Source organism: Gopherus flavomarginatus, chromosome 5, assembly GCF_025201925.1.
Source record: "Gopherus flavomarginatus isolate rGopFla2 chromosome 5, rGopFla2.mat.asm, whole genome shotgun sequence".
Classification (NCBI taxonomy): domain Eukaryota; kingdom Metazoa; phylum Chordata; order Testudines; family Testudinidae; genus Gopherus; species Gopherus flavomarginatus.
Window position 1 is genome coordinate 118,003,681 of NC_066621.1, and position 144,179 is coordinate 118,147,859.

Sequence of the window (144,179 nt, forward strand, 5' to 3'; positions counted from 1 at the left end):
ACGAAATCCCTAAATGGCCCCCTCAAGGATTGAATTCACAACCCTGGGTTTAGCAGGCCAGTGCTCAAACCACTGAGATCTCACCACTGCTGCTGTGCTTAAAGCTAGGTCCTAGTCTAGGGCTCTTGGTGGGGTCCCCAGAAGATCTCATTGCCTTGAGAGGGAAGGAGGCAGTGGTTCCAGTTCCCTGGGAGAGGGTGGACAGGCTGAGTCACAGCAAGACTCCAGGTTTCTGTTTAGACAGCACAGCAGTGGGGCCGGCCCCCTGCCTGGCAAGCTGTTGCCGCTGCAAAGAAAGAGTCCGAGAGAGCAGAGAACACAGCGCACGCATCGTCTCTCCCCTCTAGCCTGAGCTCCGCAGCCCTCAGAGGGCTGCACATACACGCGGCCCCCGTCTCCGCACCACGTGCCTCCTACAACCGCTCATCATTCGTACGTCCCCCGCCGCGCGGGGCGGAAGTGTGCACGATGAGGGGGCGTGGTGCTGTGCGGGGCGGAAGTGACCCCCGCGACCGGAAGTCCTGTTCCGAGAGGAGGCCGAGGACAGCGGAGAGGCTGAGGTGGGCGCTGGGTAAGTGAGTGAGACGCGCCTAGGCCTGGCCTGGCCCGGCCCGGGCCTGGGGGTGGGAGGGTTGGTTAGTGCGAAGGGCTGACATAGGCCGGGGGATGATGCCAGGGCCTGGGGTGGTGCCAGACAGGGACAGGGGGCAGCTGGGGCCCGTGTGGGGGGCAGGGCCGGGGGGATGGGGCCCAGGCAGGGAGGGCGCCGAGGGTGGTTCCGGCCGAAGGGTGACAGCCGGCGGTGGGGAGATGAGCTGGAGAGTAGCTGAGGAAATGGAACACGAGTCCTAGCATCGGTCTGGGCTGGGGTTGGGTGATGGAGGATTTTACCTGCTTGTCCTGTGTGTTTCCCTGAAGCTTCTCGATCCCTAGGTCCTGGCCCCATCAGGGCTCTGGCGGAGGGCAGGGCACAATGTCTTCTATTTCCTGAGGCGGCTCTACCCCAGTGTACACAAATCTATTGTAAATATTCCCATACAGTGTTTTCAGTTTTCTGTGTTGTGGGTTCAGTTTGTTTCTCTGGTTAGAAGGTGTCAGCATCTTAGTAGGCGTGGATTCATTGTGTAATAACAGGATCTTGTTTTTGTAGTATCTTACTCCAAAGTGCATTAGATTAAAGACACACTGTGTATCGAGTGAGCAGTCATTTATGGGGTGCGGAAATCACAGCTGTTTGATAGTGCACAGCAACACTACAGACCAATTTTGGGTGAGAGATGAAGGACAATCCCATATAGAACTGCAATGGCTGGGGAGATGTAACAAACTAGACTATAATTACAGACTGAAATTTGATCAGTACTCCAGGAGTTAATGCCTGATTCCCCCACCTCAAAAAAAAAAAAAAAAAGGCGTGGAGGGGGGGAAGTATCATGGAACCTTCGTAACTGCATTAGAATGAGACTTTCCTCTTTGGAAAGACTGACCCTCATGCAGCATAGAGTCTTTAATGCCCATTGTGCCATTGGTCTGACCCAAGTGTGCCACCTATTAAGTCACTCAGTCCCTATGTGACTGGTAGAGGTCTCCAATCCATGTACTGAGCAGGTCTGATCCTGTTTTTTGCTTATAACTGCTGATGGTATGACATCACATGGTGTTCTGAATGCAGGCTTTTCACTTTTAGGCTGGATACTGTGATATAGTGCTTCAAGGAAGAACATGCAGTCTCATGTCCATGTCAGGCATAAACTTGTCTCTAATTGCTATAGCATGAGATGCTCTTGGCTGGGAAGGGGAAGTAGTAGCCCTAATTTTAAAGGGAAGACTGAGCTGTAACACAAGAAGAACAGTTTGCCTGCATTAGTCCTATTGGGCAGGTCCAAGGTGAGTGTCTAACCAAGTTGCTGGTGTGAAGAAGGCTCTCGTTTATGCTGATCTAGTGATGTGCTTTTACAGCGACATTAGTGGCTGGTACTAATTGTTTGTTTTCGTGTTTAGTAGACATTTCCCATGGATGAGCTGGTGCATGACTTGGCCTCGGCCTTGGAGCAGACCTCAGAACAAAACAAGCTGGATGAGCTGTGGGAAGAGATGGCCCTGAGCCCACGGCAGCAGCGACGGCAGCTTCGCAAGAGAAGGGGTCGTAAGCGGCGGTCAGACTTCACGCACCAAACAGAGCATGCCTGCTGCTACAGTGAGGCTTCGGAATCAAGCTTGGACGAAGCCATGAAGGACTGTCGTGAGGTGTTGACTGCGAACTTCAGTGACTCAGATGACATGGCTGTGGCCAAACGCCACCCAGCTCTGAGTGCCACCCTAAAGAGCAAGCAGCATTCTTGGCATGAGTCAGACTCCTTCACAGAAAATGGACCCTGCCGACCCCTCAGGCGCCGCCGGAAGGTGAAACGTGTGACCTCAGAGGTAGCTGCTAGCCTCCAGCAGAAACTCAAGGTGTCGGAGTGGAACTATGAGAGGGGCTATAGGTTCAAGTCAGCCAAGAAGCAGCGTCTGTCACGTTGGAAGGAGAATGCCCCCTGGACTTCATCCAGCCATGGCCTCTGTGAGACAGCAGAGAACAGGCCCTTCCTCAGTAAAGGTGGGAGGAAGGAGAGGATGGAGTGTGAAGCGGATGAACAAAAACAGGGTTCTGATGAAAACATGTCTGAATGGTGAGCTCTCCAGGCCTTTCCTTCCCCTACCACGATCAGATTATCAAATTCCTTTACAGCTGCTTGCAAAGACTGTGCCCTGCTCTAGGTAGTTCCCTCTTTAAAAAAAAAAAAAAAAAAAAAAAAGGCTACTTTTCCCTTAAAGATACAAGAAAAAAGAATCTCCAAACCTTTCACAAGGTGCAGACACTTGCCTGCAGTCCTTGCAAGCAATCCTGTGGTGCTAAATCAATGTGCATGTTGTCTTCATGACTCAGTAGTGACGTGTATGTTGTACTCGTAACAAACCGATGCACTTGTAGCTCCAATGGGAAGTCTGTTGTCTCTGTCTTCACAGTGACAACCAGCATGCTAGTAACTCTAGTCTTTGCAGGGAAAACCAGGTTGACAAGTCTGTGAGTGAGGGATGAGACTGATTTCAGTTTCATGTTTCCAAGGGTTTATGAGAAACAACAAAGGAAAACAGAACAAGTTTCCTGTTGTGACCAGTGACTATATGTACCTTCATCAAAATATTGTTCTATTTACAAGTTAGTGCATGTTAGTTGTCTAGTGTAGTTGTAACAAAGGCATAGATCTAGGTGAGGCTTTTCCTACTGAAGAGAGGATGCTTTTTTTGACATCTGAAGATGGGAAAAGATATTTTTATCTAGTAGTACCAGAGAGGAAATATTGAGTAGCATCTTGAGAATGTACATCCATGACAATGGGCAGATAGATTCCCTCACTTGATAGAGCAGTAATAGACATTGGTAGCCTCCTCGAGGTACTTTCTACACCAATCAGTATCTCTTCCATCATGTTCAGTTGAACTTAAACCAGCTGGCTTTCATCCAACCTTTTCTGTGCCAGCCCTTGAAAAAGCAAACACACAGCTTTGTTTTGGTCCATCACCTGAGAAATGCACTGAGTGATTGTTTTGTTTTCCCTCAGTTGGTTTCTTTCCCTTAGACTAATTAGGGTATGTCTACACTACAAAATTATGTTGACCCAAGTTACCATGACATACAGCCACTGCATTAATTAAATTGCTTTTGTATGTCCATACTATGCTCCTTGTGTCAGTGGTGCGCATCTTCACCAGGAGTGCTTGTACTGTTTTAACTGTCAGTGTGGGGCGGCTTCTGAAAATTAGCAACAGTCGATGTAAGCAACACATTGTCTACACTGATTCTGCGTCAACCTAACTAAATCAATGTAAGCACTACACCTCTCACAGAGGTGGAGTTATTAAGGGTATGTCTACACTGGAAACTTCTGGGAACACTCCCGCAGCAGTGCTTTGAAGTGCATGTGTGGTCGTGTCTGAGTGCTGGGAGAGAGGTCTCCCTGCACTCCTAGTAATTCACCTCCACAAGGGGATTAGCTCTGAGCATGGCTCCCAGCGCTGGGAGCCTGTCTACACTACTGCTTTAAAGTGCTCAGACTTGCTGCACTCAAGGAGGTGACTTTTCACACCCCTGAGCCAGCAAGTAACGACTCTATAACTTGTAAATGTAGACAAGCCCTAAGTTGGAGTAGTTGGTGAGTTACATCGGTGGGAGCTACATTTTAGTGTAGATGCTTAGAGAGTTAGGTCGATGTAAACTGCCTTGCATTGACCTAACTCGGTAATGCAGACCAGGGCTTATTGTGTATATGTTTGCATCCAATGACACTTGTCATCTGCTGCCAAATCCTTTGGATTCTCTTTGGAAATCCAGAGATCAAATGGTTTGACTATCTCACCTCCACATGTATGGTCTGGGATGTGGCTTGTTGAGGGGAGTGGAGTGAAGTTAGAGGGAGAATACATGTGCATTAGTTCTCCCTGTAGAATGCTCTTGGCAGCAGTGCGGGATCGTACCTTTGCCTCTCCTGCACTAAATACAGTGCTTCCCTACTAGACACAGCAGAGTGAAACTTGGTATGCGTACATCACTTTCACTCTGCTGTAGATGCTCCGTCTGATACCACTGAAGTGCTTTGTACAGCTGCAGCAAGGGCATATCCTGAGGAACATGTGAAAACTGGACAGGGAGGAGAGAAAATGGTCATGAGTATAGCCATAAACAGGCAAGAGGAAAGGTGATTGACAAAGCAAGTGGGGCCAGGAAGCAGCATGAGTGTTCTAGTGGCGGTGGTACATCAGTTTGGGATTGAATTGGGTTTCTCACTTCTCCTGTCAACAGAGATTGTAAGTACTGCAAAGGCAGCACACTTAGCCACTAGGGGAACAAATGTCTTGTATCATTCAGCAGTGATGTTTCCCACATCCTCCTTCCTCCTGGATTAGCAGGAGCTAGCCTCTCTGTGGAGCTAAAACACTCAGCACTTGCATCACTTCCCTTTGCTTATGCTCTGATCCAAAGCGCACTGAATTCAATGGAAAGGCTCCCATTGACTTAATAAGCTTTGGATCAGGACCTTAATGAGGAAGCAGCTTTGTTGGATTACCAGTGGGGCTGTATTCAGTTTTATACTGGAGAAAGCTTTGTTACCATATCATGTCTTCAGAGTGGGATGTGGGGGGATGAATAATTTTGGAATATCCTCCCACACACATAGATAATGGAATAGGCAACATCCCACATAAAAGTGGGGGAGATGGAGACTGAAATGAAGGGGGGAAAGGAAATATACATAGGAATGTGGTGAGGGAGCAAATGACTGATCTAAGAGTGGTATGAGAGGGGAATCAAAGCCTGATATCCAAAAGGAAGGGGAAACCAAGAGTGAGAGAAACAAATGGATTAACTTTAGGAGACATTTGAGATTTTGGGCTACCAGTACAATGGTGGTGATTAGTAAACGTCTTAGGTAAAACCTCTCCACCAGGTTCCCCTTTTAATGTTTTGGAGCTCTTCCACACAATGGGGAACTGAAACTATAAATGGAAGCCCTGAACGTCTGTCTCATGTGTCTTAGATATATGCTGTCTGAATTGTCTGCTTAATGTGATTTCATAGGGCAGATCAAACCAGAATAGTCCAAGGGCTGTCTGAGAACATCCGTGAGTAACACATGTGCTACCTCAAGTTCACATTGTCTGTCTAATCTTTCACATAGAACAAAATCTAACTAGATTTCTTTTGTATCGCTCAGTTTCAAATTGGATGTTGTACTAAGTTTACCAGCCAGTGATAAGCTGAGCCCTTGTTTTATCTTGATGTATTCAGGGCTCATAGAATGACCAGTTACTCCCCAGTTTGTAGTTTAGTTCCTTTTAAATAGTAGCAGGTTTGGTGACAGCCTGTAGTGGCAGTCATGAGCCTGGCTCAGCTGATGTATTAGAGGCTGATCTCTCAGGAAAGAAAAAATCCCCTTCTCCTGGAAGGCAAGTGACAGAGACAGAGTGCTTAGCCTCCCCCTCCTTCTCCAGCCCGGCCTGACCTTCTGCAGCCCCTTGGTGCTTCTTGTTTTCTTATTTTTATAGAAAATCAATATCCCTCCTGACACAAACAATAGCTCAGGAGCAGGAATAAACGTCGGAAAGCAGAAATCTCTGTCCATCACCTCTCACTTTAACTCCCCCAAACTATTTAATTATAAGCGTGCTTTGCTCCAGGTGTTTGCGACAGTGAAATTGCTAAATGAGGACCATTTTAACCAAAGATTGGGCGATCAATAACACTCTATAGCAGTAGCTTGTCGGATCAATAGCATTCATTATTTCATGGTTAAGGTAAGTAGCCTCCTTTGCAGGTGGAGGTCATTAATCAGTGCTTACTGGACCTGAGGAAAGGCTTGTGTACAGGATGCTCAGTTTTCCAGGCCTGAAATATAAAGGGGATATAGGTAAGGATATCTTTCTATGAACCTTTGTGCTAATACTGCAGGTAGAATGCTGGGTGTCATATGCATCTATAAGGCACTGCAGGGTTTTCCAGTACTTTTAGGCACCTGCTATGCTGTTAATTTGATTAGGAACTTGGTTTAATAACCCTTTTCCTTTCTTATGTTTCCTGGTCCTGTGCTTTAAGTACTGTCCCTTTCTCATACAGCATGTTAGGGGATGGATAGCACAAACTTCATAAGAGGCTGGCTTAGAACTTGGTGTTAAGTTGCATGCTAGAATGTGGGAGGGACTTGCAACCTCTTCCATCTGTATGTTTAAAACTACCAATGGAAAAATGGACTCTATAACGCATTGATGAAGGTTCAGACTTTCAGGTATCCAGTGTAATGGATTGTCTTAGCTAGTTTACAGAACATGTTTTTAAAAAAGCAATAATATGCTTCACAGCATGTGGTTTTAGTGAGTACTTACAGTTAATTGTGGATGAGGTGACACTCACTATCCCTTTGCTTTGTGTCCCATAAAGTTTCCTGAGGATATTTGCGGCTGGTGTAACCACACACCATGCTGTGTGATGTTGCTTTTCCAAAGTACATGGGGTTGTTATCTAACCACGCTGTTGAGATTGTTTCAGATGCTAAGTTACAGCTAGCATTCACTTCTTCCATAAGGCCCTGTAACCCACCTGTGGGGTAGAAGGGATGTTGCTTTTGCTGAGAGATCTCAGAACAATGGAGGTATTGGATAATATGTCCTGGAAAAGAAAATCCTAGCATCAAACCATCAAATACCTAGAACTGACAGCACAATGTTCAACCTTTTCAAAACTTTTTACAGACAGGTAGCAGTTTTCTACTCAGATCAGTTTCCAAATAAATTCCTTGGTAAACTGTCTTCTGGAGCAGCTGCAGTGGCCAAGTTTAAAACTCAGTGTAACTGGTGGTTACCTACAGCAGCATTCTATGTAGTATTAGTTTGTTTGGATGAGTGATGTGTGATGTAATTAGGTCAACCTAGCCCCTACTGTAAATGCATGTAGGCTGAGGGAAGAATTGTTCCATTAACCTAGGTAGTGCCTCTCGAGGAGGTGAACTTACAATAACCAAAAAACCCCTTCTGTTGCTGTAGTGTCTATGCTACAGTGACACAGCTGTGCTGCTGTAGTGCTTGAAGTGTAGACCCTTGCAGTCTCTTATCCAGCCAAAGAGAGGAGAAGGCATTGAAGAGAAAACATTTATGTTCCATTTATGTTGGAAAATGGTTGTCTAAAAAGAAAAAGTTGTGGTACAATTGTCAGTGGCCATCGAGTGACCCACAAAGGGAGCATTTAGCTTAATTTCTGTTGCCTGGTCATTACCAGAGAAGGGGATATCTGCAGAGAGTGTCATAAATATGATTGTTAGCATTGGTGCCCTAGCCTAATCCCATTTTTGATAATTATGTTCTGATAACCTAAAATTTCCTTTTTTTAACGAGGTACAGGATTCTTCCTAAACTGCATAATGTTATAGTGAGCTGTTAGACAGCTGTCATGTTGCATGCCAGAGGCAGTCATGTGTCAGTGATTAATTCATTCCCATTTTGTATGGTATATAAAGCACTTTCAGGTCCTTTTGGGATGAAGGGCACTGGCAAAATGTAAAAGATTATTACTGCATACCCTTCAGCGGTTAACTGTGTTTGTTTTTTGCAGTGAAACCAGTAGTGTATGCAGCAGCAGTGACACTGGCCTCTTCACCAATGACGAAGGCCGTCAAGGTAACTATTGTCTCGTGATTTCCCTCTGGCGCAATTTGGGAATTTCTCTTCTACTATGCTTGTAAATGCTTGCAAATAGAAATTCAAGGCAGTGCAGGACTAGAGATTGGAGGGCATCAGGATGTGCAGAGGAGGGATAGTGACTGGGGAAAGAGCTAGGAGTCAGAGGACCTGGCTCAGATCACAAAGGTGTTCCATGTGATTTCAATAAAAATCATGCTTTTCTTAAATGCCGTGATATTTATCAAATGTATAAAATCCAAATACTGGAAAGTGTGATATAAGGCAATATGTATATATGGGTTATTGGGGACGACTACTCAGACTTTGCTGCTTAGTTACAGTGAGGTCATCAGAACTCCATGATGTCTCTATCAATAGAGGTCAATTGTTTGTATATTATATTGCAAAAGTGCCCACAATCTGCTTGTCATGCTCCATCCATACAGAAACATACTGGTTCAGAGAGCTCATAATCTAAGATGACAAGCAACATACTAAGCCTGGTTGAGGTGTGACTACCAAAATATATGTATTGGGCAGAGGAGAAGCAGTTCTCAGAAATTTGTGGACTCTCACACTTCAACTGGTGTTGGTGTTGAATTTGTAACATACACAGTCTTTGTCCAAGATTATTATTAGGTACTGGAGTTAAATAGATGTCAACCAAAGAAACAAACACGAATGTTTAAACAGTGACTAAAAATCCCTTCCTCTCTCTGTTTCTCAAGTTCCAACCTCTTAAATCTTGTGATGTCATAATTTCATTAATTCTCCAGTCTTTGGCTGTTTTTACATTGGGAAAATGCTTTATGTTAGAAAATATGTTAATTAGTATGTTTTGGCTAATATGTCAAATGTGGCATAGTACAGTTGTGTTACAAATTACTTTTTTAAAAACATGACTGTCTCTGTCTACACTAGTTGCCACTTCATATTTGAGATCATTTTATCTAAAACATGTTAACACATTTTCTGACATGATGCATTTTCCCACCATAGACAAAGCCTTAAATGTTCAGGTGCTGTTTACACTCTAATGTGAAAAACAAGCAAGGAAAAAAATACCCTTTCTGGACAAACTCCTTCCAAAGCTTCTTTATCAATCATAAAGAAGCAAAAGAAAGGGCACAAGCCCAATTGTTTTCCTTTGCAAGTCACCTTTAAACTTAATGTTCTGACCCAATCCCAACTTAGTTAATTACATTCTGCTTCACTAAATTTCCCATGTCGTTTCAACTGGATACAGGTTTCTTCCCTTTTTGTCCTTTAACTGTTATGTTATTGGAACAGTTGGTATTTTCCATCCCAGCAGCAGATGCATTTCATTGGTGGAGGAGTGGTCCCTATGTATAGTTTGAACATAAGTTTATAAAATGCTTTGGGATCTTTCAGGGTGAAAAGCACTGTAGGAGCAGTGGATGCTGATCTTTATTGTCTATCTAATATAGCAAGTGACGTTGAAGGAAATTGCTGGACATATGAGTTACTGAGCTTATGCTCTAGTGTCCAGAGTAGCTGACATGTTTATACACATTATCTATTTTCCAGTGTTTAGGGGAACAGTCCCTATTTAATTTTTTAACACTTCTGAAGCCTCTGTCTAGAGTGTCTGTAGCAAATATATATGAGTAAATGTCTGAATGAATTATCCTGATTCAAGGCACTTGCCTGTTATTGCGAGTAGTTTCGGGGGCTGCTGATGTGGTCGGGGCTGCTTGCTTCATTTATCTAATGATTGGTTTTCAGAGTGGATGCAGGACTGGATTATTGTCTCAGGGTGAGGTCTGACGCCAATGTTGCATGCAGCTGCCTGCTTTTTCTCAGCCTGCTCACCTGTTACTTTCCCAAGGAGAATTCTAACCAGGCAGCTTTAACAGAATATTGTCTAGTGTAGTTCAGTTACCAGGACACAGCTGTGTTAATTGCACTGGCTCTGCTTTTTGGAGACTTTTGAGGCGATTAGTTGTTGCTATCCCAGGCATAAGTGGGTTGTGGTCTTGACAGGTCCTGAGGAGTTTTCATAGAGCCAGATGTATGGCACAATTAATACTCATTGACCCTTTCTGTGCTCTAAGCCACCAGCCATTCCTAACGGAGTGATGTGCTTTTCCTTGAAGCTACTGTTCTCTGAATGTGGCTCATTCTTCCTGATGTACAGGTTGGTAGCATGTGCAGCATTTGCTCCTCTTCCCCCCCGCCCCCCAATTTTGAGGGCTCCTTTGTAGTAGCCATAATGCTTTTGCCAGGCCACTACACTTCCACCTCCCCTGCAATAATTACGTTGGAGAAAGAGCTGTACCTGTATTCAGACATCACGCAGCACTGAAATAATGTCAGAGAGACACTGCCACAATAGAGCAATAAAGCTGCCTCAGCCTTCTAAACACCTCAATAAAGAGGACCCATCCAACAAAGAGGCCTTCATGCTGGGTAATGCTACACTCTATGGGAAATGCTGCTTATGCCACTGTAGACTGAGCATAAGAATAATTGGAGCACTTGTTGAAACCCCATAACTATAGTACCATCAATGAAACTTAACATAAAACTGCTATTAAATGTAGGAGTAACTCCCAAAGAATCTTTACATGACTTTGGTAGTTTTTTTATGTGGAATATGTAACGTTTTGATGGTCACTTAGAGGGGATGTTGGATTAACTCTGTGCTGCTTCTCTAGGGGATGATGAGCAGAGTGATTGGTTCTATGAGGGAGAATGTGTCCCAGGATTCACCGTCCCCAACCTACTGCCCAAGTGGGGAGCTGATCACCGGTCTGAGGTGGAGCGAATGGACTCTGGCCTGGAAAAACTCTCCGACTCTACATTCCTATTGCCTTCCCGGCCTGCTCAGAGGGGTGAGCTCCACAGGGAATGGGATGGGTTCAGAAGTGTGTTTGTAAACCTTAAATGGCAGAGAGAGCAGATTTCATTCACAGAGATGATCCACTTAAGCTGATATTAAGGTTGACCTGTTTATAGATTTTTAAAATATGCTTGCTTTGGATTATTTGTTGTGCCCTATCTTTAGACTGGTGTGATGTGGACACTCTGCATGTACCTCTACAGTAAATGGAATTTAGATATTGTGTTTGCTGTTATCTATAAAGCAAACAGAAGTCTAGATTAAAGATGTCTGCACCAACCAAAAGAAAACACTATGAAATGGTGTGTCATCCTTCATTTCAGCTGCCTAAGTTCTTCAGTCTCCCTTTTATAATGTATAGATTTTTATCTGTAGCTCTTGGGTAAGTCTTCTCATGGAGAAACTGAGGCACCAAGGTTCTGACTTGTCCAAGATCACACAGAGCAGAGTATAAAACCCAGTTCTCATGATTCTGAATTCCTTACTCTTCTAGGCACTGGAGCAAAAGGCCTCTCATCACTGTATTGCCAGGAGCAGCCTTCTGCCTTCAGTGCTCAGCCTTTTCCTTTTCTTGGTTTTCAGGGTTTCATGCTCGTCTGAACCGCCTTCCAGGAGCTGCTGCCCGCTGTCTCAGAAAAGGACGTAGGAGACTCATTGGCAAGGTATTGCCCCTTCCAAGAGGGTAATTCTGTGTCTGCTTTGCTGGTCAATTCGGAGCTGCTGCTTTAAGGCAGCAGGTGGAGTATTTTGTGCAGAAGGACCCTGTGTGATGGTCTGTCACATACTACTTGCTTTGAAAAATAACTATTTGGTTTTCAGCCGGCTGTTAAGACTCTATAGACAAGCAGCCAGAGAAGGTGGGAAGATGGAGGGTGAATACAGAGGGAGCTATATGACAGGAAGCTTGGCCGAGCATAGGAGGAAGTGACAGCATTGATGTATCTTAAATAAATAAATTAATGGAGATATCCTATCTCCTAGAACTGAAAGGGACCTTGGAAGGTCATTGAGTCCAGCCCCCTGCCTTCGCTAGCAGGACCAAATGCTGATTTTGCCCCAGATCCCTAAGTGGCCCCTTCAAGGATTGAACTCACAACCCTGGGTTTAGCAGGCCGATGCTCAAACCAATGAGCTATCCCTCCCCCCCTATCTGGGAGAGCTGTGCAGATTCAAACCCAGGGAGGCAAAGACTGGGAGCTTAAACTTGATTTTGAAGGTGAAGAGAAGCCAGAGTTTTGAACAGAGAAGTAGCACAGTCTGATTGGCACCAGAGAGTGATGATTTTAGCTGCATCATTTTGGATGGCTGAAAGGACAGGAGGTCAGGGAGAAGGTTCCACTAATGAATGCAAGAAATGACCAGAACCCTTGGCCAGGATTACAGCAGTTGGCATAGAGAGAAAAGAACATATCTTTTATCTGTTACAAAAGGAGAGACAGGATTTACCACAAGCCTGCATGTGGTGGGAAAGAGGAAAGCCATGTCAATGTTGGGATGATGGGGCGGAGAGCGGAGCTATCAGCCATGATGGAGTAAGGTGGCTTTTGGGGATAAAGGAAGGTGAGGGATTGGGTGTTTATTGGTGGGACTTACTCTGCGTTCTTGGAGACTCTGGTTTATATTCACTGGTGAAGGTCCAGTTTCCCAGCCAGCCTCCTGCCTAAGGACTGGGGGGAAGGGTAAGACCTTTCAGCTGCAGAGAGGAAACCCTCCCACTTTGTGAGGACAGCGCCTCCGATGATTCAGAGTTTGTGGTGTATGTGTCGGGTGCAGTTCCTCTCCCTTCTCTATTAGTCACATTCAAGAGCTCCTGTTCTTCCCTTCTTCAGCCCATTCACCTTTAGTTGAGCCACCATTTAAAATAAGAGTCCTCAGCTGATGTGAAATCTGCTTTGAGCAGGGCTCTTCAGGCCAACTGCAGGGGCCTGTGCCTGTTGGAGGCTCCTCTAACGATCCCAAATGAGAAGGATAATATTTACTTGTTTAATTCATCTTCATCACCTTAAAGGGATCTTTGTCATTTCCAGCGGAGGTCACTGTTCCCCCTCCCCCGCAAATTGTAATCATAAATAATGAGTTTCATTCAGCGCTCCCCGCCAGCGAGCTGCTAATTACCCAAAGTACGGCTTGTAATTTACACAGTAATAAACTGTAAATTTAAACGTTACGGCACTTTAAGTTAATAATTTTCCTGCTGTAACAAATAGCTCATCTTTGTTCACCTCTGCTACCGCCGCTGCCTCCCCTAAACCTCATGTTCATTTGTGACCATTTGGGAGTTTGGCATAAGCTCTGGAGAGTCTGACCTGTGAAGCCTTTTCCCCTCATATCTGGATCCTGACATACACTTCTTTCCCCACCCCTCCCCCCACAGCGCCTTTTTTTATGGCCAATTGCTATGTGAAGATGAACAGCCTGATATTTAGAGCCTCCTGTGTGAATGTGTGCAGGCAACAAACATGCATTTTGGTGAGAACCAAGCTCCCAAAGCAGTTCCTCCCTCCTGGAATGTGCTTTTACTCAACTGCTGCAGGGGCTTTTACTGAATCGGCTGCTTTCGGACAGTCCAAGCTCCCATGTGGAGCCCTTCAGTTCCCTTCTCGGTACTGGTGAAATTCCCCTCCCCCCCCCCCCGCCACATACACACACACTTGTTTTGTGCGTGTGCAGTTAATGTTGTAAAGGAGGGAGAAGGAGGAAGGTTCAGTTTCATGAGAAAGAGGAGCTGATGGTTCCACTTCGTAGGAACTATAGGAACTCCTTGCTGCCTGAGCTGAGTCTCCTGCCCACCTCACCCAGCAGCCTGGAGTAACTGCTTATAGGAGCCTTGTGTCCCTGAGGGGATTCACAGTCCTCACTGCCAGAGAGGTTACTCTGGGAAAACGGGACCTTGAATATATTTATGGTGTCTCTGCTGTCTGCTTCTTGGAGAAGTAGGGGGAATGTCTCAGATGAAGCTTTTGCCTATTTTTATGTTTCAGGAAACCAGCTTGAGCACTCTGGGCAGTGAGAGGATGGGTCACATCGTTAGTGACCCACGTCAAAAAGAGTAAGGACCTATCTGCTACTGATTATGGTCTAGCACTTTGAGTAGGTGAAGGGGAGGGTGAACTGTGCAATATGTTGAGACTACCTCTTTCCATCTGCTCACTGGGACTGGACAGAGTGAGAACAAAATAACCTGTGAGATGGGAGATAGTTGGGTCCAAAACTGACTTGTTCCTCCCTTCTGTCCTATTTGCATTTGCTCATATCCCCCCATTATGGGTCTGCCCCAATGTATGGCTACGGCATGCTATCCCTTTAATTACATCAAACCTTCCTCCTTCTCCCACCTTTACCACATGCACTTCTCAAATCCGTTGGTCCCCAGCACAGCCTTAGAGGACCTCTGTCCTCGAATCTCTTTATTGAGTAGCACTGTGTATGGAGGAGCACCATGGGAACAGAGCTGGGCAGCAGAAGTGATGCTGACAGGACAGCAGCCAGTTTGCCTTCTCCGCAGAAGCAATGTTCTGCATTTCCCTCCCAACTCCGCCTCCTAATCGTAACCAGTACCATGGGTGATCAGGGTGGGTTTCCCTGGAACTGCCACTGTGGTGGTTTGACAGGTAGGGTGGCTTTTCCTGATCAGGCTGCAGTGAATCCTGTCTTCACTGGCTGTCAGCATCCAGATTCACGTCCTGCCTCCTTGGCTCCCTGTGTCTAAAACTTGTCATTTTTAGTATGAGTCCTGTCAATGTTTAATCTCTCTCCCTTTTTTCTCCATCTCTATTTTTTTTCTCCCCTTCTCCCTATTCCCCCTCACCCTCCTGCCCCCTCCTTGCTCCTTCCTTTCTCTGTCTCCCATTCCATCTTTCCTCTCTCCAGTTTCTGGTTACCATCGATGGGGAAGAGAGACCGCAACCAGGTAAGATGGCTCTGTTCTGCCCTTTTTTATTTTCTCACTTGGTTTCCTTCTTTCTAGAAAGAACAAAGTGCTGACTTCTGATTTCCACCATATTGTGGCCTGTGCACATGAGGTAAGGCAGCCCCAGCCCTTCATCTCACTCTAACTGACATCTTCTCAGCTTGTAGTACATCCTGCATGCTAGGGATCATATGGGCTGTTGGTACCGAGTAGCTCCCTAGGACCCTAGTCTTTTGAAATCTCCCTCTGTTTGTCTGGTGGTTTAACTTCCTCTGTGACAATGAACTAGAGGGAGGGTCTTCTTGGCTGTAGAAACTCTGGCCTTACAGAATTCTCTGCAAACCCCGTGAATGGGACTTTTTCTCCTTTTAAATCCTTCACATCCATCCATTTTGGGTCATGCTTTTTCCTGGTGATCCTGCAGAGGAAGAAAAGCTGTTGGCCTGATTGTAGTTAAATAGCAACCAGACCAGGGAAGTACTGGAAAGTGATGAGGAGGGAGAATAGTCACCCCTTCTGCTTTCCGTCACCCCTATGTAAGTGCACACTCTCAAGTCTTCTCCAATAAGTGTATTATCTAGATCAGATTCAGTGACAATTGGCTCATCTAGCCAAAGCAGAAGAGCCCAGTCTCTGTAACTCTGCCAAGGCAATGGGCCTCTTCCTCAGGCACACCAGTACTGTCTGGTTCCTCACAGCAATAGTGCCTCTTTCTGTTCAGTGGTCAGATGCTTATTTTGTTTCACAGACACTGATATTGAATGCACCTTGTTTTTGAACTTGGGTTTCAGTTTTTACTGTCTCAGGTGGCTCTGAGTGAGCACTTCATGTCTCCAGGGCAATAGAACTACTCTTGAGGCTATAGAGTCCCCTCCCTATTAGAACTCTCTAACATTCAAAATATGTAATGCTCTGAGCGTCAGAGTGAAGATTGACTGTGTAGACCTTGAGAGAGCCACAGGAAATGCTCTTATGATGATGAACTTAAATAGCTACAAGGAGTCACTGGAGGTTCCTCCCCACAATACTGTTGTAATGTTTGTCTGACAATAGAATCATGCTCCATTTAAAGGAGAAGCTGTCTGATAATTGATGTTTCAGAGATTATAGCATCTCTTCAGCCGGTATCAAGCCCTTTGTTTATAAAAGATGTCACTGAGCTCTGGATTCCTGAGTGGTGTTTATAACCAGGGTCCTTTCATAGCTGATGGATTATTAATTTATCATTTCTTAAAAGCACGAGTGCCCAGTTCTTTGAAAAATGTCCCTGTGGGTGCTCCATTTGAGATGCACATGCGCTGCACGTGCCTTTGATTGGAAATGTTTGATAGCAATGCCTGTTCAATCCACACATGCACCCTAGCTATCCTCAAGCCCTGTACTGAGGGTATATAGGTCTGTGACAGGTGAACCACCCCAGTTCCTATACCAGAAATATGCATTGCTGCTACCTGGGCTTCAGTTCGCATCTTCTCAAGACACCGTGCTTTAGTGCGTATCTCAAAGAAAGATGCTGCCTTTGGTTCTGCAATTCTGCAAACAGTTCTAGACTGGGTTCCAAAGCTCTCCTCTCCTTCAGAGGGTACTGCTCAGGAGATACCTCAAGTGGAGCCACCATAAGGACACAACTCGAAGAAGAGGTTACTTGCCTTGTAAAGTAACTGGAGTTGTTGAAGATGTGTCCCCCTCTTGGTGCTCCACTACCCACCCTTCTTCCTCTTTGCTTTGGCATCTTTGTCTCTGTGAGACTTTGCAGTAGAGAAGGAACTGATGGCAGTTTGTTTGTCACAGACCTGTATGCCCTTGGTATGAGCCATTACAACAATTAGGGCACATGCCCGGACCAAACAGGCAGTGCTGCCAAAAATCTCCTATTGAAGGCACATTCACATCTTCTGTGGACACCCATAGGGGGCCACACTTCAAAGAACTCCAGTTACTGTACAAGGTAAGTTATCTCTCCTTATTTTAGGATAGAGTACCGGAGATGTATCTTGCATTTTATAACACACACAAAAATGGATTCCCTGCCCTGAAGAGCTTCTGGCCTAAGTTCAGAACAAACAGGAGGAGAGGATGATGATGCATGTGGTCACTTGGGAGGTTAATGCAGGCATCCACAGGGCAGCTAGCAGGATGAATTCTGCAGTCTGTTTCCAAATTGAGTAAATGTTGTACCATGTCATCATGTGGTTGATTAGTGACTGTTCAATTTCTACCCCTCTCTTAACCCTGAAAATCTTTTTATTCTTTTTCTGTCCTTCAAGATAAACTGCCCTTAATAGGGTTGATCGCTCCTAGGCTATTCCAGTGTCTGCAGTGTGACAGATCTTCAACTAGTCTAAAGACCAGAAGGAGGTGGATGAATGTCCCTGTTTCTCTGAAATTGGCTTAAAAAAGGTCCCTGATGTGAGAGACCTTGCTAACTGGGAGAGGGGATCTCTCATTCAGCTAGTCCCTTTGCTGTGGAAGCAATGGGGGGTTCTCTTTGAATTGAGCCTTGAAATTAAGCTTTCAGGAGGATGGTTAGTCTTCTGGTAATGAATCTGCTCCATTGATCCAAGTGTCCAACATGAGGAACAGTTTTACTTGCATCTTGTATTTATGGAAGTAACTTTTATCCTTAGACCCAAGGACATGGGCAGGAAGCTTTCCCTGGGAGAGGTGGACTCTCATCATGGAGTGCAGCAGTTCCATACAGGGCTCTCTGAATATGCTCTTGTTTACCCTAATGCTTGTGTGCTGAGTAGGAGGAGCAACTCCTCTGCCGGGTTGTTTCCTTGAAAGAGGGTCGTGGAAGGGACAGAATCAGATATCACTTGCCCCCATTATGTGATGGTGTGCTGGAGAGGTTCTGAATACTGCGTGAGCTGATGTGGAAAAGTGGATTTGAGCTGCTGCATCTGGAAATTGTTCCTTTAAACACTGCTTAAATAATCTCTCTTGGACTTTCCAGTTCAATCCGTTATCTCCTTTGTACTCTCTGGATGTTCTTGCTGATGCCTCCCACAGAAGATGCTCACCAGCACACTGCACTGCCAGGTAATCCCCCTGCTTTGCTCCTATTATGAGGATTGTCTCATTTCCCTTCCTTTGGTACATGTCGGGTTCATTCCGTACTAATAGGCCTGTGGGTTAATACTCTTGGAAACCTGGATTTCAATCCTGATAAGGTGTACACATGCCATGAGTTTGGTCTCCACTCAGTTGCCAGTGACATGCAGAGTAGTGAGCAATAAGGTGCTGGGGACAGAACAATGGTCTGGGTTTGAAATATAGGCTGGACCTCTGCCACACAGTGCCCAGTAATACCAAGCTGGTGGGTTGCTGTAGATCATGTGAAGATATAGATGGCCATATCGTTGCCTATTATTAGAATTGGAAAACAAACTGCAAAGAAGATGGTGGTAGGCTAATGTGCATTACTGAGGAACCCTAAGATCCTTGTATCTGAAGTGGGTGTCCTGAACCGATAACAGACTTGGCAGTAGATAAACTGAGATGACTTCATTACTGATGATATCTCTATGCTGTGGCATTATGGTGAGAAACTTAGGTCAAGAGTGACCAAGAGTTCAGGCATGTTTGAGTTGGTATTGTTTGGTTTGAGGGGGAAAGGTCATGTGCTGTACAAGTGCCTTCTGCTGGCCACTATTCAATCATTGAAATGCTGACCTCACAGAGGTCACTCCAGCAATTGTTGCTGTCAAAGTGTAATGCACCTTTGCACCCTTCTTACTGTGTGTGGATGAAACCTGGCCAGGAAGGGAACTCTACTTATGTTCTTAAAGACAGATTTATTCTGAAGGCGCTCTCCATACTTAAAGCTTCAGTTTCCTTTCACTTGTTAATTAGTAAATAGGGCATGAAAAATATACTAGGGTTATTTGTCTAAATGAAGGCTTGGCATCTTCCCAGCTTAGCCTCTCCTCCCGCTGACTTCTGCAGGGAATTCGTGATGTCGCACCATGATGTCATGCATGCAGGTCTGTGACTTCTGCATAGGACACAGCAGCTAGAGGAGCAGTGGCAGGATGAGAGTAAAAAGAATCCAAGAGAATAACAGCCAGCAAACCTGCTCCTCTCAATGGTTCTTGCCTTCATATTTGCCTTGCATCCCTGTAAACTCCACCATGAAGCTTGGAGCTGCATCTCTACATAATGCAGAGAGCAGGTCCCTTCCAGTGCACTGAGCATATGTCCAGTGCTACAAGTGGAACCAGCCATTCCCTGTTCTCCCTATAAAAAACAAACCTGTCTCCTGTTAATGAATCCAATCAGGAAAAAGCTGGTGGCACCTGGCTTGGCCTGTGAAAGCCCTGCCGTGCTCCTAAGCTACTGGTTATGGCCATGTTGAACAAGGGTTTTCTGAAGCAAGTGTCATCATTGGAGTTTCTCATTTCTGCAACATGAATAATTTAGTAACCAAGGGATGGGTGTGCATGTATCCTAAGACCTGTCCTTCAGAAACTACTGCCCTATTTCAAAGAATAAACCTCATGTGCTGGCCCTTTAATCTTTAAACTTTAACCCTGCAAATTGCCTCCTGTCTCAATTTCTTCTGCAGCTTGAAGCAGATGTTGCATTCTTTACCCCCTCTCCTAATCTGTGGTGGTGTGTTGCCCTGTGCTGTTAAACAAGTGGTTTCTCCACTCTAGAGGTGGCTGCATTTCAGGGGCCTGCAATGAGGATGAAGTGGTTCCAGTATATAGTGTGAAGAGTGCTTAAAAATCCTTTAGGAGGAAAGATGCAGTAGAAATGAAAATGCATGCGCAATCACATGTACCTAGGTAAGACTGAAATCTTAATGGAAAGTGCTTTGCTTTACCTAAAGGTGTTGCCAAAAGTATAAAAACGTCAGCACACTTTCACAGACTCCACTATAGAAATGTCCCCACAACACAGTTGCTCTTCAAAGCCAAGTTCTCCTTTAACCCCTTACAGAGCCACTAAAAAGGTTCATAAACAGCCTTCATAAATCTTGACACAAGGGTCAGATAGTCCTGTGAATCTACTCATCCACTGCTCTAATTATCAAAATCTCCCAGCGTTCCAGGTTTGGAACCAGCTGATGTTGTTGTTTTATACTTTTGTAAGCTCCAAATAATCTTCCTACAGAGGCGGCTTCTATCTATCTACTTGTCAAATGGCAGTGGGAAAACACAGGGCATAGGAGGAAAGGTTAAAGATCATGTGATGTCTGGTTAGTCATTATCATGTCCTGACGGTTTTGTAGAAATGTACTGGATGCCCACTTTCAGCTTGGTGCTTACTATGCCAAGTCATACTGCTTCCCTCTGTTCAATTTCTTGTCTTTTTTACAATTGCTGGCTGCCTTTGGAAAGCCTTTTGCAGATGTATCTGCGAGAAACACAGTTATCAAGTGGAGTTTGTTCTCTTTTCCCTCGTGGAAATGTTTTCTTTGCCTCTGGTGGCTTTTCGTGCAGTTTGTCTTGCAGTGCAGTGAGTGTTTTGGAGCTCAGTGCTTCATCTAAACATAGCTGCTGTCCCAAATGCTGAGTGCAGAGCTATGGGCATATAAGAAGGGCTTTTCAGTGTCAAGGAGAAGGTTCTGTATGGAGGGTTCCTTGGGAAGATGCAGTTGAAAGGCTGTATAAATTGTACTATACAAGATTTCCTTTCTTGTTTTATGTCTGCGATGAGGAGAGATTTTGTTCAAAATGTCTGGGCAGCACTGGGGATTTCACACCCATCATTAGAAGCGGTTTTGTGTGTGTGTGGTAACTCTGTTATCATTAGTGGTATAATTTTATTTTGCAAAACGAGGAGAGTTTTCTGCTTTCTTGCAGCTCTCCCCAGGGATAGCTGGTGTATTAATTTGCTGTATTGCCTCCTGGCTGTTCCCAGGCTGTTTTTCCTCTTCATCGTGGAATTTTTAATGGCCCTGCTGCCTCTTGGGAGGTGTGCAAGGAAGAGTACCTCGGGTATCACTTCCCTTTTTTCACATGCCTATAATTACTCTCCTTTAAGAGCACAAAAGCGTTTGCTAATCATGCCTTGTCTGTTAAGGTTTCCACTTGACGATGCAGCCTTTTAGAGGCAAGTGAGCAGAGGCTTGCATGGAAAGCCCAAGCATTAGACTCTCCCTCTCATTCCCTCTATCCCTTCCACCACCACCCGTTTTTCTCTGCTGCACCTAGAAACTGTATGGAGTGGTAGTGCTGAGCAGCTGCTGACTTGCTTCTCAAGCCTGTTTGGGTACTGCAAATGAGCTAGGTTTATAGTGGCTCAGAACCATTGATTAGACAAAATGTTCCATGGCTATATCATTGGGAAGCTGCTTCATGTTTGGTTTTGGCCTATTAGTCTGGTGTCATGATTGTCCCTAGAGTCTAAGAATTTCAGAGCAGTCTTTCCTCTGGACCTTGGAGTCTGAGTTATGAGTGGAGGGAAGACAGATTGCCTCCATTTCCACTTGTTCGCTGGTCATCCTCCAAAATGAGATTGGAGGTGGAAACCCATTTATTGTCCTTTCTGGAGGTCAGAAGAAAGGGAATGGTCTGTGTCCAGGCAGACAGGATGTTTAGACTATAAGGGTGGAGTGCAAGGAGCCTAAATTAGGGAGACCTTTGAATTGTGTTCCTGAATCCATATTGGAAAGGTAGAACAAGGCAGAGGGATCCCTTCTTCTTCCCTGTTTGGAATCTCTACTTGGGACCCTGGAAGGAAGGCAGTTCACTTGTGTGCCATCACACACAGTTCTCAATATAGAGTGGTGTTTACTACATCTTCACAAATCCTTTCTTGGGTAATTGTGCTGCCATTGCATGAAGGAGTACAGTAAATGACCCATGAAGTTCACACGCTTTCAGAAGTCAACAATCTTAGGGTGATTTTGGACCCTAAAAATGTGCTTCTTCAGGACTCCCTGGGGCTCAGGGTTGTAGAAGAGGCAATGCTGCTGTGCAGAGGAAATGTGTGCTCTGTGATGTGATAACAAGAGACCTTCGCATGCATAGGAGCTGTGTGTGCTGATTGGATGAGCACCTTGTAGTGATTTACACATATGTGATGTGCAGATTAGACTTCGGTGCCCAGCTGGTTGTATCGTTTCAAAGAGGGGGAGGAACTCTGCTCTCACTAATAATTTTGACCTTTGAAGCCACTGTAAACAGCCTCAGGTTTTACCTCAGGGCTTAGAAAAGGCACCTTTTATTTGGCCTGTTTTGCTGCATCACCAGCAAACAGCAACAGCTGGGCTGTGTGCTGCTTTAGTACCAATAGCCTTGTTAGAAGGCTGTGTCTGTTGAACATTTACGTTAACATGAGGCTATAGTAGCCTTTGTTTGTAAGGCATTAGATTCATGGCAACTCCTAATGCTCACTGTAACTTTCACTAGCATGATACAAATGCTTTGCATCCAAGGATATGGTTAGAATAAGGTTGCCATGCATTATGTCAGCAAAGAAATAGGGCAGTGTGGGATTTTAGTGAATGACTCTCACCTTGTATGTTCCATGCATCCAGCTTCCAAGGAAGTCTTAGATTGGGGATCATAATCACAAAGAGCGCAGGTGAGGTCCTTTTGTATGCCAGTGGAAATCTTTCAGCAGCTATTGCTCTAAAGAGCTTTTCCTCTTGAGTAAATATATATATTTTAATCAAGTGTGCCGATCTGGCATAGAGAGTTCTCTGAAAAGCCTGTGATTCCATCTTGTTTTCTGCAGTTGTGTTGCTTCTGAGCCAATGTCTTGGAAAATTGGATGTCGGTTTATAAACCAGGCTTAGTTTTAGTGACTAAGTGAAATGAACATGGTGTTTCTCAGTCTAGTTCCTTGTAGACAGGTATCCACATCACACAAACTACCATTGTAATTGGTGCTCATTGATTCCCTTCCTAGAGAAGCAAAGGACTGAACTCTTCTCTTCATCCTAGTGATGATTTCTCCAGTTCAGGCTTGCTATATCTTGATGGGGAGGAGGAGCTTCTGTTGTGCTGTACTGATCTTGGGATAAAACGGTGGATTTCAGGATCCCAGGCTGTCAGTCACACCATTTATGAAAAAAAATAAAAAATAACCTAAAATAAAAATGCATCTCTTTGGCTAAGCATGTGGTGGTGCAAAAGGAAGCCATAGTGTAAACTCTTCTGGCGCACGGTAGGCACAACAGCAAAACCCAACCTGCTGTCCATCAAAGGTTCTTCCCTATCTGCAGACTCAGCTTTATGCTTTGTATATCCTAGCTTAATACATTAAGAACAGGATGGGTGGGAATCCAGATGCTCAAGAGAACTCCCTAATCTTGTGGTAAAAATACCACTGTCTGTGGATAACCATAGATTTTTTTCACACAGAAATATATTCTTCTGTACCCCCATAGTTTCTCATTCATTCGCTGTTAGTGATGAGGGGCTGACAGAGGAGTTGCTACATTTTTAGAGAGACAAGGTTGGTGAGGTAATATCTTGTACTGGACCAATTTCTGTTGGTGAGAGAGAAACTTTCAAGCTTACACTTTTCTCAGGGCAGAATCTCCCAGTTCTTCCTCTCTTAGATAGGGTCCCTGGGTTACAGCCCTCAGTGTACCTCCTGTGATTACTCAGCAGTCCCTACTGTGATTGGACCCTGGCAAGGCTGTCCTTTAGGGCTCTGTCCAGTAGATAATGCATAATGACCAGATAACTTTCTACAGAACACAATATTGCAGCATGCTATGAGATGATTTTAAAACAAAACCAATCTATACCCCTTTCTAGCTTACCTGAGTTTAGGCCCAACTCATTCAGATCCTCCCACAGGACCTGCCTCTGTCTGCTCCCCATGAGCAGCATCTGTCAACTCACCACCCCAGCCCTTCTCTGAGCTACTTTGTAACTGGTTAGTGTCCTTTTGATATTGTGTAACTCCTGTCTGGAGCCTATGCTATGGACCCAGCTTTGGAGCAGTCTGGGAGGACCCCTTCAGTGTGCCAGACACCCTAGGAGTCCCACTCTTCCTCCAGGGTAAGCCACGCAGCTTCACTGCCTCCTTAGGCTGGACCTCTTGGCCTTCAGCACTTCTGCTTCACACTGTGAGCACCATTCAGCGAGTCCCACTAAGACAGACAGCAAGAGAGATTTTTACATTCTTAAGGAGCAATGCACTCCTGCAAGCATCCATAGACAATCAGCCAGCGTTGTCAGTCAGACTTATTAGTAAACTGGAACACAGCTTAGGAGGTCCTTGGTTATCATAGAGAAATGAAAGTTAAAGCATAGTCCATTCTGGGTAGCCAGAACCCAGCACCCAGCCAAGCTGTAGTGAGCCCCATTGTTCAAGCTCGGTCTGTCCCTCCTTCATCAGATTCCCCAGTGTGTGCCCGACTACTTCACGCGGCCCAATCTTCACTTTCACCTCATATCCCATACCCCGAGTCCTTTGTTCTCCAGCTGGGGAAATGCTGTTTAGCCTCCCTCCTGGGAGCTGGGGCAATCTATGATAGTTGGTTGCAAGGTTTTTTGCCATTGTCTTCATGATGTGGGGGCTGGCCTCAGTCAGTACCTTTCCAATGACCCACTTAGTCCCAGACAGCTAGGCACCATTCATACTGGTGTCTTAGCCTGGCCCAAGAGCACACAGACGTCCTCCCACTAGGTAACAATGCAGTATATAGGGGAAACTGAGCTGTACATAGGCTTCATACAAACATTACAAAAAATTCCCACTTCGTCACAGCCTCTATGTAGAATTTTTACAGTTAATGGCTCAACCTGGTCTCTTGCTGTTTGTCAGAAGATGACTTATCTGTACCAATTGACTGGCCTTCCTGTTTGCTTTGGCTATGCATGCAGTTCCAAATAACCCAATATAGCTACCCTATGCCTTTCCTTACAACAACCAGAGAATCATATGAAATATATTAAATTTGTAGGTTAATACAGAGCAGTGCCACATCCTTGATAAGATATACTCCGTATGCCTGGACTTTCTCTGTCATCCTAATGCACTTTAACAGGGCACATCTCTTTCCCCTCCCGCCCCCCAACATATACTGCTGTATGCAGATTTACAGTGCCCTAAAGTGCTCTGAGCACTTGAAATTGACACTTTTACCACCAGGTTGATCAAAGCTAGTGAGCAGTCAGTAGGCTCCTGATTAACTGGAGTGTGGGTGATCAATAAGGGATAAATCTGAATGAAATACATATTATGCTTTATGACCCCTGAGCCTTTGTAGTGGTAGCAGGGCTGCTGAATGCAGCATGGTTGGTACCCACATCAGACTAGGAAGCTGTTCCGCCTTTTGTTTTCAGTATAGTAAAGAATTCTGAAGCTTTAATAACTAACCATTTAAAAAAATCTATTTCTTTTTAGTTGTAATAAGAAGTGGTTGGGGTTTGAGCATAGAGCTCAGAGCTCCTGAATTCTAATCCTAGCCATAGCTTCCTTCAGTGGCCTGTGGCAAATCACGTCACATCTTTGCCTCAATGGGAATATAATGCCAGGAGTGTCATGGGAATTAACTGGTTAGTGTTTGTATAGAGTTATAAAGTTGAAAAGTGCTATAGAAGAGTTATTTTATTTTATATGGTCATCTAACTTGTTTATATAATCATCTTGTAATCAGGCCCTGCGTCAGAAAAGTGCAAAATAAAAATCTTAGACTACAATTGTTTGTTTTAGTCTCTTCTAGCTGTTCAGGTTCAGATGTTCGGAAATGCATACCACAGTTGTCAAATTTTGTGTGCCATCGTGAATGTGTGCAAATCAGGTTTTTGAGTGAGTAGGGGTCACATAGGTGTCCAGCTGGCCTCCGTGTGCACAAATACCTTATTTGCATGCACACTAATAGTGTGAGCATTTCTGAGACCTGTCCCATAGGTCCAGATTTTCAGTAAGCTGCTATTTCCTACACATACTCATGCAAATTCTTGAGCCTAATTTGCACCTGTAAAATGAAGGGCATTTGAAAATTTGGCCTCTAGTGGAAGCTGACTTCCAGGCTTAAAATAAAATCATCCCATTGGTATGATTTCTTAATATCTCCTTAATAACTGACTGATTTCATGTTGCACATAATGACTCCTTGCGGCTCTTAAACTTTAATTGATGGTACAGAATGCAAGATTTTGTTCTGTGGTGCATTTTTATTCTTCAGTGTTCATGAATTTGAGACTTCTAACTGGCTGGAGCCAGGGTTGCTTCCACAGTTAGTATCACACCCTGGTTAGCCTTATTCTCAGGGCTTCCCACACTGTTGTGCTGATGCTGTTGAGAGTTGAATTGCAGCATCCAGTCCTGGATTCCTATGAGCTCACATTCACAAACTGTGTGAACACCTTATGAGCAAACATATTTCTAAATGAACAAACACTCAGTTGGAAATATGAAAGCACGAACCTCATTTCCCTGATGACCTACAAGAGACTGGAACCCATGACCCTAAGGATGAAAAGCATAGTTATTAAATCACTAGAAAAAATAATTATAGAAATACCAGCTGTAAAAGCATGAGGATCTGAAAGAAATGGAAGCTTTCATTATATCTTAGGTACTTACAGGGCTTCCATTACTGTAGTATTTGAATGCCTCACAATCTTTAATGTAATTTTTCTCCACACCTCTGAGAGATAGGAAGTGCTGTTATTCCTGTTTTACAGACAGGGAGCAAAGGCAGAGAAAGATTTAGGCTGTCTGCACTGCCCCACAGTTTGGGTTATGGGGCTGTGGATAGCAATGTGCACAAGCTGGCACGTATGGAGGTGTCATAAATATAAAGGGAAGGGTAACAACCTTTATGCATGCAGTAACATAAAATCACTCCTAGTCAGAGGTACAGACAGAGGTACAAAATCATTTAACTTGTAAGGGGTTAATCAGTTCAATTAACCGAGTTGGCCTGACCAGAAGGACCAATGGGAAAAGAAGATACTTTCAAATTGGGTGGGGGGGTGTCCTCTTTTTGTTTGTTCCCGCTGGATAGAGAGAGAGAGAGAGAGACCAAGCAGATAACCCATCTCTTGAAAAGATACCTTAAAATGATACATCTAAAATTACAGGAATTGTAAGTAAAAGCAAGGAAATGCATTAGATTATATTTTGTTTTAGCTTGTAAATTTTCCCTGTGCTAAGAGGGAAGTTTATTCCTGTTTTTGTAACTTTGAAGTTGAGCTTAGAAGGGAATCCTCTGTGTTTTAAATCCTTTTATCACCCTGTAAAATTACCTTCCATCCTGATTTTACGGAGGTGCTTCTTTTACTTTTTTCTTTATAATAAAGTTCTTCTTTTAAGGACCTGATCGATTTTAGTGTCCTAAAAATAAAGGGCCTGGTCTGTATTTTTATTAAAGGCAATTGGTTGATATACTATTCTCAAGTCTTCCCAGGAACGAGAGTGAAGTGGCTGGGGATATTTTGGGGAAATAGGAACTGCAAGTGGTCCTTTTCTTGAATCTTTGTCTAAATCACTTGGTGATGGCAGCAGTACTGTCTAAAGACAAGGAAAGGATTTGTGCCTCAAGGAAGTTTTTAACCTAAGCTGGTAGAAATAAGCTTAGGGGGGCTTTCAATGCGGGTCCCCACGTCTGAACCCCAGATTTCAGAGTGGGGAGGGCACCCTGACAGGAGACTAGTGGAGGCTAAGCCTCCCCAAACCTTGTGCCGGTGGCGGGGTAGTGGCAGGGGCAGATTACCCCACGGGGCCCATGCCCAGGCAGCCCAACCAATTTGGGACCCCTTGAAAAATCTCCTCCCGCCACTGGTAGAGCTCTCGCTCCCAGCCGCTTTTCGGGTCTTGAGGCCATAGTGAGAGCACTTTGGGGGTAGAGATGGAAGGGGCAGAACAGGGTGGGGCTGAGATCAGAACGGGGGTGGGGCTTCAGGGAAAGGGAATGGGGTGGGGCCATGGGTGGGGCAGCAGGCGGAAGGGGTGGAACATGGGAGGGGCTCTGAGATTGGTGCTTACAGGCTTCTCCCTTCTTCCTCCCTCTCGCCCCCCGTGGCCCTGACCAAAGTCTCAGCCGCTGCCTGCCCCGACTTCCCTCCTGCATCTGGGGTCCTGGGATCCTGAGAGCAGGAAGCAGGGGCATGGCCTTGGACAGAAGAAGTGTGGCAGGGGGCTAGCCTCCTCAAGGGGCAGCTTCACCCGCTGCCCCTGAGTGCTCACCTAAGTGCTGTGCTACAGCTTGCCTGTGTGCACACTACGGCTGCAAACTAAAAGGTTGCTAGTTCACATTAACATAATCTTCTACCTCAGTGGTTCTCAACCTTTTTGGGCTCAGGACCCATTTATAAATGTTTATGTCCTGTCAGGACCCAGTGAATAGTCTGGGCATGGAGGCCCTGAGGTAGTTTCGGTTGGGTCCTGCCCTGTACTCACCCCACAGTGGCGGTTCCTGCAGCTCCTGTACTGTGGAGCTAGCTGGGGCTGGCTCTCTGCTCTGGGCATTGCAACCCTGGGTTTGCAGCACCGCTTAGGTTTGGCCCTGCCCACCTACCTGGTCCAAATTTGTGTGAGTGGAGTTGTGACCTCACTCAAATTTGGCCTATCTGCACTCCTGTCGTCATGATGGCTGGGCCAAACCTGAGTGGTGCTGGGACCCAGAGGTTGCAGTGTCTGGAACAGAGATGTGAGCCTAGCCAGCCCTGTGGGACAGGAGCTGCCACGCAACCCTTTGAAGCATTCTGGCAATTCAATTTTGGGACCTGACCTGTGGGTTGAGAAACCCTGCTCTACATTATTGTCAGTGAGGAACCTTTTAGTTTACACTCGCAGCACCCAATTGGGGGAGTTACAGCACTGCTATTCACACCCCTGTAGTCTGAACTGTGGGGCAGTGTAGACAAGCCCTAAGTGACACAGGAAGTCTGTGGCAGAGCAGGAACTTGAACTCAATTTCACTGTTAAGTTATTCTTCCTTATTCATTCTGGATTGTTTGGGTGGGTCTCCTCAAACTACTGCTGAGAATGTATTTTCTGAATTAAACTTCTTGATATTTCTTCTTATGAGCAGAGGTCAGTGTTGGTGGGAGGGATTAGATGACAGTACTCTGTTCAAACTTCATCCACAATCCCAGGTCCACTGTGATCCATAATAATAGAATGTTTTTTCTAAAGTGATAAACAGTCAAATTGGTGCCATAGAAACTGTTATCATTAGGCTTCAGAGTTCACATAAGCTTATATGAATGGGCAGTTCAGGCTTTTAAACTATTTCAGCCTATGCATTGGCTCAGTAAGGCTGCATTACAAAATGATGTATGTGCTAACATGGACCAAGCTCTGGTGTTTTCAGCACAATTGCATAATACAGTGTTGAAAACACAGGAACCTGATTTACAGCTGCACCAGCTTAAGCACTTATGTATTTGTGCCAAAAAAAGATGAAAAAATGTGTAGTCCAGGCACACCCCAAGATAATAACATTCTAAATGTGATGTGAGTGCAGAGCTATTTTCATAACCATAGGGGCAAGAAAAGTTGCCTTACTTTTTAATGAAAGTTTACATTCTGCAGAAAGTGATAGGGCCCCACAGAAATGCTGATACTGCATCCACTAAGTACCTGTTCAGTCCCATCCCTGCCTGTGCAATGATTTTATTAACTATCTCAGAGCCTTTGAAGATCAGCCTACATTTTGGGAAAATTAATCTGCTGCCCCAGCTCATATCTTGGATCTGGTCCCTGAGCTTGAGGATGAAACAAAGTTTTGACCATAGGCTATGGAGGCAGTGAGGGATGTGAATGAGTTGCTGCTGCTTCTAGAGGCTGTGTCTTTACCCAGGCAGCAAGCAGGTGGATAGAAGCTAGCCAGGTAGTGTTAAGGCTTAGTGGTCAGTCTCTCTTCCTGATAAAGTGATATCAGGACAATCTTTTTAATATTTCAGTTTTCCTCCCCAGACAGACAAATATACACCTGGGACCACCCTGCTCAAGGGATATCAAGAGGAAACGAAAGCCAGCAGCAGCTGCAGCCTCTCTTTCCAGCCCTACTTCAGGTAACTTGATTTAACCCTAGCAACCCTGGTCTGTGCACTGTCACTTGTCCTGAGGGGACATTCTGGCATAGGCAAAACACTGGGACCAATAGTTTCAAAAGTGGCTAGTGATATTTGGTGCTTTGGTTTTTGGATCCCCAACTTGTGATGCCTTAAAGGGCCTTGATTTTTTCAGAAAGTCTGAAGCATTCACCCTCTGAATACCATGCCTTTTGAAGGTATTTTAAGTTGGGCACCCAAAAATCACTAGTCACTTGAAAATCTTGGTGTGGAGGTCTAAGGTAGGAATTCCCAAGTTGGAAAGAGGGGGAAGACTGTCTGAAAATAGCACAATATTTGCAGGAATATTGAGGATTAAAGTTAAATGAAACACAAGTGAGGTGATAGTGAGTTATGGCTGTAAGTGGCTTGCATTTTGCACAGCAACAAAGAGTGGCCTAATGAATGAGTATATGAAGGTGCACCCATTATGAGTTAGTATCATTCACATTGCAAGGACCTGCAGTGTCAGTATTCAGTGCTGCTGCTGCATAAGCCATTATTTCCACAGTTCTAAAATTAAGCCATGCAACCCCATAGTGATGAGGAGATGAGCCCCTGTACTTCCCAGATCTCTTTCACGATGCCTGGTATGAACTTGTGTTTTGCTTCCCTCTCTTAAGGAGATCTCTGGACCCTTTGCCGTAAGAGCCTAATTCTTGCTAAGGTTAGTGGCTCACCTCTCAATATCCATACTGGTAATGCCAACTCCACCTATAGCCATTTACCACTGCAAGTGGTAATGGCCCCTGTTCCCCTTCTTGCTCCAGGAGTGTAACATCTAGAATTCTGGCTTTTTTCCCAGGTGGATTATACCTCAGAGGTGACTTTTTTAGGGTTTTGAAGGTGACTCAGGTGTGAAATGGGTATAAATCTGAGGATCAAATTGGTTTTTAGGAGAGTGGGGAGATACCTGCCTAAAGTGAGTTCACTCCTGGAAACTTTTTAATCCCAACATGCAATTTCTATCTGACTCATGTTCCTCTGGTAGCTTGTGACTAAATTTTTGTGTCATGAATCAGCAGCAAGAAGGTGGGTTGCCAAGAGCAAAGATCCAGGTCAGATCCAGGAAACAACCGGAAAAGACCAGAGGAACCACCAATGGGTGGGTGGAATCATGTCAGTGCCTTTTCTGGAGGGTTATGGGAGATTAAGAATAACGGAGCTGGAAGGAAATCATGCAGTAAATACAGTTCAGGTTATATGTCTAGTCAGTGTGTATCCAGAGGGATCTCTGTGCTTGTTTCACAGGGACAGAAAAAGTGTGACTGGCAGGCAAATGAAGAGTGTCAGTTTGCTTCTTGCTGGCAAAAGTCTGTTTGCTGATATTCTTGGATTTAGCAGGTCCATTGGTGGCCTTGAATGTTATTACAGGATAATCAGATTCCTAGTGTGGAAGGATGTATAGAAATGTATCTGAATAGCTAATTATGATCATTCTTGGGGTATATAGAGTTCTTGATGGGAATTATTGTCCTATCATTATGTTTTATGCTTCTGCTGCTTTCCATGGTTCTTCCTGCCAGAATGTAACTTTTGTGGTGTACTACTGCTCTGTTTCTATAGACTGATCTTCCATTTCTATGGCTGCTTTCATCAAAATAGATCCCAAAACACTTAAACAATTTAATCCAGCCTTGTGTTTATAAGATAACACAAAGATAATCAGACTTCCTCCCTCTCTCGTGCACTCTCACTAGTTACTATCATGTTATTAACCAGGGTTTCCCCTTCCTTGGGTTAGTTTGGCAGCCTCACTTTCTCTCACTACAGATGTCTCTTTGAGGAACCCTATTCCTTCAATGAACTATAAAGTTCTGAGGTGAATTAGAACTGAGACCCATAAATGAGAGTAGGCAACAGGCACATGTACAGTGCCAGACTTCTGCTTTAAATAGCTCTTTGGCTGAATCCAGCTACTCTCGTCTCACTTGTTGACCAGGTCCTGCTTCATTGAGCTCCTTTTTTTGCAACCTGAGTGCCCCATGGAGGTGAAGGACACAGCCTAAGCTGGCTCCATCAGTCAGCAGAACAAATGGGCTTGCTCTGCCTAACATCGGGCCATCTCAAATTCCACGTCTTTTATAGAGATGAGTGATGAAGAGGGGCTTGTTCCGCTTTGCAGCTGTATTAATACACATCAGGGGCCAGCTCCTGGCACTAAATCACGCTTCTGCATACATCTGTTATCGGACTCCTCACCAGCGTGATGAACAAGACTGCAGATAGAGGCTTCCTCGTGTCATTCTTTATAGGATTTTCCTAAAAGAATAAATAGCTCAAATCTCTCCCTTGTCATTGTGATGAATTTAGCTTCTTTCTTAAACATGCAGCTACAAATCTTCCCCAGTCACACCCTCCCCCATCCACACAGAGTTTTAAGTTGAATTTGACTGAATTCAGCAGATGTTGTTAAAGGCTGTGTGAGATGCGCACACTCACTCCTTTCCAGTGTCAGGAATGAAAGGAGAGACCTGGGACTCCATTTATTTGGTAACCTAACAGGCTAGCTAAGTTAATTATGCCCTTGATCCCCAGTAAATAGTGTCTGATAACACTTGTTCTTCTTCGAGTGATTGCTCATATCCATTCCAGTTAGGTGTGTGCACCGTGTGTGCACATTTGTCGGAAAACTTTTACCCTAGCAACTCAGTGGGCCGGCAGGTCGCCCCCTAGAGTGGCGCCGTCATGGTGCTCGATATATACCCCTGCTGGCCCACCCGCTCCTCAGTTCCTTCTTACTGCCCGTGTCGGTCGTTGGAACAGTGGAGCGCGGCTTAGCTGACCTCCACTTCCCTAGCTACTCGTAGTTCTCGTATATAGTTATGTTATAATCCTTTTATATATATATTTGTATAGTTATACGTTTTTTTCTTTGCTAACATAGTTAGTTTAGTAATAGTTAGCGGGGTTCAGGAAGTAGCCCCTTCCCTGCACCCGGTGCCGGAGCCCATGCACGGCTCACCGGGTTTTAAAATGGGCTCGGCATGCCAGAAGCCGATGCCGACGGGAGATCCACACGACTCCTGTTTGAAGTGCCTCAGGGAATCACACTTGACAGCTAAGTGCCCCATTTGCAAGGCTTTTAAGCCGAGAACAAGAAGGAGCGGGACTTTCACTTACCCCTCCACCTTTGGCACCGAGCGATGATCAAGCGGCTGGCAGAAGCGCCTCCTCGGCACCGGACCCCGCTGGTACTACCAAGGCCTTTCGGCACCAGCCGTCGCCGGCACCAAAGTCGACTTGGCACCGCTCCCTTCCTCCGAGGTTGAGAGAGCCTACAATTCCCGCTGGTGCCTGACGGCTCCCCGGCACGCACTGTGGTTGAGCCCCCTGCTCGTGCTGCTTCCGTGCCACCCGCATCGCAGCCAGAGAGCTCGTCTAAGTCGGATCGCCCGGCACCGACACCTGCAGAGGCACTGATGACATCGGCACCGTCGATCCCGGTCCCACAAGGGCCGTCGAATCCGGTGCCTGACAGCTCCCTGGCACGCGCCGTGGTTGAGCCCCCTGCTCCTGCTGCTTCCGTGCCAACTGCACCGCAGCCAGAGAGCTTGTCTAAGTCGGATCGCCCGGCACCGACACCTACCGAGGCTCTGACGACCTCGGTACCGTCGATCTCGGTCCCACGAGGGCCGTCGAATCCGGTGCCTGACAGCTCCCCAGTATGCACTGTGGTTGAGCCTGCTGTTCCCTCCACACCGGAGACATTACCAATGGCGAGGGATCTCATTGCCATGACAGAGTCGATGCTGCCTGACCCCGGCACCGCCGGTGCGGGTAATACAGTCTCTTCATATGACCGTCCTCTGTCAGCACAGCAGAGCGGCACCGTTCATGATCACGGTCCCGCAGACGCTCCAGGTCCTGTCGGCACGCCCGACACCACTTGCAGTCCCGGTGCTGTTTTCCTCATCGGTACTGGTCGCACTCGCCGCACCGGTCGGTATCCCGTTCGCTGACCCGCTACTATCGGCACCGTTCCGACTCCCGGTACCGTGACTCCCGTAGCCTCTCCCTGAGTCTCGAGATCTCGGTCGACCTCCCGGCACTGTTCTGGTTGCAGGTCTGGATCTCGTTCCAGGTACCAGTGCCGGTCCCCGGTGCCGGTCCCCGGTGCCGAGTTGGGCAAGGTCAGATAGAATCAGAGACTCTGCCCATGCCTTTTTTTAGTACCTCCATGGCCATCCAGACACGCATCCGTGTCATCCCACATGCGCAGATCTTATGCTCAGGACCACGATTCTGATACGCCCCCTGACAACCTGAGGTGGAGGAGGTCCCAGAGGTAGAGGACCCAGTATGGTGCCCTCTAAGGGGTACGACTACTCGTCTGTCCGCTCTCCTCTCTGCTCACTAGTCTTTCAGTCTGTTAAGGAGAGGTATTGGCATGGCCAGTGGGCGCCAGCTCCGAAACCGAAGGAGGCTTGGCGAATGAACCTACTTGGCCGCCAGGTGTGCTCTGCAGAGGCCCTGCAGCTCTGGGTAGCAAAGCAACAAGCCTTGCTTAGCTGCTACAATTATAGCACCTGGGTGAAGGTAGTTTAGTTTATGGAGTTTCTCCCTCAAAACTCCCGCCACGAGTTCGCTGCCGTCTTGGAGGATGGGCGAAAAAGGTACCCAGAGCGTCCCTCCAGGCCTCGTTGGACGCAGCAGACTCAGCAGCCAGGACTCTGGCCTTTGGCGTCGCCATGAGGTGCATCTCATGGCTTCAGGTTTCAAACCTCCGGCCGGAGCTGCAGTATGCCATTCAGGACTTAACCTTTGTTGGTAAAGGCCTCTTCGCGGCAAAGACAGCCCCAGGCTGCGAAGCCTGATGGACAACAGGGTCCTAATGCGCTCTCTCAGCATGCATATGCCAGCGACCAAACGCAGGCCTTTCTGTCCCCAGCCGCCATACTCTGTGCCTAGCCAGAGACAGGACTTTGGCAAAAGGCGAGGCCAAGGTGGTCGCAGACAAACGTCAGGACCCCTAAAGAGCCAAGGTCAAGGTCCCTCGCAATTACCACTGGGACCAAAGACAAACCTTCCAAGGTGCGCCTGAGGGTGGTGTACCAGTCACAGGCCGGGATCCCAATTCCGCTTTCTCCTGGCGTGGCCCCAATTAATTTCAGATCGCTGGGTCCTGCGCACGGTGGAGCATGGATACCACCTCTAATTCGTTCCAACCCTGTCCCCCTTCAGGGACCCCTCTCACGAGCATTTCCTCGTACAAGAGGTGCAGACGCCGACGGACGAAAGGGGCAAGGGGTTTTACTCCCGTTATGCCCTAGTCCCCCACTCGAACGGAGGCCTCAGACCTTCCTAGTCCTGCACGGTCTCAACCAGTTTAGGATAAGGTTGGAGTTCCGCATGGTATCCCTGGGAACCATTATCCCATCCTTGCCTCCTGGGGACTGCTATGCCGCCCTCGATATGAAGGACGCGTACTTTCACATCGCCATCTTCTCTCCGCACAGGAGATACCTCCGCTTTCTAGCCAACCGTCAGTACTTCTGGTTTACGGTCCTGCTGTTTGGCCTTTCTGCAGCCCCACGGGTATTCTCCAAGTGTATGGCCATAGTCGCCGCCTACCTTCGCTGATGTCGGATATGCGTTTTCCATATCTGGACGATTCGCTTATCCAAGGAGACTCCGAGACACAAACCACTCAGCATGTGGTCATCGTCACGGTCTTATTCACAGGTCTAGGCCTGATGATTACTATAGAGCAATCGACTCTGGTTCCCACGCAGAGGTTGGACTTCCTAGGGGCTATCCTGGTCTCCGATCTAGCCGGAGCCTGCTTACCACAGCCGCGGTTTTAGGCGATGGCAACAATCATCCGAGGTCTGCAGACTTTCCCAACGACCTCGGCTCGCACTTGTCTCATCTCCTGGGTCCATGGCTGCCTGCAAGTTTGTAACCAAACACGCCAAGCTCCGCCTCCGTCCTCTCCAAGTCCGGCTCACCTCGGCGTACCGCCCGGACAGGGAACCAATGGTCATGGTAGTCACCGTTCCCTCGAGCACCTTAGGCTCCCTAGAGTGGTGGCTGACTCCTCCCTGGTGTGGGCAGGGATGCGGTTCCATCCACCCCAGCCCTCACTGTCCCTGACGACGGACACGTCATCTCTCTGCTCGAGTGCTCATGGTCACCTCCAAGCTTAAGGCCTTTGGTCTTCTCGGGAGCTGGCATTCCACATCAATGCCCCAAAAATGAGAGTAGTCCGCCTGGCGTGCCAGGGGTTCCAGCGGCAGCTGCGAGGCCGTGGTATCTCGGTGTTTACAGCCAACGCAACGGCCATGTGCTTCATAAATAACCAGGGAGGGACATGGTCCTCCCCCCCCTTTTGTCAGGAGGCCATCCATTTCTGGGACTTTTGCATGGCCCACTCGATGGAGCTGGTGACGTCCTTTCTCCCAGGCGTTCGGAACGCCTTGGCGCTTTGACTCAGCAGGTCTTTCCTGTCTTACGAGTGGTCACTCTGCCCCATGTGAGGCGTTCTGCTTTCCAGAAGTGGAAATTTTTCCTCACATAGACCTGTTCGCTCACCGCGAGAGCAGAAAATGCCAGATGTTCTGCTCCTTCCAAGGTCTCTCCTCGGGATCGATCTTGGACGCATTCCTGATGCCGTGGAAAGGCCAACTCCTTTATGCCTTCCCACTGTTCCCACTGGTTCATTAGGTCCTACTCAAACTCCGCAGGGGCAGAGCGCGCATCATCATGATCACTCCAGAGTGGTCCAGGCAGCACTGATATACCATGTTGCTCGGCCTGTCAATAACCAACCCAATTACCGTGCCACTCCACCCAGACCTCATCACTCAGGGCCACAACAGGCTTCGTCACCCGGACCTGCAGCCTCTTCGCCTCACGGTGTGGCTGCTGCGTAACTGAGCCGGGGTGGCAGGAAGCCTTCCACCTGGTCAACGTACCTGGCCGAGTGGACGCGTTTCTTCTACAGGTGCAATACGCTCGATCTTGCTCCTACTGAGGTCTCGATCCCCTCTATTTGGCCTGCCTCTGGCCTTCAGCGGCAGGACCTGGCGGTATCATCGCTGAGGGTACACTTGGCAGCCATCTCTACCTTCCAGCCAGGCTAAGGTGGACGTTCCGTGTTCTCACACTCTATGGGTTCGAGGTCCCTCAAGGGCTTGGAGCGCTTGCACCCTTGGGTGCGCCGCCCAGCCCCAACCTGGGACCTCAACCTAGTTTTAACCAGACTTATGTCTCCCCCATTCGAGCCATTCGCAACCGGCCCTCTGCTATACCTGTCTTGGACGACAACTTTCCTCGTAGCTGTTACATCGGCCAGACGAGTCTCCGAGCTCAGAGCTCTTACGGTGGTTCCGCCGTACACTAGGTTTCACAAAGACAAGGTGCAGTTATGACCACACCCGGCTTTCCTCCCTAAGGTGGTTTCGGCCTTTCATGTTACCCACAGCTCAACGCAATGGGCGCAACAATTGCACTCCCTGGACATCTGTAGAGTGCTCGCATTTATATTGCGCTGACAGAACCATTTTGTAAGGTGCCCCAGCTCTGTCACGGTAGCAGACCAAAGGGAAGGCTTGCTTGTTTTCCTCTCAGAGGATCTCATCTTGGGTGATGGCGTACATCCGCACTTGTTATGATTTGGCTCATATTTCCCCAAGCCACATCCGTGCATTCTACCAGGGCTCAGGCTTCATCTGCCGCCTTGCTGGCTCGTGTTCCTACCCACGAGATCTGTCGCGCAGCTCCATTGGTCCTCGGTCCATACCTTTGCTTCGCAGTATGCCCTGGTTCAACATTCAAGAGATGCTGTAGCCTCTGGCTCAGCAGTTTTCATTCTGCCACATTTCACTCTGACCCCACCGCCTACGTAAGGCTTGGGATTCACCTAACTGGAATGGATATGAGCAATCACTCGAAGAAGAAAAGACGGTTACTCACCTTTGTAACTGTTGTTCTTTGAGATGTGTTGCTCATATCCATTCCACACCCACCCTCCTTCCCCACTGTCGGAGTAGCCGGCAAGAAGGAACTGAGGAGCGGGTGGGCCAGCAGGGGTATATATCGAGCACCATGACGGCGCCACTCTAGGGGGCGACCTGCCGGCCCACTGAGTTGCTAGGGTAAAAGTTTTCCGACGAATGTGCACGCGCGGCGCACACACCTAACTGGAATGGATATGAGCAACACATCTGGAAGAACAACAGTTACAAAGGTGAGTAACCGTCTTTTCTATCAGAGAGACCTATATTCAAAGGCATGCCTGGATGTACCCAATAAGCTAAGGGGAGCATCCAAATCTATATCACATTGTCGGAGCAGAAAATTTCCAGTAACAGCGCTGCTGCCTGAGGCAAACTGGATTAGCGACTACTGCTAAAATAGATGTCACTGGAGAAGAGAGATTTGGGCATTTTCCCCAGAACTCTTGAGAACTTACAACAGGAAGGAATTCAGAAGGAGACTTCAGTGCCTCAGAAAGTGACTCTTGTCTTCAGAAATGTGCTGGGCAGTCCTTTTTGCTTAGAAAGGCTGAGACTTAAAGCCAGGGCTTTCCAGCTAGAAAGCGGAGTAGCAGATGGGAATTCTGTCATGTTTTAAACACAAATTCTGGCTAGAACAGGTAGCCATAGGAGTCAGGAGATGTTTGTAATGGAGTGTATCAGATTGGACGTCCCAGATGGTCTTCTGTAGCTTGGCTGAATGCAAAAGAGATGTGAACAATTCTCTTCTGTTGTGAGAATGTTTAAGTATTGGCTGTGTACTTGGTGCTGTACAAAAGACAGAAGCAGACCGAAACTGTAACTTCTCTTAGAGACTAACAAATGAAATAATGTATCATTTAGTTTATTCCTCTAAACAATTATTCATCCTGTCAGGTTCTGTTAATGGGGACTGGTTGACTCAAAAGATGGAGATTGGGAACAGGATATGGAGCATTTTACCTCTAAACTGCTGGCTGCAATCCAGTCCAGACATTAGGTGACCATTGAGCTTAGGTATGGAGACTTTGACCTGTTCCAGGCTGGTCCAACTTGAAGAAGTGTTTGGTTTAGGAGATTGCAAATGAGTTCTACTCTGGGCTGTCTTGCCCCATCTTTGTAGCTGTTTGTGATGCACTGTCTACCCTACTGAGTTCATGCAGCAGTTCACAGTGCACTTGCTTTATCTGTACCATTCTCTATTTGGACACCAGAACATCACTGCCTTTCCTTTGTGGGTCTATCCTTACAGAGCTCACATGATCACTCCACCCTGTCCCTCATGCTAAAACAATTCTGCTTGCCCAGGATACATTATTCTGTAGCGCATAAAGCTTATTTTCACTCTCTCTGGTGCTAATTAAATTATCCTCTTTCATCCAAGCTATTCAAACTTGAATTTTAAAAAACGACCTGCAGAAGAGATGCTCTGGGTCAGGATTTCTCAACTTGGGGGTCACAAACAGGTATTGGGATTGTGACCTCGTTTCCCTACACACATTGCTAAATGGGAGAGAGGTTCTAGTATGGAAAAGGGAGATTCACTTCTCTAGATCTTCTGGTAGCCGCTAGAATAACATACAGAAATCTATTATTAGTGCTTAGGTTGCTTATGAGGTTACCAGTTTTAACTTTCTTTTCTCCTGTCCTCTGCTCCTCTGTCTCCACATTCTCCTTTTCCTCCTACTGTTTTGTGTTCCAGCAGCTTTACCTGTCCACATGGATGCAGCAGACTCATCCCTGCCAGCGACACAGTCCCAGAGGTCCCAGAGCTCTGACTGGACGGGCAGAACCCGGGCAGCAGAGAAATCCACTGCTGCTTCGTCAGCTAACTTCTTTAAAACACCACAAGAGAAGGGCTCTGGATACAGCTAGATGGAGGTGTCTCTACTCGGAGCTGTTTGCATTTATGAAATGTTGGACTTCGAAGTATATCAGCACTGAACGTCTCATTTGGCAATAACCATCTCATCAGTGTTGGTGCGTGATGCTCACCATCCTCCAGACTGAGGTGTGTGCCTCACACATCCCCAGATCATGTTTGTGAATCTGTGTAAAAAGTAACTGGGGATGTTGGGGCTGCAGCTTTTTTAAAGCATTCCTGCTATTGCTGTGAGTACTTACTATGCACTCATCTCCTGTCCCAGCACCTGTTGTTATCTGCTGGGATGTGTACAGAGCCTTGTGGGTTTGCAGGTGTTGATCTTTGTTATGAAGCTGGTCACCACTTGGGCATATTGTTTGTTGCAAAGAGATGAATATAACAGGAGAAAGTCCTACTGTGGCTCTGCAGAGGCAAGAATCTGTCTTTGGCAAGCATAAGGACAGAAACAAAGGCCATCTTAGGATCCCTGGTCAGGGGAGGAGGAGGGGAACAGCGAGTGCAAACAAGGTTTGAAATGTGGGACTTGAATTCTGTATTAGCAAAACGCCTATAGGTCTCTCACTAAGGGACTTGGCAGCCAAGATGTTGTTTCTAATTAAACAAATGTGGTGCTTGTCCTGTCAGGAATTGCCAATGGCTCACTATCAGCATGGTCCTTCAGCGCTTTTTGTCTTTCCTGGTTTGAAGTCTCTTTAGTCTTGCCCTGTGAATTGCAGTATTCTTTCCTTATTCCTCATCCTCTCCATTTGTCCTGCTGGACAAGGGGTTGGCAGAACTAATTAGACAAAAATGTGCAGACTGGAGTTATGAGAGGAAGCTTGGATCAAGTTGCCCTAAAACAGGGGTAGACAACCTATGGCACGTGTGCTGAAGGCGGCACGTGAGCTGATTTTCAATGGCACTCCCACTGCCCAGGTCCTGGCCACTGGCCCGGGGGGCTCTGCAGTTTAATTTAATTTTAAATGAAACTTCTTAAACATTTTAAAAACCTTATTTACATACAACAGTAATATATAACTAAATTATAGACTTATAGAAAGAGCCCTTTTAAAAACGTTACAATGTATTACTGGCATGTGAAACCTTACATTAGAGTGAATAAATGAAGACTCGGCACACCACTTCTGAAAGGTTGCCGACCCCTGCCCTAAAATATCCTCTGAGAAGTCTTCATTGAGGAGATTACAGAGAGGAAATATTGGAATACTATCCATGGGCATCCAGCTTCAGAAGCTACTGTAAGCAATCCTGAGGACACTTGAAGTTGAAGTCCATGTCTGACTGTGTACTAAAAGTTACATAGGGTATTATCTGAGTTCAAAGCACTCTCTAAAGACTGAACCACTTCCCCGTCTCACATTCTCCCTGTCTTCCTCAAAGGTTAGTGTTCTGAAGTATATATAAGTGAGGTTCCTCTCTTATCTCCGAGTATACATGGAAGGGGTCTCCCTCTATCACTGATTGTACTCTGCTCTGTAGTATATATGGGAGGGTGTCCCTGGATTTCCAGTTGTACTCTGCTCTATGGTATATATAGGAAGGGTTTGCATTCTCCACCTTTCCTTGCATCCCTGATGGCATTTGCTCTGCAGTATATCGGGGAGGGTTCATTTCTCCCCACAACCCTTTCCCTTTATCTCTGATTGCTCTTCAGTTTGCAGTATTGATGAGAGGGGGTCTCTCCTGCTTTCTCTTTTCCTGTATCCCTGGTTGTACTGTGCTTGTTTCCCTATCTCTTGAAAGACCTCTCTACAGCATCACTCTGGGTTACATATATAGAAGATGTGGCTGTATAGTGTATACAAAAGGAACCATGCCATGCTTGCTTGACAACCCTACCTGCCTTGTGAGCTCTTGAGTGTTTTCAAACAGGTGGTCCTTGTCATTACAAAACCTACTGGTTGGCTGAGTGGGTGGAGCTCCAGACGGGACCATCCATTAAGAACAAAAATAAATTTTCAACATAGGGGTGGAACTTGCATCCCTAGATGTAGATGATGGATTTGCATGTTTCCCTTGCTTTGCTCTCTATGACCTATAATTCAAATGAGTGAGGGGTAGATTTGATTATGAGCATATCAGAAAATGTTTTAATTGTTTTTAAATGTTCTTTGTGTTAAAATTTTAAAATTAAATGGCCAGCCATGAAGACCCATAACATAACACAAAAAAAGTTACAAAATCAAACAACACTCTTGAACAATCTAAATCATGAATGATGAATAGTTACATTAGACACAGTGTCTATGTCTTATCCACTAATACCTATTTACTCTTGGGGAGAGACCCAAATTGGATTTATGTTTTGTGTCCCAAGGAAAATCTCAGCTCTGCCCACATAAATCCCTCTGAAAAATCTCATGCATCTTTCTTACACATATTGAAATTCCTTAGAGGGAGAGCCTTGTTACCCTTGTACAGGGGCACAGAGTTTAAAGGCTAGTTTGGATTATCTGTGAGCAATTACAAGGGATTTGTGGGGAAAGAAATGTTCAGATGAAGTTAGTGTCTTTACATTCTTATTTTTGTGCTTTGTACAAAACCAAGTCTGTAGTGCTTAACAAGTAACAAAGACAGACTCTGTCATGAAGAGCCTGTGATCTAAAACCCGTACAGAGAAGATGAGACACTGAGCAAACATAATTGGGAAATAACTTTGCTTTTTTATTATTTCACTTCTTGTGGGCAAAGCAGGAGATAAACTCCATCCAGCTGCTAATTTGCTTCTTGGTTATAGAAGATGTTGTTTCAATGGAGAGATGAATGGAAATGTTAGACACTGTTTAATGCAAGGGCGAGCACAGGCACGGGACATGTATTAGAGTGAGGAGCTGTGAGTATTGGGGATCTGAGAGTAGATAATGTCACTCCTATTCCCTTCATTTGTTGATAATCCAATAGTGGGTTGCAGCTAACTGCAGGTTAGTTGTGCAGTTGTCCCATAGTCCCTTGTTTCAATTCCATAAATCTTTCTTTCCATGAACAGTTGTAGTCATCATTTTAAAGCACAAGCCTAAACCATGTCCCTGGCTTCCTCATGAAAGAGAATTAGACCGGTGTCCTATTGTGGTTCTTGTTTCTCTCTTGGAAGAAGCTCACATACTTCAATGATGAATACCATTAGAAGAATTTAGACAGGCCACCTACCCTAACAAAACACACTCTGAAAGTTGTTCCAGTGGTTAATTACTGACTGTTAAAAAATTTGTTATTTCTAGTCTGAATTTGTCTAGCTTCAGGTCCAGCCATTGGATCGTGTTTATACCTTTCTCTGCAAGATTGAAGGAGCCCATTAAATATTTGTTCCCCATGTCGATACTTGGACTGTAATCAAATCGCCCTTTAACTTTCTGTTCATTAAGCTAACTAGATTGAGCTCCTGGAGAATTTCAGCATCAGGCATGTTTTCTAATGCTTCAGTCCTTCTCATGGCTCTTCCCTGAGCCCTCTCCGATTTATCAATTTCTTCTTCGAGTGCTTGCTCATATCCATTCCAATTAGGTGTGCGCGCGCCGCGTGCACGTTCGTCGGAGACTTTTTACCCTAGCAACACTCGGTGGGCCAGCAGGTCGCCCCCTGGAGTGGTGCCGGTATGGCACCTGATATATACCCCTGCTGGCCTGCCCGCTCCTCAGTTCCTTCTTGCTGCCCATGTCAGTCATTGGAACTGTGGAGCATGGCTAGCCGTTCTCCAGCTCCCTAGCGTTGCACTCCTGTGTAGTATCGTGTATATAGTTCTTTTATTGTAGTTATAGTTAGTGTTAAAATTAGTAATTTGTAGTTCTGTATATAGTTATAGAGGATCGGGAGTTTGCCCCTTTTCCTCCCCCCCGGTACCGGGGCCCATGCCCAGTTCACCGGGTTTCAAACCTTGTGCTGCCTGTCATCGGCCGATGCCCACAGGAGATCCGCACGACTCCTGTCTGAGGTGCCTAGGCGAGTCCCACCTTGCGGACAAGTGCCGGATCTGCAAGGCGTTTAAGCCCCGGACAAAGAAAGAGCGGGACAGTTGCTTAAAGCAGCTCTTGATGGAGGCAGCGCTGACTCCCCCATTGTCGGCACCGACTCCGGCACCGGGACCAAGCGTTTCCTCCACTCCGGACCGCCCGGCACCGACAGGGGCTTCGCTTCCCCACCCTTCACCGGCCCAACACCCCAGCCGGCACCGCTCCCTTTCCCCGAGGAGCAAGAAGCACAAGGCTCCTGCGGCACCTACAACTGCACCGCAGTCGGAGCGTACTTCCAAACCGGACCACCTGGCACCGTCATCTGCCGCGGCACCGAGTACCGCCGCAACGTCGGTTCCAGCTCCTCAGGAGCCATTGAGTCCGATGCCTCTCAGCTCCCCAGCACGACCTGCGGTTGAGCTCGTCGCGCCCTCCACACTGGAGACCTTCTCTGTGGCACCCGACCTCATCGCTCTCACAGAGCCCGAACTACCCCAACCCCCGGCACCACCGGTGCGGGTTATTCAGTCAATGGGCAAGCCCACCATGGTGCGGCCGCGTTCACCGGGCCCTACCGAGCGCCGTCGGTCCTGCTCCAGATCGAGAGACTACTCTCAGCGTCGTCGCTCAAGATCCCGGCGCCGCTCGCAGTCCCGGTACCGTTCCCCGCGGCACCGGTCGTACTCGCGGCACCGCTCGAGATCCCGGTCACCGTCGTACTACTCCCGGCACCGGTCCAGATCGCGGCACCGACACTCCTACCGCAGCCGTTCCCGGCACGACAGCACACGGCACCGGTCGATCTCCCGGCACCGAACTGGTAGCAGGTCCCGGTCCCAATCAAGATACCGCCACGACTCCCGGTACCACTCACCGGCACCGCGCAGAGGCGAAATCTATGGGCGCAGAGGCCTGGCACAGTCATCGTCAGCTCCTCTGTGGCCTTCACGTCACTCGTCCGCCTCTCCACACGCGGACAGCGCCTCCTACGGGGGTTCTGATGCACAGGCCCACCTGGACCATGGACCACCGCAATGGTCCTTTTGGACGCCTTGGGCCTACCACCAAGCCCAGGGCTAGCCATTGGGCCCAGCATGCTCCAGCCATTCGGAGCACCATGCACCAGAGGCCACAGTCAGCCGACCTCCCCCCTTGGGTACGGAGGAAGACCCTGCGCATCCCCTGGCACAGCAGGATGTCCCAGAGACGGAGGTCCCTCAGGATGAAGCTTCCGTACAAGAACCACTCCTCCCTGGGTTATCTTCTTCCTCTTCCCCGGAGGAGGCGGTAGCGGGCACATCATCATCGAGGCCCCCGCCGATTGATCTCCGGGCACATCAGGGCCTTCTGCGGCGTGTTGCCCAAAATATAAACCTTCCTGTAGAGGAAGTTCCTGAAGTGGAGGACCCAGTGTCAGCATACTTTCTGCAGAAGCACCGACCAGGGTGGCCCTCCCCTTCATCAAATCCATCCAAGCAAAGGCGGACACCATATGGCAGTCTCCGGCCTCCATCCCACCCACAGCCCGCGGAGTGGAAAGAAAATATATGATGCCATCCAAGGGGTATGAGTACCTCTACGTACACCCCGCCCCCTGCTTGTTGGTGGTACAATCAGTCAATGAGCGGGAGCGCCATGGCCAGCAAGCTCCTGCGCCAAAATCCAGAGAAGCCAGGCGCATGGACTTGCTGGGCCGCAAGATTTACTCTGCGGGAGGCCTTCAGCTCCGTGTGGCGAACCAGCAGGCCCTCTTGAGCCGATACAGCTACAACACCTGGGAGGCTGTCAGCAAGTTCACTGAATTAGTTCCCCAGGACTCACGCCAGGAATTTTCAGCTCTCCTGGAAGAGGGGAAGAGGGTCGCCAGGACCACACTGCAAGCGTCCTTAGATGCCACAGATTCGGCAGCCAGAACGCTGGCATCTGGTGTAGCCATGCGTCGAATATCATGGCTTCAGGCTTCCGGACTACCGCCCGAGTTGCAGTATACGATCCAAGACCTGCCATTCGACGGGCAGGGTCTTTTCTCTGAGAAAACAGATCCCAGGCTACAGAGTCTGAAGGATAACCGGGTTATCATGCGTTCATTGGGAATGCACACACCCCAGACTCAGAGACAGCCATTCCGCCCACAACCTCAGCGCCCTTAACCCCCACCTCGACACAGACAGGATTTTCCCCGGAGACGAGGCCGCCCGAACCGCAGACGTCAGTCGGGTCCTCAAGGGGGTAACAATTCTGGGTCCGCCAAACCACCGCAGGGACCCAAAGCAAACTTTTGAGGGTGCGCCCGAGAGCAGTATACCAATCCCCTCCCTGGATCCTCTTCATTTTCTCAACCGCCTCCACCCCTTCCTGCCGGTGTGGTCCCAACTGACCTCGGATCGTTGGGTCCTGCGCACGGTGGAGTTTGGATACCGTCTTCAGTTTATTTCTCCACCCCCTCCCATCCTCCCTCCTTGTCCCTCTTCAGGGACCTATCTCACGAGCAACTTATCATCCAGGAGGATCGCAAGCTCCTATTCATTGGAGCTATAGAGGAGGTGCCGGAGGAATTAAGGGGCAAGGGGTTTTATTCCCAGTATTTCTTAATCCCCAAGTCAAAAGGGGGCCTCCGATCCATCCTGGACCTGCGAGGACTGAACAAATTCATCAAAAAGTTCAAGTTCCGCATGGTATCCTTAGGAACCATCATTCCTTCCCTGGATCCCGGAGATTGGTACGCCGCTCTCGACATGAAGGACGCATACTTCCACATTGCAATTTTTCCTCCGCACAGGAGGTATCTGCGCTTTGTGGTAAATTAGGATCACTACCAATTTACTGTCCTCCCCTTTGGTCTCCTCTCAGCCCCTCGGGTATTCACCAAATGTATGGCGGTCGTCGCTGCTTCCCTGTGCTGTCATCGTTTTCACGTCTTCCCTTACCTCGACGACTGGCTTATCCGAGGCACTTCGGAGGCGCAGGTGATCGGCCACGTCGCCATCATCAGGGAGCTGTTTGTGAGTCTAGGCTTGACCATCAACCCAGACAAGTCCACTCTGGTGCCTACACAGAGGACAGAGTTAATCGGGGCAATGCTGGACTCCAACCTTGCGACAGCCAGTTTACCCCTGCACCGGTTCCAAGTCATAGTTTCCCTGGTCAAAGGTCTACAAGCCTTTCCGACCACTTCTGCTCGAACTTGCCTCGCTCTCCTGGGGCACATGGCGGCATGCACCTTCGTCACGAGGCATGCAAGACTGCACATGCGCCCGCTGCAGACCTGGCTCGCGTCGGTCTATTGGTCAGGCAGGGACACCATAGACACAATCATAACGATTCCACCGAATGTTCTAGGCTCCCTCGGCTGGTGGACGACGTCCTCCCAAGTGTGTGCGGGCCTACCGTTTCACACCCCCCAGCCCTCCGTGTCCCTGACAACGGACGCGTCATCGCTGGGCTGGGGTGCCCACCTGGGGACCCTGCGCACACAGGGTCTCTGGTCGCCAAGGGAGCTAATGCTCCACATCAATGTGCACGAGCTGCGGGCAGTCCGATTGGCATGCCAAACGTTTCAACGCCATTTACACGGCCGTTGTGTTGCGGTGTTCACAGACAACACAACGGCCATGTATTACATCAACAAGCAGGGTGGGACTCGGTCCTCCCCGCTGTGTCAGGAAGCAATATGCCTGTGGGACTTTTGTATAGCCTACTCTATACATCTAGTGGCCTCCTTTCTCCCAGGAGTACGGAACACCCTCGTGGATCACCTGAGCAGATCCTTTCTATCTCACGAGTGGTCCATCCGCCCGGACGTCCTTTATTCGATTTTCCGGAGGTGGAGGTTTCCCCGAATAGACCTGTTTGCCTCCAGATCGAACAGGAAATGCCAGGTGTTCTGCTCTCTACAGGGTCATTCCCCGGGCTCCCTGTCGGACGCGTTCCTGATCCCGTGGACGGGACGTCTTTGTTACGCCTTTCCACCCTTTCCTCTCGTCCACCAAGTCCTAATCAAGATCCGGAGAGACAGAGCCCGCCTCATCCTGATCGCTCCGGCTTGGCCGCGGCAGCCCTGGTACACCATGCTGCTTGACCTGTCCCTGGCAGACCCAATTCCCCTGCCTCTTTGGCCGGATCTGATCACGCAAGACTTCGGCAGGATGCGTCATCCGGACCTACAGTCCCTCCATCTGACTGCATGGCTCCTGGCTGGTTAAGCCAGTCGGAGTTGCGCTGTTCCGCAGCAGTACAACAAGTGTTGCTGGGCAGCAGGAAGCCTTCCACGCGTTCAACCTACCTCGCGAAATGGAAGCGCTTCTGCCACTGGTGCAACCAGCACGGCCATTCTCCACATTCCGTAGTAGTCCCTACTATTCTGGACTATGTGTGGTCTCTCAAGCAGCAGGGATTGGCGATCTCCTCTCTACGGGTATATCTCGCGGCTATATCCACCTTCCATCCAGGCGAGGCTGGCAAGTCAGTTTTTTCCCACCCTATTGTGTCAAGATTCATCAAGGGCTTGGAGCGACTATACCCTCAGGTCAAACGGCCTACCCCTACTTGGGACCTGAACCTTGTCTTAACCAGGCTCATGGCGCCCCCCTTCGAACCTTTAGCCACATGCTCGCTGCTGTACCTGTCCTGGAAAGTGGCCTTCCTAGTCGCTATCACCTCGGCTAGACGAGTCTCGGAGCTTCGGGCACTGTCTGTGGACCCTCCATATACTGTATTCCATAAGGACAAGGTACAGCTGTGACCACACCCGGTGTTCCTCCCTAAGGTCGTCTCCGCCTTTCATGTTAACCAGGACATCTTCCTGCCAGTCTTTTGCCCAAAGCCACATTCCTCCAGATGGGAGCAACAGCTCCATTCTTTAGATGTCCGAAGGGCTCTCGCTTTCTACATTGAGAGGACCAAACCCTTCCGCCGTTCACCTCAATTGTTTGTGGCAGTGGCGGAATGCATGAAGGGCATGGCAGTCTCCTCCCAGCGTATCACATCCTGGGTGACATCCTGCATTCGGGCATGTTACGACTTGGCCCATGTTCCGACGGGTCCTCTTACCGCCCATTCTACCCGGGCTCAAGCTTCATCTGCGGCGTTTTTGGCCCATGTCCCCATACAGGAAATCTGCCGCGCGGCCACCTGATCTTCCGTACACACCTTTGCATCACACTATGCACTGGTCCAGCAGGCTAGAGACGATGCCGCCTTCAGCGCAGCGGTTTTACATTCCGCAACGTCTCGCTCCAACCCCACCGCCTAGGTAAGGCTTGGGAATCACCTAATTGGAATGGATATGAGCAAGCACTCGAAGAAGAAAGGACGGTTACTCACCTTTGTAACTGTTGTTCTTCGAGATGTGTTGCTCATATCCATTCCACACCCGCCCTCCTTCCCCACTGTTGGAGTAGCCGGCAAGAAGGAACTGAGGAGCGGGCAGGCCAGCAGGGGTGTATATCAGGCGCCATACCGGCACCACTCCAGGGGATGGCCTGCCGGCTCACCGAGTGTTGCTAGGGTAAAAAGTCTCCGACGAACGTGCACGCAGCGCGTGCACACCTAACTGGAATGGATATGAGCAACACATCTCGAAGAACATAGTTACAAAGGTGAGTAACCGTCTTATCTTTCTTGAATTGTGGACACCAGAACTGGACACAGTATTTCAGCAGCAGTTGCAGCAGTGCCAAATACAGAGGTAAAGTGACCTCTCTGCTACTTGAGAGTTTCCTGCTTATGCATCCCAGGATCATATTAGCTCTTTTAGTCACCTCATCACATTGGGAGCTCACGTTCAGCTAATTATCCACCATGACCCCCAGATCTTTTTCACAGTCACTCCTTCCCAGGAGAAAATCCCATATTTTGGAAGTATGGCCTTTGTTTTGTTCCTAGATCTATCCATTTCCATTTAACCATATTAAAACACACATTGTTTGTTTGCGCCCAGCTTATCAAGTGATCCAGATTGCTCTGTCTTCATTATTTATCCTGCCCCCACCCAATTTGTGTCACCTAAAAACTTTATCAGTGATTTTGTTTTCTTCCAAATCAATAAAAATGTTAAATAGCATAGGGCCAAGAACCGATCCCAGTGGGACCCTGTTGGAAACACATCAACTTGATGATGATTCTCTGTTTACAGTTACAATTTGAGACCTGTAAATTAGCCAGTTTTTAATCCACTTATTGTGTGCCATGTTAATTTTATAATTCTATCAATATATGTAATTATACAGAATCATAAATATCAGAGATGGAAAAGTTCTATTAAAACAGGGCTTTTCAACGTTTTCTGTACTTTGACCTCATGTTACAACAGAAAACATTTTATGACCTTCCTTTTAACCTTAGGAAAGTGGTCACAATCCCCAAAATGTGTTTGCAACATCTATGTTCATGTATGAAAACAGGCAGTCTTTCATTGCTAATGCAGGATTGTTCCCTACAAAAGAATTTGCTAGTGCTTTGTCCAGTTTAGTTTTAGTTTTCAATATCCCTAGAGAAAGGTCCTTCACTGCTTCCTTTGGTTGCAAGTCTGTTGATCCTCCTAATGCTTCTCACTGAGAGTTTTCCTAACAGTAATCTTAATTTTTCCCTGTCTTAAATTCATCTCATTACTCCTGGTTATATTCACTTGTATCACCCTACATCATTCCTCTCCCTCCTGGATGCCAGCACCATTCACCATTATATAGTGTTATATATTTGTTATATAGAATCAGCAGCCTAGTCTCACAATTGAGGGGTCCAGGCTGCAACTCCATGATCTCAGAGGGCATGGTGGAAACAATTTATTCTCAGATTTTCCTGTTGATGTAAATAGAGCTGCTGCTCCAAGCAAGGACTGTGGGATCAAGCTCTTAGATTGTGAACTCTTCAGATCAGGGTACGGACACATTTTCTTTTGTCTCCAAAGGATTGAGCATACTTATGCCACTATTGAAATAATAACTATAGCAGACACCTCCTTTGTAGATAGCATCTCTTGCCATGGGATGTTTCCAAAAGGGCTGGAGGTCTCAACCATATGAGTTTCTGCTACTGCTTTCCCTTCCCCACCTGCAGTCTGGAATTCAATTATGGGCCAGCCAGGCTTTGGGCAGGGTTGCTGATTTGTAGGGATTCCACAAGCTTAGTTTAGGACACATGTTACATCTTGCGCTGTGACTCCAGAAATTGGAGTGTTATGTGATTTGGTTTTTTGTAAAATCCCTTTCAGAGATCAGTAGCTTGCTTCAGGTTATAAATAAAGATTCTTAGTATTGCTGTGATCCAGTTGATTTGTTTTGTTTCTCTTTCTCTATGGCAGGTGTTCTCTTTCCTCCCCTTCCCCTCAGTCATGTAGTTTATTGTATGTCCAGGTTCCGTGCCCCCCTCTGAGGAATGCTACTTGTGGCAGCAAGGTGAGTAAGGGGACAAAGGTTTTTTTAGAAGTAAGTGTCAGTAAAATAATAAAACAAGGAAACTTTATGCAATGCAATGATCCTGCTTCCAGCGCAGCAGGAGCTGACACCCACCTCAGGGAGCTGGTGCTGAGTCCCACGATGAGGCTAAGGCCTGGTCAACACACACAATTTAAATTGCCATAGCTGTGATACTTAAGGATGTGAAAAATCCACATCCCTGAGCGCCATAGCTCTGCTGACCTATCCCCTGGTGTGGACACAGCTAGGTCAACAAAACAATGCTTCCATCGACCTAGCTACTGTTGTTATGGGGAGGTGATGTTCCTACAGCAACAGAAAAACTCCTTCCATCACTGAAGGTTGAATCTACATATGGGCGTATGCTGACAGCTATGGCACTATAGTGTAGATGTGGCCTTAGCTACGCCACTTTAACTCTGTTGGGATTGTTAAAGTGGTACAACTCCCATTGTGGATGTAGTTTTACTGGTATAAAGATGCTTTTACCGGTATAGTTACCTCTGTACAGGAAGGGGAATAACTACTGGTATAAATCACCTTTATACCAACTGCAGCCACACTGGGGATTGTACCAGTATAACTATTTTAGTAAAAATCCACACCACTAATTGATGTGGTTATACTGATAAACCTTTCATTTGTAGACCAGGCCTTAGTGAAGCAGGAACTTGAAAGATCATAGTCTGTAGAAGGGAGCAGAAACATCGTCATGGCTCAGGGGGAATCGAAAGCCCAGAGCCAAGTCCCAGTGTTACACTTAAGTGTTTAGTGTAGACAAACCCTTTGTCGGCAAAACTTTTGTGGGTCAGAGAGACACCCCTGACCTACACAAATTGCACCGACAAAAGCACTGGTGTGCACAGTGCTATGTCAGCGGGAAATGCTCTCCCGCCAACATAGTTACCTCCACTCATTGGAGGTGGTTTAATCGAGCCAGTGGGAGAGGTCTCTCACGTCGGCATAGAGCAGCTACATTTGAGGCCTTACAGTGGTGCAGCCACAGTGGTACAGCTGTGCCGCTGTAAGGTCCGTAGTGTAGACACAGCCTTAGAAAGAGTTAGGAGACTGGAGGCATCTGGAAAGATGTGGGAGGTCCAAAAGCTCAGTCTGGGCACACGTGTTCAGAAGGCTGAAAGAGCAATTTGAGCTGTAGAAACGGAGTTTTACTGAACTAAGGTAGAATGTGAAGGAGACAAGGCATTATAATGAAATCTGTCTGAGGATCCTCTTGGACCTGTTCCATGGTATCACACCAACCTCACTATGTGGCTTTAAGCTTCAGTCCCCCACTTCAGATCTCTTTCCTTTCTCTTTGAACACTTTTTTTTTTTTTGTCCCTTTGGAAATAAAGCTTCATTTAATCATAATGACAAGGGTGGAATGATGGATGTGAGGTGGAAGAGAATTCCACAGCTGGGAGGAGCATATGGCTAAAACATCTTCAAAGCTAAAGGTCCTGGAACAGTAGACACTACAAAACCGGCACTGGCTCATCTCACAACCTGGTAATTGTGAGAAAACAAGGAAGCCTCTTATTTAAAAAGGGGCAAGACCACTTGAAGTCTTCTGTGGAAGAAGTGTCATCTTGCAACCAGTGTCTTGTTGATATAGGTATTTGATGCCTCCTATCACCATCGTATCTGAGCAGCTCAACTACTGTGCCATTTATCACTGTGAAAACCTTTTTGGAGGAGAGAGATATTCTGAATGTTTAGTAACTGTGAGGAGAAGAGAATTTTGGTTGCTTCCTGGAGAATCTATGGACCACAAGCCCAGCTCCGCAGTGGTCCTGGCCTGCCAGTTGTAATGCAGTGTACTGTCAGCTGTGATGCACAGAGCAGAATTACAGATGTTTTTCAGGAAGATGGAACAGAAACTTAAAAAGGGAGAGTGAAATACAGGAAAAGGGAATCAGATATTGCATGGAAACCAAAAGCTAAGTTAAGGACAGCCAGAAGAATGTGAAAAAGCTAAAGTAACCATAGTTAGTACAGGTCAAAGGGGAATGTAGGTGATACTTTCTGTAGGACAGAACTGAAAGCATTGTAGTGTCATATAGACAGAAAAGATAATAAAGAGGCTAACTTGGAACCCTTGCAGGACCTATGTAGTTACATTTCCTGCCTTTAACCTTAGTCCAACATGCTAACAGTACCGAGATGGCTAGTGAAAGGTCTGCAAGTGCAACACATTGACCTTCCTAGACAGCTGTATCTTCATGACAACATTACGAAAGATGCTCAGAAAAGTTTTAGTTCAGGTACTTATTGATAAATGTACCACCTAGCTCAAAGGCTTAGCAGTGGAGCATATGAAACCTTTATCTCTTTTAAGTCACTGATTTTGAATTCATCCAGTAGTGACTAAAAAAGATTGCCAGCTTGCAGATCTCCAGTAGATTTTAAGACAATTGCTCACAGTGTTATGTTCTTAGTGGACAAATGTATACCACACAATTATTAATCGCCAACAATGTGCTTGGTTCTGTCTAAGACAGGAAATACAGACAGCCACTGCCTAGGCTAGCTTACCATTTAAAGAGTAATATTGAATATGAAAACAAAAAATACTGTTGCCATTGGAACTGATTAATACTTGTGTTGGTAGCATTGGGAGACAAAAGGACTGAATGAGCTGTGGAGGTGGTTGTGTGGTGAACTGGAAATAGCAATGCTGACTCACCTTTGCCTGGTACTTTGAGATCTATGTATGTAAAGTGCTATAGATAAGTTGTGTCTTTAGATTTTCCCTAGATGTAACTGTATTTTTCAGGCTGAATTTATTTTTAGCCCTGTATTTTCAACCTCTTCTTGTTTATAATTCTTGGTCTTGCTGCTATTCACAATTTCCCAGTTAGATTTAATGTAATGTGCTGTCTCCTATTTCTAGAGCATTAATGAAGAAGTTAAATAAGACTGGACCTTGCACTCAAGCCATGTGGCTCTCTACTGAACTTCTTGCCCTATCCCACCATGTTGTAATTTATTATTAATTATTTTTATTATAGTAGCCCTTAAGTGCCCTAGTCATAGATCAAGACCCCATTGTGCTGGGCCCTATTCAAACACAGAACAAAGACTGTTCCTGCCCCAAATGGCTTAGTCATTGCTCTCTTGGCCTTTCATCTAATTTGAGCACATCTAATGGTGTGCTCAGAATTATTGTCAGTTCCGTGAGAACAGGTAAGATTTTTTTGTGACGCTATATAAAGTGAAGTCCAGCTCTGTCGCACTGTGTTCCCTTGTGAAGGTGATCACTCACTTCATGAGCCTCCTAGGGGGCTGGTTAGAACAAAGCAGGCTGTCTTCTTTCCTAGTGCCCCCTGTTAAGTTGTTCCTGCACAGCAGTAGTCTGCCCTTTCAATGACAGCCCTCTGGCCAAGTCATGAATTGTGTCCACCCCTTTCAGGGTACACAGAGTCCAACAAAGGATACCTTTAGTGTCAGGCAAAGAGGTTCCAGGCCACACTGGGCCAAGGTCCCAGAGTCATGACCCTCTGGGTTATAGAGTCTTGCTAGTCCATATTTCTTTGTACCTAGTGTAGACTTTTTGCCTTCAGCCCTATCTGGGGATTGGTAGGGGAACCCAGGCCTTCCCTCTCCACCAGGTCCTAATCCAGGGCCATGTGGTAGGCAGCAAGGTCCTGCACCCTAATGGGTGTGCCGCTGCTCCCCTTCATTGCTTCCCACCAGTCTCCTCTCACAGAAGGGCAAAGCAAAGACATGTAAGCAAAATAAATCAAAAGATAAATCCCAGATCTTGCAGCTATCCAAAGTCTCTTTTCCCTCAGCAGATCAGGTAGGTTCTTAATAGTCAGGAGCCCCAGGCAGCTGGCCCTTCCATAGTAATCCCTCAGAGGAGCTAAGAGTGTTGGCCTGCTTGCCTCCACTGACTGACTACAATTGAGTTGCTCTGCTCCCCCTTTAAACTCCTCCTCCAGTGCCTGCATGCATTGCAAGTGGGGCTGCCAACGCCCAAAGTAGCTCTTTAAGCCATTCTTTTCCAGTGCAGGATTTGTACACCCCATCACATCCCTTCATATGCTAATTCAGTAATTCTGTTTTATTATATGTATTTTACTGTAGTTTCTGAAGGCCTCAGGAAGGATCAAGGCTCAGTTTTGCTAGATGCTATACCAAATGCAGACTAAAAGAACAGCTGCTGCCTTGGAGTGTCTACAATTTAATAAAGGGTGAAGAAGGTATGAAGACAGACATGAGGAAAAGAAATGAAAGAGGCATTGTGGTTGGTGTCACTGAATGATTGACTATTACAATTCAATGATTGTAGTATGTGCAGAGATGCATATTACCAGTGCCTTGAACAAAGATGACACTGAGGCAGTTGTCTGCTGTGCTCCCAGTCACAGGGGATCATGGACATCACTGACCCATGTACACAGTGGATATGAGATGAAAAAGGAAATTGCCACAGGGGCAGCTAGAATTTGGTTGGTTGCCACTAGTTTCATCCTTTGTCCCTTGGTGTCGTTCCCTCTGCACTCCACCCCCCCCCCCAAAAGAAGTAGGTACAGTATAACTTGAGAGTTACAAACACCAGAGTTATGACTGACTGGTCAACCACACACCTCATTTGGAACCAAAAGTATACAATCAGGCAGCAGCAGAGACCAAAAAACCAAAACCACAAATACAGTACTGTGTTGTGTTAAACGTAAACTACTAAAAAATAAAGAGAAACCAGCATTTTTCTTCTGCATAGTAAAGTTTCAAAGCTGTATTAAGTCAATGTTTAGCTGTAAACTTTTGAAAGAACAACCATAACATTTTGTTGAGTTATGACCATTTCAGAGTTATAACAACCTCCATTCCCGAGGTGTTCGTAACTCTGAGGTTCTATTGTATTTAAAAGAAGGAGGGAAAAAAAAAAGGTAGGTGTTTCAAAATCATAAAGGAATTACATGAGCTGGAAAGGACCTGGCATTCATTACTGAGGTATAGACAAAGCATGTTACAGGGGGACTGTCAAATGCACAGCGTGAACACCACCTGCCCCCAGTGTTTCTGTTCTTGTATCTTTAATTTTGTCTCCTTTTTTGCCCCAGCTTAACTGTTTGGTGTGGGAGGTGTGTTGCCTTTGTGTCATAGAACATCTATGTAACCCCCCCCCCCCCCCCCGCAAAAAAATGCCTTCTAGTGAGTGACTTAGAGCTCAATCTGTTCAGCTTAGCACTGAGGTTGAGAGGTGACTTCATTATGGTGTAGAAGTTCTTTCATGGGGAGAAAAGGCTGGGTACTAATAGTCTCTCTCTCTAATCTAGCAGAGAAAAGCATTACAAGAACCAATGGCTGGAAGCTCAAGTCAGACAAATTCTAATTATAAACTAGGCACAAATATTTAACTGTCATGGTGATTAACCAATGGAACAACCTACCCAGGAAGTAGTGGATTCTCAATTTCTTGATGTCTTCATATCTAGACTGGATGTCTTTCTGGAAGGTATGCTTTAGTCAAACCTGTGTTACTGGATTCAACACAGGGGTAAATGGGTGACATTCTATGGTCTGCTTGATAGTGGAGGTCAGATTAGATGGTCAAATAATTTTTTGGCTCTGAAATGTATGAAGCAGGTTGTCTTTTGTCTTGCTATCTTTCCACTCTGATGTGTGAGAAGAGAGATGCAATGAAAGGTGTGTAGCATTACAGTTCCCGGCAGTATAATCTGGGCAAAAAACCCAGAAGATGATAATTGTGCCAAAGGGCTGCAAGCATGGAATCAGCAATTGGTGAGACAAGGAGAAAGGCAAGAATTTTGTTTATGCAAATAAACATACATCTCTTACCGCATTTGTATGTAACCTCACAGGACTGAACACAATGTGGCAATGTGTTGCTGATGTGCAATTTTGAGGCACCCAACTATCTCCTGGTTCAAGATTCCTTAACAGTTAGGATGCCCCCCTTTTCCTGCTACGCAAAAGTGAAGCAGGAATTCCTCCTGGTTCTATGCAGAATCTATCAGTATTGAGTCAACTTCAGGAGCTCTATCTCAGCTCTTTAGTTCAGTTGTGTATTCTGTGTGGATTCTCCCCTAGACTAAAGCAAGTAGGGAATTGGTGGGCTTGCTATCGCCTTGGCAGGACATCTGATGAAATAAAGTACTTATAACTTCCTTGCATTTTATTGCCTATAATCAGGAATTGATTCCACTTCCCCTGGTGTGACATAAGGAAAGATGTCTCCCTGCAGAAGTGCTCCACTGGTGACCCCTGGTTTGATATGGAAATGAAAGGGGCAGGTGGCAGGTGTCTTCCTGTGGAAGAGCTCTGCTGCATCCAGCTTCTGACAGGAGATGATGTGGCTGGAGAGAGTGTTGTTCACACTGGTATGATGGTCTCTAATAATGAGAGGGCAATAACCAGCTTTAAAATGTACCAAACTGCATCTCCTGGCATGCTTCAAAATAAATGTAAAATTCCTGCACCGATGGGGCAGTTCCCTATGCCAGCTTAATCACAGGTCCTGGAAATGGCACTGACATCTAGTGCTAGCAGCTGTCTTTGTTGTCCGGAATGATGTAGTCTAGTCCTTGGTACTGGAAGTTCTGCTATTAATACCCTGAGCTGAGGCCACGTGCACTGAGCTGGCCCCTGGGCAGAGCTGAAGTCTAAGAATTCCCACTCTCTCACCTTTGGCTGCACCAGAGACTAAGCCAAGAGCAGGAAAAGCTAGAAGAAACCTGATCATTCATCTGTCATGGGCAGCCTATCCAAAGAGAGTTCTGGGATGGCTTTCCCGCAGAAACCTGTATGGAGCACTTTGTACATATCACAAGTGTTTTGTGTGGTCATGGAGTTTCCCTATTAACGGGGCTTGAACTCCAGACTGTTAGGACTTTTTGTTTGTTTGGTAATGGTGTAAACAAGGAAAACTCATGTCTGTGTCCCTTAGTCTAAAAATATGCTGTGTACTCTCTGAGCCAAGCTCTCAGAGAATCTTTGTTCAGATTGTAGAAACTGGAAATAAAAGCAATATTCAAAATCAAGAGTTTTATGTGATGTAAAGTAAGCAGACCTGCAATGGAATGAGGAGGTTCACTGACGTCTAAATGAACTCATGCAATCATGCCTCAATGAATACGTATTTCTTTGCCTGTTCGCTTTCTCCTATATAGATCCAAGTAATAATAATGTACAACTCAACTGAGAAGTCTGCAGGGGAGATTACTCTTTGTCCATTCAAGTCACAGCTTCTTGACTCCAGGAAAAGAGGTTTGCCGGGCCAACCCCACTTTACCAGGCTCATACCATTGCTCCTTGTTTTGCAGTGGTCTTGCTGTTTGCTGGCTTGCCATGATTTCATTTCCCTATTCTTGTTATGCACCCAATTTGTAATTTGAAACATTAAATACAAGTGGCTCTCAAGTAGCTGTTCACCTGAATCACCATGTTAAATCTGGCCCAAGTCAACAGGAGCCATCTTTGAAATGAGCTGGTAATGTCAGGTCAGTGTTTAGTAGACATGTTTATTTCACTGTGAGCACTGATTAGTCTGGTTTTCAGCAGTTTCTGTAGGGAGCCCAAGGTTCAGATTGGCCTGGAGATTGAATTCCTCTATCACATGTGATGTTGGTCTCTAAAAGCCGAGGTTGAGGCCATCTGTGAGGAGAGACATGTAGGAAATTCCCCTGTGCATCAGCTGCTGTAGGTATAAATTATAGGACTTTGGCTGTCGCATCAATCCAGCACAGAAATCATGAGGCACTTTAAAAGAATCAGAAAAATACTTTGGATAATATTTGATGTGTTCTTTCTGAAACGGAATCATTTCAAAAGGCTCTTGATGTTTTTGTTTCTATAGGCAAACTGTACCTCTTGTAAACGGGATGAGCAGCAGAGGCACAGTGTGGGTGTGACAGTGAAGTGGTCCTGATGGAACCCATTGGCCAGCATGGGGCTTGCTGAGATTGCAGCACTCCTGCAGGGTACTTTTCTTAAGAATCCTATTTCTCGGAGTCCATGTCAATTAAGAATTTCTCAGTTCATTTGCAGTGTGTGGCTTGGGATGAATGTTGGACATTCTCTTCTCTTTGCAAACAAAAAGAGGGAGCTAACTCTTTAGACAATCTCTGTTTAGGAATGTATTGCTTTGACTTAATAAATATTGTCAGTGTTGTGACAAAAGTATACTGTCAAACTTAGAAAAATAAGTGGTTCCTTGTTCCACCTCCACCCCCACATGTGCATTTCTGTTTGTGAAGTGTCTCAGCTGATAAACAGTGGTTTTCTTTAAATACAGAAGTTGTTTAATTTGATCCACTTCTATTTACTTATTTGGTTTTAAACCAGAAGCGTCAAGGATGTCAGCTAGGTTGGGAACTGCTCTTAGAATAGCAGTTGAATAGTTTGTGGCAGAGCCAGCAATAGAGATGTCCACATATTTTTGTGTGGCCCACAAAAATAGTGGCTTTCATTTATTCTTTGACCTTTATCAACATCTCTTATAAATCATTTATTTTAATTATAAAATGTACCTATTATCACTTGGGGGCTCATGTACACAACTAAAAACATGCATAGAAATTGACCCAATGCCAACTCAAGGACTGAACACTCCCATTTAAACAAACTGGTATGTCAAATCCAGAGCAGTGTCAGGATACTCCACACCAGGATCTAGCAATTTCACACTGCAGGCAAATAGTTGACAAAGACTCTCTCTAGTGATAAGCAATATGGAGGGTTTCTAAATGCCACAGTGAGTTAGACAGTGTTGGATGTAAAAGTGCTATTTCTAAAGGCAAGAACAAGGGAAGATCTCTTTAGGAAGATGCATTTGGAATGTGCAAAACACAAGCATTTGGATATTTTAAAATAAAGTTATTGATGGGAAAGCTACATTAAGGTAGGAGTCATCTAGTTCCTTCTTACCTGGGGACTATGCATGTGTCCCCTACAATTCCCTAGGATTTTCTTGGGACCTGGATTACTTCCTGTGGGAAAATTTAAAAAGTTCCCCTTTACCCCCAATCTGGCCAAATCTAGGAATTAAGTGTCTTTAATACCAAGAACTACATGGTGAATTTCCTGGGAGTTAGACCAATGCAGTGACCCAAAGGATACACAGAACCATAGCAAAAAAGACCTGTTAGCTCACCAAGTCGATTTCCCTGCCAGTGCAGGACTAAGATATTCTAGGTGGAGCTGGCAGTGACATCTTTAGTTTAGGCTGCCTGACACTTTCCATTATAACACCTTTCCTTCAGTTGCTTATAATTTTGCCAAACTTTTACTGTTCAGGCTAAAATTTTCCATGCCAGATGCCTGCCTCAGACTGATATTTTCTGGAAAGTTTCAGCAAAAATGGTTGAGCCATTTCTTACAACTGTCTCAGTGAGATGCGTTAGCACCTCTGTGGTTTGGAGTAGGGACTTGAAATTTAGCAGGAAGATTACCTTAGGGTCAGACAAATACCCTTTTCTGTTCAAGTAAAAATTAACACATTTGGTGTCTGAAAAAATTGCTGCATGCACATGTTTAGGAGAGATTTGTTAGAGGCTGGCAGCTAAATTATCTGAAGATTTCACCTGGACTGAAACACAGTAGCTTTCAACCTTTCCAGACTTCTGTACTTCTTTCAGGAGTCTGATTTGTCTTGCATACCCCAAGTGTCACCTCACTTAAAAACTACTTGCTTACAAAATCAGACATAAAAATACTAAAGTGTCACTACACTATTGCTGACTTTCTCATTTTTCCAAATAATTATAAAATAAATCAATTGAAATATAAATATTGTACTGACATTGTGTATTGTACGTAGAGCAGTATAAACACGTCATTGTATGAAATTTGAGTTTGTACTGACTTCGCTAGTGCTTTTTATGTAGCCTGTTGTAAAACTAAGCAAATATCTAGAAGACCTCTGTGTACTTGCAGGGATACATGTAGCCCTGGTTGAGAACCACTGCTGTAGAGCAGAATGGTTGGGACTGAGCAGATCTTTCCCTTCAATTACTTCTCCTAGCTGGCAAGTGTCACTGTGGTGCCAGACACCAGACTTGAGGAGAGTGTGAAAATGGCTTGACTGTAATGCAGAGGGAGTAGGAAGCAGAGGGGGAATGGGGCAGGCTGGGGGGAGTATGGGGCAGAGGGGTCTATAATTGCTTGGGAACACTTGCCTTCAGAACCTGGAATAGAACCAGAACTCCCTGTCAGCTCTACATTTCTATGATTCTTGAATCCCAACATTCCTCTGCTGTCTAGCAACCTATGGCAAAGTGTGCCTCATCGCCCTGTAGCAGCTGTTCCTCACAGAGGATAACCATCGACTCAAATGGTAGATTGAAAAAAGTTTCCAGCATTGCAGATGACCCACACAGAGGTCAGTATGGTTCCACATGAAGGAATTTCTGTCTTTTCAGTTTCCTTTTCATAAACACTTTAAAAGAGTATTAAGGCTACAAAGTCCAAACACTGAAAGTTGGGAAATGGCACATTAATGTTGTCCATGTTGCTTTAATTTAGTCCCTTTGTGTGTGCATTATGATACAGCTTTTAATTTAATCACATCATATTTTTTTCCATAGGACACCTTCATTCAGAACAGAGGGTGGATGGTGCTCACTGAACAATCAGCTATTCAATATTTCTTGTCACCCTCATTAATCAGTGTCCAGTCCTATGCCTTATTTACAGCACATCATCCAAACCTTACTCTGAATAAAATATTATTTGTTTCCTATGGCACTCATCAGAGTATGTGAGTGCTTCATAAACATTAATGAATTTATCATCACAAATTCCCTGTGAGTTAAGGTTCTAATGTTATCTCCATTTTACAGATGAGGTACAAAAAGATTAAAGCCAAAATTGTTAAATGTCTACTAATTTTGGGGACCCATCTTGAGACACCTAGGGCCTGATTTTTTTCAGAGTATTTAGCATTTTTATAACCCTTTATATAGTCAAAGCACAGCTCCCTTTGCCTTCAGTTGCAGCTGTGAGCGCTCAGCACTTCTGCAAATCGGACCCCAGCATCTCAAGTTGGGTACCAAGAAAATGAGGAACATCCAGTGGCCACCTATCAAAATTTCGGTTTAAGTGACTCGGCCAGCATCAGATAGGAACTCTGTGGCATGGGCAAAGATAGAATCCAGTCTCCAGGTGAGCATTCAAGTGCCTTAACCATAAGACCAACCTTTTTCATCCTGCAGTCCCCTGCCTCATTCACTACACACCTTCCAACTTGTGCAACAAATGAGACAGGTTCGACAGACAATAGCCTCCTTTACTACACAACTCTGGTTCATCTCAGCCGTGGTCCATTTCATGCACTGAATAAGGAAGGAGTTTTGTGGCAAAATAGTATGTGATCTTACTTAAAGCTTGTATCACAATGCACGCACAAGAGGCATGAATTAAGGTTGCCAATTTTACAGTTTAACTGTATGTCTGGTATTTCCTAACTTCTGAGTGCTTGTCTTTGCAATTATAACATTCATTTAACATAGGGTTTTGTGGTTGGTTGGGGATTTTTTTTTTTGTATGTATGTATGCATGCATTTCTACATATTGGGATTTCTTTACAGGAAATTTTGACTTCCTAAAAATGTGCATACTCCTTGCAAATAACAACTGCATTTCCCTGAATTTCTGAAGAATTGAAAGCTGAGGAGCAGCCCAAATCACAGTGTTCGAGAGAATCTGTTGTTTAAACAGGTTGGCTGCTACTGAACCAGGAGAGGAGAAGAAGGTGAGTTTAAGACAGCTCCAGAGAGTGGAGATACCTATTTAAAAAAAAAATTGTTTTAAGCCACACACCAGAGGCAGTGCCAGATTAATGCATTCTCCTGGTCCGTGCCAGTACTTGTTGTCATCCCCTTACTCTCTTCCTTTGCAGAGCAAGCTGTAAAACAGTGACTGTAATTTAATCTGTTTTTGGTACAGTTCAGAAAAACTCAATTGATATTTAACAAATAAAAGACTGCCTACAGGCACCGAATTTAGCAAACAGGCGAAATGAGAATCTGCATGAATATTTTGGGAACAGTGTCTGAGGGATCGGAGAGCAACCAGGAAATCATGGCAAAATACATGACTGAAGCACATCAAAAAGAAGTAGAAAAATGTTATGAAAAATCATCTAAATGTCTTGTTAGCTTCCCATTCACTGTCCTATTTCCCTGCTCCCCCTTCGCTCCTCAGCACTGGGCCTATCCTAAGAACTGATAAACAGTCTCCAGAGATTTTATATAAGTCATGTCAGACACAGGTGTGAAGGATCATTTTACAGAGCAACTTAACATTTCTAAAAGCAGCGAAGAATCCTGTGGCACCTTATAGACTAACAGACGTATTAGAGCATGAGCTTTCGTGGGTGAATACCTACTTCGTCAGATGCATGTATTCACCCACGAAAGCTCATGCTCTAAAACGACTGTTAGTCTAAGGTGCCACAGGATTCTTTGCTGCTTTTACAGATCCAGACTAACATGGCTACCCCTCTGATACGTTAAAATTTCTAATGAGAACTGACAGTTCAATTCAGAGATGAAATATCAAAATATTTAGGCTTTTACATCTAGCATCTGGATGTCGAGCAGATGTCCAGTGTCCCCCAGCTGCACTCTATGGCACATTGGGTCTGATTCTCTCATCTCATTGTGTCATCATTTATACCTGTGCTAAGCAGGTGTAAGACACCACACTTCTGGGTAGCATTTTGTACTCACTCGGCACAGGTGCAAAATGATGGCACAAGGCCCATGGGAGTGGAGTTAGATTAATTTTTTTTTCCACATGCTACCCATTGTGGGTCTGATTCTTATCTTACACCACTGTGAATCTGAAGCCTATGGAGTTACACTTGTGTTTATCTAGTGGGCAGTGAGGTGGGGAGCGCAGAAGCTAGGAGAGGAGAGTGTGGTCGCTGGGGTGACTGAAGATGATTTGAGAGATGGAGTGTGAGGGGATAGAAATGAGGAGAAGTGAGAACAGCTTAGACAGTTGGTGAAGGAAGAGGAGATAGAAGGAGGAGAGGCGAAAGGGTTGCTAGCCAGTGGCATTGTCAGTTGTGACGGACAAGAGGGAGGCACTGTCTGTATAATTGTGTGAGGAGCCTCTACACACTCTCCTCCCACCAAGGAGTCCTATGTGTGAGCTGGGAGAGGATAGAGTCCATCCATTAGTTAATGGTAGTACAGCGTTCTGAAAGTATAAAGCATTATGTCCAGGCTTGCTGTTAGGGTGATGCCGTGATGACTGCTGCCATCCATGTCACTTCTGGCTCCTGCCCTTGGGGTGCCACAGGAACGCCTGGGCTGCAGTCAGAGTTGGCCAAGTTCTCCCCTTTCTGACAGCAGATGTTCAGCCATCCAAACAGATTCAGGAAATGATTTTACTCGACCTGCAAAGGCGGGATTCAGTTTTGGAACCAAGTGAGTGGCACATGCTGAGCAAGGCCTCCGTATCTGGAGCCTATGTGAGGCAGGTGGTGACTTGTCTGCTTGGAGCCCTGGGGAGAAGTTATTCTTAGATGAGATGTAACATTGAAGTGAGTTGATTTTGCCTCTTGGGGGCCTGGATACCACCTCCTGCCACTTCCCTCCCACCCCTTCCTTTCATTAACAGGAAGCATTAACTGGGAATAATCAATGCCACATCTTGGAGAGCTGTGTGAGTAAACAGCTTGTCATATTTCTCTGGTTAGTGAAACCGACAGGGAGCAGGTGTCACGAGGCCAGGTTCTCCTCCTGCCAGATGCACTGACTCACCAATGCAGCCCACGGCCCAATAGGTCACAAACTATCCACAGATTTCACTGATATGCACCAAGCCTCCAATGTGTGTGGCTTTTGCTACACTGAAGGGACTGGGGCCTTGCTCTCCTAGTCTGAGAGAGCAGGTTCATCACTACGAGCTGCTCTGGGGTCCGAGAGGCCATCAGATAATGCTGGACAGCCCCCAACCAAGAACAAACACGAATGCCAGCCTCTATACTTTCCTGAGTTCATGTTGCCATTTCCTCCTATGACCCTTGTCCTGTGGCTGTTCCTCCTTATTCACTGAGATCTCTGAACTTCTCCATTTTAAAATCAGCCACACATGTGAGGGCTGCTAATTGTCCCAAATGTTTTGGATAAGCACACTCTCTCCCCTAGCCCTGAGCTGACTGGCTGCAACAAACTGAGCCCTGCCACATCAAAATGTTCCTGCTCCAGTGATCAGTCTGCTAGCCCAAGAGAGGGCAAGCCTCTTTATCTCTCTCCATCTGCTGCTTGGTCTTTCTCAGTCTTCCCATCTCTCACTGTGTCCACCCCTTTCATGCTCTCCCTTCTTTCACAGTCAGGCCTGGATGTTTAAAAGTAATTGTGGACAGAATTTGTCATTAATCAGTTTTCATTTTTATTTATTTAAAAAAGAGAGTGGGGGAGAGAGAGAAAGAAGGAAGCAGCAGCAGCAGGGCTATTGCAGATGAATAATGAAAAGATTCATCACAGCCATACCGGGATATATATATTTTTTGCAGCCAAGCGAGACCGATTCCCATCAGAGCTTGGGGACTCGTTCCACACAGCCACTCATCTTTCATGCTGGGGGGAAGGGAAAGATGGAGACAGTATCATTATGGATGTAACTGGGCTCTGAAGTGACTGGTCAAGGTTGCTGCTTCAGTCGCAACAAAGCTGCTTGTGGGAATTTTCTCTACACTGTGTTGTTGCTTGGCAAAGTGGCTGCCTTTTGCAGAAGATTCTCTCTTGCAAGAGGGTGGCTGGAAGTTTGTTTGCAGGGGAACCATTATATGGAGAACTTTCTCAGAGTTCTCTGTTTGCTAGAAGAGGGTGAGATCTTGGATGGAGTAAGCTTGCTCCCTTTGTTTCTGAAAGGTTGGCTAGCACATTAAGATAAGCACAGGGCACTTTTCCCCCACACTTTTAATTATTTATCTCCACCAGATATGTCCAATCTGCCAGTGATGCCAGCCTCAGCAACACCATCTTCCCCTTTGTCCAAGAAACATCTCTGTGCTTCCGCCCCCTGCACCCCAGCAGCCTCTATAGATGAAAAGCCCTCCCTGGACTGGTCCACATGGCTGCTATCTTCTTCTCATTTGTATCTCTCCTGAAGATATACAGCTTATAAGCAACTACAATAGAATGACCAAAGGATCTGTAAGGACAGGCACAGGTGGCTCTAGATCTTCTCTGACTGAGGGTTTAAGGCCCGGATACTTGGATCCACGTTTGGATCAGAGGTCTGTTACCTTGAAGGGAGTAAAATTCCCTTTGACTTCAGAGTTCTCTAAACTGGGGAACTGGAAGCTCTCAGTGCCAGGGCCATCTTCTGCTGGTAAGGCCAAGTCTGCTAGGCTTCAGAGGCTTTCCTACTCCTGAGAACAAGTTCCAGGGCATGAATCTATTGGTAGCAAGTTGTCTTTGATGCCAAGACCTTTATCGGATGTTGCTCTCAAGCAGGAAACAGGTGGTGGTGGGATGCTCTTGGTACTGGGGGCTTCCTCAGTACAAAAGAAGCCCCGTCTAAAGAGGACACTGTTGCTTTTCTGGTGGCATTGGTTCTGCTTTTCCTCTTAAACACAAGGGGGAAAAATCCTGGAGGGGGTCTGGTGTCCTGAACCCTGCACCACAACAGGAGAAACAGAACCTCCACAGATCCAGGGGATGTCCAGGCATATCAAAGGCACGGGTTCCACCAGGTCAGGTCCAAAAGCATCTCCAATGTTCTTGTGCCACTGATTCTAAGGACTCCAGGAGGATTGCTCTCTTTAGAGGGTGTATTAGTCACTCAGGACTGGTACATTTCTGCTTGCCAGAGAGTGCCCACTCTTCTGCACAAGAACTGGAGAGAAAGGTTTACTCTCCTGCCTTGTACGCTCTCTTCTGGGGATTGCCTGGATTGGCTCTAGAGCCATCCAAGATGGGTTTAGAGGCTGACCTAGATAACTCTCAGCGGAAGGGAGCTTCAGATTTCTTTTCATCCTACTCCTGGATCCTTGGTAGGTTCTGGGCTAATTAAAAGGCCCAAGAGCTGGCTGTATCTTTTCCATTTGAGAAAAAATACAGTTAAGATCGAGTTCTTAGGAAGTTCTGTTCTGCAGGTATCTTGGGGAGCCAGATCAAGAGTTATCACATTTTCGTGCAAGAATAGCAATTCCAGTTGTTTGATCAGATGCTACTTCTGTTAGACTATCTCCGAGGAGCGGAAGAAAGCAGCAAAGGACTTTGCCATAGAGGCCTGCCTGACTGCCAGCTAATGCTTTCTCTGTTTTTTATGATGCTTCAAGTACCTTTGCAAGGACAGTAGCATCAGAAATTGCTCCTTGGAGGTATTCCAGGCTTAAAAATTCCATTTTCTTAGCTGAAGCCAAAGAAAAATTGGAAGAGCTTCCAATTAGCTAGGAGGATCATGTTAAGTACTAAAGCTGATGAGATCCTTGAAAAGTTGAAGAAAATCAGATACATTGCTCTGTTAAGCCTCTAGGGCTGTCTCAACCTAGCCAGAGGAGGAGGAGCTCAGCTTCATCTTTCTTTGGGTTCCAGACTCTTCATCTTGTTCTCTCTATCCTCTCCTCCAGAACACCCAGCCTTGCCAACAGCAGAGGAACCAGGGTAAAGAAAAACACTTCCTCCACTGCCCATCTATTTTCATCTGCCCAGCAGATGTGACATGTCACTTTGTAGCTTAGATCCAGTCTATTTCCTCTTACCTTGTCCCCCTTGCTTCCCTTTCAGAGAGAGTTTGGCCCATTCCCTTGCGGCATACAGTGGAATTACAACAGATTGTTGAGTGTTGGGATCTGGGATCCCTCTTGCTGCAGAAGTGGATTCTCTGTTGAAGATGGGAGTTATCAAAGTGCCACATCAATACACTGGGATGTGCTTCTACTCCGGCATTTGCTCATTTCAGAAATGAGACTGCTTTAGTCCTGTTATGAGTCGATGTTGAACATTTGCATCAGGAGGTGCAAATTCAACCTGCTGATCACCGGCTTCTATTATTCCTACCTTTCCACTCAAGACTGACTTGGGTCTGTCATGTATTTTTACATCTCCTTCAGATCAGCTTACTGAAAGTAGCTTCACTTCTGTGTAGACAAGACACTACTGATGTGAAGTCTTTTCCTTCTGCCTTTCTGTAGTCCTAAGGGTGTTCCCCAAGTGCTTGGCCAATGATTACAATTTATTTCAGGCATCAAAGCATCTACATATACCCGTACCTACATAACTGGCTGGTTTGCACTTACATTCTCCAAGGCTTGTTACATGTAACATGCTGTGAGCCACTATTACCTCTCTGTCTCAGCTAGGATGAGTTTGGCTGGCAACGAGATGGTGTCAGCTCCCTGCCACACCAGCCTCTTTTCCTCATTGGCAAACTCCTCAAGGCAGTCCTAGCCCAGACCTTCCCTAGACGGTAATGATCAGTGAATTCCAGCCCCCAAGCTCCTCACAGGTGTTTCTCTGCAATGTACAGCCCTGCCACTGTGCATTCACAGAAGATAGTAAGTTCGCTGCTCTGATAAAGAGTCAGTACATCACAGCTAATTAATTTAACTGGGGTCATACATCCTTCCCTTAAGACCCAGCACTGAATTGATTTACAGTAAAAGTAAAACCAGTTTATTAACAAAGGTGCATGGATTAAGTGATACCAAGTAAAAGAGATTAAGGTAGAAAGAGTTACAAGCAAATAAAAGTGAAAACGCACATCTAAAAGTCTAAAACTTAATCTAGCAAGATAGTCTTTGGCCTGGTCTACATTACGCGTTTAAACCGAATTTAGCAGCGTTAAGCCAATTTAACCCTGCACCCGTCCACGCAACAAGGCCCTTTATATTGATATAAAAGGCTCTTTAAACCAATTTCTGTACTCCTCCCCGACGAGAGGAGTAGCACTGAAATTGGTATTGCAATGTCGGATTAGGGTTAGTGTGGCTGCAATTCGACGGTATTGGCCACCGGGCGGTATCCCACAGTGCACCATTGTGACCACTCTGGAAAGGAATCTGAATTCGGATGCACTGGCCAGGTAGACAGGAAAAGCCCCACGAACTTTTGAATTTCATTTTCTGTTTGCCTAGCGTGGAGCTCTGATCAGCACGGGTGCCAATGCAGTCCCAAATCCAAAAAGAGCTCCAGCATGGACCGTACGGGAGATACTGGATCTGATCGCTATATGAGGAGACAAATCTGTTCTATCAGAGCTCCGTTACAGAAGACGAAATGCCAAAGCATTTGAAAAAATCTCCAGGCTATGATAGACAGATGCCACAGCACAGTGCTGTGTGACAAGCGTAACGGAAAGCCAAAGAATCAAATGGACGCTCATGGAGGGAGGGGGGACTGAGAACTCCAGCTATCCCACAGTCCCCTCAGTCTCCGAAAAGCATTTGCATTCTTGGCTGAGCTCCCAATGCCTGAAGGGTCAAAAACATTTTCCTGGGTGTTTCAGGGTATATGTCGTCAATTTACACCCTCCCCCCCCCGAAAGAAAAGGGGAAAAAAACGTTTCTCACTTTTTTCAGTGTCACCCTACGTCTACTGCATGCTGCTGGTAGACGGGGTGCTGCAGCGCTGAACACCAGCATCCCCTACCCGGTGGCAGATGGTACAATATGACTGCTATCCATCATCAGCAGCAGCCTGTGAGTGCTCCTGGCTGGCCTTGGTGAGTTCGGCCGGGGGCGCCTGGGTAAAAATGGGAATGACTCCCAGTCATTCCCGGCAGATGGTACAGAATGACTGGTAACAGTCTTCATCATTGCAACTGGAGGCTGAGCTCTATCAGCCGCCCCCTTTCATGTCTAAAGAAAAGATTCTGTACTGCCTGGACTATCATAGCAGCGGGAGGCTGGGCTCCTCTCCCCTGCCACCCTTTAATGTCCTGCCTGGACTATCATAGCAGCTAGAGGCTTCCTCCCCCTCATTTTATCTCACTAAAAAGTCAGTGTTTCTTATTCCTACATTCTTTATTACTTCATCACACAAATGGGGGGACACTGCCACGGTAGCCCAGGAGGGTTGGGGGAGGAGGGAAGAAACAGGTGGGGTTGTTGCAGGGGCACCCCCTGGTGAATGGCATGCAGCTCATCATTTCTGTGAGATCTCTGGGGCTCTGACATGGAGCGGCTGTGCTCTCTGGTTTTCTAGTACACTTGCCCCATATTCTAGGCAGGACTGACTCTATTTTTAGACAAAACATAAAGAAGGAAATGACCCGGGGAGTCATTCCCATTTTTGTCCATGTGCCCCCGGCTAACCTCAGCGAGGCCAGCCAGGAGCACCCATGACAGCAGCAGACAGTACAGAACAACTGATAACCGTCATCTCATCGCCAATTTACAATGGCGTGGCAGACGGTGCAATAGGGATGGTAACCATCTCTGCTACCTTGCAAAGGCAAATGAATGCTGCTGTGTAGCACTGCAGTACCATGTCTATCAGCAGCATCCAGTACACACATGGTGACAGTGACAAAAGGCAAAACGGGCTCCATGGTTGCCATTCTATGGCGTCTGCCAGGGCAATCCAGGGAAAAAGGGGGGCGAAATGATTGTCTGCTATTGCTTTCACATAGGAAGGATTGAGTGATGACATTTACCCAGAATCACCCACGACACTGTTTTTGCATTGGGATCTCAACCCAGAATTCCAATGGGCGGGGGAGACTGCAGGAACTATGGGATAGCTACCCAGAGTGCAACGCTCTGGAAATCGATGCTAGCCTCGGTATATGGACGCACACCGCCGAATTAATGTGCTTAATGTGGCCGTGTGCACTTGACTTTATACAATCTGTTTTACAAAACTGGTTTATGTAAAATTGGAATAATCCCATAGTGTAGACATACCCTTTGTTCAAGGTGTGCTGGGTTTTTTTTGCCCCCCCAATCTTCTTTCCAACCTTTTACTGGCCAGAACCCATCACAGAGATTAAATCACCTGGTTTCTTTGTCTCTGAGATGGGGTGGGACTCACCATTGCGGCGCTCCTACTGGCTGTTTTGGGAATTAGCTCCACGCCCTAGTCTGGTGGTGTCTCACCCACCATCACCTCTGCTCCTGGATCCACGTCACTCCCAGGACCGTGGTGTCCTCTTCATCATACTGTCCTCCAGCTGTGCCACACTCTGTGTTCTCCCCTTCTGGGGGACCTGCAATCTCCACCCAGCCCCTTCCCTCAGTGGCAAAGGCAGTCCATTGTCCCAGGGACACTTCCAATGTGGCACTAGCACCCTTTTCTGCCCTTACCTAAGGGTCTCAGCCTGTAGGCCATAGTGGCCCTCCAGGAGCTCTCTCTGGCTCCTCAGTCCATGCTTACAGCACTGAATTGTCTGAGATGTGGGGGTTTCTTCCCCCTGCTAGGAGCCTGATCTTCTCCCCCTCAAGCTCCAGTCATCTACTGAGCTCTGCTCTGCCCTGCAACCCTTCTTATATGAGCCTGCCGGGCCATGATTGGCTACTCTTCTCAGCCCCTTTCTAATTGGCTGTCTCTGCTGCAGCATCCCTAGGACTGCTTTTAACTCCTTTTCTGCCAGTGAGGGGCAGCTGCCCCATCACAGTTTCCTTACGGCAAAGGATCACTTAGGTGTTTGCTCCCCTCTCTTTATAATTTGAAATGTATTCTTTCGAAGGGTACTCCCAGATAAAGCTCATTTGTCTGGAGGATATTGCTCCATGGTGATTCCTCCCTTGCTGAGGGTTGCTACTATGCAAATTATCTCTTCCTGCTGCAACTTCCCATTCAAATGAATAGCCTGTTGAATTTGCTACTCCCGGGTTGAGGTGTTGGCCTCTTTCCTTTTGTCCAGAGAAAACTTATTTATCAACTCCCCTGACATGTCTGGTTTAAACACCTTTTAGTCACAGACTTTAAAGCATAATATCAGTGAGTATCCATAATTTCCCATACAGAATCGTAACATATATTTTACAATGATATTATTGACCAATGTGGTGTTTGTTTTCAAATGATACCTCACAACATAGGCGCTGACTCTGTTGGTGCTCCGAGGCTGGAGCACCTACAGGGAAAAATTAGTGGATGCTCTGCACCCACTGGCAGCCAAGTTCCCCTCATCCCCCCCTCACCTCTTCCTCCCCTGAGCGCGCCACCTCCCTGCTCCTTTGCCTACCTCACAGCGTTTCCGGCCTGGCTGCCGCCAAACAGCTGTTTGGTAGCATTCACACTCTCAGGGAAGGATGGGGGAGCAGCGGGAATGTGGTGTGCTCATGGGGAGGAGGCGGGGAAGAGGCGTGGCCAGGGATTTGGGGAAGGTGTCAGAATACAGGCAGGGAGAGGGCGGGGACTTTGGTGAAGGGGTTGGAATGGGGGCGGGGCATGGGTGGGAAGTGGTGGGGCAGGGACGGGGCCTCATGGAAGGGGTGGAGTGGGATCGGGGCCGGGGGCAGAGGTGGGGTCGAGCACCCATGGGAAAGAGAGGAAGTCACAAGGCATATTTTGTACAGAAATCATTGCAGTAGTAGGTAGGATGTATATGGGGGTGCCTAGATCACAAAGAAATCCCTGCAAAATGATATGAGCTATGTTTTTTTCAGTCCCTAAGACCATGGATAGACTGCAGAAAACCGGGCCTATTACTGACTTTGAGGGTATCCTGTTTCTAACAAGACCAGATAGTTCCGAGCAAGCTGTAAACTCTCTGTTTGGATAAATATGCACCAATGTGGCCATGGGGGAGAAGCTTCCCCCTAGCCCCAAAGAGTTAGTGGTTAGCTTATGAGGTTTTGCTCATGCCAAGTGCCACCTCCTCAACCACTCTAGTCAGGTGTTCTCTTTAGCAGTACATGTGATGTGTTTGAGCTGCCTTTTCTGGGTTTTCATTTACCCAGGCTCTGCCCGTGAGATATTTACCTAGTGCTCTGCAAAGATCTGGCCTAAGTGTCTGGCCTTAAAGTCTGAATCTATGTTCGGGGTTTCCATTATTTGGCCCTCATTCCCTTCCCTTCCCTTCCCCTCCCCCTCCCAGAATAAAAATCAGAAGGTAGATGAAGGGTGTTTTATTCCTATTTTGGTAGTGGTTGTCATGTTCTACAATAAAGTAGCATTTCTTGGACTCTGCTCTGCTCCCTCTTGCTAGTGCAGGCCCCAAAACCACCACCACAAGATTAAACATGAAAGAAGACCAATTCCCCAGTGCAGGGCATAGCTAAAATATTTCATGTTTAAATAACGAAGCTAGATTTTCTCCAGCCTTGATCAGTCTCTAAAATATTGCAGATGAGAAAATTATTGCTCTTGCTGAAGGCCTGCTCTACAGCATATAATCTGCTGGAGTGCTCTCCTCCCAGCCGTGCAGGCTCTTCTCAACTGGAAATGTTTAACACCCTATTAGTTTCTGATGTGTTCTTTAATATATTAGTGATTTCAGTGTTCCCTGCGGGGCCTCAGTTATGAGGATATAACTGGATGCAGGTTTGTATAACCTGTACCGAAATGCTTCAGTCCATCTGATACATGTTAGAACTGCCACAGTGTGAGTTTGCATGGAAACTTGCTTTGATTCCAGGCAATGGTTGCTACAGTAGTGTTTACCTTCAATGCCTGAGACAGCAAGGGCTGTGTGAGTAGAAGCCATTCAACAAAACCAAAGAAAAATGGTACTCAGAGTCTGTGTCTTAAAAATGTTCTTTGCATTCTACAGAACAATTCATGGGCCAGTATGCTGCCTTGACCTGCTAAGGCCTCATCATAGGCCCTACCTTTATTTGTATGACACCAACCCCCAGAGGCCCCGGACATGACTGAAATTTCATTGTACTGGGAGCTGTGCAGGCATAAAATAAGAGACTGTCCCAGCCCCAAGAAATTTAGAATCTACTTAGGAACAAGACATGACGTGGGTGGAAAACACAAGGGATGGAGGTGGGAAAAACTTGGATGATAGCAACAGGAACATGTGGTTCCACAGATTACAAAACCTGCACTTAATATTTGTTGTGTTTAATAATGAGATGACTGGAAAAAGAGTATATAAATTGCTAACAGGCCACTCATCTAGCCACTATCATTAGACACCATGCTAGAGGTGAGTCTTAGGAAGAGATTTGAAGGAGGACAGGGTATTGGCTATGCAAATGGATAGGAGGAGGGCAGGCAACAAGGAATCAGGTGTGAAGGCACTTGTGGGAGATGTGGGCGTGTACATGATGGCTGTCAGTGGACTGAAGAAGGTGGATCATAAAGAGGAGAGATTAGAGGCAGATAAGCAGTGGGGAGATAAGTTATGAAGGGTCTTGACTAAAAACATGTGTTTGATGTGGAGGAGGAAGGGGAACCAGTGGGGGGATTGCAGGAGGAGGGAATGTGACATGATCTATTCAGTAGAGGAGCAAGGATGCAGAAGTCAAGGCCGGAGTGGAGGAGGTTGCAGTAATCGCGATGCAAGATGAAGAGGACCTGGGTGAGAGTGTTTACCATCTGAACGCAGAGAAAAGGCTAGATCATGCAGATGTTAGGAAGGAAAATATGGCATAATTTAGGTGCATGGTGAATTAATTGTAGCTTCAACCTATATGGGTTTCCTTCTCAAAAGCCAGACTACACTGGTGAAGTCCTGCCTGCCCTTTTTCTGCTGAGAACAATGAGCAGCTGACACAGGACAGCAGCAGTTTGTCCTGCTCCTGAATCATCTTCTCTGTGTGCTCTTTCTCAACTCCTGCTTGGGGGCAGCAAGGGAAGACCTGGATAACAGTTTTGATGCACTTGTATAATCCATGGCTCCACTAGATAGATGTTTTGCTGGTAACAGTGAAAGGGTGTTGGGCATCGTACTGGCCTTTAGCGTCTCACAGCTGCCTTGCTTTGTGCTTCCAATGCGCCTAGCAACACACATGAGGGGATATTTTCCCCCAAAAGTGACCTGTAAAACCAATAAAGCGGGTTCCATATTTATCCCCTCTCAGCCTGTGGGACAGAACTGGGTACAATATGCTCAAATTACACATCAGATGGTTTCTCCTGGTGCCAATGCTGAAAACTGTAGCTGGTACTTGAGAATCCAGCTGGGCTCTTTCTGTCTTTTATGTTAACCCAGAGAATGAGGGCTCTGTAATAGGAAGTTGGCTGCTGATTTTTTTTTTTCAGATGTGTGCAGGGCAGAATTGAATCCAGCTCCCTCAGCCATAGCTGTTCAGAGGCAACGGGAGTAACAATATGTTGGTGTCAGTAAAGTCAGCAGATGTGAAGTGGGGAGCAGAGAAGGGACTAAGAAGGAATCTTTTAAAGTCATTATTCTTGATGCACCCCTACTTTTATGCTTTGCTTTTCCAGAGTGACAAGTATCATGTAACATACAGTTCCCCTGAGTAGGCTATCTTGTCTATGTCACCAGCAGTTCAGCACCAAAGTGAAGGGAATAGAAATACCAAAGGTCTGTTACCGCATTCCTGTTTGTATAGCAAAAGGCCTCATTTAGGAGTAGCCACAATCAAAGGGTTCCAGAACCATGGGTGGAAACATCAGGGGATCATTCTGAGTACATTGCATGTAGATCCTGTTCTTACAAGACACAGGACATAAATTGAATGAAACATGCTTCGTTAGTCCAGCCTGGGGTACGTCCTGGCATGTTACTCACTTGAATGGTGCTTCCATGGGATATACTATCAGGTAGAGGTACATCAGTGTGGTGTTCCCTACTGGAGTCAGATTCAGGAACCTCTCTCCCATCCAGGCCATTTAGAGAGTGTCAAACCCTCTGTCTCTCCATCAAGCCTTTCCCTCTAGTCACTCACTCTCCCTAGATGGTGGGGAGGGTACAAAGGTGGCTCATGGCAGTGAGAAGAAAGGAGAAGACATAGTGATTTAGGGATGGTCTGTGAGTGGAGATAGAGAGAAGCAGGGCTGGCTCTACTGTTTTCACCGCCCCAAGCAGCGTACCGAATTGCCACCGCGGACGGCGGGGGCAGTCCGTGTGCTGTTAGGGTGGTACGCACGTTTCCGTGGCAGTGGCAATAAGGCAGCACCTTCTGTCTTCAGCCAGAAGACAGAAGCTGCTCTGCTGTGGACAGCTGAACATAGAAGCTGCTGCCACTGCGGAAATGCGCGTGCCGCCCTAATGGCACATGGACTGCCCCCGCCGTCTACGGCGGCAATTCGGCGCGCTGCTTGAGGGCAAAAACACACGGACTGCCGCCCCTTGCAAACTGCCGCCGCAAGCACTTGCTTGGAATGCTGGTGCCTGGAGCCGGCCCTGGAGAGAAGGCACTGCAAAGCAGAATGCCTGTTGCTGCATCTGGACAGCTGCACACCCCACAGCCCCATGCTTAATTCAGGACTGCCATGTAAATAACTAGAGCCCTGCAAATCTGCAGATATCTACTTTGTGTCCACAGATATCTGCATCTGTAGATGTGGATGTGGTTGCATTGTTTACCATCTTTGCAGATCACCGATCAGAAATGGATCCAATTTTTTTTATCTGCCGAGGGCTCTAGAGCAGTGGTTCTCAATTGGGGGTCTGTGGCATGCTGGGAGCCTGCTGCTTCAGAGGATCTGCTCTAGGGGCGGAAGCCCCGAGTCCCAGTGCCCCACGTGGGGCTGGAGCCCCCAAGCCCTGGCACCCCACCCTGTGGGGCTGAAGCCCCGAGCCTTGATACTCACAGCAGGCCTCAAGCCTGGAACCCTGAATCCTAATGCCTCCTGCAGGGCTGAAGCCCAGAACCCCAAGCCCCCCAGGGGGCTGGAGCCCATAGCCCAGGGCCACCATAAGGTTGAAGTCCTGATCTCTGGCACCCCTGGCAGGGCTAAAGCCAGGGGGATGGGCACCACCAGGGCCTGGGGCTCCTAGTTTCCAATCTGTAGAAGGACTGCCAAGGCTCAGGGCTACCACCCCAAGGGCCCACAGATCCCTTGAAACTGACCTGAGGCATGCCCAGTTGAGAACCACTGCTCTAAAGGCTGTGAGTGTGGATGCAGATACGTATAAAAGGTGGATTGTGGATCATGGGTTAGATACAATTTAATTACTGTGGATCAGATACAGATCCAAATTTTTGTATCCATGCAGGGCTGTATAAATAATCCCGACCCTCAGGACGCAAATTTCTTGGTTCCCAAGAGACGTCTCTTTCCTCTCTAAAGCAGCACCTGCTGGTATTGCCCTCGTTAAGGGCCTAATGGTGGTTCCCATTTCATGGTCTTTAGAGCTAGGTTGAGTTTACTTTGATCTAAAATGTTGCAAACAATAGTGTACTCAGTCCAGGTGTTACTAATTTATGCAGCAGTGGTGGCTAGCAGTAACAATTGAGCCAGTCCATATAAAGCAGCAAAGAATCCTGTGGCACCTTATAGACTAACAGACGTTTTGGAGCATGAGCTTTCGTGGGTGAATACCCACTTCCTCAGATGCATGTAATGGAAATATCCAGGGGCAGGTATATATATGTGTGCTAGCAAGCAAGCTAGAGATAACGAGGTCAGTTCAATCAGGGAGGATGAGGCCCTGTTCCAGCAGTTGAGGTGTGAAAACCAAGAGAGGAGAAACTGGTTCTGTAATTGGCAAGCCATTCACAGTCTTTGTTCAATCCTGAGCTGATGGTGTCAAATTTGCAGATGAACTGAAGCTCAGCAGTTTCTCTTTGAAGTCTGGTCCTGAAGTTTTTTTGCTGCAGGATGGCCACCTTAAGGTCTGCTATAGTGTGGCCAGGAAGGTTGAAGTGCTCTCCTACAGGTTTCTGTATATTGCCATTCCTAATGTCTGATTTGTGTCCATTTATCCTTTTCCGTAGAGACTGTCCAGTCTGGCCGATGTACATAGCAGAGGGGCATTGCTGGCATACGATGGCGTATATTACATTGGTGGATGTGCAGGTGAATGAACCAGTGATGGTGTGGCTGATCTGGTTAGGTCCTGTGATGGTGTCGCTGGTGTAGATATGTGGGCAGAGTTGGCATCGAGGTTTGTTGCATGGATTGGTTCCTGAGCTAGAGTTATTATGGTGTGGTGTGCAGTTACTGGTGAGAATATGTTTCAGGTTGGCAGGTTGTCTGTGGGCAAGGATTGGCCTGCCACCCAAGGCCTGTGAAAGTGTGGGATCATTGTCCAGGATGGGTTGTAGATCCTTGATGATGCGTTGGAGGGGTTTTAGCTGGGGGCTGTATGTGATGGCCAGTGGAGTCCTGTAGGTTTCTCTCTTGGGTTTGTCTTGCAGTAGGAGGCTTCTGGGTACACGTCTGGCTCTGTTGATCTGTTTCCTTATTTCCTCGTGCGGGTATTGTAGTTTTGAGAATGCTTGGTGGAGATTTTGTAGGTGTTGGTCTCTGTCTGAGGGGTCAGAGCAGATGCGGTTGTACCTCAGTGCTTGGCTGTAGACAATGGATCGTGTGATGTGCCCGGGATGGAAGCTGGAGGCATGAAGGTAGGCATAGCGGTCGGTGGGTTTTCGATATAGGGTGGTTTTAATGTGACCATCACTTATTTGCACCGTGGTGTCAAGAAAGTGGACCTCCCGTGTAGACTGGTCCAGGCTGAGGTTGATGGTGGGGTGGAAGCTGTTGAAATCATGGTGGAATTTTTCCAGAGTCTCCTTCCCATGGGTCCAGATGATGAAGATGTCATCAATGTAGCGTAGATAGAGAAGGGGTGTGAGTGGACGAGAGCTCAGGAAGCGTTGTTCCAGGTCGGCCATGAAGATATTGGCATATTGTGGGGCCATGCGGGTGCCCATAGCAGTGCCACTGATCTGGAGATATATATTGTCATCAAATTTGAAATAGTTGTGTGTAAGTATAAAGGCACAGAGCTCAGCAGCCAGTTGTGCTGTGGCATCATCAGGGATAGTGTTCCTGACAGCTTGTATTCCATCTGTGTGTGGGATGTTAGTGTAGAGAGCCTCTACATCCATGGTGGCTAGGATGGTGTTTTCTGGGAGGTCACCAATGCATTGTAGTTTCCTCAGGAAATCAGTGGTGTCGCGGAGATAGCTGGGAGTGCTGGTGGCATAGGGTCTGAGTAGAGAGTCCATATATCCAGACAGTCCTTCAGTGAGAGTGCCAATGCCCGAGATGATGGGGCGTCCAGGATTTCCGGGTTTGTGGATCTTGGGTAGTAGATAGAATAACCCTGGTCGGGGCTCTAGGGGTATGTTGATTTCTTCTGGTGTTAGTGTAGGGAGTGTCCTGAGTAGATGCTGTAGTTTCTTAGTGTATTCCTCAGTGGGATCTGAGGGAAGTGGCCTGTAGAATTTGGTATTGGAGAGTTGTCTGGCTGCCTCCTTTTGATAGTCAGACCTGTTCATGATGACAACGGCACCTCCTTTATCAGCCTCTTTGATGATAATGTCAGGGTGGTTTCTGAGGCTGTGGATGGCATTGCGTTCTGCACGACTTAGGTTGTGAGGCAAGCGATGTTGTTGTTCCACGATTTCTGCCTGTGCACGCCGGCGGAAGCATTCAATGTATAGGTCCAGGCTGTCATTTCGACCCTCAGGAGGAGTCCATGTGGAGTTCTTTTTCTTGTGCTGTTGGTGGGAGGGCACCCGTGTATCAGTGCACTGTTCAGTGTTGTCCTGGAAGTATTCTTTGAGTCGGAGACGGCGAAAGTAGGCTTCCAGATCGCCACAGAACTGTATCATGTTGGTGGGGGTGGCAGGGCAGAAAGAGAGTCCCCGAGATAGGACAGACTTTTCTTCTGGGCTGAGTGTGTAGTTGGATAGATTGACGATATTGCTGGGTGGGTTAGGGGTACCACTGTTGTGGCCCCATGTGGCAGGTAGGAGTTTAGACAGCTTACAGTCCTTTTTCCTTTGAAGAGAGGTGAAGTGAGTAATGTAGATCTCCTGTCTTATTCTAGTGAAGTCCGTTTGTATAGAAGTTTGGTTGTTAATGAGAGTCTCCAGGTTGGAGAGCTCTTTTTTGATGTTTTCCTGTTTGCTGTATAGGATGCTGATCAGGTGGTTCCTCAGTTTTTTTGATGGAGTATGACATAATCTCTCACTGTGGTCTGTGTAGTATGTAGATAGCAGTATGTCTGGATATATGGACTCTCTACTCAGACCCTATGCCACCAGCACTCCCAGCTATCTCCGCGACACCACTGATTTCCTGAGGAAACTACAATGCATTGGTGACCTCCCAGAAAACACCATCCTAGCCACCATGGATGTAGAGGCTCTCTACACTAACATCCCACACACAGATGGAATACAAGCTGTCAGGAACACTATCCCTGATGATGCCACAGCACAACTGGCTGCTGAGCTCTGTGCCTTTATACTTACACACAACTATTTCAAATTTGATGACAATATATATCTCCAGATCAGTGGCACTGCTATGGGCACCCGCATGGCCCCACAATATGCCAATATCTTCATGGCCGACCTGGAACAACGCTTCCTGAGCTCTCGTCCACTCACACCCCTTCTCTATCTACGCTACATTGATGACATCTTCATCATCTGGACCCATGGGAAGGAGACTCTGGAAAAATTCCACCATGATTTCAACAGCTTCCACCCCACCATCAACCTCAGCCTGGACCAGTCTACACGGGAGGTCCACTTTCTTGACACCACGGTGCAAATAAGTGATGGTCACATTAAAACCACCCTATATCGAAAACCCACCGACCGCTATGCCTACCTTCATGCCTCCAGCTTCCATCCCGGGCACATCACACGATCCATTGTCTACAGCCAAGCACTGAGGTACAACCGCATCTGCTCTGACCCCTCAGACAGAGACCAACACCTACAAAATCTCCACCAAGCATTCTCAAAACTACAATACCCGCACGAGGAAATAAGGAAACAGATCAACAGAGCCAGACGTGTACCCAGAAGCCTCCTACTGCAAGACAAACCCAAGAGAGAAACCTACAGGACTCCACTGGCCATCACATACAGCCCCCAGCTAAAACCCCTCCAACGCATCATCAAGGATCTACAACCCATCCTGGACAATGATCCCACACTTTCACAGGCCTTGGGTGGCAGGCCAATCCTTGCCCACAGACAACCTGCCAACCTGAAACATATTCTCACCAGTAACTGCACACCACACCATAATAACTCTAGCTCAGGAACCAATCCATGCAACAAACCTCGATGCCAACTCTGCCCACATATCTACACCAGCGACACCATCACAGGACCTAACCAGATCAGCCACACCATCACTGGTTCATTCACCTGCACATCCACCAATGTAATATACGCCATCGTATGCCAGCAATGCCCCTCTGCTATGTACATCGGCCAGACTGGACAGTCTCTACGGAAAAGGATAAATGGACACAAATCAGACATTAGGAATGGCAATATACAGAAACCTGTAGGAGAGCACTTCAACCTTCCTGGCCACACTATAGCAGACCTTAAGGTGGCCATCCTGCAGCAAAAAAACTTCAGGACCAGACTTCAAAGAGAAACTGCTGAGCTTCAGTTCATCTGCAAATTTGACACCATCAGCTCAGGATTGAACAAAGACTGTGAATGGCTTGCCAATTACAGAACCAGTTTCTCCTCTCTTGGTTTTCACACCTCAACTGCTGGAACAGGGCCTCATCCTCCCTGATTGAACTGACCTCGTTATCTCTAGCTTGCTTGCTAGCACACATATATATACCTGCCCCTGGATATTTCCATTACATGCATCTGAGGAAGTGGGTATTCACCCACGAAAGCTCATGCTCCAAAACGTCTGTTAGTCTATAAGGTGCCACAGGATTCTTTGCTGCTTTTACAGATCCAGACTAACACGGCTACCCTCTGATACTTGAGTCCATATAAACTACAGGTCCCAGATTATAATGCCCTATCTTGAGCTGAGTGGCCTCACCTGAAAACAAGACGGAGCATTGCATTCTGGGACCTGCAGTCCTTACAGACTACATCTCCATATAGTGCTGCCATCTGCTCCTCTTAGGGGCAGCATATCCTCTCCATGCAAGTGTCCTGCAAAGTACCAATAAAGAAAACCTAAAATGTTTTAAAAAATGAATCCACAATATTTAAAGGAATATTAGCACCTACATTTGCACAATGGAGAGGGGCAGAAATGTAGCTATTTCCCCACAATTGATATTAATGGGAGTCGCCCCAGCTTCCTCTCCATCATTTTATTACAGCTTCTTAAAGGCCACATGTTTGTCTGATCGGTCCTCCTGGCCGAGGAAGACTAGAGATGCTTCAGAGGGTGTAGCCACAAAGTAATCCCAACCACATGCAGGCTAAGCCCCTGCCTCAGTGGTTCCCCTAGCTCACCACTGCCCCAGGGATAGACTCCAGTCCTGACCTCTGCTCTCTAGACTGCCACTCTGGCCTTATATAATTTTCTTCAATGTAGGTTTTTTGGGAATAGTACAAGTGGCTGCTCTTGTAACGAAGTAGGGCCTCCAGTGCACAGACACATCATTGCGAGGGACAGTAGAACCTGGGACCTTCAAAACTCAAAGCACAAGCCTCAGCCCTTTGAGCTAAATGAGTAAGTCCCTTTGCTATCAATAAATAACTGGTTGTTATCCTTACTGGGGCTAGACAATAGCAGGAGACATGATTCTATGCCCCAAGCCCAGGAGTTTCTTTTATTGTATTCCGGTACACTCCTTGTTGGCAGTCTCATCTGAAGGGCCAAGATCTGAATAGGCCATGGAGACTGAACTCCAGGGTAGGGCTGAGGCCTGTGGGTGGCTGTGATGTCAGAGAGCTTGCTCTGGGTGCATGTGCTATATTTGTTCTGGGGATGAACAGAATTTCAATCTGGAATCTTTCATCATCACAAAATTTGCATGAAAAGTAAAGTTTTTTTTGCAGGTTCACCTCTGATTTAACTGGCACTCCTGCCTTCCCAAACGAGGCTGGACTTTTCTCTGATGCCAAGGACCAGAGGCTGGGATGGGCATGTGTGCAAAAGGCATCCTGGTGCGTCATCTGTCAGTTCCCATATTTCCATGTTTCCCTCAGGTATGTGGCTGGGGGAGCGGGAGAACTGAGCTGCTTGGTTTGACCTTGTTTTGTTTTTTATTCTCTTTGCATGTGCCCCTAATTGATCTTGAAAAGAAGGGACAGTTAAAGAAGATGTTAAGGTGAAATGAAGCCATAACTGCGTCTGGAGACTTTTATTAAGTGTGGCAAAGTTCCCTGGGCAGCGTTGAAATTGTTTATTGATTTTGGTATGGCTGGGTGCTCTGGAGTAATCGCCCGCAGAACCGTGCGCATGAGAGAGAGAGAGAGAGTGCTCCTAGTTCATTTGGTCTCAGCTGTCTCCAGCACCAGGCTGCTCCCTCCTATTCTGGGGTTTTGCCTCTTTTAACCTGTAAATAAAAAGCCACAGCTGTCCCTAGTTAACTTTTGTGGTGTCCAACTCCTAACAGCATGGGGCTTGGTGCTGCTTGACTGTGCTGATCCCAGTGCCTGTAAATTGCCTTCAAAAGGGGCAAGGGGATTATTTTTGAAATTTTTAACTTGGACAGACTTTTGTTGTTGATGGTTAAATTGCCCTTCTGATTGGCTTTTACAGAGAGGAATCTTTCTATGTCAGCCAGCCATGTTCTTCAGCTCTGAGCCTAGTTAACTGATGGGTGGGTCAGCTTTGTGACAGGCATATGGAAAACATGCTCTGTGTTTCATCATTAGCTTCAACAGGAATCATAGAATCATAGGACTGGAAGGGACCTCGACAGGTCATCTAGTCCAGGCCCCTGCACTCATGGCAGGACTATGTATTATCTAGACCATCCCTGACAGGTGTTTGTCTAACTTGCTCTTAAAAATCTCCAGTGATGGAGATTCCAAAGCCTCCCTAGGCAATTTATTCCAGTACTTAACTACCCTGACAGGAAGTTTTTCCTAATGTCCAACCTAACCCCCCTTGCTGCAATTTAAGCCCATTGCTTCTTGTCCTATCCTCAGAGGTTAAGAAGAAGAATTTTTCTCCCTCCTCCATGTAACAACCTTTTATGTACTTGAAAACTGTTGTTATGTCTTCTCTGTCTTCTCTTTTCCAGACTAAACAAACCCAATTTTTTCAATCTTCCCTCATAGGTCATGTTTTTTAGACCTTTAATCATTTTTGTTGCTCTCCTCTGGACTCTGTCCAATTTGTCCACATCTTTCTTGAAATGTGGCACTCAGAACTGGACACAATACTCCAGCTGAGGCCTAATCAGCGCGGAGTAGAGCGGAAGAATTACTTCTTGTGTCTTGCTTACAATACTTCTGCTAATACATCCCAGAATGATGTTCACTTTTTTTGCAACAGTATTACACTGTTGACTCATATTTAGCTTCTGGTCTGCTATGACCCCCAGATCCCTTTTCATAGTACTCCTTAGGCAGGCATTCCCCATTTTATATGTGTGCAACTGATTGTTCCTTCCTACTTTGCATTTGTCCTCATTAAATTTCATCCTATTTACTTCAGACCATTTCTCCATTTTGGAATGTTCTGGGCTAGTGCTGAATTCCACCACTTCTTCACTGCTTCCTTCTCCTATCATCTCCCCCTCTGCATCATAGCACTATAGCTGTAGCTGGTGCTGGGTGGGGGTTGGGCAGCTGTCCATGGTACTGAAACCAGGACACCTCTTTTGTGGGTGCTCTAAGACCAGCAGACCCTCGGTCTCTCTTCTGAATGCCCTCTTCCCCCTTTGAGATGTCTTTAGTTTGGGGTTTGCTGGCTGGAATGTCAGATGCAGGATCAGGACATTGTTGCTGGAAAGGGTCCATGCTGCAGCCAGATCTTCATCCTTATACAAAAGAGAACGCCACATCTCAGTTACAGCATCCAGGGTACTTCACACCACTGTCTTGGCAGACAACAGATTCCACATCATTTGGCTCACATTAAGGGTCTTGCATGCCACTGTCCTCACACTAGAGGTGTGCCACACCACCTTCATTGTACGAAGGCCATTTAGCTCTTTTGTTATTGCATGAGGTACTGAGCTCAGATTAAAGGACTATTCCGTACAGGCTTTATTTCTTTACCTTTCCTCCTTCGGCTCTGATTAGCATGGGAGGAGAGAGGGCAGGGTCCTTGAGTTTAGATTATTCCCCACATTCTCTGATTTAACCAAAGAATTATGCTGCAGAGCTCCCAGTACCCCCTCTCTCTGCAGGCAGAGTCCGGTTAATAAATTGAGAGGGACGTAGGATTTTTTCTTCCTCCCCTTCATTCAAATTTTTTATTCCTGCTTGACCTTCCTGATAACATACATTGTCTTAATCTCTTTCCCTTCTCCCATGAGTTGATATCAGATTTCTTCGAATGGTGTGGACACTAAGTGAGGGCCACTCAGCTATAAGTTTTTATGGGGATAGGCAAATGGAACAGATCTCAAGTCTTGACTCTTCCCTGGACAGTTCAGTTGTAGGACTTCCTAGAACCTGCAGAGCTTTGATACTATTATCATATGACAATGGAGATATTAAGAAAAAAGAAACAGACCAAGACACTTTCCTAGTAATCTGTGCTCTAATCTGAAGAGAGGAATGGGATCTTGAAGCCAGAGGAAAGCTGAAAGCCTTGAACTTCAGGTTTTATGTGCCATAAGCCAAAGATTACAGGAATAAGTGTAGACCTTGTATGCGTTGTAGGAATCTAATTTATGAACTTGATATCTCGTACATTTCTTTATTAAAAAAACAAGGAGCTGTTTAATTAAAAAAAATTAAATTAAAATTATTTGCTACAATAAGTAACATAAATGTTAGACAAAATATATACCCAGTATGTTACCACTAAAAAAAACCCCTAAGCTTTAAAAAGTATGAAAATAGGATACATCAGTGTAGATAATTATTTGAATATCCCTAGAGCATTCTTTGACAAAAATGACATGTGACTATTAGCATTACAAACTCCAATAGCAATCTTAATTCTGATCCTTTTCATCTTTTTATTCCTGTATAATACAGTTGTTCAAAAGTATGTATAATAAGTATGGTATAAGGACAATGAATAGTTTTAATGTTGGCACATCTGCATTTTGACTTGAGAATGTGAATATTGTTAGAGGATTTGCATCTACATATATGTTATCTTAACTTGTCATTGCCATATTTTGTAATAGTTAGGGGCTTTTAATTATAAAGCTTTTGTACTATCTTCTCTGTAGTAGCCTTGGAGCACTGTGTGAAATATTGTCATTGCAGTGCCAGATTTCATCACAATTCCCCAAGGTTTTTGGTGACATTTTTTGAAAGCTACCAATTTTTCACTGGTACTGTAAAATAAGTGCAGGTATATAATACATATATAATGTTTGTAATTGGCAATACTGAAATTGTTAAAGGGATTTAGTCACTCTTTTTTTAATAATCTTCTCAAGTGTATCTCATTTAGTTTTGGTTAAAGCTACAAAAAGTCCTTACAAAGTCCTGGTGAACCAACTGCCAACTTCTGCTGTTAATTTGTACCAAGACTTTATCTTCTCTTGCTGCATGTATCAGGGATTCTGTAGCCTCCACCTGGGGAAGAACAGGCTGGTTTTAAATTCCTCAGTCCAACACCTCAGTCTGAAAGAGTTATTTTTAACCTGTCCTGACCCATGTTTGAACAAGAATAAAATAGGGATTGGGCAGAATATGACACAAATCAATAGGTTATCCCAGCAGATGTGATCTTTGGTGCCAGTATGCCTTGGACACTTGCTGCAGTAACACAGATAAATGGTGATTTGTTAACACTGTGATCTGGGGACTAGGTGGCTCAGTGGATCAGGCAGTGACCTTTAATCACTGGGTCTCTGAGCTCTGAACATTGAGATGAAATCGCAGTCTGATATTGGGAAGAGAAAAAAGTTCCAGAGGGTTGTCGTGTTTTTGGTTCAGTGCTAATCACACTGTTTGGTGCAAAACAAACTACAGTAAAACCTCAGAGTTACAAACACCTCAGGAATGGAGGTTGTTCATAACTCTGAAAAAATGTTATGGTTCTTTCAAAAGTTTACAACAGAACATTGACTTAATACAGCTTTTAAACTTTACTGTGCAGAAGAAAAATGCTGCTTTCCTTTTTTTTAGTAAATTATGTTTAACACAGTTCTGTACTGTATTTGTCTGTCTGTCTTTGTTGCCTGATTGCATATTTCTGGTTCCAAATGAGGTGTGTGGTTGACTGGTCAGTTTGTAACTCTGGTGTTCTACTTTACTACAGTCATTCAAAATAGAAAAGTGTCTCTGATACCAGCCTTTTCCAACAGGAATTGAATGCAGCATTCCCATCCTATTGTATCTCATCCCATCCTCTCCCAGGAGGAGGAGACTATAGGAAAGCAGATGGGAACTGTAGCTGTAAGGAGCTCCCAGCTGCTTCAATCCCAATCTCTCAGTTGCTTTAGGGAATAGCCTTGGTGGTGCTTTCCTGGCCTGTCTTTCCAAGTAGGAGGCACACTTGGAAGAATTTGCAGTAGCTCTCAAGGTAGGGGAACTTAGATTGTTGCTTTGTCAGATGTTTGAAAGCAGCTTCCCTTCTATTTTCTGGGAAGGGTGAAACTTTTTTGTTTCTGTAGCTGTCTTGAGCCTTGATCAGTTTTGGAAGGAATGATGGAAGAGTTATTCAGAGGAGCAGAGCTATAGGGAACAGCAGGAATACTGGCTCCTTGCTGTCCCAGATAATGTCCCCAGATCTCAACTCACTCCCGTTGTGCCCCTGACAGCCTCACCAGGTAGCCAGCTTTGATTTAGTCATTGAAGATGTACAGTCAGCCACCTTGACAGTGGATGCCCCTGGAAGCATATTACACATGATGTGCTCTTCTCCACATTCTGCTCAGGGTGTGAGGGAATGAGGCTTTCTTGAGCATTTTCAAGATAAAGGATGAAGAGCTCCCACATTTGTCTGTCTTCTTATTCCTCTTCCAATTAAACTAAAGAAAAGCTGTAGGGTAGTCTCCCAGTTCTGGGCAGTGACATACACCAACATCCTTGTACTGGGCTAATGACTTTAAGGAACAGGGTAACGATACTGAGCACTTCTACAGCATGATACATGTTCGAAACCCTCTTCATCACTAGTGGGCCTGCCCAGTGGCACATGGGGACCATAGCACTCACACTTTCAGGGCCCTCTTCACGCTTCTCTGCAGCCCATGCACCAAGCATGGACTGAGCAGGGTTTTACCTTCAATTACTGCTCCTGGATCTTGGGGGTTGCTGTGGAGCACGATATGAAGGCAGCCAGGTGGCCTTTCTGCCTGTTTCCTTTCAGCTGCTCTCTATTCCCCCTGCTGGCTTGCAGGTGGCAGTAGGGTTACCATCTGTCCAGGATGGCCTCTTGTTTGAGCTGCCTGTCCAAGTGCCCAATGCACTGCCAGCTGTCCTGTTTTATGGGCTCAGGATCATCCTGCATGTCCCTGTTTTTGTACTTCTGAGATGGAAAGGGACAGGGGGAAAGAGGCTCCCTCAGTCTGTGCCCTACTAGCCTGGTATGTGAGAGGCCAGTGGGGGGCCAGGCTAGGTCAGGGACGGGACTGGACTGGCATGTGGGATAGGAGGCTGGAGGCACAGACACAGAACATGGGTGTCTGAAGGGTGGGTGGGTGGGTGGGGCTAATGAGGAACAGGGGCAGAATGAGGGGAGGTATGGCACATGGATTCCAGTTTAGGGGGAGCAAATGTGGGGTGTGGGACTGTCCACCTTCAAGCATCACAGACAAATAGGACTTGGGAACAATGCCTGGGGAGAGCAGAGGGTAGGTTTTGCTATGCCTAGGGCTTGTTCAGAGTTTATTGATTTCATTTTTCAGGGTTTATTTTTTATATAGATGTCCAAAAATCAGGAGGTGGTTGGGGCTGTCTCTTTGTATCTAGTGTAATGAGTAATCTCTTTGTAATGTTCCCTAGTGGACTTTAACACAGCCCTGTGTCACACAGCACCACATTAAAGCGTGCTAGGAACCTTTAATGCGCACTACCAGGGACTACACCGGGGTGGGCAAACCTTTTGGCCTGAGGGCCACATCTGGCTATAAAAATTATATGGTGGACCATGAATGCTCACGAAATTGGGGGTTGGGGTGCGGGATGGGGTGAGGGTTCTGGCTGGGCGTGCGGTCTCTGGGGTGGGGCCAGAAATAAGAAGTTCAGGGTGTGGGAGGGGGCTCCAGGATGGGGTGCAGGTGTGTGTGTGTGAGTGCTCCATCTGGGGGTGTGGGCTCTGGGGTGGGGCTGGGGATGAGCAGTTTGGTGTGCAGGAGGGTGCTCCGGGCTGGGACCAAGGGGTTCGGAGGGTGGGAGGGGGCTCTGAGCTGAGGCAGGGAGTTGGGGCATGGGGGGGACTCAAGGGTGCAGGCTACAGGTGGCCCTTACCTCAAGCAGCTCCTGGAAGCAGCGGCATGTCCCTCCTCTGGCTCCTACGCAGAGGAGCGGCCAGGTGGCTCTGTGGGCTGCCCTGTCTTCAGGTGCCGCTCCCACAGCTCCCAGAAGCAGTGCCATGGCTCCCATGTGGAGGTGCGGCACCAGCCATGCAGCTCTGCACACTGCCCCATCCGTAGGCACCACCCCTGCAGCTCCTATTGGCCGTGGGTCCTGGCCAATGGGAGCTGCGGGGGATGGCGCTTGGGGTGGGGACAGTGTGCAGAGACCCCCCTAGCTGCCCCTACCCATAGGAGCTGGAAGGAGGACATGCAGCTGCTTTTAGGAGCTGTGCAGCAAGCCCCCGACCGTGCTCACTGACTGGTGCGCCGGAGCAGGGCAAGGTCTGATGGGCCGAATGCGGCCCAGGGGCCATAGTTTGCCCACCCATGGACTACACAAACCAATTAATTCACAACACATTAGTGTGCTTGAGAAATCGAACCCCTGTAATGCACATTAGTGTTCTGTTTAGACAAGCCCTTAGATACAAGTAACCCTTTCAGGTGTTCTCCAGTGTTTATTGGATAAACGCCAGTTTCATTTTTTTGTATGGTGGTATTGCATTTGTTTGTTGATTAAAACTGAAACTCAGAAGCCGTAACTATGATTCACCCTTTAGTCATAGGCGTGTGGACATTGAGACTCAAGGCTTGCCACTTGTTCCCCAGTTACTGAAGTACTCCGTTTGCAGCAGAAAGGGTTAGTTAAATAGAAACAAAGCTCTTTGATGAGAGCAGGTTTGACATTCAATTTAGCTTGTTTGAATCCCCCTGCCCTTTATGTCCAGGTCTGTGTTGTGTATTTCTGGTTGCCCATTACTTAGAGATCTGCTTTTACACTTGGGCATCTGTCCTGTGTCTGTCTGTCTCCTATCTCTTTTCTTCCTTAAGAAGGCAGCAAAACTTTATTCCAACCCAGAACATTTCTTGATTGTCAAATGGTTGCATTCATCTTGTGCTCTGTCTTGAGATAAACTCAGACCAAGACAAATAGGTCTCTTTTTTGCAAGTCTCTGAGTGAGTCTTTGGAGTATCTGTCTCATTCTTCTCAAGTTATATCTGTCAGCATTGTGATTATTGACTGACAGTGTGCTTAAACGGAGCAATTGTAACCAAAGCTGCAAAGTTCCTTTGGACGTTGAGAGCTCTCTGCAGCTGCTTCCTTCTTGCAAGAAATTTGGAAAGATAATTCCATCCTCGGCACAGGGATTGGGGAGATAAAGGTGAGAGGAAAAGAGGTGGCTGTCCTGTGGGCAAGAAGGCAGGCTTCAGCTGAGTGTCAGATGTTGCTTTGTTTTGTCAGTTAGCCTGTCAGTGCAGGGGCCTCAGGTGAGCCCTGCAGCCCTGCCTGAAAGTAGCATTCCTCCTCTCTGATTTCTCACAAGACCAGGAGTGATTTTGTACTGCATGCCCCCTCTAACCCATACTTTGGAATGAGGGTGCTTTTCATCAGGGTTATCCTTGGGCAGAGTAAATCCAATCACCCTACTCCACAGGCATGCCTTCCCTCCGGCTGTCAGGCCACGCAAGTATTTTCAGCCTTAGTTGTCTTCAAATATTTGTAAGTAGAAGAGATCAGCTCTTCAAACTCTACCTTTCTGTCCCCAATTCCATTCTTTGCAGTAGGAGACACTCCCTCCTCCAAGGGGTCTGTGACAAAAGGCAATGGTTTTTCCTCTCCCAAGTTGGAAGTGTATGGTAGGGATGTCTAGATTAGGGGTTTGGATTCATGAAGTGGAGGTATAGCATAGGAAACTGAGATGGAAAAGAGTGATTAGGAAATATGGAGGGGGGAGTGTGGCATTCACAAGCTTATAGAGAGTAATGACATCGTAAGAAATAAACACTATATGTCTGTAAAGAACAAGCCAAGCCAGGTCAGCATGATCACTTTTTGTTGCTGGTGACTACTGGTTGAAAGGAGCCATGGGTTGATGCTGGGTATGCATCTGAATTTTAGTGAAACATTTGTTCCTGTTTCATGAAATCCTGTTCTTCTCATTCATTTGGATGAGATTGGATCGGCGCATGGGGACTGAGAAGTGGCCAAAGGTAATGGTGATCCTAGAAGAATCACAATAATTAGAGATGAAAAGACCTGGTCATCTAGCCCATCTCTACCATTGAAAGACTGTGATGGTAACATATTGAGTGGCAGGGAGGTGGCCAGTGAGGTGGGGCAAGGATTAGCGTTTAGCCCTGGTGTGATTAATCCTCTTAATTAGTGATCTGGAAGAGGAGGTAAACGGTCCATTAATTAAGTCTGCAGATGATACTAAATTGGGAGTGTTCCAAACAGGAGAGAGCAATAATGCAAAGGGATTTAGAGATTAGAAACATGGGCAGGAAATAAAACTATGTTCAACCTGGACAAATATAAGCTGGAGAAAAACTAACCTGAAACTGATGATATAATGAGGAGAGATGCCTGAAAAGTAATAGTGGCAAAAAGAGACCCAGAGATGATAGTGAACAGCAAATGAGTTAAGAGCCTGTGGTGTGACAAGGCTGGGAAATCTGGCATTTTGCTCAATGGACACAATGAGCCTAATACAGTGGAAAGACTCCCATTGGCTCCAGTGACTGTTGGATTGGGCCAGTAGTGTCTAAAAGGCGATCTGAGTGAAGGGAATGATGTTGGGAAAAGGAAGGAAGTTCCATCATTTAATGTGGTAACCCAAACCCTGGGAGAAACAAACTATAAAGGGGAAAACAGCTGATGAAAGCAGAATGGAATCAGCAGTAGGATTGTTCCTCATGGCACGTAATTAATAACTGTGCTGTGTGCCCTTCACCACCACCTTCCATCTCAGGAACTCAGAAGAACTGCTGCACCAATGTGGGTGGAGTGATCCTCACAACCCCCTTGGGAGAAAAGTTTGTATGAGCCCATTTTGTGATGGGAGAAGCTGAGGCACAGAAAAGTGACTTAGCTAGTGCCACTGATCTATTACATCACTGAGCTAGAATTGGGATCCTGATTCCTAGTCCCCTACTCTACCCGTTAGAGACATTGCCTCCCGCAGTCACTAGTATTTTACCCAGTTTAGTGTTAGATACCCTGACCTGAGTGACCGGGCTCCTTGCCCTTCCACTAGGCGATGATTCCACCACCTGAACCATCTTGCTGTCAGGGAGTTTATCCTCAGTTCTTCCTTTTTTCAGTTCATCCTATTACTGTAAGCTACACCCTTTCATACCACCCTACACCCCTGGACTTTTCCTCCTTCAGCATCTGAGGTGAATGGAAATTTCACCTTTTAGTGCCAGTGGTTCATGATAACAGGCCAATCTGAGTGGGGTCCCTGGGCATTTTTAAAATCAATTCCTCAGTTATAGGTCTTCCTCTGCTGCCCACTCAAGGTTAGCTGGTGGTTCAGCGATGCACTGCTCTGCATTGAGGCTTTGCAGGGAGTGGGTCAGCAATGCCAGAAGCAGTGCTGGGCTCATCAATAAAGTTGTCACACAGTCTTCGGTGATCTCAGTTGTGGGTTTACTGATGAAAAGGGTAGAAATATGGCCTCCCTCTGAACACACTTTTACCGTGCATTTTGCAGGGTTTGGGTGTCTTGATATAGTCTGCTGTAACTGTCCCCCTTCCAAGTGAAGTAGAGCATATGCAAAGAAAGACCTAAAGGTAAGACCCATGCAAGCTGTGTCACATAGTTAATATTAACCCTGGGAAGTGCTGGCCTAAAACTGCTTTAAAAATGAGCTCTGTGTTATATCCTAATGATAAATACTGTACAGAATACAGGAGGTCCAGCCACCAAAGTGTGGAGTAGTCTAGTGCTGGAAAGTTTGAGGGGGGCTATGACACTGAGTTTCGGGAACCCTTGGAGTACAGTAGTGGGGATTCTGAAGGGTAGTGTGGGGGCACTCATCTCTACAGGTCAGGGGAAGGTAATGAGGAAAGGAATTTTATCAGTTTTCCTTGATGGTTTTTTGTGCCCTGCAGTGCTTTCCTGCCTGACCTCTGCAAGCTGAGTTCACATGGCCAGCTCTCTGCTGCTGCTTCTGAATAACAAGGCAGGCTTATCTCGCTGTGCTCGGCCACTGCCTCTGCAGTCCACACCTATCTCCTCATCCACAGAGGCAGAGGGAGGGAGGTTAAAGACAATCAGAGGACAGAAGTGGTATAGTCAAAGGGCAACCCTGCATTTCATCTCCCCCCAACCAAAAGATCTAAAATAAATTTAGGAACATAGGAAGGATCAGACCAGTTCACACCAGTAATCCATCTACTCCAGTATCCTGTCTCTAATGGTAACCTGTATCAGATGCTTCCGAATGGTCAGTTATGGAATAATCAGTCCAAAAGGAGAGTTTCTTCTGTCTCTGCCAATTAGTGATTGGCTTGTGGGCCCTGAAGCATTTCTGTTTTGATCCTATCTGATGTAGTTGTAGCTATTCTCATTCTCATACAAGAATAACCAGGATTATAATAGCTAATGTTGAAAACAAACATTTTGGGTGGGATGCAAAACCTCATACTTCAGGGTTTAAAACAATCTCCAGCTATTAGGGGTAGTATAGACTTTCGGCAGGGAGGGGCACATCTGCCTGCTGTGGGGTTTTTTTTGTACCTTCCTCTGCTGCATTGGGTTCTGGCTACTGTCAGAGACAGGATACCGGACTGGATGTCGCACTCTTCTAATTCAGTATGAAAATTCCTATGTTCTGTTATCCATATGACTGACCCTTGTGTTTTAATCCTGCTAACTGTGTGGCCTCAGTGTTATTTTCTGGCAGTGAGTTCCACAGGTCAATTAGGCATGGTGTAAAATTGCTTTTTCCACTTCCTATTTTTAATTTGTTGCCTTTCAGAGTCATTGAATGCCTCCTTGTTCTTGTATTATGAGAGAGGGCAAAAGGTAATCTTTGCAGGCCTGCAATCATTTTCACTGCCCATCTCAGGATTCCTGTTTCTACTATATCTTCTTTCAAATAAGGTAACCAGAACTGAACAGGCTGGAGCTGGTTCTCCCCTGAGCTGTGGTCCCTTTATACATTTCTGGTGGCAATGGAGAAAGGGGGCAGACACTGCCCCTGGGGAATATCCCCTACATTTTTATCGCTGCTACACATTGAGAAATTCTGTTGAACTGTCCGCTATGGTGCCCAGGTCTTTTTTTCTAGTGTCTGTAGTTAATTTGCCCAGTAATATGTCTGAGTGGTTAAAATGATTCCTTCCAAACTGCATTACTTTGCTTTTGCCAACATTGAATCCCATCTGCCATCATGCTGCCCATTCACTAGCTTTAAGTCCCTTTACAGTCCTCTCTAATCTTGACTAACCTAAATAATTTTATGTCAGCTGCTACTTTTGCTACCTCACTGTTCACCTCCTTTTCCAGATCACTGATAAATGTATGGGTGCTAGTACAGCAGCTTGTGGCATTCCTCTCTTAACTTTTTGCCATGCTGAAGTTCAACCATTTACTCCTATTCTTTGTATTCAATCTTGTCCGGTTTCTAATCCGTGACGGAACATTCTCTCACCCCAGGGCTGCTGAGTTTCTTAAAAGAAGTGTCTGTGAGGGACTTGTCAAAAGCCTTTAGAAAGTACAAATAAATTATGTCAACAAGTTTCTCCTTTATCCCTGAGTCTGGAGATATGCTCACACAATTCTATTGACTCTAAGCTAAGTACTGACTCTGCTTCCAGAGTGACAATCTCATCTTCACTCTAGTATCAGAGGGGTAGCCGTGTTAGTCTGGATCTGTAAAAGCAGCAAAGAATCCTGTGGCACCTTATAGACTATCAGACGTTTTGGAGTATGAGCTTTCATGGGTGAATACCCACTTCATCAGATGCATGTAGTGGAAATTTCCAGGGGCAGGTATATATATGCAGGCAAGCTAGAGATAATGAGCTAGTTCAATCAGGGAGGATGAGGCCCTGTTCTAGCAGTTGAGGTGTGAAAACCAAGGGAGGAGAAACTGGTTTTGTAATTGGCAAGCCATTCACAGTCTTTGTTTAATCCTGAGCTGATGGTGTCAAATTTGCAGATGAACGGAAGCTCAGCAGTTTCTCTTGAAGTCTGGTCCTGAAGTTTTTTTGCTGCAGGATGCCACCTTAAGGTCTGCTATAGTGTGGCCAGGGAGGTTGAAGTGTTCTCCTACAGGTTTTTGTATATTGCCATTCCTAATATCTGATTTGTGTCTGTTTATCCTTTTCCGTAGCGACTGTCCAGTTTGGCCGATGTACATAGCAGAGGGGCATTGCTGGCATATGATGGCATATATTACATTGGTGGACGTGCAGGTGAATGAACTGGTGATGGTGTGGCTGATCTGGTTAGGTCCTGTGATGGTGTCGCTGGTGTAGATATGTGGGCAGAGTTGGCATCGAGGTTTGTTGCATGGATTGGTTCCTGAGCTAGAGTTCCTATGGTGCGGTGTGCAGTTACTGGTGAGAATATGTTTCAGGTTGGCAGGTTGCCTGTGGGCGAGGACTGGCCTGCCACCCAAGGCCTGTGAAAGTGTGGGATCATTGTCCAGGATGGGTTGTAGATCCCTGATGATGCGTTGGAGGGGTTTTAGCTGGAGACTGTATGTGATGGCCAGTGGAGTCCTGTTGGTTTCTTTCTTGGGTTTGTCTTGCATCACATACAGTCCCCAGCTAAAACCTGTTTAATGCATCATCAGGGATCTACAACCCATCCTGGACAATGATCTCACACTTTCACAGGCCTTAGGTGGCAGGCCAGTCCTCGCCCACGGGCAACCTGCCAACCTGAAACATATTCTCACCAGTAACTGCACACCGCACCATAGGAACTCTAGCTCAGGAACCAATCCATGCAACAAACCTCGATGCCAACTCTGCCCACATATCTACACCATCACAAGACCTAACCAGCCATACCATCACCGGTTCATTCATCTGCACGTCCACCAATGTAATATACGCCATCATATGCCAGCAATGCCCCTCTGCTATGTACATCGGCCAAACTGGACAGTCGCTACGGAAAAGGATAAACGGACACAAATCAGATATTAGGAATGGCAATATACAAAAACCTGTAGGAGAACACTTCAACCTCCCTGGCCACACTATAGCAGACCTTAAGGTGGCCATCCTGCAGCAAAAAAACTTCAGGACCAGACTTCAAAGAGAAACTGCTGAGCTTCTGTTCATCTGCAAATTTGACACCATCAGCTCAGGATTAAACAAAGACTGTGAATGGCTTGCCAATTACAAAACCAGTTTCTCCTCCCTTGGTTTTCACACCTCAACTGCTAGAACAGGGCCTCATCCTCCCTGATTGAACTAGCTCATTATCTCTAGCTTGCCTGCATATATATACCTGCCCCTGGAAATTTCCACTACATGCATCTGACGAAGTGGGTATTCACCCATGAAAGCTCATGCTCCAAAATGTCTGTTAGTCTATAAGGTGCCACAGGATTCTTTGCCATCTTCACTCTGGACACTGAGTTCACGGGGATATAGACATACATGGGGTATGGGGACAAGGGCACTGCACAATCTCTTTCACAACAAAGGAAGGGGTGTGGACTAGGGGGTTTCACTTTAGTTTTGCCTGTATCTCACTTGGCTTCTGTTTGGTGATGATTTCTCTCACATCGCTGTCATAGGGAAGCTCAGTCCTCTTCCAAGGAGGACTCTTCCAAGAGCTCATCTTCAGCTTTAGCACACTACTGAAGGGGGAGGTATAGATCTCCCTCCCTGCCTCAGGAAACAAGCTATATTTTCATGCCCTGACCCTCACTAGGCTCTCAAAGCCCATCACAGGCACCACACATGAGAGCTGGAACCACTGTACACTGCCTGTCTGAGGTTGGAAAGTTATCAAACGTAACTGCTACAGCACTCTTCAATCCTGAGCAGTTTTCCTCCAGCCAGTTTCTCAGAGAGTTGGGGGAGTTTAGCACGGGGGCTGGTTTTATAGGGCCTGAGAGGTCTCTGTGGGGCCTGTTTCTCTGGGAGTTGAGAATTGATGCACTTTCATGTTGCCCATCATCTGACTTCAGTCTTTTCCCCTCATTCTTGTGTTTCTGGTTCCCCTGCAGCACCCAGCCTTACAATGCTGCTGCTATTCTCTTCTGTCTGGCACGTGCTTTCCAGGTGCTTATATCATCTGAGTCCTGCCTCTGAGGCCAGCCCCTTGATGACAGCTGCCTGGCTGCCCGTCAAAGGCGCCATTTAGAACTGGCCACAGAGCAGACAGAAGGCTGCAGTGTTAGACCCCGAAATCTGACACAGTGTGGCCCAGACAGTTTTCAGTGTTCCTTGACAGCCCTTCAGCTCATGTCTGTCAGCCTCCCTGCCAGGCACACAAGTTCACTTCCATCTTGGGAGAAGAGGAGAGAGAAAAGACATTTCACCAAGTGGTGGGCATGCAGGGGGATGTAGTGAGATAAGGAAGGAGCACAAAGGCAGCTGAAATCCCCCAGCGGATATTGCGTTGCTGGCTGGATTGACAGGTTAAAAGTACAGCAGGGACAAGTTTCCTCCTCCCTCCCAGAGAGGTGCTTAGTGAGAACAGAGATGCATCCAACTGAATCTTGGCCTAAATAACAGTGCTCAGTCCTGCTAAGCCACAGCCTAATGTGGGAACAGCTCAGAACAGTTTGTTTCTGGCTCTCTCTTGGGATCTATCAGATAAATGTTAAAAAAAAAAAATAATCGTGGCAAACAATGAATGCTGATGAATCATTTGAAACCATGATGAGTCCAGGGGTGAAATATTAGCATTTTTCAAATCCGTTGTAGTGAAGAAAGCACCTGGCAACAGTTCAGATCCTTGTGTAGGAAGCTGTTTGCAAAGCACAAAGTTCACTCACAGCTAAAACCTGTCAGTTGGCTCCCAGAACTCAGGACGGCAAAAGTCTTAAGTGACTAGCCCTCAAATAGCCTAAAATGATGATGTCCTGCATTTCCAGTCCATCTTTCAACCCAAAGCTCTTTAGAAACTTAACTTAATGTGCAAGCTGTAGGGATCACTTCAGCGACCACTGAAATGCTGCCACCTCTGGAGTGAAAAGGGGCAGCTGTTTAGCAGCCATACAGAAACTCTCATCTAGACAACAGTAAACAAGCATCAACACCCTGTTTTTTATGAAGAGTGCCACAGGATCTTTAATGACCATGAGCAATTGGAAGCTGTGTTACATCTCATCTAAAAGACTGTCTCTAGCATGGCACCACTAACACCAGATAACTCAGTACTGATTCAAAAACACTTGAATGTTTACATTCTATGTCTACATGATGAGTGAGGGGTGTGATTCCCCTGCTTAGCTGTGCTGAGTACAAACTTGGATACATACTCATCATGGCTAAGCCATGACTCCACTGCTGCTACCTGTGCTACTGCGGCAACACTGATATTTATACTCGCGCTAGCTCGATGAGAGCTAGTGTGAGTATGTGTACCCACAAGCAGGGAAATCATACCCTTGACTCAAAATGTAGATGTACCCTGTGTTTTGCTTGCAAGTTTCTCATCCTGAAGCTGATCCAGTCTAGCTCTGTTCATGCTCTTTTGGGAGATTACAACACAGGGTGGCTTGGCTGGAAGTTCATTGTCTAGTACACATTTTTCCCTCTGAGGGCAGGTCTACACTATAGGGTTAAGTCGACCTAAGAAACCTAACTCCAGCTATGTGAATAACGTAGCTGGAATTGATGTAGCTTAGGTTGACTTACTGCAGTGTCTACACCGCGCTGAGTCAATGGGAAAAACTCTCCCATCAACTTACCTTATGCTTCGCGTTCTGGTGGAGTACCGGAGTCGACGGCCGAGCAATCTGCGGTTGATTTAGTGGGTCTTCACTAGACCCACTAAATCAACCCCCGGTATATCGATTGCCACAGTGTCAATCCATGGTAAGTGTAGACATGCACTGAGAAAGCTAAATTATTATTCATGATTTATTTCTTTGGGGAAGGATGAACAGCATAGGCATCCTTCTCTTCTAGGTCGTGGGTTCAAATCTGGCCTGGCCCAGAAGTGACAGAAAGCTGTGTAGTTGGCTGTTGTGACATGAATTGGTGGCGTCAGTCCTTTTTCTAGTAGAGAGGGGTGTGATTGTGGGCAGTAAGGAGATGTGTTTATTGGGGAAGGAGGTGCCAGACTCTCAGGACAAGTGACTTCAGAGCTGCTGCAAATGGAGCTTTGCTAAGAATCTCTTCCTGTTCCCTAGCAGCTCATCTCTGCAAGGTCAGAGGGCAAACACAGATGATTTACTGGGCGAGTGGCTAAAGCTGTTGATGAAAGGGCCACATTCCAGTGTACTCTCTCCCCACTGTAAGAAGGGCTGGAAGAGAAGGCAGCTCTGGTACAAGCAGACCTGAGGAATTTGAAAGGGAGGAGGGAAGGTTGGGGTGGGGGAGAGAGGAGCTTTTTAACTGTTCCTAACAAGTAAATAATAAGTACAATGAACAGAATGCCCAGTGAGGTGAGAGGGGACTCACCCTTACCCACGCTCGGTACAGGGCACCTAGGGATGGCATGATCTAGTCCCATAGGCAAATCATCCCTGTGTTTCTCTCTCCCTGTGTATGTCCTATATGTCCTTCCACCTCTCCCAGCCTGCTACCACTTCTCCCCATTTCTCTGCCCCTAATCCATGGCACGTGGTAACATTGCTTCTTGTACAGGCTTTGAGGCTGCGTAAAATTCCTTATCCCAGGCATCCCTGGGGCAGAAGGACCTGCATGTGAGTAACAGTCGAACTGTTCAGCCCAAACACCTAAGATTGTTCTTGAACTCTTCCTTCTCCCTCCTCTCCACCCACTATCCTGCTGTGCAGTGGCTCATTATTCTGTTCTGCATGTAGCAGTACCTGTTTCATTCCCTACAGCGAGGTTAATAAAGACCTACAGCCTTGGTTACCTTTAGCTTTTATAAAATACAGAATACAAATAGCACATAAGGAGCATTCATTACTGAGCCCTGGGCCTTTGGCTGTTCCTTGGATACACATCCCCCTCCTCCAGCATCTCTCTCCCTCTCTTTTTTAATATGTTTTTTTTTTAATTTGTTTTGATGAATGAGTGACAGCCCTGACACCCGATTCGCTGAGATTAATAGAAACGACACAATATTTACGTCGCGCCGACGAGCAATTATCCTGCCATCTATCTTTGAGATTATCTTTCTGATTGAAAACTACTCATCCGTGTAATCGGAATTATTTGGAATTAGAAGGAAATTTATGGCCCCTTTCTCTCCCTCCTGTACACCTCTATCTCCATCTTTCTCTTTTCCCCCTCCTCTAAATGTGTTTCTTTCCTCCTTCCATCTTTCCCTTGGCCTCTTCTCCAGTAATTGTGGTTGGAGCATCATGTGGCACCTGGGCTAAAGGCTTCCCTTCAAAAGGATGCTTTTGAGCATTGTGATGCAATGCGGGTGCTGCTTGGGGCAGAGAGAGAAGGCGGCCAGGGAAGCGCTGGAGTGAGAGGAGGAGTGACTGGATCTAATTTCCACAGCCGGTGTTTCTCTCACCTTTGCTTTGTTTACGTTTGTTTTATTTTTTGCACTGAGATGTAAAGGAGGTAATTGGCCTATACTGTTTGTCTATGGCCATCACCAGATTGGGAGACATGACTGTTCTTCTGTGTGAATCCAGGATGGGATGTCTTAATTTTTCACATGGTCCCTCTCTTCCTCTTCAATCTCATCATTCCATGTAACCTTCAGAAAAGCTCTTCCTACCTCTTCCTGTGGAAACTGGGAGTGATCACTCCTATTAAAAGATGGTATAACCTGTAGTGGTATATACTATAGTGCAGTCTGCTTGGAGAACAGCACCTTGTTTCCCTCTAATCTCTGTGCACAGCCCAGCACAGCATCTTATCTTTAAGGTAGGAAGGAGAAGCCTAGAGTAGTGGGCATAAAAGCCTAGAATACCTATGAAATTTGCCAATGCTATGCTCAGTAGCAAGTTTTCCCTGATGTGATTGAAATAATGGCCAATCAATCTGCAGTCTGGGATGGATAAATCCATTCTCAGACATCCCTTCATGTAGTTATTTCACAGCAGTGATGCTCATCATCTCATGGGGCATTGTGCCTCCTCACTCAGCCTTCTGCAAATCTTCTGAGCTTCTTATGAGGAATTAGGTGTGAGGGAAGGAATTTGTTCTTTAGGGTTGGACACATATGAGCAGTGTCTCTGTGACTGATGGGTGATGGCGGTGTTGGAAACCAGTCTCCTGGATCTAGTGTGCAGTGACACTGTCTTTACATAGCTGGCATGATATGAGAGCTCTCGATATACGATGCAAAGCCCTCAGGTGCTGTGATTAGTTTTGGTAGGTAGCTTCTGCAGGGGACATGCATGGCTGTGCTTTTGGGGTGATCATGGAAGCTACAGTTATTGAAGTCTCTGCATAGATCTTTTCCCCTGGCCGTAGGTGAGAGTCTAACTTTAGGAAGTCCTGTTTTTTTTGCTGAGTGCCCCCAACTCCCAAGTTTTTCATTATTTTTGTTGAGCTCTAGCCTGTGACACTTGTTGCTTTAGGTTTGCCTGAATTCCAGTGTCCTGAATGGGAGAAAGGACTCCCAGCTTCTACATTTTTATGCAGCCTCCTTTTCAGCTGCTCTGTCCTTGCATATTCCAGCATCATGCATCCTGCTCCCCACTTCTCTTGGCCTCAGTCCCTGTGACAGGATATACCTGCGCTGCACTAGGGCAGAAACAGGTTAACCCCATACTGTGGGTTGAGAAGCCACTCCCCCTCACCTCTGCTGAGCATGCTCCAACTGGAACCATGGGAGCAGCTCAGTTCAGCTGAGTCTGCCCTGAGCAGAGAGGAGAGAGGATGTGCATCCAGGACCGGTGCTAGGGGTTTGAGCGCCCTAGGCGGACGGCAATTTCGCCGTCCCGCGCACTGGTCCCGCGGCTCTGGTGAAGCTGCCGCAGTGGTGCCTGCGGAGGGTCCGGTGCATCGCGGCTCCGGTGGAGCTGCCGCAGTCATGCCTGTGGGAGGTTCACTGGAGCCGCGCGAGCAGCCGACCATCCGCAGGCACGACTGCGGCAGCTCCACCGGAGCTGCGGACCAGCGGACCCTCCGCAGGCACCACTGCGGCAGCTCCACCGGAGCCGCCTGCCACCTCCTCCGGCAAAATGGCGCCCACCATTTATTCTGGCGCCCTAGGCGATTGCCTAGGCTGCCTAAATGGTAGCGCCGGCCCCGTGCGCATCGCAAGCTCCCGCCTGGGAGCTATCAGAGCATCAGGCCTCAGAGGCCAGGTCTGCCAAGTCCCAGCTGTCTGCAGATGCCCATGAGGGGGAGGAGTTGTTGGGAACTTCACCTGCCGACTACCCTAGATGAACTGTGGACTATGGAGCAGGAAGACAGAGTAGGAAGCAGCCCAGGGGAACCAGACATTGATCCGGTTGTGGGACCAGGAACAGAGTCACCATGTTTCAGAGGGATTTCTGCTGACTCAGTAGCAGATATTCTCGCTGTTGTTAGGACCCTGGGCTGGGACCTGGTGAAGTAAGGAGGGCCCTGGCACCCCTACCCCAGCTGCCAATCCACCCCTGGGTGGCAACCCACCCCCTGCCTGGCCGCTAGGCCATACTGCCCCGTTTGGAAGGGTAGTCCTGTTGACTTCAGCCCCTAGGTCTCACCACCCTGCCCTGAAGGGCAGTCCTACTGACACCGGCCGCTGGGCCACACTCCCCTGCATAGAAGGGCAGCCCCATTGATTCTGGCTGCTAGGCCCCACGGCCCTGCAGAGAGGCGGGTGGTCCCATTGACTCCAGCTGCTAGGCCAGACTGTCCTAAACCTAAAGATACCCCCCCCCCCCACCAACCCTAACCATTAGGCTATACTGCCTTGGGAGGAGTAGTCCATTGAACTTGGCTGCAGATCCATAATGCCCCCCTGTGGGGGTGACAGGGTATACCTGCCCTGCAAGAGTCTCTCATAGGGAAAGAGATCAGGAAGAGCCATATTAATTCAGCATGTAACTTCACTGACTTCAGAGAGTGATTCTGCTCACCATCCCTACAAGAGCTGGAGTTGTTTACCCTTCACCCACACTTTCTGCTAATAATTTTTAGCATTTCCATTGTGCTTTCAATCTAGCTCTGAAAGTGTTTTTACAGTGATAGGTCAAAATCATTACTGCCCAGTTTACAGTAAAGGACACTGAGGCACAGAACAGCAACAGGATTTGCTCAGGGTGGCACAGTGAGTCGGTGGCAAACCAAGTCTAGAACTTGTATCATGTGACTGCCACTCCTGGGCTTCAGCCACTAAACTGCTCTGCTTCCTAACTGGCACCTAAACTGTATTGGTCAGCCAGAACCTAGACTCTGGTTCTCTGGGGCCCAGCTGGAGTCTGGACCTGAGCTCTCCTCAGCACAAAAGAAAAGGTTGTTTCCGCTCTTGAGATTTAGAGATGACAAACGCCACTGAAGGGTTTTAAAAAAGATTTTACTATAATTTCCAGTCGCCCTCCGCTCCCACCTTTCAATTCAGGATAAATAGAAACCTGACTGAGGTGAATGAAGAGGGTTTCTTAGCTTGCCTCTGAATCAGTGGATGAGGTGATGGTTTCAACAGTGGGCATCAAACTTTACCAAGCCTAAGGCCGCATCTGTAATTTACTAGAGCCCAAAGGCCACACTGTGGCCCTGATGTAATCAGATCTGCTAACACAAACATACATTGTTTGCTTGTGCACAGTTTATCAAGTGATCCAAATTGCTCTGACCTGTCGTCTGACTTGTCCCCTTACCACTCCCTCAATTTTTGTGTCATCTGCAAACTTTGTCGGTGATGATTTCATGTTTTCTTCCAGGTCACTGATAGAAATGTTAAATAGTGTAGGGTAAAGAACCAATCCTGACGAGACCTCCATTGGAAACACACCCATTTGATAATGATTCCCCCTTTATAATTACATTTTGAGACCTGTCAGTTAGCCAGTTTTAGTCCATTTAATGTGTGCTATGTTAATTTTATAGCTTCCTAGTTTTTTAATAAAAATGTCATGCGGTACCAAGTCCAAGACCTTATAGAAGTCTAAGTATATTAAGTCCACACTATTACTTTTATTGACCCAATTTATAATCTTATCAAAAAAAGATTTCAGGTTAGTTTGATAGGTTATGTTTTCCACAAACCTCTCTATATTGGCATTAATTATATTATCCTTCTTTAATTCTTTATTAATTGAGACCCGTATCAGCCACTCCATTATCTTGCCTGGGATCGATGTCAGATTGACAGGACTATAATTGCCCAAGTCATCTCATTTACCCTTTTAAAACATTGGCACAACATTAGTTTTCTTCTAGTCTTCTGGAACTTCCCCATTGTTCTAAGACTAACATTAATGGTGCAGCAAGCTCCTCAGCCAACTCTTTTAAAATTCTTGGATGCAAATTACCCAGCCATGGTGATTTAAAAATATTTAACTTTAGTAATTGCTGTTTAGTATCCTTGTAATAGAGTGGCTTGCCCTTGGGCTGGGGCTAAGCCAGCCCTGATTAGAGAATAAGCCCCACCAAGAGGAATCAGGTGATTCAAATATAAAAGGCTGCAGGAAGCTGCAGGGTTGTGTGTGGTTGAGTGAAGTAACTACAACGGTCAGAGGCAGGAGGTCTAGCAGTAAGCTAGGGAACCCTAGGAAACAGGAGACTGAGTCGAGCTGGAACTGATGAAAGACTTTGTGTGTATTTGGGGAATTTTTGAGTTCTGTTTTGACAAATTCTGTTGCCAGCTTAGTGCAGAGTGAATTAAAGGATTTTGGGTTGAGAAGATGGCTGGAAACTGAGTTCTTTGGGGGCCGTGGTGAATGGGAAATAGAGGCAGGTGATGGCCATGGTATTACAATCCTCCTGAGATTAGTGAAATGGAAAGAGTGGTAACACATGCTAGGACTACATCATCTGGGCTTTTGTCTACAAATACAGAACAGAAATATTTATTGAACACTTATGCCATTTTTTCATTATTATTGATAATTCTACCATTTCCATCTGGTAATGGACTAATACCATTGTTAGGATTCTTTTTGTTACTAATGTACTTAAAAAAAAAATAACCTCCTTATTTTCCATAAATCTACTGGCCATAGATTTCTTGTTGTGTCCCTTTGCTTCCCTTATCAATTTTCTACAGTTCCTTGCTTCTGATTTATATTTATATTACTATCAACTTCCCCTTTCTTCCATTTGTTGTTAATTTATTATTATTATTATTATTATTTATTTTTAATAGCTGCCGTCACTTTCCTTCTAAACCAGGTTGTTTGTTTTTTTTAAACCAATATGACCTTCTACTTGAATGCAGGTTTGTGGCTTTTGGGGCATTAACTCAAGTGTTCTTAAACAATTCGCAATCACCAATCCCATTTTTTTTAAAGGAAACCTTTCAGACTTCCTTTATCCATTATTAAAAAACAAACAGTTGCAAAAGACCTTTTCCTCACCCCCATTTTATGTAGGGTTTTTTTGTTTGTTTGTTTTTGCAGGTCACCATTGAGATGAGTGATTTTAGCTTGGTTCTTATGACATAAAAAGCTTTTCAGTTCACAAAACCCATCATCGCTACCTGACTATGACTGATTGCCATCACCACCTGAAAACACTGATTCTGTAAATCCAAGTGCATAGCTAGTGCTATGAGTCTAGGGAATGATTTTAGTTATATCGAAGGGACGTAGCCGGGACTCCTGGAAACTGTGTCCAGTCCTATTTGGACAGCAAATGGCTGGGGCTGAAATGGAGACAGAGCACATTGCTGGAACAATCTTTAAAATAGATCAAGGATCATCTCTATCCTTTAGGACTGAGATCCTGGGGTGGGAGCCCACTCAGGTGAGACCTAATGGTGAGAGAAAAGGGAAGTTATGTGGCTGCTTGAGCAAGTGTCAAATACAGAAGATGACATACAGCTGGGCACTGAAGTAATTTCGCCTGAGTTTGTTTACAAGAAGTAGAGGTCAGACTAACAAGGCCTTAGGAGCAGGGGGCAGTGTAAACAGTTAATAATGGAATAAGATAGAAATTTGGTAGGGAAATATGCTGTGAGGTACAATTGCTAACTCAGCATGAGACACGTGGGCCCAGATGGGAATCCCAGTTCCGTCCGCCCAGAAATTCCCTATGTTGTTGTTAATTAGCATGGAAATATTTTCCTAGCTGCAGAAAGGATTGTTGGAATTGCCAGTGGGATACTGGGAGTGGTTAGTCTATCAAGTAACTAGTAATTAGGTTACTTCCCACTGCTGTTGATATGCTGGGGGATGATTGTGGGCCAAACTAAAAAAAGGGGGGAAGAGAGGGGCTAGGGAAGGAAAGGGTGAAAAGCATGGGACAAAGAGACTGGACACAGGGAAAGACAAGACAAGGCAGGCTGAAATGAGAGGGCTGAATAAGAAAAGGCTGCTTTTGCCCCAGGACGGGAACAGCAGAATGAGAAACAAAATGCAAGTTAGGTCAAAAAGGAAGTATCAGAGGGGTAGTCATGTTAGTCTGGATCTGTAAAAGCAGCAAAGAGTCCTATGGCACCTTATAGACTAACATACGTTTTGGAGCATGAGCTTTCATGGGTGAATACCCACTTGCATCTGACGAAGTGGGTATTCACCCATGAAAGCTCATGCTCCAAAACATCTGTTAGTCTATAAGGTGCCACAGGATTCTTTGCTGCTTTAGTCAAAAAGGAAAACTCCTAGGAAACCTAAATAACACTAGAATTGATTGAATGCAATTACTCAAGGGAATCACTAATTCCTTGGTGTCTGTCTATTTCCTGCCTTGCACCAAGTCCAGTCAGTGACACCTGTGCAAAGTGAGCACAAAACACTCCAAGTATCAGAATAGTGGTGTTTTACACTCACTCTACACACGTGTAAGGCAGGGTTGAATCTGGACAATAAGCTGCCCTGGACACAGGCTACCTTTCTTTGCTGACTGGTTCTAATATCTTCACCTGCATTGAAATGGGAGCTAAATCTGCTTTGATTAGTAATACTAACCGGAATTTTCACCATCGTTCTCTCTATATCCTTGGTAGAAGTGCAGTCAAATGCCTCTGTGCTTCCTATCGCAACACTACACTGAGAATAGGAGATAGGGGACATGGGGGGCTGGTGAACCCACTCGGGGAAGCTAACCCCTAGCCCCGCTCCTTCCACCCAAGGCCCTGAGCCCCTCCCTGCGGCCCAAGCCCTCGCCCCTGTGGCTGGAGGAGCCCTGGCCCACCCACCCTGCTGGCCTGAGCTGCCAGCTGGCCCATCTGAGCACTGGGCAGCCAGCCAGCCCAAGCTGCCCCAGGCCACTGGCCCAAGCACTGAGACAGCCCAAACCTCCCCTGACCACCCCAGCCCCTGGCTACTGGCTGGAGCAGAGCCTCCACTAGCTTCAAGGGAGAGAGGGAGTGAGGGCGAGGCCTTGGCGACTTTATTTTCTCTCCCTTTCCAGCAATGGAAGAACGCAGTCACTAAATGTAGTTACACAAGTGTATTAGCCTTATTTATATTAATAACAGTGACTCCTGACCTAAACATGGGGATGAGGGTAGGGAAAGAAACACAAAGAGGACCAGGAATGAGGAAGAGATGAAAAATGTGTCTGGCAACATGAGTTAGAATAAGTCAGGAATCTAGTCACAGAGGGGAAAGAAAATTGAGCAAGTGGGTTACCTGAAAATATCAGTGCAGGCTCCCTCACAGCCTGACAGGGCTGGCGCTTCCATTTAGGTGACCTAGGCGGTCGCCTAGGGCACCAGGATTTGGAAGAGTGGCAGACTGCTCTGGTGGACCTCCTGCAGGCATGCCTGCGGAGGGTCCGCTGGTCCCGCGGCTCCGGTGGAGCATCCGCAGGCACTCCTGCGGCAGGTCCACTGGAGCCGCGGGACCAGCGGACCCTCCGCAGAGACGCCTGCAGCAGGTCCACCGGAGCCGCGGGGCCAGCAAGCCGGCCCTGCGCCTAGGGTGCCAAAAACCCTGGTGCCACTCCTGCAGCCTGAGGAAAATGTTGGAGTTCACAGAAGCTATGTTCAGGGCTTTTTAATACAAAGAGGTAGCATCAGTGATACCTTATAAAGTACCAACACAATAAAACGATGTCCTGAGGTGCAGCTCAACAGAACACAACTGTCATCAGTGTCCTATTCAAGGAAAGCTGTCTGGTGAGATGATGGATTCTGGGCACACAAGGGACCCACCCATTCTCTTTCGCATAAAGAAGTGTACAGGGGAAAAACATCTCCCAGATTGCAACTTTTCATCCCTTCAAAACCATGTGAATCTGCTAAGTGAGCAACAGCCAGCAGAGGTGGGCTGAGGTAGAAAGTCTCATAAAAAAGGGTTTCAGAATAGCAGCCATGTTATTCTGTATCCGCAAGAAGAACAGGAGTACTTGTGGCACCTTAGAGACTAACAGTTTTATTTGCGCATAAGCTTTTGTGGGCTACAGCCAGGGCCGGCTCTAGGCACCAGCAAACTAAGCTGGGGCGGCACATTTTCAGGGGCGGGTGTGTGTGTGCGCGTGTGTGCTTCCAGTGCAAAAGCCTAGAGCCGGCCCTGGTAGTAGCAGGGCATCGTGCACGGAAGGCACCCTGGGGCCGCTGAGGTTCACACCACGGGGGAGCAGCACCCACACCTTGTGGCTGGGCCAGACAGGCTCCAAGCTGGGGACACTCAGGCTGGGGGCCGCCCCACGAGGCACACAGAGCTGCCTGCAGGTGCTGCAGGGTGGCTGCCCCCCAGCGCCACAGCCAGGGCTGGGTGAAGCGGCCCGAGCCACCCAGCGACTGAGGCAGGGAGGCTAGAAACTGCAACAGCAGCGGGGCCATAGAGGGCGGGGCACTGCCATGCGGGGCCCGCGTCCCGCCCTCTGGGGCTCCGCTCCTTCTGGGGCTACCCTGCCCCAGCTCCTCCGCTCCCTGCCGGGGAAGTGCCCTGGCTCTGCCCTCCCGGGTCCTGGCCGGTCCTGGGGGTGGGAGCCCTGGCTGGAGGGACCATGGGCTGAGGCTTGGCCCAGGAGCCCGCTGCTTACCCCTACCCTGCTAGCACTGGACCAGCTGGAGGCAAGTGGGGAGCAGGCAGATTCAGCACTGGTGGGGGGAGCCCATGGCTGGGACGGCAGGGGGTGCAGGTGTGGGGAGGGAGAGCCCAGCGCTGGGGAGGCAGGGGGTGTGGGTGGTGGAGGGCACTGGTGTGGGGAGGTGAGAGCTCAGGGGTGGGGTGCGGGACAGCCAAAAATCTTTTTTCTTGGGGCAGCAAAAAACCTAGAGCAGGCCTTGGCTACAGCCCACTTCATCAGATGCGTAGAATGGAACATATAGTAAGGAGATATATATACACATACAGAGAACGTGAAAAGGACATGGAGGACAACTCCCACCTTTTCATGTTCTCTGTTTGTGTATGTATATCTCCTTACTATATGTTCCATTCTATGCATCCGATGAAGTGGGCAGTAGCCTATGAAAGCTTATGCTCAAATAAAATTGTTAGTCTCTAAGGGGCCATAAAAAAAAAGCAAAATTTACCAAAATTCTGCAAAAGCACCTTCACTTGTGGCTCCATCAGATAATCTGCAACCACTGCAGATGTAACCTTGTCATAAACAGATAGCTAAGGGTTAATGTTCTTTTACCTGTAAAGGGTTAACACAGGGAACCAAACACCTGACCAGAGGACCAATCAGGAAACAAGACTTTTTCAGATCTGGGTGGAGGGAAGTTTTGGGTGTGAGTTCTTTATTCTTTGTCTTGGGTCTGACCCTCTCGGCTCTGAGAGTGATTTTTCTATCTCCTGGCTTTCTAATCTTCTGTTTCCAAGTTGTAAGTACAAGGATAGTAAGACAATAGGTTTATATTGTTTTTTTGTATTTACATGTGTATAGTTGCTGGAATGTTTTAAATTGTATTCTTTTTGAATAAGGCTGTTTGTTTATTTTCTTTTAAGCAATTGACCCTGTATATTTTCACCTTATACAGAGACTATTTTTAATGTATTTTTCTTTCTTTTTATAAAGCTTTCTTTTTAAGACCTGTTGGAGTTTTTCTTTAGTGGGGACTCCAGGGAATTGAGTCTGCAGCTCACCAGGGAATTGGTGGGAGGAAAAAGTCAGGGGGAAAATCTCTTTGTGTTAGATTTACTAAGCCTGACTTCGCATACCCTCTGGGTGAGGCGGGGGGAGAAAGATTAGCTCTCTCAGTACTTGTGTTTCCAGGACTGGAAGCAGGGAATCTCCTAGCGTCGTCCAGGGAGGGGAGGAAATAACCAGGAAACAAGGGGAGGGGGTTATTTCCCTTTGTTGTAAGACTCAAGGCATCTGAGTTTGGGGGTCCCCCAGGGAAGGTTTTGGGGAGACCACAGTGAGCTAGGCACTGCATAATTCCTGGCTGGTGGCAGCTTTACCAGGTCCAAGCTGGTAACTAAGCTTGGAGGTTTTCATGCTAACAGCCATATTTTGGACGCTAAGGTCCAGATCTGGGAAAAATGTTATGACAAACCTGAGATGCAAAAGATTGTTATTGTGCATAGTACAGACATGACAGGAGCTGGTGTCATGAGAAGAAGCAGATAGGCGGACTGAATGAGTGGAGAACATGAGTGCAATAAAAGTTAAATGTAAGAAATATTGAATAAAATAAATGTGGAGATTCCAGGGCAAGCTTTTCTTGGGACAGGCCTTTAAAAATCATTAATGGAGATATAAAAAAGGGGATTAAACCTCATTTCCCAAAGTCCTGTTTGTCAGAAATGCCTCGATGGATTAACCTCAAACTTTAAGGTTTTTTTAAAAGCATCAGACTAGATTGGAAATACAAAACTTCAGGTAGAAAGGATTCTTCCTGGAGGAAAACTGAAAACTAGGCTTAGAATTGCAAGTCTATACTCGATTGTATCCCTCTTCTTTTACCTGTCATTATGACTCCTGCCTTTTTAGTACTGCTTTACACACAATTTTTGTTCCACGTTAACTCTATTGGTTTAAAAACCAATGTAGTTTGATTGGTTCAGCCCCCAGTGTGGATGCAGGTATACCTCTGTAAAGTGCTTATACCAATATAGCTTCTTTACAGGAATAAGCTGTACCCATATATTCATGTTTATGCGTACTAGGATGTTGAACTGCTTGGACTATATCAAAATATAGTCACACCCCTAGTTGTGTGGGACAAAAATTGTGTGTAGATGAGGCCTTAAATTGTGAGCTGTTTGCAGCAGGAACTATATCTTCATAGGTGGAGGTACATTGCCTAGCACAAAGGGGCCCTGGTCCTGATTGGGGTCTCTAGGGATATGTCAATACTGCAATAAGAAGACCCCCAGTATGACTGTGACTGACCAAGGTCAGCTGAGTTGGGCTCACGGGGTTCTGGCTGCAGGGCTAGACAATTGGACTTTAGATGTTCGGGCTTGGGGTAGAGCTCGGGGACTCGGGCCTTCCCTCCCCTTGCAGGGTCTTGTCTACACTGCTATTTTTAGTCCCTCAACCTGAGCTCTGTGAGGCCAGCTCAGCTGACCTGGGCTCTGAGACTCAGGGCTCTGAACTTTTTATTACAGGGTAGATAAATTCTCTGGGTGTTACCATACAGTAGCTGCTACATAATAATGGAAAGGGAATTACAGATGTAGCTATAGAGTCATCCTAGTACATCTATAATTAGTAGCACTAATAATGTTAATCTACAAAGGACTTGTAAACATTAACCAATTACTAGGAGATAAACATTAACTACATAGTCAGGTGTGTTGTGTCAAGACCTTCCTGACACTTTATTTTTGGTTGGGGAAGTTCCTTACTTTTTACTTGCTCATAATACTCAAAAATGGCTGAATGGATTTTGCTTGTAAATTTTATTACGTTGAACATTGTGAGGTTGTCCATCACTGTTTAAAATGGGAGCACATTACTTTACCCAAATATAATGAAGAAATGCACTATAGTTCCCCACAGCTTCACAATGTTTGAGGACAGTGATAGAGGGAGGAATGAAAGCAAGCCAGAGCCCACCATTGCTGGAAACAGGTGCATTTTCTAAACTTGGCCAAATCTGGGCTCAGTTGTATTTCCAGCAGGAGAAAATTCCAGAGGCCAAGGCTTGCTCTGGAGAAGGATTCGCTTGAGCTTCACGCTAAGGCAAGAGATATAAAGTATTTCTCAAGGACATCTCTGGTATGGCAAGGGAGAGGAGGTGTCTTGGATAACTTGGGCTTAGGTCATTTAGAAGTTTGTGGATGAGAACCTATGTCTTGCATTTTACTTAGAAATGGACTGGCAGCCAGTGAGAGACTGTAAAGAAGGTTTATATATATATTTTTAAAAACTGTTTCTTTTAAGAAAAAGACATGGAAAAGTTTCCATGTGTCTTAAGTGTTGTAAGAACCTGTTTTGATACAAAAAATTAAATTTTGTCAAATTTGACTGGGAAGCATTCCTCTAAATTGTACATGACAAACAGAGGCCTACCCAGGATAAAAACTCAGACATAATGCAACAGTGTTAGTATACGCTACCCTTAGGAGAGTGTACTAATATCTTCTTCTAGGCTCTCCTCTCACTGAGACCCTCACTTGTTCTTAGATTCTTGTCTTTCCCTGTCAGTGATGTGTGGAGCAGAAATATAGGCCTTTAGTGAAGAAATAGGAATAGCCTTATTCTTTATTAAACAGCTGTATGAAGAGAGCATTCTTTATGCCACTGAATCACAAACAAGTTTATAGATATGCCTAAGGTCTCTCTTTTTTTCTTTTAAAATTTCCCCCAGTTGTTTATGGTCTTATTTTTAACTGTTAATCTATCCCACTTCATTTCCCCTCCCTGTGCTTCAGTTTCATCATCTGCAACACAGGGATAATAAAAAGGGGCCTACTTCACAGGGGTGAGGGAAACCAGATCATTAATTTTTGTGAAGAGCTTTGAGATCCCCATACAGAAGGTGCTAGAGAAGGGTTGCTATATGTCTTTTAATTCTGTTGATGCCTTTTAAAAGTTGTGTACAAGTTCCTGGGCGAGTTGCTTGGTGTTCAGTGTGCCAGGGGAGAGGCTATTCTAATGAACTGGGGATCTTCAACCAATAGTTTTACTTCCTCTGTTATGGGCCATCCTAGTTGGAACATGTGCGTGTGTGCACTGTGGGAATGACAGTGACCCTGCTGGAGGGTGGGACTGGCAAAGAGCTGAACCTTACCTTCAAACAGCAACAAGGCTGTGGGCAGAAGCAATGGGAGGGACTGGTTATTCCAGGCTGGGATAGACTCAGCAGCAGGAGGAGTGCTGGATAAAGCGATAACAAGGGACAGAGCAACACAGCTAAAAAGAAAGAATCTGCACCTGAATCAAGAATCCCACAGAAAGCTTCGTAGGAGAGCCGTTTGCAGGGGACTTTGGGTAAATTCACTTTAGATTACAGAACTTGGCTAGCAGTTTCTTTGCACTGTTAATGTTAGTAGATCTATAGGCTTTTGAAAGGGGAAAGATTCAGCTGTTTACAGGCTTCACTTTTACCACATTAGTGTTTCATTTGTGTGGGAATATGTGCTAGTACAAGTTCAGCTGTAGCTGCTATCACCTAGTAGCCAGGGATTGCTAGAGTCCGTGTCTTCCCTCCAATGCCCTCAAACATTGGCCTCTTTGGAATTAGGGTTCAGTTCAGCCCATCTGAGAGAGGCAGTTCCAGTGTCTCCTCAACTGCACACCAAATATGTTTTCTTGACAGCCTCCAGTGCTGCTGTGTCTGTGGATTTGTGATACCTATGGCATTTTCTCTACTTGCTCTTGGCTTTAAATACCTTTGGACCAAGGTAGGGGTGATAAAAGATAAATAGAACCCAGACAGTAGCATGGGCAGCACATGCAGCTTCCTGATGGTCTGTGTGTGCATTAGTCAGCACGTGCTGCTCGCATTATCTTGTTGAGAATTAGCTCTCTTCTGGGTATCAGGATGCATGCCTGACATGATAGAAAAGGGAGGTGCTCGTTGTCTGCCAGAGACAGAGCAACAGAAGTGTGGACTTCCCCTGGGAATTTCCTATAAGCTGCCTCATAGCAAATGCACTACAATCTGATTTTAAAAAGAGTTTTGTTTAATGTGGATGAAATGCTCTAACACATGAAAAGTTTCCTGTCTTTGGGGGCTGGACTACAATAACAAGGATTGCTATAGGTCTACAGTGGAGTGCATGAGTAGAGCTATTTGAGGTGAACTGGCAAAGCTGGAATGCGTGTGTGTGTGGGGGCGGAGGGACTCAAGCACCAGGACTGGAATAGCAGAGGGTGCTATGGGGAAGAACTCAGAGACACTAGCAGAATTTGTGTAGAGAGATGGAAATCATGTCACCCACAACTGAAATGCAACCCCCTCTGGGGTGGTGCATAGCAGCTGTTTAACAGTGCACAGCAGCCCTACACAAACATTTGGAAAAGGAAATACTGTATAGAGCAGAAAATGCAAGGGGGAATTTTGGGAAGGTAGAATTTAATTTCCTGAGATAACCTTGGTGTCTTGCCCTGATTCTAACACCCCAGTTGTTTGTAAAATGGTTTGACTTGTCTCATCCGTAAACTAGTAGCTCCAGCAGCGCAGTTCCTCTGACTCCATGCTGATGCTAGGGTTCACTACCGCCTTAGAGGGAAAAGTAGCCCTTATTGAATCATCAACACCACTCCTTGTTCTGGATATTCTTTGCAGGTCTCCCAGTACGGACTGGCCTTGACCCTGCTTGGTATGGGAGATCTGACAAAATGTGGGTTTGAGAAGGTCTGGGTGCGAGTGCTGTTTTTGCCATCTCGCTGACCTTCAAGGACAGAAAAATGCTCACTGTATGACATATAGGGGTCTCTTTTTCTTTAACGAAATGCCCTAAGAGTGACGCTTTCTTAATTTTGATTAGGAGAGCGCAACTTCAGCTCTGGATCAGAGACCCAGGAGAGGGCTCTGCCTTGAAGTAAGGGGAAGACGTTGAGAAGTTAGTGACTTTCCTAAGATATTGGGCAAGGCAGGAAATTCTTGGCACTGATTTAGAGATGAGCTTTGTGCCCTGTGACCCCCCACAAGAGACTTGCTTTAAATTCTTTCCTTTCCTTTTTTTGAAACCCAGGCAATTCATACTGGTGACTTATCTCCTTCCATGGATTCATCTGGTTATTGCTGATCAGGGAGCTTGTCCTTTATGTGAGTAAGGGCTGCGGAATCGAGCGGTCCCCAGCAGACCTCAGAAAGCAGGCAAGTAATTTTGAGTCTCATTTATCTATTGATTTTCAAGCTTTGTGAAGCAGGGGGACTCCTGGAACTGTTTATTCCTTCATTAGCTAGAAATGGTGTTTGCTGCCAAGGAATGCCCCGCTCTAGGGCTCCCATAGAAGGGGGACTTCATCCACTTCCTGGTGCTCTTTGTTTTCGGATCTCTTAAAAATGACTGTGACTTGTTAGAGCGTTTGTAGAGTGTGCGGAGAGTATCATTTTTATTTCAGTGTAAAAGCCCAGTCTGAATTTGGAAGCTTATTTTAATCTCTCTGGTGGGCTGAACCAAAACTCCAGATCAAAAGGCCTTCACAGATTCTGGATGTTTGGATCTGGAGCCAAGTATAATGGCTGGGCCCATTAGTGACTGTGTTGTTGTTTTTGTTAGAGATGCTCTAAGGGAGTCTGTTCTCAAACAAACAAACCTAGGCAAGGGTACTATCATGTCCATGGCTGTTCAGCTTCTCCCTATTTCCTTTGGCACTAGAACTGGTTTAAATCTCTTTATCTTCCTTCCCCTTTCCCTGCTATCAAAGTTAGTATGGATATTATTACAATAGATGTTTGCTATAAAACTAGCCCTGTTCTCTCTCCCTCCCCCTGCCCCCAAGGTTATTGAGAACATGAAACAGTATCACTTGTCTCAAGCTGACCTTATACAAATCTCAAACATACCAGCAGGCTATTAAGTGTTCTGTTAATGCTCTGTCTGCACAGGTGTGTGCTTGTTGTTGGTGCTATAAAGTAACAAACAAGTGCAGTAGGTGCTTCACAGAAGTACATAGATGTTGTTATCATATATAGAAAACATATGAGGCAGGTGCCTTCCTCAAGGAGCAAATCTAGGAAATTCACATTTAAAAAAATCTCATAAACTCACTAATTTTTGTAGTCAGAGGCAATGCTTCAGAATTAAGTGTTTAGGAGGGATATTTAAATATATTGCAGTGTGTGATTGTCCTGCTGCTAATAATCTTTAGATAGAGCCTCATACATTTTATTTCTGTACAAATTCAGAAATATTGAACTCTCTGAATACACTCCACTTAAGTACTAATATCTAACATGAGTACACAATACCGTGAAAACCTAACCTTGGATCACTAGTGTAATATTGGTGAACTCAACGGTAAATAAATTGATAAGAGTATGATCAGGCACAACAAATACTCTTAATTAAAGTCAACGGCAAAACTGCCTTTGGACAGCCACAGTTAAAAATATTTGAGAATTAATGAAATATATTGAAACTAAAGAAGGAATAAAAGTCAAAACTGCACTGAGTCAATGATGTTACTTTCTCCAGTGGTACAAAGTCTTGCACCCTGCAATGTCCTATCTCATGTTTCTAGATGTAACCCTTCTGCCCCTCTGAGTTGGCAGCAACAAGGGCCGGGTTCAGTATCCAGGGGTTCCGTTTCAGTAACACAATGTATAACCGGCTCGAGTCCCCACCCAGTGACCTGGGACACTTACCTACCACACCCCCCCGGGCACCTCTAGGAGGCAATACTTCCCCTCTCGCAAGCACGGAGTCTGAGTGTAGCAAAATCTTTTTAATAAAGGAAGGAATCAATGCGGCATCCCATTGGAGAAACACCACAAACAGGGTTATAACACAAACCATAAACAAAAACCCACCTCCAAGTACGTTTGGCAATGTCCTTTTTCCCCTTAGGGTTTTAAGTCCAATCACCCCAAAGTCCAACAACCCAAAAGTCTCTGGTCAATGCCACCCCAGAGTTCGAGAGTCTATCTGTAGAGGTCCCTCCCCCCAGCCTGGGTAGAAAGGGGCACCTTACGTGGTCTGGGGCCAACTGCCCTGCCTTTCCGTGGGTTCTGCTTCCGCCTTCTCCACGAACTGCTCCGCTTTACCAGCCGCTCCACTCTGCTCCTCCAACCGTCCTCACAAACTGCTCCGCTCCACCAGCTGCTCTGCTCCATGAGCTGCTCCAGTTCTCCCTGCAAACTGCTCGGCTCCGCTCGCTCTGTGGGCCGCTCCACCCGTCCCACAGCCACTCCGCTCTGCCAGCCGCTCCACTCCACCAGCTGTCCCGTGATCTGCTCCAGCCATCCCCACCAACTGCTCCACTCCGCCAGCTGCTCTGTTCCACAGTGTAGCTTCAGGCTCCCCCACTAGTTAGCACAGTACTCAGTGCTCTCAGCTCAGTAATTTCAGCTCTTTAGTGATTTCAACTCTTAGTGATCTCAGCTCTTAGTAGGGAAGCCCCAGTACTAGTGCACCATTAGCCCAAAATGAGTTCAGCTCAGTAACCTGTATTTAGATTCTTGAAGGAATAAAAAATCAACTCTGACATTCCACAGTGGAGTAGGGGGGGCGGGACTGGTGCTTCTGGCTCCACAAGGAGACTGCACCACCAGACACAGATACCTATCCCCAACCTCTCTCCATTCACTGGGTTTTGGAACCCATGTCCCTTGTCTAGCAAGTACCACCCAACTGAGGTTGAGTCATTTGTCATAAAGCAGTCCCACAGCTCGGCAGCCTGGGATGGGGTAGGCGTGCCTATGCAAATACACTCTCTGAAATTCTTTCCACCAGATGTCAGGGTAGAGCTTATCCTGACTCTGCTTACATAGAGTTTGTTGGGAAAGTGCTGGACACAGAGTTTTATTCACAGGACACCAAGAAAAACCCTGTTGAGAATATAGATTACACAGAAAAATGTAAATTAATGTAATGTTAAGGTTACAGCATTAAAATTCCCCCAAAGTCAGGAAACACAGTAGCTAGGCTTCCATTGGCACCAGCAACTCCACTGTCTTGTGCGTTCTGTATAGGAGGAGTGTATTTAAACAACTCATTTTAAACACACAGACAGATCTGGAAAATACTCCATATAGGCAATGCACCCAAAATCATGTTGCTGTTGGAGCCTTGACTTCTGCATTTCTGTCATGCTTAGTGGTGTAAACCAGGTAGCCTTGACATAGGTTTTTATTTAATTTTCTTTATATTGCTTCATACTAATGCTAGTATTTAAATGGTCCCAATTTTAAGGCTCTGAAGTTCACTGAGGCTTATAAGATGATATCCCACCTATCCTGCAGTTTTTGGCTGTTGAAAGTTCTCTTGTAGATTATATTAAAATGACAACTGAATCTTCTAATTGGGAAAGTTTGAAAAAAAATATTTTTGATGCATTGTACAATTTTTTTTAAAACTATGGTTCTGATTTTTATTGGTTTTGTATTTGTTGTACATCCTTTTGTTTTCCTTGACATTAAAAGAGGTACGGTTACATTGGACTCTGCTAAAATCATGGCAGACATGCTCAGCATGCATAGAAGTAATTTTTTGGGTGCTTACTTTTTTCCACACACTCAATCCAAAGTAAGATTGGTCAGGGCAGGGGGTGGACATAGATAGCTCAGTGGTTTGAGCATCAGCCTGCTAAACCCAGGGTTGTGAGTTCAGTCCTTGAGGGGGCCATTTAGGGGTCTGGGGATTGGTCCTGCTTTGAGCAGGGGGTTGAACTAGATGACCTCCTGAGGTCCCTTCCAACCCTGACATTCTATCATTCTAAGATCCCAGCTAGCTGTCTCAGCCATTTTGCAAGCTTCATATATATTTGCTGTAGGCCTGTCTTATGTATGATTACTTTTCTTTTTTAACATTGGAGGAAAAGTGTAGTATGTTTCATTCTTCCATAATAATTTACAAATGGCTGAAAGTGTTTTTCCCAATTGACACTTACTCCCTTCCAGCCACCCACCCACACACTTAACACTTTTCCTGCCCTCTCCCCCCTACCCCTCTCCCTTGAGCAGAAGTCAATCACTGGATATTTCATATACATCAATAATAGTTTGGGGGAATTTATGAGCCTATGAAGCAGTTTATAGTGGAAGCTGCTTTCAACTTTAACTACAGTAGGTACTAATGACAGGCACCTTGTAATAACAAATGCAACAGCAAATAACCAGTGAGAGAGACTGCTCAGCAACAGTCCCAGTTTTCCAGATTGCAATTCTCTAAACTGGGTGTTTGAAGAAAAATATATTAAACCTTTATCTGCTCTACAAGTAGCTTATTTTTAAGTGTATTTTGAGGTGATTTTTTGCAGTCTTCTGGCCTCCTTTCTGCAGTGTGTTGTGGTGGGTGTTAAGTCTATGTAGGATTTCCTCTGCTATAGGGTTTTTCCCCCCTGTCTGTCCATGCCTGACACAAATAATTTACTGCTGGAATGAAGAGGAGCTTCCACATAGGAGTTGACTGAGTCAGGGCCATGAGAGTTCTATGTAAAGAATCAGCTTCAGGCTAAGGAGAGTGTCTTTTTTGGACCTCTGACTTCTCTTTCTCCCAAAGTGTAATAACTAAATTCATGTGCTCTAGTAAAAGAGGATAGGATATCTTTGATAGGATAATGAGTCTTGTAGATAAGGGAGAAGTGGTGGATGTGGTATACCTAGACTTTAGTAAGGCATTTGATACGGTCTTGCATGATATCCTTATCGATAAACTAGGCAAATACAATTTAGATGGGGCTACTATAAGGTGGGTGCATAACTGGCTGGATAACCGTACTCAGAGAGTAGTTATTAATGGCTCCCAATCCTGGCGGAAAGGTATAACAAGTGGGATTCCGCAGGGGTCTGTTTTGGGACCGGCTCTGTTCAATATCTTCATCAATGACTTAGATGTTGGCATAGAAGGTATGCTTATTAAGTTTGCAGATGATACCAAACTGGGAGGGATTGCAACTGCTTTGGAGGACAGGATCAAAATTCAAAATGATCTGGACAAATTGGAAAAATGGTCTGAGGTAAACCGGATGAAGTTCAATAAAGACAAATGCAAAGTGCTCCACTTAGGAAGGAACAATCAGTTTCGCACATACAGAATGGGAAGAGACTGTCTAGGAAGGAGTATGGCAGAAAGAGATCTAGGGGTCATAGTGGACCACAAGCTAAATATGAGTCAACAGTGTGATATTGTTGCAAAAAAAGCAAACGTGATTCTGGAATGCATTAACAGGTGCGTTGTAAACAAGACACGAGAAGTCATTCTTCCGCTCTACTCTGCACTGGTTAGGCCTCAACTGGAGTATTGTGTCCAGTTCTGGGCACCGCATTTCAAGAAAGATGTGGAGAAATTGGAGAGGGTCCAGAGAAGAGCAACAAGAATGATTAAAGGTCTTGAGAACATGACCTATGAAGGAAGGCGGAAAGAATTGGGTTTATTTAGTTTGGAAACGAGAAGACTGAGAGGGGACATAGCAGCAGTTTTCAAGTATCTAAAAGGGTGTCATCAGGAGGAGGGAGAAAGCTTGTTCACCTTAGCCTCTAATGATAGAACAAGAAGCAATGGGCTTAAACTGCAGCAAGGGAGATTTAGGTTGGACATTAGGAAAAAGTTCCTAACTGTCAGGGTAGTTAAACACTGGAATAAATTGCCTAGGGAGGTTGTGGAATCTCCATCTCTGGAGATATTTAAGAGTAGGTTAGATAAATGTCTATCAGGGAGGTCTAGACAGTACTTGGTCCTGCCACGAGGGCAGGGGACTGGACTCGATGACCTCTGAGGTCCCTTCCAGTCCTAGAGTCTATGAATCTATAAGATTCAAAGAATTCTGGGCTCTGTTCAAGGCTGTGTCACTGTGTTGCTGAGATATTGTGGGCAAATATCTTGATATCTCTGTGTCTCGGATTCCCCCTCCCTAACACAATATGGGGATAATAATACTGGCCTACCTTGCATGGGGCTTAATTAAATAATGTTTGTAAAGAGTTTGGAGATAGGAGATATGGAAAGGCAAGGAACAAGTTGGTGGCATTTATATTTATTCGGTTCAGAATGTATACAACTATACATATATTAAGGTCAAACTTTTCAAAAATGGCTGCTGGATTTGAGTGCCTTAGTGTTTGGGAGCCTCTTCGATGCACCTTGGCCTGATTTTCAGAAGTATTCAGCACTAAAAATTCCAGCTGAAGTCTGTAATAGGGTGGCCTTCCCCCTTTAAGGATAGACTTGGGGCCAGTTAGCCTAGTTCAGTTAGTCCTGCCCTGTTATATCTGTGCAGGGTTGGACTTAAGAGGAAGGCAGCCCGGAAGTGGGGGATTGGTGGGGAAGCAGACCAGACACACTATTCTGAGGTGGGCAAGGAGCCTCGGTGGAGACAGGCGCTGATCAGAGACTGTAGCCTGTCTGAAACGCCAACCCGGGGGTGGAGAGAGTGAAAGCCAGAAATTTGGTCAATGTTGGTACAGTTTGCAATTGGGATTAGCCTGAAAAGAAGGAGGCTAGCAGCTGAGCCCAGCTGGGCTGAAGATTCAGTTGTTTTGTTATTTTCTGTTGGACTTCAAGTGAAGGGCTCTGAGAGCCTGGAAGGGGTTGGATTCTGTTAGATGGATTGGCTGGAGGCCAGGTCACTCCTATGGCCAGAGTAGGCCAGAGAAGACTCTGGGGAAACTGAGGAAAGGCTGCCACAGTACCACTTCCACCCATGATGGGGTGGGTTGGGATGGCACCTCTGTGACAGTAAGTGGGAGCCAAATACTCAACATCTCTCAAAATCTGACCCCCAGGTCTCTCCCTTTAGGCAGCCAAAATTAGAGCACATTCATGAAAACATGGCTGTGTTTTTGCTGAAATTTGTTTTCCCTTCAGTTAGATATTGACTTGGTGTTCGTCTCAGCAAAAATCAAAGGGCCAAATTCAGCTGAAAGGCATGGGTGCATCTCCATTGAAGTCAATGGCACTATACTAGGGCTGCATCTGGCACATTGTTTATTTATCATAGAATGATTATAATGCTAAGTATAGCGCTTTTCATCTGTAGATACCAAAGTGCTTTACAATGGAGGTTAAGCATCATTATCTCTGCCTTATGGATGGGAAAACTGAAGCACAGAGGTCAACTAGCTCAAAATCACACAAAACAGTGGCACAACTAAGAACAGAACCCAGGTGTCCTGCACCCAGTCCACTGTTTCATCTACTAGACCATGCTGCAAGAATTAGAATATTAAGGAAATGACATGACATATAATTCTTATTTCATGAAAAACATGAAGGCTAAATTCTGCCCTCTTTACTTAGGGAAAAGGCCCATTGACTCCAAAAAACGCATTGCCTGTGTCAGCACTGAAGGATTTGGCCTTAAAGTAGGGAAACTGCTTTCAGTTATTTACGTGAATAATTACTTGATGTAACCTGCATCTGATGAAGTGGGTATTCACCCACGAAAGCTCATGCTCCAAAACGTCTGTTAGTCTATAAGGTGCCGCAGGATTCTTTGCGGCTTTTACAGATCCAGACTAACACGGCTACCTCTCTGATACTTGATGTAACCTGAAACCTGGGCCATGCTGGTGTGTCTCTCCTAGGCTTATCTGGGGACATCTCCCACCACTGCACTAGCACTGGTGCAACTCTATGGATATAGTAGCAGTAGTGTAGGTGGGATACTAGTTTTTGAACATCATGTTGCCTAACCCTGCTCAGAGGAAATCTTGATGACATGGTAGTAAAAGTTTGAGTGCTGGTACCTTGTTTGCACCACTAGAGCTGAACTGGTCCTAGTTACCATACTGCGAGAGACCCCCAAAATGTCTAATGTAGAGAAGGTCATTAGAAGGAAAAGCTGAGGGCATACTCTCTGTATCCCCCTATACCCAGCTGCAGTTGCAACTCATCAGGCCGTACCTTTGAGTCCAATCGGTATGGAGCGCTACGTATCCCTCATGGAGGTCAGTAATGATGTTAAGCATCTGGGAGTCAGAGAAGGCTTGGAGAATAGTGCTAACAGCCACTTCCTACAAATGCTTGAGACTTCAACTGATCTGCTATTGAGACTGATTTGGGAGCTAGTAGAAGATATCATAGAAGTGTAAGAGGGAAAAGCCTGGTAAAGTCCCATCTAGACCATCCTCACACTTACCAATGGGGGCCAGGCAGGATTGCTTGCTACAGTTCATCCTCAAGGGCTTTATCCAGTCATGCATACATGTCCCAAAGAACAGGGCTCACCTCATTCCTTGGAAGACAATTCCATAGCTACAAACATTATCACTGGGAGGTTTTTCCAATTATTCAAGGACTTGAGCAAACCCCTGTAGAAATCCCCCAAAGCTTAGTAACTTGTTACTCTGAGCTAACATTAGCCAACTAGGAATTCCTTGGTCTGGGGGTTCCTTTAAAAGTGGGAATTTTGTCACTATCCTGGTGCTAGCTATCAGGGAGTGTCCTGATCAAATGGTTCATGGAGAACAGTAACTTCATTCTCAATCCCTGAACTCTTTGCAGAGTCCCTCAGGAAGCTGGCTAACGTTGCCGTTACTAACCCAGGTGTCAGTCCCAGTTTATTCTGTAGCAGGAATGCAAAGTTTCATGGAAAGAGTTTGGAATAAAACACAATTCAAAACTGTACTCAGCTCACACTTTTTTTTTTTTTTTTTTTTTTTTGAAACTTCAAGGTGTAAAAGAGTCAAATCCAAAGCAGCATCTGTACTTTTCCTTTTCTTCTTTTGGTGCAGTGAATTTTGTTCACTTGCTTACCTGCCCAAAGTTGCTGTAATGCTGCTGGGGGGAAGTGGTGACTGTGGGGGACTCCTGCCTGGGTGCAGTGCAGAGGTAAAAGCCCAGCTCTTACTGCTTTCCTTAAGACCTATAGTGTGTGTGGTGGGGTTGTTTTTTTTTTTTTTTTTTGTCAGCTGCCTGTTATATCAATCACAGAGCTGGGATCTATTTATAGGTTGGGACTCGGAGTACTGTGTCCTAGTCACAAAGAGAGGCAGAGACGCAGAGGGGACTGTTGGCTGGTGCAGGCAGAACCAAAAGATATTTAATCAGCAATTAGAAACACCTGAGGGCAAGGGAAATTCTGCTTCAGCTCTGAGCTTCATCTCTCAACCTGCAGCATGTAAGTACTTAACTTCTACCTTTTATTGTGTTTTGGATCCAAATGTCTCCCTGAACTAATCCTTTTATCTGGGCTTAAAATTATGGCAGCATCTCAATGTAGTTAAAATATTTTTTTTTTCCTGTTTTCACACTGTCAAAGGAAGGTCAAAGTGACCCACAAGCAGGCAAGATGATTTCAGAACTTCATGTAAATCAGTTATTTTTGCTATTTGGGTATTGTTTTTGTTTTCTTAAAGCAAACAAATGAAAGTTTGAGCAGAATGGGATTGTTTTGGGAATGGAAATAGTCAGCTTTGCTGGTGTTCTGAAAAGGCCACTGTATAATGAAACTCTGCTTTAAGGGCTTACCAGGGACAGGTGATATTTCCCCACTGCTGGTATAAAAAGTGCATATCTGGAATCTTCAGCAACCAGTTACTAAAAGAACCAAACAACCATTTTCCCAGCCACCCCCCAAAACCCCTAGCTTTGGCTCACACCTTCTCCAGCACACACATGAAGATGAAATTTTGTTTTACCAAAGGCGTTTAGCATCGAGCAGCTGATGTTTGTCTAATTTTAAAGGTCCCCGAACAACTTAATTTCTAAAGCCTCTGCAGTGACAATAGAGGGGTGCAGGATTTTGAGAAGTCAGCATAGTGACAATCAAAGGAGGAACTCAGTTGTGTGAGGTGTTTGCTTTAAGGTATCTAAAATGCAAAATATAACTCGTACAATGGTGTGTATTTTGGTGTGGTTTTTGTTAAAGGAAAAAGTAGGAGATGCTCTAATTACAAAGGTTTAATGATGAATCAAACTAGTTTTTATTCATTATGTAAACATTTCTTTGGTCAAAAACGGAAATAATTGCAGTTGTTTGTCTTGTTTGTTATTTTGAGCTCAAAGACTTGGGTTTTTTGACTGTTTACTTTTAATAATTTTTTTAAGGGATAGAACAATCTTTATTACAAATATATGTGGATTCTTTGAAATTTCTTGCATTTATAATGTCTCACAGGAAAAAAAATCAAGTTTACAATTTTTGTTTTTGTTTTTCCATGTGTGGCACGTTTTCCCAAAGTACACTCTGGCAACTTTTTTTTACTGCAAATATTTTAACATTTTGAAAGCAACAAAGAGAACACAAATTATTTTGGTTTGAAATAATTTGGACTGAACAAACATCTAATGAAAATATGAACGGAACAACGGGAAAGCTGCCTTTTGATTCAAATATCAAGTTCTAATCAATAAATGAAGATTGTTGTGGCGGGATTGACTGAAGGAATGTGACGAACAGGCCAGATCTCATCTTATAAATATACATTATATAGTAGTATGTGGCTTTTTATTCGGTGCAAATTTTACCATTCTCAAAGTCTTTGACTTGCGAGTGTATTTTTGTTTTCTTTTGGAACTTATTCCAAATTGTTATATGCAATGTTGTTTTTTAATCATCCATGTAATGACTGAAGTTAACAAACTGGAATTGTAGAGGCACAGCAAGAAGGACATTGATAAACATGTTGATTTTCCATAGGTTAGTAATGTTTAAAATGATAATTGTAACTCAGAGCTTCCTCCAAAATAGCAAATCAAATAGAATTCTCAGCATGACAATGCTCAGTATAGAAAACTCAGTTTTGACTGGTAAGATTTTTTCACTTTCTGTTGCTCTTTGATTTATTTTTTTAACATTTGTTTGGCACAATATTACATTTATTGTTTCTCTGTTTATTTCCTGTTATAGTTGAATTATTCAAATGAGAGAGCAGGTTATCCTAAAATGTACTGAAGAACTCAAAATTGTTGATTGTTTTGGTTAAACAAAGAAGGTACTCTACAACTAGTTTTAGATCCTCTTAAAAATTTAAAATTAAAAAAGCAACCTCTTTCTCCACCATGTACACAGCAAAAATCAACTCGCCTACATTCAGACATGACTGCAAATATCCATGATTAAACATTTCTGCAGAGATCCCAACATTCCTGAGGAAGTATTCCCAATAAACCCTCTATCTTTTTAGTCTTAAGGATTTTTGGAATATTTCTTGGCTGTATCCATGAAACTGGTGGACTTTACCCCCTTTTTTGCTACAGTGGATCTTTTCTTGTGTAATCTGCAGATTCTTTGTTTTATTCTTGCATTTGGAAAAATGATCAAGTGCCTGCTGCGGTATAGCTTGTAGATCAATAGATTATGGGACATCTTTCTCTTTTATCTGTATGCATGGTTAGATAAGTGATTGATTGGAAAAAACTTTGATGCATTGTGTGGAAGAATGCAGCCTGTTATTATTTAGTTTCTGCTTCACTAACAATTAAGGTTATGTGGACTAAGCACCCATTAACCTCGTCTCCTCCAAACTGATTCCTTAAATGAACTTTGTCAGGGCCTGTTTGTGATTTTTGAGGAATGAAAAATCTTGTTCATTACACCCTTTTCTGTTCATTTGACTGCAAAGTAATTGACACATACATTCTATTTTTTGTTGTTGTGTATAATACTTCCTGGAAATTTTGAATAAAACCTGTGCCAAATGGGCTGTACAGGTGTCTGAAATGCAGCATACCAGGTGTATACCTGTAAATCTCTGCAAATTGGGAATAAACACCTGGGGGGAAACACTGTCCTTACTAAAACAATTCTGTGCTGTTAGGGTCCTTCCTAATAACCCTATGCCCAAAAATCAGCAGCCAGTTAATAATGATTATGTAGCGCTCTCTCTCTCTCTCTCTCTCTCTCTCTCCTTTTCTCTCTTCACCTGTGCATCTGTCCCGCTATTTCTGATCCCTCTATTTTTACATTTCATTATGCTCATGCTTGCTCTCTGGCTCACTCTCTTTTTCTTTCCTGAAAACACATTTCTATCTGGCACAGAAAATAAACTCAGATTGCGGGTAGTTGTGTTAATCTAATTCAATCCTCTGTGGGTTAGGAGTGAAATTCTAATAGTGGAGCTGTTGAGGGCTTTTTTGTTAATGGCTTGGGGATTACATTGAGTTAAAGGCTCATTTCCTAATCAAACAGAGAGGGAGAGAGTGACTCCGAATATTTATGAGTCTCCCAGCGCGAGTTAAACATTGAACTCCAAAGCAGGATTTCAGTGCCACAGAAAGAGTTAAAACCCCTTAGGGCTGCTATGGAAAAAAAATGAAATCAGTTAAGCCATCAGCATTTTCAACTGCTGTACAACTTCAATTCTGTAAGAAAAAAATAATCATCTCACAAAGCTAAAATGGAAACTGTAGCGAGCTATTTAAAACAAAGTCAAGTGATGCTTCAGAACAGCTCTCCTGTAGGCAGGCAAGATGTATGGAGTGCATGCAGAGGCCTAATAGAACTCCAAATAAATTCTCCTCTAACATATAGTTGGGTGGGGGCCATGTGTTTATGAGAAGGGGCAAAGCTGTACTTTTATCAGTTTCTAGAAGACTCGATTGAATGTTTTAATGGATTAGTTTTGGTCCCATTTGTCTCTTCATCAACTCTTTGTTTTTTAAAAACATGGATTGGTCAACTCTTAAATTGTGCTGCCTCTCCAGGCAGATTTGTTAGTGGGCCATATTTGACTCTTCAGGTTAGCAGGAGTCTTGGGTCAAATAATATAGTTAAGAAATCAGAATCGCTGCCTCAGGGACAAATCAATGCTTTGGTGATGGGTTCAGTACAAATGCTTAGATAGAGCCTTGTCTCACTGAAGACAGTAGGTGTTTTGATTGACTTCATTGGGGTAGGACCCAACCCTGTTTTGCCAAGTGTTGGTATGTTGGAAAATAGGACAGAAGGGCACTGGCCTAGGTTGGGTGTAAAAACCAAACCTGCAAAGACTGAAGTATAAGAAATGAGCTCGTGCTGTGAAAGTCTCTCTCTGCTCCCTTCTGCAGGGGTCTTTTAGTAGCAGGTGTGCTTCCTGGCTCTGACTACCAAATCATGTCCCCTCCCCGTGCCTCAGTTTCCCTCACTGTAAAATAGGGATAATGATGCTGATCCATAATCTGAGATAGGTAGATGGAAAAACTTTATTATCTAAACATTCATCATATGACAAGCAGATAGATATCAAGCTGTGTTCATCCCTGGTATAACTCTCAGATCTCATGCACAACTCCACTGAGGTCAACAATTTGTCCAAATGGTTTTTGTTAAGATGAACCTCAAGCTTTATTAATCCAAGAGGTAAGTAAGTATTTACTAAGGTGAAGCCCATGTCAGTACTTACCATAAGTAACAATAAATATTGAGATTCATCTAAACGCTGCATTGATACGTGTGTCTATTCTGAATATATATAATAATCATTCTCTTTGCCTTCTCCTGGGCCTGCCATAGTATTGGCACCCAGGGCAGAGCTACTACAAAGTATTCCTTTCACAGCTCTAAGGCTGATTTCTGTGGCCAAACTGCAGTAAAGTCTTAAATTTTCTTTTGTTCTCCCTATCACAGCACCCTTGCTTCTTGTCTGGTGCAGGAAGAGCTTCCCCTCCTGTTTCGATCCATTTTAATCTCTGCCTGGCAGTTTCTGTAAATGCAGGGGTTTACCGTGGTGTCCTTTAGCCAAAATTTTCCCTCCCTTTCTCCCTGCACTGCTGTGTACAGCACTCTCTGTGGATGGCTTTCTGCCCTCTACCAGAGGTGGCAACATTTCAGTGGAGCTGTGCATGTGTACATTTTGTGAAGAATTTAGGAATATGTATTGCCTTCCACCCTGAATGTTTCACAAAATACATATGCAGCTCCACTTAAACCTTTACAGAACACACAGTCTCAAGGTATGTATGCCATATATGTTACAGACTATTTTAAGAAAAATTATTGGGACTGGTTTTTATCTCTCTGCCTGTAAAGCCAAGTACTGTATTGCCATGAATCCAACTGTACAGGATTAAGAGGGAGCAATAACAATCGGGAAAATGTCACAATTCAACAATCTGAAATCTCAAGATCTAGACGAAAGCACTTAGTGTCCCACTGGGAATTTCCCCTTTCAATGGGATACCACTCCTGTTTGGTTAAACTTCCTCCTTTGGATGCAGAACAGAAGATGCCTAACCAGGGTCTGAATCTCACATGTATCAGAGGGAAGTTTAATTGGCTCTTTATTTTCATTCATTAGGGGAACCACTGCCATTTCCCTTCCCTCCACCACTTGACCAGCAGCTGAGAGTTACAGCCCAGGTGTTTCACTGAGGAGTCATGTGATGCTCACAAAGCCAGGAGAGGAGAGTGATGTTCATGGTGAGAAGAACTTCACCAGCCTTATGGCCTGAACAGATTTACCTGGCTCAGCAAGCCAGCCTCCCCTTTTTGTTTGATCGTAATCCTCATTTTCTGCTTTGTCAACAAAACCCTCAGTCCTGTCCTTCTCCAGATATGAATCCACATGACTCTTGAACTCCTTTATACTCTAGCTGCATTCCTTTGTAGCTTTATGTGGCACTTTTGCTCCTCTTCTTGGAGAGCAGATTCATACCCAGGTTTCCTTCCAGTTTCTCCCTTGTTGGAGTGTGCTCCCATAGTCCAGTCCCCTTAACCAGGACCTCCTGAATTCTAATCACACCTCTGATACGGTCTCCCTGTTCAGCCTGGGTCAAGTCCTTTCACTTCTGTGCTTTAGTTTGCCCATCTGTAAAATGGGATTAATACTCTCCTGTCTCCCAGGAAGTCTGTAAGAATGAACAAGGACTTTGGAGGTGTAAATCCCCATAGAAATGCTCAGCATTGTTATACTCTGAGTTCTCCAGTATGTTTTGCCTATCATAACATATCCCATTTTGTGCTGTGCAGAACACTTTCTTTTTCCTCTCTGCCTGACTTTTTTTTTCCTTCCCACCTCCTCCCTTGCCGCCTGGCAATAAACGCCGATTCTGGCTCTTTCTTTCCAAAGTGGCACTGGTGCTGTGGCTTGCTGTGATGCTCACCTACCCCAGCTGCTGCTCCCGATGTTGCCTTTTATGAAATGTCAGCAGGAACTTTGGGAGTGTATTCATCCCTTCTGATGTCAGAGCCTCAGTCAGGCATAGGAGGGGCTCTGAAACTGTGGTTTCTCTGAAGAGGTTAAATGATAGCAAATAAGGGCTCAGGCATCTCCTGGGGAACAAGGACTGTCTGAGAGAATTGATTACTTTGGCTTATTGATCCTTCAGGAAATAGTTGGCACTGAAGTGACAGTGCTGTTCTTATCACTTTAGGGGATTTTGTACCAAAACCATCCTCCTGTTTGCTGAGGTCAATGAAGAGAAAGTGCTGTTCCTCTGCTGGCTCTCCCTAGATATATGCCATCCTGGGCAGCTACAGGCTTTGCTTCTTGTCTTTGTTTTTGTGAAGAAGCTTCAGAGGTGAAATGTGAGTGCTTATAAAGGGAGGAGCGGAGAGCAAGGTGTAGCAAATGAATTGGCTGTGAAAGCATCTCGGTCCTAGCTCTCGCACAGCACTGCCAGTGTGCCCCAGTTTTGACTTGCAACCACCCCAGGTGCTTCTCCACCCAGCTGACTTTCATTTGCAACCTAACACAAGAGCTGAATTCTTGTCTTCAGAGTTGAAAGGCCAGTGCACTGATCATTGCACCCCTTTCTCCTCTATTCCCTGCACATGCACTGTCAACTTGTAACCTCTTTATTTTCAAATGTTCTGCTGGGGTTATAAAGAAACTCACTCCGGTCTCTCACAAGTGCCTATAGCTAGATTGGACGGTTATATGTGCTATTTGCAGAGACCCTGACTGTTGCAGAATCCTCTTCAAAAACCAGAGAGTGCTTTAATCCAAAGTAAAGTGCTTTTGTAATTTGTCATACCAGCTGCTCACTATACATTTTTTAAAAATCAATGTAATTGCCCTATATATTATGTCTCTGTATTGCACTGTACAGTGTTGTCAGTTCTTTGTTATTGCAATATTGGACATTTTATTTAAAGCCTCAGCTCCTGGAGACAAGTGATTATGGGAAAATCTCTGTTTTTGTTTTTTAAAAAAAAGTTGCTAGCACTCATTGTTGCAGAGAAAACATGAATCTTAAAGGCCCCAAAATCAGAAGGCAACAAAACAAAACCCAATATCTATTTTTAAAAATCTTATGACAATATTGTGACTTTTTTGGGGGGAGGCAGCAGCTCATGATATTTGCATGTTTGGAGCTGGCAGTAGTGCGTTTCCTAGAGCACGTAATACTGCACCATGGTTATAACATGTTAAGAAATGAATGAGAAACACTGCTCAATCCCGTGTTGTGTTCTGGCCCTGCTCATTCCTTTGTATTTGTAAAGATTCCCACCTTGTGATTGAGGCCATTGGTACAAGCCACAACGATTGATGTCATCGTGTTTTTTTATTTATTTATTCATTTATATCAGGATCGGGGTCCTATTGCCCTGGGGACTGCACAAAGCCATAATAAAAGATGAGGTTGAGGGTCTTACATTCTGATTTTAAGAGGAGACACAAGCAGAGGGTACAATAAACAAAGTGAAGAAACAAGAGAAGACGGATCAGGGGAACAGTGCCAGGAAGACATGATTATGTAGAATCACCTAGTTATTTTATTTCTAGTTCCTTTAGCACCTCTGCTCTTTCTGCTAAGCAAAGTGCTTTCCATGTTCTCTGTGTCCTTGAACTCTTTCATGTGCCAACCCTGCTTTCCTATGCTACAGTGCTGCCTTTCCTCTTATTAACATCTCTGGGAGAGTAGTACATTGGCCATCACTTCATATGCTAATAGCTTTATTACGTGCACGTGTGATGTGCTGTTACAGAGTTGCAATACATTAATCCTAGGGCAAAGCCTTATCTTTGCACTGGATTTTTTTTATACTGGTATAGTTAAAGCAGTGTACCTGTATCCATGAAAATTCTTAGTATAGATGTGCTGCACCGGTGTAAACAGTACAGCGCCCCAGAGTGGGAATGGGGTGATGGTTATGCACAGACTGAGTTTAAGCTGAGTATACTGTACTACTTCTCTCGCTGTGTCTTCCCCTCCTCAACTGCGTGGGCTGAATCTTCATTGGCTGTTGCAAAGGTATTTGGAGGGCACATGTATCCTAAGGCCCCTCTACTTACATGTTAACCATTTATAGGAATGGCTTAGAAGCATGAAGGTGGTATGTTACAGCATTCTCTGCTATCTGTACCCACGTGCAGGTTACATGGCAGCCATGGGCTTCAGTCAATGAAAAATGTCCCGCTTCCACATTGCACAGGCCCACAGAAGGTTTGAAATTGAGGATTCAGTCACTTGATGGGTTTTCATCTAGTGGCCAAGGAGTATTGCTTTGCTGAATCACGTGTCATGGAGTAATATTGAATTAGCTGTGAACGACACAATGTCAGCCAAGTGAACACCGATCCCTGGAAGGATCTTTATTCCCTGTAGCTTCAAGCATTACGTTCTCTGGAAGCATGCTTCCTGCATGCAGGTGAGGGAGGGTGGCTTGATTTTGAATGACTACTATCTCTGTGGTGAAGCATAAAGATGTTCCTTTTAGCTGTAGCCCAGCCCAGGGCTCCTTGCCACATGGAGGGGAAGTAGGATTCAGGGAGGGCAGATGAGCACAAGAGTTTCCACTCGTAAGAAGGGGAGCCTCAGTAGGAGAGAATTTGAAGACCATGAACATTCATAGAATCAATGTTCACAGGAAGCAACCTCTCCCCCCACATGGTTAGCATTTAGTGACTGCCTGTGTCTGTGTTGAAGATAGTAGCTCAGAGTCATGTGGTTTCCTCTTCCCCAGTGTAGCCAGCTGCCTTATTGCTATTAACCTGTGTAAACTCAGAAGCTGATCTCCTGCTCTTTTGCTGCTTATCCATAGATACAGCTTCTGTAAAACAGGAGTGTCTTGGGGCAGCTGAAAAAATTTACCTTCACAGCCAAGGATTCAGCTGTGTGGTAAGAAGGTACCACTTCTATAATCCTTTGGGGGCTGGAGTAGGATGGGGAAGGGATGCCTGTTCTATTCCCTCTTGGTGGGGGAAGACTGGTGCTTCTGAGGGGCGGCCGGTGTAGCGAGAGCATCTTTGTGTATGTGAAGGTCCCTCTCATCTCCCTTCCCACCTCTGGGGCAGGGCAGTCAGGATTGTGTTTTCCACGCTGTTACCACACCCTGCAAGTGTCATTCCTTTAAAATGACATTGCTGAGGCTGCTGCATGGATCAGGTATCAGTGAGCCAACTTTCCAAAATATAGCAACTTTCAAGAGGTCCATCTGGGAGGGCTCTCACAGACTTGCAGCTCTGCATAGCAGGGTGTGGGGAGTTTTCCCAAATACTTGTAAGCACCTAATTCTGCTCCAGCCCTTGTCTTTGCTGCTCTCATCCCCTGCTAAGTGTGTGTGTCAGTAGCCCAACCTCAGGCACTGACCGAGCTCTTCATCTTCAAATTGCTTTACAGACAGGGATGAATGGCCCCCTTCTCTTCAGTGCCTGGAGGGATGGGGATGGTAAGTGTCAACAGAATAGCGTACCCTCTCTGATTGCCTGGGACACCAGGGGAGCTTCACTGGGTCTTCCCTCTGTGTTGTTTTGTAGATGAGGCTAGAAACCAGCTGTCCTCCTTGGTTGATGCTGCACATTTCTGCTTGGGAGTTAATGCTTCTTTCCCAAGGGTTGCTTACTGCATAGTTCTAGGGTAGACTTGATCAATGGCAGCATGGCTTCTGAAAAAGGAGCTGGGTTGGACTGGAGTTGCTCAAGGTGAGAGAAGGGCTAGATGAGGGCTACTCAGTCTCCCCAGGCTTTTCTGTTTGGGTTATGAAGCTCAGGCCTCCTGTTCTGGACCTTGACTACTGAGACAAGCCACAAATCCAGCTACTCTCACAGTGCTATAAGCATTTAAGACCAGGCTTTAAAATGGGCCTATTAGAAGTGCATGCTTAAAACACACTAGTTTCTCCAGTAACACACTGTGGATGCATAGTTGTTCACTTGCACGTAAATGTGTACTTGTGAGCACAAATGCTGTTTTTGTCTGTGCAAACAGATATCCTTGTGAATTTTACAGGTTTAGTTTTGAAGGCCTTTTGAAAACTGGGCCCTGTAAAGCACTAATATAACGATGGAAAATAAATACATTTAATTTTATTGTCGTGAAGTCTAATGCTAAAAACTAAAAATTCCAACAAGTAGATGAGGCCCCTATAAAAAAGTGACCCCTTCACAATGCTCTCTATGCAAAATGCAATGGTAATTAGGAAGAGTTTAGTCTTTTGGTGCTTAGTACTGTGTGCTCTATAGGTAGGTTTAAGAGCACATTGTGGGAATAAGGCACCGCCTGAACTACTACTTCTTCAACGTTGGCATATACAATATAAGGATTGGAAGGGATCTCAGGAGATCATCTAGTCCAATCCCCTGCCCCAGGCAGATTTTTGCCCCAGATCCCTAAGTGGCCCCCTCAAGGATTGAGCTCACAACCCTAGGCTTAGCAGGCCAATGCTCAAACCCACTGAGCTATCCCTCTTCCACTTTGATTGGGTCCAGAATCTGAGCTCTCCATTGCTGCCTGGGCTGGGCAGCAGTCAAGAACAGTTATTTTTCTTTTCTAATGAAATTAACACTTTCAGAATGAATTGACTCCCCCCTCATCCCGTGGTCCCCCTTGATTTGATTGTTACACTTACCTTGTATCTTGTTTCAGATTTAGATTGCAAGTTCTATAGGGCAGGGACATTCTCTCCCTTTGTGTGTCTGTGCGGTGTTTGGTACATCTGGGCCCTCATCCTGATTGGAATAAAAAGCTGAATCTCTAATGGTGTGAGATCCTGTCTGGAGTCCTCAAAGACCTGATATGCTCCTGGCAGGTTAGGAGTGGTAGGGGGCCACACTACTATTTATACTCCATACCAAGCCACAGATGTCTCCCTTTTTCTGAGCCCAGCTGAAATGTTAGGTAAATATGAATAGCTGCTGATTTGTTATTGTACAAACACACATTTTTTAAACGAGAAGATGTTTTATAGGCATCTCTTAAAATGCAACCAAGTGGGAGTTTGTGCTGCTGGTTTCCTGTTCATCTGCGAGCTGCTGCATCTCTGTTAAAAGACTCATTTCTGAGAAGAGAGAAGCCAAGCTGCTAATTTGTCAGTAGGACCTTATTTCTGGGATGCAGCAGTATTTCACCAGTGGAGAAGCTGTCCTGGAAGCTTACAATACAAGGTCAGCTTCCTTCCTGTCTTGCTTGTATCTGTAGTGTTGTCCCAATGCCTGGATAACCTGCCCCCAAATAGTGAAGTTGAGGCAGGAGCAGGTGGCACCAGGATGAATGATAACCTGCCCCCTTAAATCATCTGAACACCTTGACAAGGGGTCTTTGAAACTATTGATTGTAGGAGAAGCAGGGAGTAAACAAAGCCTGTGCATGTTTCCAGTGGAAATATGGTGGGGACCCTGCTCCCACATAGACACATGCATGCTTGTGGGTGAGGGCAAAGGTGGGAGTGAGGCCTAGAGGGGCTGGAGCAGCGGCTGCAGGGCCTGGGACTGGGTCGGGGAATAGAGAGAGAACCCAGGGGAGCTAGAACAGGCCTTTCATCTAGGCCCCCTGGAGTCTCCTTCCTAGCCTGAAGCCGCTGCCCAACTTCTTCCTCCTCCTCTTCCCCCTGCCAAGTCTCAGTACCTCTCCCTTCCCTGCAAGTGAAGACATGGTGGCCCAGACTTCACCTTGGGCTGTACGAGCCTGCCCAGAACCTGGGTCTGTGCTCCCATTCCTAGCCCATGACACTCAGGACTATGGCATCACACAGGCTACAGAATTCATCCAGTAATTCCTGTAGAACTTCTGGTTGTGCTAGAACATATCTTCTAACATGACATTTCATTTTGATTTAAAGATTCCATGGGTATGCCTACACTTTGAGCTGGGGGTATGATTCCCAGCTTGAGGCAGCATACTCATGCTACCATCAAGCTAGCATGCTGGGTCTCAGGGCGGCTAGCGTGTCCCGCCACTCAAGCTCTCATGGCTATATACTATTTTTAGCATGCTAGCTTGATGAGAGCTAGCATGATGATGTCTCCTTAGGCCAGGAATCACACCCCCAGCTTGAAGCGCAGATATGCCTCAAATGATGGAGAATCCAGCATGTCCCTAGAGAAGTTGTTCCAGTGGTTAATTCCCTTCCCTATAAAATTTGCACCTTAGTTCTAGTCTCAATTTGTCCAGTTTCAACTACCAGTTATAGGGTCTTTTGCCTTTTTCTGTTAAAGTACCCTCTACTATCAGCAATCTTTCCCCCATGTAGGCTGTGATCAAATTACCTCTTAGCCTTCTCTTTGATAAGCTAAATTGAGCTTCTTAAATCTCTCACTGAATGATGTTGGTTTCCAACTAGAGTTGGTGTGGTAAATGCCACTCATTCCCTTTAATCCAATAATCTAGTGACCCCTCCATCTCTTATCTAAACTGTGTCTTCAGTTACTTGTACGGAAGAAGAAAAAATGTTTTAAAAAAGGGAAATCCCCCAAATAAGACCTTGTTTAAGAAACCAACTGAGGTGAATAACTGGCAACAGTGAAGTGGCAAATCACATACTTTATAAAAGCCAAAGTCTTAAAAACAAGGAAGTAAAGAGAGAAGGACATAATACATTTTGCGCTATCTATATAAATAACATACACACATTATTCACACCAAGGAAAAATAAACGCATATTAAACTGCAACAGAGCAATCTAACTCTGACCCTGAAAATGTGATTCTTTCATCAGTAAACTCAAAACATAAATCCTACACAAAGCCCTTCTGGAAAAAAACAAAAACATAGGCCAGATTGCTGCTTGAAGCATTGCCCTGGATATAGGGGCAGTGCATAGGTGAGTAGCCCCAGGAAGAGCTCTGGGGAATTATTGTGACTCAGTCACAACTCCTGTGCTCCTCTCCTTCTCCCAGTGAGGGAGAATTGGGAGGTAAGTTACTTTTCTCCATCTTACAGTGCAGCTTGCTTGCTTTTTCTCCTGTGCCTGGGCAGCTCTTGCAGCACACCTATGTATGTATGGAAAGGTCAATGGGGAGGGGGGTGGGGGGGGGGGAAGAGGAAAGAGCTCCACTTCCTCCTCATCCACTTGCTCACAAGAAATGGATTTTTGGCCATTCAGCTTCTGCTTGTACCCTCCACCCCGCATCCAAGCTGTGATGCAAGCTACCATCCTGATGCCATGCAGGGGCAGTATGTGTGGGGGGAGCGGGAGGGGGAGGTTACTCCCCTTGGAAATGCATTAGGACCAGTCAAAAACCAACTGTATGTGTATACCCATTAATGACATCTATTGATCAGCCTCCAATGCAGGTGCACTTACCTTCATAATTTTATCATAAGTTGACACTTATTCCTCTCTTTATTAAATTACAGTTCATTAAAGGAGCAATTGTAAATATTCTACAAAAAAAATCTGTCAGCTGATAAACACATTGAATTGATAATGTTTCCCATTTAACCACATCTTTTAAAAGAAAATACTTAGATCCTGAAATCAAAATAGTCAAAATAATACATGTAAATGAACTGCATGCGTCAGACATGTGGCTGTTGTGATGGAATATGTCTTTCTTTGTACTTTCTGTGAATAACATGGTTCTGTTTATGATGTGTGCTGTGTAATACTTATGGAAGCTGATTTTCAGCTGGTATACATCAGTGTAGCTATGCTGAATTACAACAATTTAGGATCCAGCCCTTTATTTCCTTAACTATGCATTTCCTTGCTTTTAAGTGCTTGGATTTGTACACGATACAGATAACTATGTTGGTGTCAACCGTAACTGTTTAATGGAGGCTTTTTCGTCTTTCTTTTGGAATATACATACGTGTAGGGGAAATATTCTAATAACAGATGTATAGGTGGAAAGCAGTAAAGGTCTAATGGTAGGCAATAATAGTGAGCAGCAAATAGGATCTGAGTTGGCACTGTGGCATGGCACCCAAAAAATGTAAGTGTGAATTTTAGTCTTTGAATGGGATTTGTTTTTGCGCACAGAAGTAGCACCTCATGGAGCCAGTGGAGTAGAATACTACTCCCTCTCAGTACAACTCTGATAAGACTGCCAGTCTATGCACTGCAGGGCAGAAAGATAGAGGAATCTTGGAGAGTAGTTAAAGAACAAAAATTTATAAGAGAGCTGGAGGGATTGTTCTATGAGGGAAAGATCAAAAGCATTAAATATGTAGTTTGGCTAAATGATGACTAAGGGGGAAACTACCTACAGCTGTTTGAAGGATATAAATGCTAGAGCTGAGCAAACAGTGGGGGAAGACAGTCTGTGAATTTGAAAGTGATTTTCAATTCAACTGTGTTTGCGACCCTTTTATGACCATGTTCTGCCAAGATTTGCGCACTCAAGCTTTACTGAATGAATTCTCTCACAAGATATATTTTAGCTCAAATGCTTGAATATGTGCAAAAGTGAACTTTTAAATGTAGATTCAGTTTTAAAGTTTGCACTGTGTTTAGTTATATAAGTCACCTAACTGGGTCTAGGTTAGTTTCATGAGTCACATGGTGAAAGAAACAACAGAGCACAAATGACTGCTATGATAGTTAAATATACAATTCAAAAATCGTGCTCTTAGTTAGTTGCATATGTGTTGTGGTATTGGTTTGGTTGCTGGATTGAACGGCTTATGTAACTGACCAACACAGCATGAGTTGCAAATATTTGCAGTCAAATTTTCATAAGCCATCCAAAACCAAGAATGACTGAAGGAATTCACTAATACTTTAGCATAACAAATAAAGAGGTGGCAATAGTCTGTTCTGTTGCTGACAGGCTGTTTTTAATGAGTGTGATTTGTATGTTAATCTGTTGATTTTATAGACTATTTTATTTTTAACCATTGTCACAGTGACTAGAACCTAGAGCAAGTGCTTTCTGTGTATAACGATATTGCTATAGATGACATATGAGATTGTGTGTGTGTGTGTGTGTGTGTGTGTGTGTGTGTAAAATATAAATGGAAGAAGTTCACAATCTGTTCATGGACATTTCACAAAACAACATAGGAGAAATTGTTTGTCACAATAGTCTTTTAGCTTTAACAATCACCAAGCACTCTGAACAGTTGTTTATGGTCCAAAAAGCTATAACTTACAGTATTGGGATAAACTTTAAGAAAAGGAAAATTCAAGCTGAATACTAGGAAAATTTCTTATTAGTGCTGAAGTAATATGCAGGTAAAATCCCCATTGTCCATTTAAAATTAAATTGGATAAAACATTGGAAAACTAGTTATAGGGCCCAGGGCTGTACTGGGTAAGTGTCCGATGGACTATATGATCTGATAGGTTGTTTCCTTCTCTAACTTCAGTGACTCTGTGAATTAACAAGTATTTGTACAGAAGTTTAGAGGTGGGAAAGGCCTGTCCGGACATTAAGTGTATTTCCCAGTTAATACAGGATTGATGTGTGCTGTCCAGTGAGTGATAGAAATACACACTGAGCCGTGTAGATGCACATTTCAAGAAAATGCATCTCTAGAGGTGACTGAGTGTGTGTGTGCGCGCGCGCGGCATGCACACACTGTACACAGAAACTACAGGCTTTGACCTATGCAAACACACACCAAATTATAGCCTCCCGTAAACAAATTAGCATGTTTTAAAAGGTGAAAAGTGCTATAAAATTGTCTCCTCTGTTGTTTATAGTGTGAGTGGAGGATGCCTACATCACAGAGGAACTCACATTCCTCTCTCTCCCTCTTGAAATGGACGTGCGCTCCGTCCATTTCACCATTGTTCCTGCTAGCCCGGTCCCAGCAGGGGTTCCCTAATTAGCAATCTCTTCATTTCCAATCAAAGCACAAAGCAGCCCCAAAAGCCTCTCTTTATGAGGGAGCTGAGCAGCGGCTGGGGACGTGGAGTGGGATAATTGCCTTCGCCACTGGCAGCGGTAAGCAGCCTGGCTAATTCATTATTGTAATAACTTTGCTTGTCCTTGGGGAGGGGGGGTTAGGGTGGAGAGGACTGAGCCTGGCAGTGCTAGCTGAGGACAGGGGGAAAGGGAAGTCCAGCCAGGGTTCAGGCAGGATGAAAACAATTGGCTGGGAAGCGGAGACTATACCGAGTGAGGTTTCTGTCCTCCAGCTCCTTAAGTAATCTCAGGAATTCGTTAATTTGTGGCATGATGGCCAGTACTCACTGAGATACAATGTTAACAGAATGCCTGTACTCTGTCCTTTGTAACATTCACAGAGACCACCACCCTAAAAAGTGCAGTGTAAGCAGGGTCAGGATGCTGCAGAGAAGGGGTTGGGGAGTGCCTCTGAACTCTGATAAAAGCAGCAAAGAATCCTGTGGCACCTTATAGACTAACAGGTTTTGGAGCATGAGCTTTTGTAGGCGAATACCTACTTCTTCACATGCATGTATTCACCTATGAAAGCTCATGCTCCAAAACCTCTGTTAGTCTGTAAGGTGCCACAGGATTCTTTGCTGCTTTTACAGATCCAGACTTTTACAGATCCAGACTAACACGGCTATCCCTCTGATACTGAACTCTGATAGGAACCTCAGGTGTTTGAGACAGAACTAGCATGGCTGACTTGCCCGCCACCAGCAGTTTGCGACTCTAACCTAACCATGAGACTAAGTCTCTTCTCATGTCAGGAAATCGTCCCCCCTGCTTCTCTAATGGACATTGGCTTGATATGCGTTACACACAGTGATGTCATAGATTTTTTTTATGGTTTTTCTAAAGTGTCTTTCACCATAGTGTCTGTGGTGCCTCCTGAGGGTCACAGCTTTGTCTTCAGTGGAGCTGTGCCAATTTATAGTAGATACTGAAGGTCTGGCTTGGTGTGCAAAGAGCAAGCATCGGGGACATGAACTCCAGGAGTGCTAAAGCCAGCCTCATGCTGCAGGAGGTGCTGTAGGCAATGGTGCAAGAGTGAGTGGCTGTGGGGAGCTGCCTTCTGTTGCATGAAGGACTTTCCTTCATGTGCAGCACTGCACAGTCAGTTGGGGTTGGCTTTCTGACTTCCTAATGAAGCCTTAATTAGTGGCTCCTACTGTAAACAGGACACTGGGGTTGATGGGCCAGTGGCTTGAGCAGGTATGGCAAATCCTATCTTCCTCTAGGCTCTCTGATCCTTCCCATTTATTCTTCCTCTTCAGTGTAGGTGGGGTGGCCCCTCTGTGACAATGCCCAGCAATTGTGTTAATAGCAAGGAATACACGATCTTTATTGCTTTTATGATTCCTTGTCCTACTTTCTCCCAGCTATTGTTTGTAATACAGCAGTGCCTAGGGGCCTCAGTGAGGGATTGGGATCCCATTGTGCTGGGCAATGTACAAATAGATAGCCTCTGCCTCAAAGCATGTACAATCTAAGTAGCTAAGCTATTGATTTGGGGAAAGGTGTCCCCTGGGTAGATTGGCCAAAGGTGCTGGCAAGTGAATAGACATTTGGCCAATCCACCCAATAAACAGATTTTCTTGCATCGATAGTCAGCAACTCAGGCAGGACTGGGCTAAGTATGTTGCTGGTGAGATCAATTGGATGGGATCTGGTAGGTTACACCATCTCTAACTTCTCTGCTTCTCGTATGTACAATTAGCATCTTTGAAGCGGCTTTGCCTGCAGTTCCCTCCTGTTAAAACCAAAGCATGTCCGCTCGATGAACCTGGCTGCTCTCAAGTAAAGAGCAAAGGCCCTCTACCCTGTATTGGGACAGGGTGGAGATGGTGCTTATGGCTGAGAAGAAAATATCTGCCTTTTGATTCCTGTGACCAGTGCGCTTGTCTGTTCAGCCTTGTGCTGGCTGCCATCTAACGTAGTATAGGTGACCTTGCTCAGGGAGTGGGAGATTCCAAAGGTCCCATGGGCATGTATAATGGGCTGAGCGTGTTGTGCCATCTCCAGACTTCCCAGTACTGCTTGCTCAGTACCATGCAGCCTGCAACTCCCATCCATCTAAGGATTGTTCCAGCTACTTGTTTCCTATCCCCTCACATTCTGTCAGGACTAAAGTCAGTGGCGGATTAACAAATTTGCCACCCCAGGCCCTCAAAAAATTGCTGCCCCCCCCCCCCCAAGAGTTACTCCCTGTGCACGCCGGCCCCAGGTCACCTCCACTATCCCCTGAGCGTGCCACTACTCACTTCTCCCTCCCTCCCTCCCTCCCTCCCTTCAAGCGCTTTTGCGCGGCAAGCCTGGGAGGGAGTGGGGGAGAAGGGGAGTTGTGGTGCTCGGGGGATGGCGGTGGTGGAGCAGAGATGAGCTGGGGCGGGAAGTGGGTCCCGGCCCCTCCAGGTTACTCCTCGCACCCGCGGCCCCCATCTCACCTCTGCTCCACCACCTCCAAGTGCTGCTACTCGCTTCTCCCTCCCTTCCTCCCAGCGCTTTTGTGCAGCAAACCTGGGAGGCAGGTGGAAGGAGGGAAGCACGGCGCACCTGGGGGAGGAGGTGGGCCGGGGATTTGGGGAAGGGGCGGAGTTGGGGAGGGGCCGTGAGCAAATTTGCCACCCTTGGCCTAGGTCTTGTTGGCCTAGGTGATAATACACTGCTGACTACAGTGTGGACCCAAAAAGAAGGATGCATTCCTAAAGAGCAGAAGCAGTGATGGGAGAATTGCATGGCTCTTACTACTTAAATTATTCATGAACCACAGGAAGCTGAAGGTAGATTAACAGTATGTGTTGATGAGACAAGTCAATGTGGGTCTCTGTAGGTGGATGTGGCCGGGGCTTGACCCTCTCCGGTAAGGTGGGGAGCCACGCCGGTCCACGCCACTCCAGTTGGTCCGGGAAACTAGGCTGGCGGTCCTTGCGGTGCCTGTCCATCCGGCGGGCAAGGGGCTCAGGCCCTCCAGCAGGGCTGCCGTACCAGCCGTGTGGCACCGGGACCTACGCCAAGGCAGACAGCAAACACAGAGTCAGTAAGCTCAGACCTGGGTCAGGACTGAGTAGTACTAGCAATAGATTAAGGCCCAGCCCTTGGTCAGGGCGGGGCAGCAAACGCTGAGTCAGTAGGCTCAGGCTTTGGCCTCCTCTGGCCGGGGAGAGGGGGAGTTTGCCACCCAGAAGTTGGGTGGCAGGGGGGACGCAGGCCCTGGCCACTCCACTGCGTCCCAGCCCGGGGCCCTAACAGCGGCTATCACTCCGCTGGTCAGTCAGCACACTGACATAGGCTCCGGCAACTCCGCAGCCTGACTGGGGTCGGCTGCCCCCGGGCTGCTTCTGTACTCCCCTTTGGGACCTACCTGGGTCCTAACGTTGGCCTCTGAAGGGTCCACAAGCATAGGCTCATCGTGACCGGGGCTGGGTGGTAGGTCCGGGAGTTCCTCAGGATAATCGGGCTACAGTAGCACTGTCGGCTCCTCTGGGTAGCAGCAGGCACGGGGAAGCCCCATCGGCTCCTCCGGGTAGCAGCAGGCACGGGGAGGCTCCGGCGGCTCCTCTGGGTAGCGGGCACGGGGAAGCCAGTCTCGAGCTCCCTGAGGTACGTCTGATCTCTCCAGCTGTTGGGACCTGACTGAGCTCTGAGGGCCGGCTTTTATAGTTCTAGGTCGCCGCCTCACCCTTTGAGGGGCGGGCTCAGAGCTCCGTAGCTCCGCCCACTCTGGCCTCCGGCAGGGCTCAACCCTCTCCGGGGGGGGAGGGGAGTCACGCCGGCCCACTACAGTCTCAAATGAGCTAGAAATGAGAAATGTC

General features: G+C 45.9%; 1 protein-coding gene across 17 annotated transcripts; it reads left to right on the forward strand.

The window, feature by feature from the left end:
• Positions 1-478: 478 nt before the first annotated feature.
• Positions 479-58,172, forward strand: GPATCH2L (G-patch domain containing 2 like). 17 transcript variants are annotated; one of them, XM_050955711.1, is made up of 12 exons: positions 479-560; positions 2,002-2,672; positions 8,144-8,208; positions 10,890-11,066; positions 11,657-11,736; positions 14,056-14,123; positions 15,042-15,096; positions 17,941-18,026; positions 29,826-29,923; positions 30,586-30,629; positions 39,623-39,931; positions 51,053-58,172. In XM_050955711.1, exons 2-11 carry the CDS (start codon positions 2,014-2,016, stop codon positions 39,881-39,883), a joined length of 1,593 nt encoding a protein of 530 aa, XP_050811668.1. In that variant the 5' UTR covers positions 479-560; positions 2,002-2,013; the 3' UTR covers positions 39,884-39,931; positions 51,053-58,172. The 17 variants fall into 17 exon arrangements, with proteins under 17 accessions (XP_050811668.1, XP_050811667.1, XP_050811670.1 ...); XM_050955710.1 differs by having other exon boundaries at positions 507-575; XM_050955713.1 differs by having other exon boundaries at positions 508-560; positions 2,005-2,672.
• Positions 58,173-144,179: the final 86,007 nt, after the last annotated feature.

Excerpts from the sequence above, each read along its gene's own strand:
- GPATCH2L (XM_050955711.1), top strand. The coding sequence starts at position 2,014 with ATGGATGAGCTGGTGCATGACTTGGCCTCGGCCTTGGAGCAGACCTCA. Across the intron at positions 2,673-8,143 it reads GATGAAAACATGTCTGAATG|TGAAACCAGTAGTGTATGCA; the intron begins GTGAGCTCTCCA and ends TGTTTTTTGCAG. Across the intron at positions 30,630-39,622 it reads AGAGCCTAATTCTTGCTAAG|CAGCTTTACCTGTCCACATG; the intron begins GTTAGTGGCTCA and ends TTTGTGTTCCAG.